This window comes from Aptenodytes patagonicus, chromosome 18 (genome assembly GCF_965638725.1).
Source record: "Aptenodytes patagonicus chromosome 18, bAptPat1.pri.cur, whole genome shotgun sequence".
NCBI lineage: Eukaryota > Metazoa > Chordata > Aves > Sphenisciformes > Spheniscidae > Aptenodytes > Aptenodytes patagonicus.
This window is the reverse complement of record NC_134966.1, coordinates 11,507,010-11,611,562: the sequence shown is the minus strand read 5'-3', so window position 1 is coordinate 11,611,562 and position 104,553 is coordinate 11,507,010. Positions and strand designations below refer to the sequence as shown.

The 104,553-nt window shown below is 40.1% G+C and overlaps 1 protein-coding gene across 12 annotated transcripts; it reads left to right on the top strand.

Annotated features, from left to right (window-relative positions):
* The first annotated feature begins 32,231 nt into the window (after positions 1–32,231).
* STRBP (spermatid perinuclear RNA binding protein) lies at positions 32,232–104,259 on the top strand. Of its 12 annotated transcripts, none has more exons than XM_076355520.1 (21): positions 32,232–32,293; positions 55,126–55,177; positions 55,793–55,881; positions 57,358–57,533; positions 60,928–61,145; positions 65,551–65,716; positions 68,407–68,551; positions 74,089–74,183; positions 74,598–74,693; positions 75,442–75,553; positions 76,154–76,251; positions 76,735–76,846; positions 77,580–77,672; positions 78,470–78,669; positions 81,029–81,187; positions 82,582–82,716; positions 83,627–83,767; positions 85,457–85,580; positions 87,716–87,760; positions 94,042–94,106; positions 102,649–104,259. In XM_076355520.1, exons 4-20 carry the CDS (start codon positions 57,531–57,533, stop codon positions 94,062–94,064), a joined length of 1,965 nt encoding a protein of 654 aa, XP_076211635.1. In that variant the 5' UTR covers positions 32,232–32,293; positions 55,126–55,177; positions 55,793–55,881; positions 57,358–57,530; the 3' UTR covers positions 94,065–94,106; positions 102,649–104,259. The 12 variants fall into 12 exon arrangements, with proteins under 12 accessions (XP_076211635.1, XP_076211634.1, XP_076211630.1 ...); XM_076355519.1 differs by having other exon boundaries at positions 95,478–104,259; XM_076355515.1 differs by lacking the exons at positions 94,042–94,106; positions 102,649–104,259 and adding an exon at positions 93,017–93,349 and having other exon boundaries at positions 74,092–74,183.
* Positions 104,260–104,553: the final 294 nt, after the last annotated feature.

Sequence of the window (104,553 nt, the reverse complement as noted above, 5' to 3'; positions counted from 1 at the left end):
TTGCAGAGCAGACAGAGGCTGATGGGCCATGTGCAGGGAAATGGGATATTTACTGCATTGTTTTTACCTTCAGTGCAGAAAGCAGAACAGTCACAGCAAGAGTGTTTTCACCACCAAAACACTGCAATTCAGGAACAAATGGTTCATCTCACTACCCTGCCTTGGAATGCTCTAAAGATGATATATCATGTGTTATCAACCTTATCTGGACCACCCTGCCCCCATTTTGATCTCTGGTGTCTGCAGTCTGTTTTCTCAAGATCAGCCTCAGTATTAGTTTCTTGCCAGTTACCACAACCATCTGGAACTCATTTCTCTCTCCTTAGATTCTCATTTTGCTGTCAGGAGACTTAACCAAGCACTGACATGTGCAGAATCTTTCTGCTCAGAAATTTTTTGCCTCACCTGTGTGAATTATCCTCCTAACAACTCACCTTTTCCAAATCAAAGCAAATACATATGAATCCATTGCACAATTAACACTGCAAGAAACCACCATTCTTCCTCGACTGAATACAGCCACTTTTGTAAGTCGACTAGTGCAGTACTTCATAACACTTGGAAAATAAAACTATCCATACTAATTTATGGCTTATATGTCCACCTGCAGGGTATGCTCAGCTTTCATAAAACAGAATTAGTGTAACAAATCCCCACACATAAGAAAGTGGGGGTCCTCCCACAGATGCTTAGGTCTCGTGCAGCTCTGCTGCTACTGCTGTGCTGTGTGCCTGTGGCACCTCATACCCCTAACAGAGCCATTAGCTACAAAAGTCTTGTTACATGCTAGCTAGACTCAGAAAAGAGCAAAACAGTTTAGCAGAGGCTGAACAATTAAAAAGCTCCAGAGAGGAATATTCTTGGTGTCTCTCAGTACATTTCAGACAATGTCTCAAGCAGTAGCTTCTTGTGCTAGTGACCGAGTTTTACTCTGGAGCCTTCACTTGGTCTTTCTGTCAAGTTAACGTTGATGGGTTCGAACTGAACTGCTAACATGGCCAGTGTGTCAATAATATTACACATGCAGGAACGCTATGAATGGTACCTTTTTGAAGGTACCATTTCATGCATTTGTCACAACGGGGTTTGGACTTGAGCAACCTGGGAAATGGCAGCAATATATGGTTCTCAGCCAAAATCTTCCACAGAGGTGGGACTCTCATGCCTGTACTGCTGCCAGGACACACATATTGTGAGTTCTGGGGTTGGAGCAGGTTAGGAGGGATGATCCTCTTGAAAAAAGTGTTCATTTGTTCTCTGTGACCACTGTTAACTGCTAGCATATCCAAGTGGTCTGCCGGGACTTAAGGCTCATTTAGTGTCGCTCAAAACCCAAGCTAACGAAGCCCACATAGGTCAAGACATCTGACTTCCTTATAATAATCAAAATACCTTAATCCAGTGTCTACCTGTGAGGATATTGGAATTTAATTTTTTCAACATTCATGGTCGCAATTTTATGAGATTTTGCCAGCATAAATGGCAGACCATTTCTGTGCTGGACCCTTGGGCATACAAAAGCCAATGTGGGTATTAACCAGCTTAGTCCAATTAAAGGACCCTAATACAACTCTGTTAAGGCCCTGATTTGTTAGGCTTGACTACATTTCCAAAGAAGGAGCACAACTGGGTGGATTTGTTATCTAAAGCGTAAGCTCCAAGTCCTTAGTCATCCTTGCTAAAGCCTTCCCCAAACTAGCCATGGTTTGTGCTACCTCCGCATCGCTGCAGTCCAACGTCAGTATAATCTGCTCTTTAACACAGTATTAAAACTAGAGCCAAAGGACACAGCTGCTTTCGTCTGTGTAACACTCATTAGAAGAGACTTAAGGACAGCATAACAGCAAAGCTTCTATTCTCAGCCGGTAGGCAGGAAACTCTCTGCAAGCCGGAAATGCAAGCCATGAAAATGGGGCAGCAGTAGGCAAGCTGGATTAAGAGAAAAGGGAGAGAGTAGGTCTGGGGTACTCAGCAAAGCCTTTCTGTCCTCTTATTCTATACTTTTTTGTACACTTTTCACAAAACTATCCTATACGTTTTTCTACAAACAGTTCAGAATGAACTGTGCAGCAAAGTACCTAAGCAAAACAGTCTGTGCTTTCCATTCAAAGAACAATGTATGCTTGCATGAGTTTCATGGTCTTTCCTCACACAGGGCTTAAAATAATCCTAATATTACAGACTGGATACTAGAGCTTAGATGTGTGATATGGCGGCCAACACCACAGACAGAAGCAGATAAGAATAAAGGCATTCCTATCTCCTGTCATATGCACATATTGTACCTGCCTCAGAGGAGAGAGCCTCACCTTCCCTCCTTACAGTTCTGGAGCCTCACCACTGAATACAAATCTACTTCTCTGAATTGAACAATGCAAGCTAACAGCATCAAAATCTTCTGATTTTTTCCCCAGCTTCATCCTCTGAGGGTTATTAGGCACAACCATAAACAAAGGAGCCCATACTAACAGTGGCTGCAGACTTAGAGCTTGGGAGGTTGAGCTAGTTAAGAAACAAACAGTTCCACTCAAAAACAGTGTGCAAGAATGACTGCTTCAGTATGCTCTTCTGCTCTCAATCACTGCTGAAAAGTGGCAGGTATATTTTTTAAAAGTTCAGGTTTTGGAATTTCAAGCCTACAGACTCAGAGATCAATTCTGTAAACTGAAAAGTTCAAATGCAGTTTGGAGATATAAAGCTTGAGGGTTCTCCAGGGTCCAATCTCTAACTCGAAATTTGCTCTTTCCCATAGTAACCAAAGTTATTGCCCTTAACATGCATTGTCACCACTTTACCATCTGGCCACTAGATGTCCCTTCTGCACTGCACAAATACAAGCAAAGGCCATTGTGTGAAAACAGGAGTTAACAAGAAATTCTTCTATCACCAGCGCTGCCAAACAAATGCAACTAGACACATCCTGAAATGCTGTAGGACTGTGCCAAGCGGCACACCGAACACTACAAGACCTAATGCAATATCCACACATCAGAAGAGCCAAGGAAGAGTTTTGTTTGTGAGTCAAAACTTTAAAGGTGCCATTAAAACTTGGCAAAATCACACAAAATTTCCAGCCTCGAGACATCCTAATTGCACTTTTTAGACACAATAAATTTAGTTTCCTATCATTGCTAATCAGAACTGCTGGCAAGTAAATCATGCTGCCTGATAAGATTATTGAGCATATGACACTGGTCAGTCCTAGCTAATGGCAATGAAACAATTGTCATGTCAAGAAATAGCAGAAAAGTTGCTATTTCTTGCTATGCGGTAACTCGATAGAGTAATGTAATGGATGGTCAGAGTTCTCACCCAGTCTCACTTTCCTGGAGCACGATAATCCATTTCAGATAAAATTGTAATGTTGAGGAAGAAGAGGGTTGGCCGTCCAGGAGGACAAAGGCAGAATGAACATTTATTCATGAAAATTTCATAGGAAATACCTGTGTGGATTAAGACCAAATATAGCATACATATCCCATACACGTAGGTTTGGGGTCTAACTCTTGGCATACACGCAGCCCTGAAAGCCTGGCCATCAGGCGCCATCCTGTGGCAATGGACTCTCACCCTTGTGATGCACCAGAGACCGGGCTCAAATGCATGATTTATGTCAGTCATACAGCTACAAACAGCCAACAAGACCGCAGTGAAATCCTGCCTTAACTGAGAAACTGGGACAACACCAGGTCCTCTTAAGAGAATATCACTTCTACAGAGAAATTACATCTTAAGCAGAACTTTTTCTAATCAGTATCACCAGCAATTTCTTGGAAGACTCCCGTATTTGTCTGCAGACTACAGGAGGTCTAGGGTTAGGATTTGAGGGGACAAAATTGAAGCAGACTTGCCTGAAGTCTGAAATCACCTACTCTGCCTTGCAATATTGGCTGTTTGTGCAAAGATCTTCATTACATGCCTCATTCCAAAAAAGAGCAAATTGTAAGAACCGTAACAAGGATATCCAATATATGCATAGCACCTATAGCTTCCTCTCCAACGTATAAGCCCATTTACAATATATGTAGACTAGGCCATAGTAAAGATAGGGCCATACTTCTGCCAAGTTATCTCTAAAGGAAGTTACAGAAGTCAGGCTCTAACCATATATGTACCCTTTGATCTATGTGAGACCCTGCTGGAGTGCTGCAGGTCAACTTTAAGCCCCTTTGATCCTCTTCCACTGCTTACAGCTGCCTTGGTGGACGTGAATCCCTTCCAAGGGGCCTCTCTTGGCAGATGGGAAGATGAGAATGTTGATCAGCTAACAGGAAGCAGCTAACAGTGTAAAAAAGGTCTCAGGCAAGATTTTCTGCAGTAAAATGTTATAGCAGGAAGAAGGATGTGTCCAATACATTGCCTGGATCTGAGAGTGTTTTGAAGCTGTGTTGACTATTGAGAGGCCTTTTTGCTGCTGTTTTTGTCAAAATGATCCAACGTGCTTGTAAATATTTCTTTTCACTACACTATCACTGCTTAAAGGGAGCCTCTCACGCCACTGGAGGGCAGTGCTGGGCAGTTTGCTGATCTACCAGCCTAAAAACAGCTTCGAAAAGCAACCTTCTAAATTAGCATGTTTGTTGCACATGTTTGCATTGCTGGCAACCCTGGAGTCATGCTGGTGCCTAGGGCGCTTAGCAGGCTTCAGGGGAAAAGCTAAATGCTCAGCCAGAACCAAAGGAACATACAATCAGAGCCAAAGTAAGGGAGCTATGCCCTGCAGCAGAGCCTGGGTTAAAGGAACCTTGTAATGTAAAACTTTGTGCTCTGTGAAGGCCAAACACAGAGGTGGGGAAACGGGAATTTTGGAAAAGCCCCCAGCTGGACCTGTAAAACAAACACATCTAGCTGCACCATGTGAGCTGTGTGTTCTGAAGCAGAGTCTAGCCTCAAAGTCCTGTATATGACATCTATCTCTGCCATGGAAATGACACCTTTGAATACTGCATAAATCAGCTCTGCCTCATTTTCCTTCCAGATGTAACCTCTGTAGTCTCTCACAGTCTGCATGCGCGCAGTCTGCTCTGTAATGAGGCCTCTGGGGAAAACTGGACATTCTTACCACAGTAGGTGGCAGGAAGTAAACTGGATGCAGACCACGGATGTGCCAAATGTTGAGGAATGAGTAATTTTCTCCAAGAAGCCAAAAATGCGGGGCTCGCTTTCGTGCATTTGCACCTTAATGAAAACTCCATTCTTATTACCTCCCAATCTGATCCAGGTAACTGAAGAGACTCATTTGTCAATATGAAGGCAAGGGACAACTCTACAGAAACAGCCTTATATTCAACTTCCTGACACACAAGCTGGGCATATTGTCCAGCTACTTTCAGTATCTTAGGCTCCCACACTCATATGACTTTCTAGGCTATGTTTCACACCAATATTAGCATAACCACTGACTGTGCCACAGTGACACAGAGTAGCAAACATCTTCTAAATTAACTTCTGTTCTAAGAATATTTCAGACTGAAGCTCCCATGTGAGTCAATTGCTGCTTCTTCACAGATGCCCCAGAATAATGGCCTTACCTAAACCGGGTGTGCAAAAGTTGGTGGATCTGCTATCATTTGGGTAAGAGGGTCTGGCAGCCTTGCAAGGATTACTGCAGCACGCACTGCCATGTGGGCAGACATTTAATTTTGCTGAGATGCTAAATCCTCGTGTTTCCATTGCCATCCATTTGTCACATTGCTTAACAAACCTTTAAGAACAACAAATACAGATCTTTACATAATTATCATTCAAGCTTGTTCTCATGGTCTTCAAATGGTGCTTCATCCCAGTGTCAATAACACTGAATTTGTTTCATAATTAGGATTTGAATAATTAACTTGTCACCACACTGGCAACAATTCTTCCAGACCTGCTCTGTATGTGTAGACCTCTCTTTAAGAAAAGAAAATATCATGTAAGTCAGCAAATTTAACTTAATAAGCATATATACTTGTACTCCTGACTGTTTCCTTCTGGCATAGGAAAGTTTTGATGATGACCAACTACATTACTACTACTTTGGCAGCACTAATGTCAGATCAGAACAATCTGAGCTGAGACACAATCCCACATTTAGCTAATGCCCTCATTCTCTGTTAGTACTGCTGCATTACTGCAAACTAGAAATCAAGGACTAAGGACCTATATAATTAGATGTTATGGAAATATACATTCCCTGCCGAAGACAGCTCAACTTCAGTTATGATAAATACAATAGGTGAATTGTACCAATATACAAAGCATTTTCCCAACTTCAGAATAGCGAAGGTTTATGAGTGATCAGTTACAGGTCTTAAGTTGTCACTAATCTCAAATCAAACTTTATTTCAAAGACATGGTAAAAAACTCAAAAGATATGCCCACCTTAATTCTATGATCCTTGCAGACTTAAATCAGGCCTAATCCCTCCTGTCTGCTTCTGAAAAATATCCTCGTTTGCTTCTAACTGCATAACTGGACCAGAGACAAGGGCAGGCGGAGGTTTTTAGGGCTTTAGTGCTTCTCTCTGCCCTGAGGGAAGCTCTAGTTTGTTCCACTTCTCTTAGGGAGCATGGTTTACGCACATTTACTACTTCATGTCTTGCAACAGCAGGCAAACCAAGCTCCTGCTGAGCTTCTGTGAAAGGTGATATTGATCTGCAACACAAGTGTTTGAATCTTTAGCTCTGCTAACTGGTGTGCTGAATGTGCACGTGAGTTCATCAACATGTCTGAAACAAAATCTGCTTGATGGCCTCTGAAAAAAAGAAAATTGAAGCTTTTATAGACTGCTGAATTAAAATGCAGTCTATAATCTTGATTAATAATCAAGAAGTCCAACTATGATATAATCAGCTTTCATGTAAGAAAAACATCGCATTGCACAAGGTCAATATGGCTTTCTTGCTACAATGGGCAAAAGGAGATGTAACACCCAAGTCTGGCTGCGCATTACATCAACTGTGGTGAGAACACACTGAATCAGCGGGAATGGTGCAGTTCTAGGTGTTTGACTGTGCATTTTACTATATGGAGCATTTTTAAGCTGAGGGCCTCTGTTGCTTATGCTGAAATTGAAGAGCAATCAGTCCTGTGACAGCATTGCCAAAGGCCTCAGGTGTGGGAAGGGGAAGCAGCAGCAGCAAAGTCTGAAGCAGAAGAGTCCATATTCACACGAGCACTTAAAAACTTACAGTAGAAAGCGACCTCAGCAGATTGAAGCAAATACATGGGGAACTGTTTTAAACTTTTCTAACCTACTTCTGAATACAACCATAGGAATAAAGCACTGGTAAATCCTGGTAAAAGCACAATGGTAGCTTCATCAGGATCATCATTGTTCCAGTAAGAGCAAGAATAAGCACCAAAGCATCTCAGTCTGATGAGAGATATATAAGTCTTTTTACGAGGTTGTATATAAAATATTCAAGTGGATGGATCTAGAAACTTCCCAAGAACTATGGGAAGAAACGTGGAAAGAATTCTATTACTTTAATTCAGATGTCTAATGCTAATCCAGCCTTGCCATTCACCAATTATACATATCATTTCTGGAAAGAAACATGGTAATTGACAGTTTATTGGAACACTATCCATTTCATCCCTGAGAAACTCCATTGCAACTAAGTCAACCCTATATATACCCCGGTAAGAAGCAGCATCTTTTATCTTTAAAGAAGTTTTCCATGCCACGGCCAGTTTGTCAGCATCATTTATTATGCTTCAATACTTTATGAGACAGAAGTCACAAACCTGACAACTTAATTCTCATTTGCTTTGCGAGTGACTGCATATGCCAGCCTAGCTATACTATCTGGGCAAATGATGAATCTTTCTGCTTCCAACTCAGCTTTAGGTCCTCCTCTTTCTGTCACAGGACATGACTTCAGAAAAATTTCCTTTCCTGTATCTGTGACCAGAAGGCAAGCCAAAGTGTAGATGGCTGAGCTTCCTGTAATAGTGGAACAGTTGCAGAAATTTGATTTCACTCCATGGTGTACGAATCGATCTCTGGATCTTTAGCTTTGCTAACCTGTACGTGAGTCACAGATGTTTCATGAGGGCCTATCAGTGCTTTTCAAAAAAATCTTTGGCTGAAGATTTAAACTCCATTTGATCCTAAAGCCTTTTTAATGCATGACTCTGAACCAAGGGACTTTGCGTATTTCTGCTAGTCTCACTTCCCAGAAGGTCAGTAGGTCAACCACTCTGGAGAAAATGGAATCCAAGAAGCAAGGAGAAAATCTCTTTAGATGTGTGTGTTCTGAGAAAATGACAAGCCAATGTCACTTGTACTATATATGAGACTAAATGAAAATTTATTTCATTCCATTTCTACCTCTCTGTAAAGCTTTTTAAAACGTAGGTTCCCTTTGCTTCTGCATTTCCTTTGATTCAGGCCAGACAACGTAACATGGAGATTAATCGCTATACAGCACCCAGTATTTCTGAGATTTCACAGCTTCATTTCACTTAGAAAGGTAAAAAGTCAACCTGCAATACTGTCAACTGTTAAAACATTTCCTCTTATAACTTGGGGAATCATACAGCCATTTCCCTGGAATCTTGAAAGAGCTAATGATTACTTTGAATTTTCCTTTGTTAGTCAGAGATAACCCTAAATAGCCTTCAAGAGTGCACACTACATGTGAATGATCCAGCACCTCTTATTATAGCAACCAACTTTCAGGAGTACATGAATGAGAAAACAAAAGCAACCAAAATGCATGGGAGAAAGTCAGGAATGTCAACGCATTGTTTTTCTACCTTGAAACAGTTTCTTCCCATTCAGAAAGAGGTTATGGCCTTCAGACATGATTTTAAAATAGTGAATCTGCTCCTGGCTATTAACTTCAACACTGATATATACTTAACTCCAATTTCCTTGTTTATTTCCCCTCAGTAACTTAACCCTATTGGCAATTTTTGTTAAAATAATAAAGCTGACACTTTGTATTCTCACCACCAAATATCCACTGGAGTTAACACCAAAGTCAAAGCCACAGTTCATCCTCTTTCCATGACTTTAGAGCTCATAATCCTCCATTAAATTAGCAAGTAAGGACAGTGATTTGCTGATTCTGCCCAGCAGAGGACTTGATCTCTTGTCTTTTTCTATTGCTTTACAGAAATGGTACTTCAATTACAAGCACATCCTTGTGGGCTGATAGAATCTCACTGTTAGGTCAGAACAGGTTCCTACAATTTAGGAACCAAATAACTTATTTGGGCAGTAACACACAGGAATTGCCACAGCAGCAATGGACACAATGCTTCCCAATTCATTCATCCATCTTTAGCTGAAACTGAGTTTCCGGGGGTGAAATAAGGTCAAAACAAAGAGTGAAATGGAATCTGTCCGACACCAAGCCAGGTGTCAGGCGCCCGATCCAGAGCCTAACCAAGGACAAAACGGTCATTCTCTGTTAGCTGTGCGGGGATGTTGGGAATTTTGAGCAGATGTTAATAGGATGAATACATACTAGTCGTACAGCCTCAGAATGATAATGGCTCTAAATACCAAAAGCATATTGATCTCCTGAAGTGCATAGTCAGAACATCTAATGGCTCTAGAGAGAGCAGGGAAACACTCAAAAGGCAGGGTGGGGAGAAGGAAAAGAAAAAGAGAAGATGCTTTAGATTGGAGAGTTTTATCAGTTAAAAAAGCCTTGGGGCACACAGGGAATGTTAAAATGCTGCTGCACATACAGACACATACTGAGGGATGCCAAGAATGTGCACTTTGTGCATAGGAATGGAAGAATGAATTTACAGAACTTGTATGATTATAACAGGTCTAAAACACTTCTTCTAGGTAGAATATTAGAACCAGGAAGAACCTAAAGAGGAAAACAAATTCTTACTGCACTGTCCTGGTGGATCAAAACTGTGGGAAAAGAAAAGCTAACACCAGTGACGCGGAGAATGCAGATACTGTTCAAAAGAAATTCAAAGGGAAATTCTTTCTATTTTAATGACCTTGGCTGTTATTAGTAATGCAGATCAGGGCTTTGTTCTAAAAGGAGATCTCATTTCTAACCTGCAGTGTCTTTTTGAAGTGTGAGAAATTTGAAAGCTCTTTTTAAACAAGGGCTGTTTAACTGGGAAATTAAATTCATTCTCTTTGCTTTGATATCTATTTAGTTCAGCACTATACACACCATCAAAAGCAAAATGTTATCTTCCACTCTGCACTAGAGGGCCAAGCGGTCCAATGGCATACACTCTCTGCTCCACGGTACTGATCCAGTGTTTCCACTGTCTCACAAAAGCATGTAGCTCTTTGAAGGAGGATGAGACTCCAGGGCAACAGGACTGCAAGTTATCAGTTTGTTCAGAGGTGTTTTTCTTTTTTATGAGGTACAAATCAGACTAAGCTACACTAACAGAAAAATCATTGTAAAGTTCATTCTCAGCAGTGCCACCATAGGAGCATATCATAATTCTGTGAACTCCGGTCAACAGTATTATATATCCACTGAACCACGAAGGACATTAAGCAAACACATTGAAGAGATGAGAAAAGATTCCAGTTGTCCTGAGCTTCCCACTCTCTGACCACAAAACCGCACTCTTACATCAAATGGGGAATGAAACTCAAGGGACGTTTTAATCCTACACCCCTGCTCTAATTAATAATCCTACTTTATCAATATTTGATGGAGCTGTTATTGTGTATCCTTTGACCATTACACTTTTCATATAATGCTCTGAATTATGCTGCTCTATAGCAATGTAATAGCAATGTACTCCTTTCCAGGTAATACAGATAGAAAACATGGCACCTCCTTTCCTAAGACAGTGCCTTTCCAGAAGACGCTGCTTCAGGGCTAGCCTATGAGATCGACAGTTACAGCATTTGTAACTGGGTAACAATTTATGCAAAAATACTGACTCAGCCCTAAATGACCCTTCCCTTTTGTGGCCTACTATGCCACCATCATATAGAAAAGAAAATATATTCATATCCTGAAAACCAAACCAAAACATAGGTAATATTGAGCACAACAGAGAACAATCATTGTGTATACTGGCATAGAGAATCACAGTTAGTAAGGCACAAAAGCAATTATGACAAGAAAAACTTACATTTTTTTGCAAACTGAAGTGCTGAGGAGGAGGATGTACGCTACCCTGTGCTAAACATAACAGAAATGCCCACCGTTCACCACAAAGCCTTCGTTCATGTCACACAAACTCACTTAGACAAGTACGTGATCAGGTATGCTCTTGTGGTTGCATTTCCACAGGGTTAAGAGCTTACTGCTGCTACCCAATTACTCATCAGCACAGTTCCACAAGAGAGTACTCCCCCTCTGCTTTGCATGCGTAACTGCAAAATGCAGTAACTCCCAAAACAGATGTTGTTAACTTGATCAAGAATATTAACTCAGCAATTGCAAGTGCTTAAACTAATGTGAACTGCTTAGGTAAAAGGCAGCTCAAGAACAATTACATGCAGCTACATGAAAAGTAAAACATTCCACAATCCACATCACACTCTTTAAGGATCCTCTTCGGGAAACAAAATACATACTCAAAATTCTCCATCAGTGCAGAATCATTAAGATTAGTCCCTGCTGCTGAAGAATTGAGACACAGGGAAAGGCGGTACAAATTCATGGACATAGAAAGGGCTTTTTCTGTACATTCTTCAGTCTCTCTATTTCTGAACACTGTACCTTTCATCTGCAAGGGATCTTACTTAAAACAAACACAAAAAGTAAAACTAAAACAAACATTTAAGACAAAAATAACCTGCTGACAGAAGAGAAGCACTCAGCCTGTTCATTTTCTTGGTGCTACCCAGCTTGTTTCTCTACAGGACAACTGTTCCCAAAGCAGAGGTAGGGGCTGAAGTATGGCAACATATTGGGAGGCTTACACTTTCTTGTCAGATCGCACATTTTCCCAATTCCAGGCTTTTACTGCTTTATACCATGTTGGTATCATAACGTGCAAGTATCGATTCATGGAGAAATACGATGAGGAAGCAGAGAAGCAGATGAATTCATTCCAGTTCAAAGGCTGGGCAACAGCGGCTTCCCTGCCTGAAAAGCAATACCACAGCAGTTACTGTTTACAGGAGGAAAAAAAAAAAAGAGGAAAGAAGTACTTAGAGTCATCCCCAACCTTCAGTCACTAAAGATTAATCATAGAAGCATGGCACTCTTCTTCCCTAGCTCCCTAATGCAGTATCAGGATAAAGACTACAATTTGGTCTCCCAGTAGTGAGAGGGAAAAGGAAAGAAAGAAGTGGGGATGAAGGAAAACAAAACCAGTCAAAAGCAGATATCCATATAGTTAGATACGTTATTTATTTATTTGTGTGTGTGTGAGGAGGCCAAGCCAGTTCTTCTGTTCAGAGTGTACAAACCTGTAATTTCAGCACCTAGAAGTGAGCCCCCAAAGTTCCAAGCCCAGCCAGGATTTCCTGTGCTCACATTCTGCATGGAGCCCAGCGGAGATAGAATTTCTGTGGAGAGCAAGGGAAAGGGTTGGGGCGCACAGAAATCACATCAAAGAGGTTTTTGCAGCTTTAGCTTGTGGAACATAAAGCAGAGATATTAAAATGGGAAGATTAAAAGAAAAGCAACAAAGAAATTCTGAGGTATTCATGGGACAAAGTAGAAGTCAAAGTGCCAGAAGAAGCCAGAGAGATTGCTAGTTACTATGTGTCTTCTGCACTTACCATCTGACTCAAAGCCCAATGAAATAATTAAAGATAGCTAGCAATTACAGTAGGCTTTGGTTCAGGCCCACAGAGAGCATGCTGCTAAGAAGCTCAGTCCTTCCACATTTCAGCAGATTGTGACAACCGTGAGATTGCCAAAGGTCAGAAAAACTATGGAGAGAGGGAGTAAGTCCTGAATAACATCTGTCCAATGAGTTACAAACACTAGATGATGCAAGCTTTGAGGGAACTTTTATGTCATCTGTTCCATCTTTAGAGAGAAAAAAAGATGTGGTTGCATTTTATTTTTTCACAGCAACGATACAAGCACAGAACAGCAAACAGATGGAGGTGTCATAAGCAAAGTGTGAAAAAGGAAAAAAAAGAATAAAGTGAGAGTCCCTCTGCTGGAGACTACCATGCTGTGAAATCCTGTTTGTAATGACCTGTCAGAAAAATGCCTCTATTACTACAGGCTGGGATAAGCAGTGGGATAAGCATAGGAACTTAACCTCAGAGACAAAAGGTCCCCAAGGATGGACTGGTTATCCACACCATAAAGCAAGGCAGGTCGTAGAACTGGGCAGGCCAACGACTGCATGCAGTACAACAGCAGCCTGTATACCAGACCGATGGCTTGGTGTTGTAATCAACCCTGGCACGATACTGTTTACAGGAGTATTCATGCAAATTCTGAGCAGTGGAGCTCTTGAGAGGTGCCAAGTGACAGAGTAATGCTTTTGGTTGGTTGTTTCCACCCACAAGTGGGGGGGGGGGGGGAGGAAGTGGAAAGTACAGAAGAGAAAACATCCCGTAAGTGGAAGGAACTAAATGTTATCAACATACAATGGAAAAGGCTTAATGTGGACTATCAAAGACTACGTATCCCCATCACAAAACATGCTAGCAAGGTTTAACTGAGCAGTATGGATTTTGAGGGACACACTGTTTTATCTATAAAAAGAAGGTTTGGAGATGTTACATTTTAGTCTTTTTGCCAGGAGGTCCTTTATTAAAATTGCTGTAAACGGTAACTTGTTCAACTAAAGAAGAGGCTCTTTCTGCCATGAGCTGTAAAAGGACGTTAGTTTTCAATTCTGTTTTTGAAGGATGTTTCAGATCTTGATTTCTACCTCATGCTCAACGTAAGTTGTGTTTTCTTCACAGTTCTGGTGCTCAGAGCAGAGAGAAGCAGCATTTTCCTGAATACTTTCCTGAATCTCTAAACAGATCTTTTTTAACACAATGTTTTCTGAACAGATCTTCCCAAAACTTCTCCATCCCCTAACCCAGCAGCCATAACAAACCACAGTATTTGGCAACACTGAATTGCTCAAAGAAATCTGAGACTTCTTTCTGTTCATAGGTCTCCCTCAGGGCCCAGAGTGGGTTGCAATAGCACAGTTGCTCTAAATAGCTTGTATGCAAACACTCTGCTTGATAGTGATTAAATACATAAAATGTTACACATCCAACATTTGAAACAAAAAGGCCCAAGGCACCTAAGAAATGCTTTCCACATAGAGCTCATTATACCACTGGAAATACTGGAAATACTATCATGTGATCCAGTCACAAACTATTGCTCTAAAGAAAAGAAATCCAGAACAGAATGGAACAGCGAAAAAGTTCAAGATGTAAGACTAATTTTTTTTCCTTTTTATTCCATGTGTAAGCTAGTCTGTTGTGGACCTGTATGAGAAAACAGATGTTATACACACTCATTTGCTACACAGATACTATTCCTAGGAAGTGTGCTAGTCCAGGCAATTCAATGCAAGGTTTTTTTATTGTTACTGTGAGATCTGTATGCTTCAAGAGGAAAACAAGTTAGTTTTTTTTTTCCTTTGAAAAGTCTATACTTTACAAAGATGTTGCTAACAAGACGAAGTGAATACCTGCAGAACACATTGATATTTCCTAGTATCAACTGCAAATTAATTAGACTTTGTTATATAGTTATACTTTTTTTTAATATAATACTAATCCTGACAATCAGTTAGTACTGATAAGCATTTTGGTAGTGGTTCTCAATACCTTCTGACCGATCAGGCTGTGGTCCCCACTGTTTCAGCAAACTATAGAAAAAGGCAAAGCAAAAGCACAGACAAGGCAAACACCATCTCTGGCTCACCAAGTAATTTAAATATATGAAAGTAAGTGTGGCTTTATAGTCCTTTAATTATGTATTGCATCTGAATTATGTATGGAACAGAGGGCGTACAGGAATTCTGGTGGAAAGAAGCAGCACTGTGCCATAGTATTTCCTCACCCAGGATAAGACATGAATGTGCCCTACAACAGGTTCGCTCCAGTTTAACAGAATCGTATAATTCCCAGAGAATCTGCACACCCATTCTCACTGCAAGAAGCTGTCCCATGTGCCTAAGAAATTTCCTGTAGACCCCTCAGAATACATCTACATTGCTGGTGAGCAAAATCTTTCTCCTATATCCTGCTGTACTCTTATTTAGCCAAAATACTGTTCAAGAATAACGTAATATATAGGTACATTACACCTATAAGCCTGTAAGACCTAATTGATTTAATGTGAAGTGTTTAAATAGAGAATATACATCATGCCTTTCATATTAGTCAGTAGTATTGTAATGTATGGCAAGTCCCAGAATTGTTCAGATTATTCTGGGACTTTATCTAATCAGCAATTTTACTGTTCTTTTGAAAAGTATGACTGGTTTTGCTACTCTAATTCAATATTTGCACCTCCACCATTTTTGTGAGGGACAGAACTGAATCAACTCTTATAATGTCATATAATCTAGCTGTAGTGTCACTTGGAAACAAAAGTCAACTTTTTTTTTAGTGTTGTCATGCTATGATTACACACATAGTGGTGACAACACCTACATTAACCATTATATCAAGTTCTGCCACTGCTACCTATAGTGGATCTATAATAAATGTATACATATACAAATGATCCATTAGTATAACGACTCCTGTGTTATATCCTTAATTCCATTCTCTTTTTCCCATTTGCTTTTGTTTTCTATTTTATGTTCTTCATTTTAAACACATAGTTGTGTATTATACATAAATAAATAAATACTTTTTAGAGAAGTGGTAGTAGATAAATGATTAATCCTCTGTGACAGTTTTACAGGTTGGTCTGTCCTTACCCATTTCAATAGTCAGACATCAATAAGAAACATTCTTCCACCTCCACCCCACCACCTCTTTAGATTGGGTCTGTACCTTGCACTGGGCAAAATAGTAAACACTGCTCCCCAAAGCTAAGTTTCAAGCAGAAAACAGTAGCTGTCAACTTCAGATACAGAGTCACACATGCAGGCTGATGTTTGGTTTGTGCTGGAAAAATTTCTGAAACTCCAGGTCTGATTTTGCATAAAGAATATTTGCAACTTTGTCTTCCCCTTAGGCACAATGACCTTCCCTTGAAACAGTGACAATGTTGGCCTGCTGATTAGCAGGGCAGCTTTGCAGCCAGACCTCCTCCGGATGGGGCCAATGATAGGCAGTGAAATCTAACTGCCACTTGGTGGCAGAGGTTAGATACCATAATTACATTTCTGGTTCCCAAGAATGCATCACGCATGCTTATTCTCTGCCCAAGGTGACTCTCAAGATTATTTCTTGCCTCCTCATTAATTACTATACATATTTATAGACAAATTAAAGATTCAAACTTAAACATTTATTCAATTAATCACTTTGAGTTCTAGTAGAATAAACAGTATCAAATCAATTCATTAGCTCGGGGGTTCGTGACAATTTAACACATTCATTTTCTGTTTCCTCTCTGTGGTATCATGCCTCACACAAGTGTTAAAACATCAAACACCACCAGCTATCTTTGAAACAGAAGGAACGTAAGTTCTGAACCATCGAACTACTTGCTTCAACTCACAATGAACAGAAAACGGATTTGCCGCAATAATCAAATTAGGCTTGCTTCTACACCCGTCTTCCAAAGACATCGTGTCTAATCTTTATGTCTTTAGCTGATAATTCAATTACTAGCTTATTGAGAGCAACTACAAACACAGTATATGTTACTTACTTACCGCGATGTGGTTCACAACATGAATAAACAATATTCTACAAACAGATGCTTCTGAATGACTACTTCACGAGACCTTGCTTACCATTCCACTCCTGAGGAAGCTGCGTATTTTATTCCTTAAAGATGCTGCAACAGCTCTGATTCTATGGCCACAACCTTCCATCCCATGAGAGAGGCAGCCCCATGACTTCAGCAGCTTTGCCTAACACAGGAGCAAGTTGCGAAGTCCAGCCACAAGAAAAATCTTTTAAGTCAAGCCAAGGGGACCTACCCAAATTGCATCTACACTCTCCACTTTTTGTTTCACAGTCTTTTTAAAACCTTCATGACATTGTGAACCTCAAATACATACAGCAATAACTATTTGCTTGATCTATAAATAAATTAAAGGGCACTGACAATTTCACATCTGCAGGACTTTTACAGAAGGATTGAGCTGAACACTGTGAGGTAAGTTTATGCCTAACCTTGGGCATACGGACTCTTTCTGCTCCCTACGAATTTAGTCCCCAGCCTTTACTCCTCTCTACCCAAGTCTCCAACCCCATAACGCCATTCAGAGTAAGTTACACACAAAGTTGCAGAACATCACTGCTGACACGCTCCAAGCCAGAATGCTTCCAACTATACAATAGTTAGCAAAGCAGGATTAGGAAGAAGGCTCTTTAAGGACAAGTAACTTTTATCAACTGTTTTTTCTGATGGGAAACTTTGGACAGACTGTACAAGTTGAAGTTCAGGACAGAGTTTATAAGCCACGGGCATTTAACCACAGAAATAAATATCACAAACCCTCTGAATAATGATAATTTCACCTAATAGTAACTGCTTGTTTTGTCCACAGAAGAAAACTCTAATCTAGAAACACTGACATAATTAAAGATCATCTTAGTATTTCATAAAACTTCAATTAACTGAAATTCATCTAGCCAATTTACCAGGTTAGCCAAGCTGGCTCTATGCACACCAGCTGCACTTCATCAAATAGGAGTGCTCTATTTACAAAGTATGCATTTATCCAAATATTGTGGACCTCTTCTGACACTAAATGAAGACAGAGAGTAAGCATAAATACACCAAGATGTTTTGGTAGTGGTAACTTTCAGGATCTAGAATAATTATTACTGCTACTGAAGATTTGTTAACTTTCCATGAAGAAACAAATATGGGTTAAAATCAGAGCAGGCAGTAACTGTGTATGTGTAAGAGAGAAACCAACAATTTAATATAATTTACATATTCTCAACAGAAGTAGTTACTGCAGAGACTGAATATACTATCTACCAAACTTCCATTCATTCAGAACTGTGTCATTTAGAATATTCTTTTTTCACCCACTACATTAATATTTTCCAAACCCAAGTCACAGCTGTCAGAGTTGCGAAATCTCCATTTGCCTCTTATTTCAGCATAGGTGGGGAGTTATTGTAACTGGTATCCCTCTATTATACCTAAACCTATTTATATTTGAGTTTCCCATTCTGTACGTGTACTCCTCTATTTCCTGAAACGTGTCTAGTTTTAGAATTGTATATTGCATATTTGGTGCCTCAAGTGCTGTACGAGTTAGTTGGAAAGTGCACCCTTCTTTTGCTTCATTATTGGGCACGAGGCCTGGAAAAATACGAATGTACAAATTTAATATGATAAACCTGGGATTTGCCAAATTCCTGCAAATCCTTCTTTTGGAAAAGTTCAGGTAAGAACAAAAATTTACATGCATGATTTCATTGGAAGCAAATGTTTTATAATGCTTATTAACTATTTTTACAGCTCTTAGCATCAGGGTATCCAGGCTCTTAAATAATGATGACAACAGCATTGACCTCTGCATCCATCCAAAGATCCAGAAAAACTGGCCATCTGTCAACCTTCCTTTATCAGTTGCTCCAGCTTCTTCCTATAACAGATCTGTATCTTCACAAAATTTTGGGAAGATCCCTTTATTTCTAGCTCACACAAGCCTCACCAGGTCAACCAAACCCCTTTTCCAGTCTCTGCCACATCGTTCATGAAACCCCTTATAACGCAGTACAGCTTAATTCTGCCCTCAGTATTCCAGTCTTGCATTCATGCAGTTTGGACCATTTCCTTTATCCAAACCCTGTCGACTCTTCTGCTTTTCAAGTATTTAAGCACTTAAGCTTTGCTAATGCATCTTTTTATTTGCAGTTCTGACATGTTTTTGCTAGACTAAACACATGCAGCATGCTACACAGCTTAAAAAAAAAGCATGTAAATATCCTTAGAATGGCTCAACTAGAATAGCATAACAGACAGCATGTGGCCCTGGAACAGAGGCCGTGCTCATTGTAATGCTACCTGCTGAGCACAGCCGCCAGCATTCAGAGCATTATAAAAAGGGCATTACTGTAACAATGACAAAGACAGTGAGCGCTACTTGCATAGTGTTTAATGAGCAACACAGACCATGGCATTTGGAGACTGACAGTTTAGGTTTGTTTGCTGTTGGTTTTTTTTTTAAAGCCAAATTTCCATCACCTTTCAAATAATAAAGTGCCTGAATTAATCAGTCAGTTCTGAGAAAGCAGCATATATGTTTTCAAGCCCTTTTGCAAAAAACACACATGGATGCCTTTCAAGGCCAGCATGGCAAGTCTTCTGCAAAGAAAAAAATTTGAGAAGATCACACTATACTTGCTTAGAAATCATTTTGCCTTTACAGGATCTGAATTATAATTAGAATGCTGATGCCCTATTATAATAGAGACAGAAGTAGAATTACAAAGAGAGAACAGAACAATTTTCAGGATAGGGCATTACTCACAAACTGAAGGAACAGGTCACGATGGACAAACTTCTGGTGTCAGTTCTTTCCAAGTTTCAGACTTGTGCAGAAGCAAAATCAAAGATCCACCAAATAAAAGTATTTATAAATTTTAAAAAAATAAAACATCAAAGCTAGGTAATTCTACTCTTCCCCTTTAAATTTTCCAGAGAACGCTGTTTTTGTAGCTGCCAATTCTGTGACCTTGCTGGAAGTCACCAAGCCAGAGATCAATTAGTGAGTACAGAACAGAGAAGCAGCGTTGACTGCATTCTGCCTGTCCCTTGGGAAGAGCTGTGCTTCAGGGTACAAGCAGCATAAGCCTGGAAGATTGTTATCCAGTGGGAGTGCTGATACGCAGGTTGGTTACTAACTGCAAGATGCACAATGCAGCAGAACTGAAAGGAAACAGGAAAACCTCCTTCTTCCTTTGACTTCCACATTTAAAATTTTCCAATAATTTAAAAACACTTTAATTTTGCACACAATGAAACCTTTTTACACTGAATGCTATCTACAACAAATACACCATGCTGGCTTCAAACATATAAATTATAAGCGTTCATTAGTACTCTTCCCACTGAAGTGCCCCATAGGAAACTATCCTTTAAAAATATTGCATCCTCTTCACATACCCCATTTAATCACTTATCAAAGCTGGGAAAAGTTTGTCTGTAAAGATTAATTGGGAATATGCAAAATAAATTAAAAGAAACCTTTTCTGAATCTCAGAAAAGGTTTCCTGGCTTTTATTAGCAAAGGAAGAAAAACGTCATCAGTAACATTTAAGCATGATCAAAACACCTACCATCTTCAAGGTACCTTAGAAAAGCATGTTGCTTTTCTTTGAAAGGGAAATGCAGTACAGAGGGTGGAATTCCTTAAAGGAAAAGGAAAAAAAGGAAGTAGTTTGCACCAGCAGTACTGAAGTCTTCAAACTATTATCATTATTCTTCTCCATGATACGGACTGGTTTGGAATATGTTACCCAAAGAGGTACAGCAAGCATTTTTAAGAGAACTCCATAAACCCTCAGTAGATCACCACTATCCCCCACTGCATAGACAGGATGAACCAAAACACAGAATAATTTGAGATTTTACTTGTGTTACACACCAAACTACAGTGACAGAGAAGGATAATAGCCCCACTATCTTAACTTCCAGTTGCATATCTAACTACCACACAAATTACCAGAGAAGACAGTGTCCTTCCTTCCTGACACCTCCAGAGAAGCAGCAATGTGTACCCTCTACTGTCCCCAATGACACACAACTCTTTCCAATCTGCTTCAGACAGAGTTCTTGCACACACTGCAATCTCTATTTTTTCTTTCACACAGAAGACTAACACAGAGAATTTGGAATTACAAGAGTTAGGTGCCATCTCTGCATCTACCAAAAGCTACTGCTACTTAATTTGTCTGGCTTGTGCTTCTATGTCAAAGTAAAAGGCAAAAAACCATAAACCAAAAGAGACTGGTGGGGAAAATGGTAGTTGATATTTTGGAAGACTACTGAAATAGTTTATCCCATGCAATGAGATCTCATCTCCCCCAGATCTTGACTAAATTATTAGTTACTGGTCTCCATCTCACACCCTGCAGTACAGATTACCTGGACCACAGAGCAGTGACTTTAATAATAAAACTACCAAACTTGTAAGTTCTAACTTAACTTGCCTATTAGATCAAGCGATGTAAACAGAAATTCAGACGTCTCCCTCCAAGAGACACCAGGAGCACTTATTTATGTATTTCAGTCCCCATTGCCAGTGACCCTCATGGTGTTCAGAAACAAATCAAATTAGCCACTTGTCTCTTGTCAAGGAAAGAGGACCTATTTGCAAGTCAGCAGGAACATCCCAACACTCAGTCTCAGTAAAATTGTTTCACAGCACCTTATTAGAGACTTGACGGGGGTCATGTAGCACTATCTGCAAAAGCTGACTGATGGCATAAAACACAGAACACTTTGGGACACGGAGCAGGAAAATTTCAAAGACCAGCCCTACAGAACCATATATATTAGGGTTTTTCTAAATTTTAAATATGAACATTTTAAATGCTATCCTGAAAAAGTTATCAGGAAACATAATGAATGATGATCACATGTTAACTCTCAATGCTACAACACTTCTGTATGTACTAAATCTCACAGTCTTCTTGTTATCTTTCTCCTATGACTACACTAGCACTCCAGGAATGGAAAGCCAAGGACGGTGACTCAGACCTCTGTGGTTCCTAGCAAAGGGCCCTAACTGCTGAATGTCTTTAGAACATAATTGTGGGGCTTTCCACTAGGAAGATTCAACTGCTGACTGACATAGAGGCGAATCCTCAGTACTGCATGAACTCCACCTCTTTAGTATTTAAATCAGTCCATCAATATTTCACATAGAACTTAGCCTAAAATAAGCCACCTGCCTGGTTACTACAATGTTACAGCAGTCTGTCCGCTTGCCTTAATTTGCAGGCAACTATAATGCTATTTGTGTGATATACTATGCTATAAGGCCTCCCAGAAGAAACGTGAGAGATCAATAGTCCTTAAATAAGTAATTAGAAGAGCTGAAATAATTTAGGTCACCAAATAGCAAGTTGGATAAATAAAATGTCATAGCTCCATGAACATTTGCATTTAATAGAATTTTTACATTTACTTGTTGAGCTACATGATAGAAAGGCTGCACACCAAAGCATAAGAGGTAGAACTGCTGAATAGAATAGCATCTATAATAGGAAAGCAAAATAGGATAACAATACATACCTGCATTAAAATTATTTGGCGGGTTAATAAAAAAAAAAAAAAGAACATACATCAACAGCCTTCAACTTCCCACTCCTAATGCAAGTGAAATTAGATAAAAAAATTCAAAGAGAACCTTCTAATCTAAGGCATGAAGCAAAGACAACACACAGAATGACGCATTTCTACACTCATAGATGTGTTACACTAAACATGAGAAAATGTATGTAAAATATACCCTCCTGAAAATACAGGTACATTTCTGCTCAAATGCCTCAGGTTTAATCTACATTGCCACATCTACCCTACTCCAGTACAGTACCCTGTCACACCCAGAGTAGGCACTTGTCCCCTGCCTTACGCCATTATAAAGACCGCTTGTTGCCTTACTTTAAAATCCTTTACCATCTCTCCTCAAGGAGGCCTCCAACCTGCAGCTCCTTCAGTCATGGCAGGGAAATCAGTCTTCTAAATTTTCAAACATTTCTTTCATTCATTCATTCATTTCTAGACTCCTGCTGATCCCTATGTATTACAGAACGGCTCCACCCTCCACATCTGTATAGGTTCCTGCTTCCTCAAAATGGATTATGGGAATAAAGTTTGCTACCTTCCTTACCGTATTTGGTTGAAAGACTCTCTAAATTATAACTGATTACAGTCTTCTGAAACTACCGACCTAATCTGACCATTTCAGACTTGCACTTGGGCAAGTAAACCCTGGGAGATTCTTTCCAGGTGTATGGTCATCACAAGGATATCTATTCTACCAAACACTTGGGCTGTCCAGGGGACCATCTTTACAGACCAGGCTCAATTTTCCCTTAAAGGGGAAATCTGGTATACTGCAAAACTGATAGTCAGCATTTCAGTCTACATACCTCATATGACACAGACATCCAAATCTTTCACAGTGTTTCAGCAGCACACACAACTCATTTGCTAGTCACGGCTTACTGAAATCTCCAGCTACTAAATATCCTACATTTAGATAACGTCTTGGCATATCAAAGTTTATGAAATTTTTGAGGTACACACCTAATGTCTGGAATATGACCTGTATCTGTTGCAGATATGTTTCCCATTTATCACTTTATACGACAATACTAGTTAGTTAAGCAGCAGCATACTGGGTACATGGAGTAAAGAGTCTCAAATGTTGAAAGATTACTTCTAGTTTATGCAATGCAAGGAACACAGCACATTACCACAAAAGAGACAGAACAGATTTCAAAGAGTAAGCCTTCTACTGTGATTCTGGTTAGAGGGACCTGCCAACACCCATTTGTCAGATCTAGATTTTGGTGTACTGGACCACATCTGTTTGTTCTAGAATGTCAACTACTTCGAGATGAATAGACATCTGAATTAAAAACTGCTCTGACCCCATGTTGCGATACTGGGTTTGGCTACCAATACATTCAGGAAACACTCACATAAGCTTCAACAAGGTCAGTATTTTATCCCAAGGGTACAGCTTGTGACCATTTTCCAAATGCCATTGAATTCTGGCTGTAGTCTCACAGAATTTTTAATGAAGTTATAAAACTACTTCATTATAACCAAAATTCTCATTATAGCAAGATTTTTAGACCAGATTTCTAACCACAGTTCAAAGCATTTTATTTCTATCGAACAATTACTATTATTTCTAAGAGTTCTCCACTTTCTGTTGATGAAAATGAATCTTGGTAAAGCTTTTTTTAAATTATTATTATTATTGTTATTATGACTGTGCTGCCAGCTGCACTCAGACAGACTTTGACTCAAGTTCTAGGCTTCAGGGTCATCGATAGACACTCAGCTATTGCTCCCATCAAAAAAAAAATACAGATCGCCATAGACGAAAACAGATATGGGAAGGAGAAAACATGCAGTTAAAAAACCAATGAGAAGAAAATAACCACCGCTGAAAACAAAAACTTTTTGTACCAGAAACAGATTGAAAACAGAAAGAAAATTAGCATTTAGGAATGAAAAAGCCTATTCACTGTTGATGTTAAATACAACACCCGCAGAGATGGAAGCTGGGTTTATTTTTGATAGCAGCATAAACATTAAAGATAAGCCAAAAGCATTTAGAAAATATGGGTGCAGTACAAAGGCTCATGTGATGAGAGACATTTTGCTTTTAATCTTGACCTGGAAAACCTCTTGTATGACAGAGCCTCCTTTCAGTGGAGTCACAGTCCTGCCTAGTTACTCTGCCTCTTAGTGATAAAAAGGCCACCCAAGTTGTTTCTTCTTTGGAATGACGGCAGGTTTTCAATCCTAAACTTCAAAGGAAAAGGAGAAAAACCACCCTAATATATCTATCTAAGGACCCGCACTAAACTCCTGTCTTCCCTTATCTGGTCCAATCACACTCTTCCCTAAAACAATAACCCTTACAACTGTATCGTCGTTTTTCTAGAAAGGACATTAATATTCCCCCAAGTATTTATCTACTTGCCACTGATATATATGAAAATACTTATATTGATATGAGATAAACATGCACCATATCCTACCCACATAATGGAAAAAACAGCTGATTTCCAGATTGGTTCATGTCTACAATCCCAGTAATATATAAGTGCTAACCACATCAAGCACAATCATTGTTAAGCAATCACAGGATCAAGTATCAAATGTGTATTATAAAGTATTAAGACTGAAAACTGTGGACACCTCTGTGAAGTTCAGTCCTACTTTGGATGTCTGTTCATACAGTCCAGGCTTCTCCAGGGAGGACAGTTGCAGACCAACAGTCAATCTTTTGAACTTTATGCCATTAAATTGCAATGAGAAACCTGCTGCATAAGACACTGCCAACCCCACATGCTCAGCTACAACATGACAGTAGAACCTTCTTTCTGCCACCTTTCCTTGCACAGACCACACAGGCAGAGATACCCTGTAACCAGCAGCAGTCGCCCCATATTCCCATGTGCACAGCAGCTAAAAGCACTTCCATTCACAAGAAAAGAAAAATATTGAAGGCCAGATGATATATCAACACCCCGTTTCCCAAAGGAGAGATGTTAAGGATCAGAAGACTTCAGATGATCATTTAGGGCCCCACCTTTATTAGAAATTTTAATTAAATGCTCATAGAAGGTTGGCAGTATTATTTGTTTCCAGGCCTTCCTACTGCATAAGGAATGCTCTATTGGGTCAGATCAACGCTCCTGTGTAGCCTGGTATCGTGTCTCTGAAAGTGGCAACAGGAGATACCACCCTGAGAAAGCCTGTGAGCCTGGCCACTTCCCATGGTCTGTTCTCTCTGTTTTTCCCCAGGGTCCGCAATTGTTAACATCAGTGATGTTAGCCAGGTACGGAGTCAGTAACTACCGCTTTGTCTCACTTCCCTTTCTGTAGGGACTGACATCGTACCATCAACTAGAGTTTGTTAGGTTCCACCAACCTGCAGAAACACTTTGAAATGATCGCAGCAGAAAACATGTCTGCACATGCACACTCACATTTTAAAGAAGCCTGTTTACTGCTATGAGTTTTGTCATGGCCACTAGTGGAAAAGTTTTAATTATACATTCAGCAGTTACCAGATGGGGGTGGGAATACAACTAGTGGACTGAAGACAGCACAGTCTACAAAACAATTTAGATGTTAGGATGGCGAAGGCTAGCTACGTTGCACTGTGTCCTAAACAGCGCCTATAAAAATAAGATTAAAGCACTTCTGTTTACAAATGGTTCAGGAAGCTGCCGATTTGCAGGTTCACTATAGACAAATTCACTTGGGCTGGTTCTAGCCAAAGTAAGTAAGGGATGCAGTGACAGGGTCATACCAAAGGGACTGTAATGCTGAGTGCCGGTACAGTGCATAGCAATTCACTTGCTAGTTTAAGGAACACTGTACCATGACACTCAGCAAAGCTAAATCACATCAAACAAAAACGTGAAATCAGAAGATTAACCAGTAGAGCAGCACACATTGAGATACGCACTCTTTTTTTTTTTTAACCTAGACCTTTGTTGTTTTTAATAATTGATATAAAATAGCAAATGACTCACTAATTGCACTTCTAAATTGTAACCCAACCTGGAATCAATCGCACATCGCATAACTTCTGTTCTTATTTGAAGCTAAATCCACCACAGTGCATGCAGTAGCCTCTCTAATAATTGCATTAGTCATAACCTGAAAGTATTTCCCACTTACTTGGTTCCAGTTTTGCTTGCTTTTCAAGCTGATCCTCATCCCTATCGCTAAAAAGATCTCTGAAATGTTACCCCATGGAGCCTGCTCTGGGACTTGAAGAGCACTGTGGTACATTTCATGGTGTGATTCCTCCTCTTTTAGTGTCTAATTTTCCTCCAGTACCATTTTACCTCCTTTGCTCCAGTCCAAAGTCAAACAACTATAATTCAGGACTGCATCAGGTATTAGCAAGTACTCTGTAAAACTCTTAGTAATGAGTCAGGTACACAAAGAACTGACAGATTTATGCATGTCATGTTTTGTTTTGCAGCACAGATTCTAGATTTTTAAGTACCCTCTACACTGGATAGTTATCCGCTTGATTCTCTCCCTTTTATGCCTGAGATAGATATACTCTTTTTTAAAATGAATACAGATCTTGTAAGCATTTTTCAGAATGAAACTCTCTGCTACATCATGCCACAGATGAACCAGCCAGTAGCTGTAGGCCAAACAAAAATGAAGGCAGAATGGAATGAAACAAAACGATAAAAGCTGCGATCAAGTATACACAAAACAAGGTAAATTCTGACACCTATGAACAACGTGGGATGCTCAAGGAACAGAGAAATGGCATTTGAGAACTACCGAGCACGAACTCAGTTTATCAACTTTTGCAGGATCCTCACTAGGAAAGAGACACGTTAGAGCCCACGTTAAAGTAAAACTCAACAGTACTCGCACTCCTAGCCATGTGGTGAGAACCCAGGCTTAAGTCACATCAGTCCCAGCATAAACAGGGTGTAAGGAGAGTTGCTTGGTTAAGACTTGGATATGCTTTCAGAAGATCAATACCCACACACAGTTACACCTACCACAAGCAATGCTTATCTACCCTAGCAAAGACTACTCTAGTACTGATATCATCTCACATTTCTTTTCCCCCACTGTGAATCTTCTGCCCACATCTTGCAGAGAAACAGATTCAATTAAAATCTGCCAAGTTTTCACTGTTGATTTCCCTTCCTGCACCCCCAGACCAATCCCACAAATTGACTACTGAGATATTTAGCCTTTGATTTTAATGCAGATTTGCAGAAATATTTTTATTGACTCTGGGTTTTAATACTTGCATAGTCGCCCTGTGAAGATAGGGGATTTTTAAAAAAAATGTTTACCCTTTCTGAATGCAGTTTTCATCCGCTCAACGTCTATTTTTATGATTATATCATAACCCTTTAACTTTCACCTGCTCTCTATGTTGTTGGGGTTTTTTTGTAGAAGCCAGATGACATCATGACTTTCCACTTTTTCTGCACCCTTTGACATTCTACCTCCCTTCTTTTCTCATGACTTCTCTCCACACAAGCAAATAGAGCAAGACTGAAGAGTGGCTTTGGACACTGTTTTATGTTGCATGGAATTGTTTCTGGCTTCATTCTTGTCATTACAGATGAGCTGCTTTTTTGAACTTCAAGATTTTCTTCAAAACACTTTGCATTTGCAAGTCATCTTCTTAGCTTATCACCTTTCCAAATCCAAGCCTCCTGTGTGGAAAGTATTTAAACATTGCCAAACTTCAAAGCATGCAAACAGCCACATTAAATGTGTGATTAGTCCCACTGAAATTAAAGTTAAGCACATGCAATTATTTGTTTTTATAGATTAAAAAGATGTAAAGTCAAACAAGTTCCTTTTAAAATTCTCCAATTTTTTGTTATTTTTAAGTTCTTGTGAAGCTTATGAGACTAATTTCACATGTATAGATAGCTTTTTCTATGAAGATTTTTAAAATACACGCCTCATACAGAGTTATTTTTTTCCAATTCAAAGTCTGTCCTCAGATACCTTCACACAAATCCCATTAACTTTAGTACGTCTAAAGGCAGAATTTGAAACCTGTAAAGAACTGGGTCACTGGACAATGGTAAGTCTCAAACAGAGATTTCTTTTCTGAGTTGTAACAAGAAAAAAATACCTCTTCCCTCAGGCACTAAGTGAACATTCCCATTTGTCTGTAAACAATACCAAACACTTGAAATTTGGTAGGTTACATTTCATCCTTGCTCACTTAGGAATTTTCCCTTTACTATAGCTAATAGCCATTTAGTCCTTAATGTAGTATTTGTAGCTGATGCTAGATCATCCAAGTACACCATCCCGTGGGGCTGCCTCACTGCAGATTTCAGTGCCTGGTTTGCTCCAAGCTTAAAACCGGTAGCTATCAACAACATTTTGTAAAGGGTCCCTCTGTTTTTCTGGGGTATTTTGGTCCCCAGGAAAACTGCTTTCACATGCTGGTCATATATACTAGCTCCTGCCTTGCATCTATTTTTTATTTAATAGTGGTAATAAAATTTCTTCATCACATTTATAGAATATGGCATAATCAGGTATGAGATCTACAAGCAGGAAAATCAGTCCAGGAACAGAGGTTTGGTTTTTTTTTTTTTACAAACTAATTCTGCATTTATTGTGTCAGTAAAAATCAGTGAAAGAGTCCTAGAAGACTTCAGTCACCATGACTGTTCTCTGCATTAGCATCTCAGATCTGTATGCTGTTCTTATATGATTGGTTTTATTCCATTATACACACTTGTTACAGCACAAAACCTACGTAGTACTTAAAATCAGACCATCCTAACCTAATCTGGCCAGTCGGGAGATACAAAGAGACAGGACAAGCCACTATGCAGTATTCAGAAGTTAACTATGAGTTCCCTTTCCACATTCACTTTTCCTAGAAAGTTTAGATTTGCCGGAATCACTTAGATCATCAACCTCTTTAAAAAAAAAAAAAATTTCCAAGTTACATGCTAATGACATATACTTTGTATTTTCAAAGATACTATCACCTTTTAGATTTGCTTCTACTCACGACTGTGAGGACAGCCTACTGGAATGAGCACAAGGCTTGGAATTCTAATCCAGACTATGCTACTTGTTGTATGTGTGACCTCTGGCAAAGTGTTTCACCTAACTTAGTCTCTGCAACTCGTCAGCCTTTGTGATTCCCGCAGTTGCCTTGGGGATGCTGGTGACATTCAAGAATACATGACAATGTCTTAAATATTTCTATGAAAAGATCTGCAGGAAACACACATTATTTCCATCATAGTTATATATTTAAAAAAAAAAATCTTTCTATGCCAGCATTTTGTCCCAAGAAAGAGCATAATTAGTTAATTACTTTAACTTTCATCAAGGTAACTCTAATCCCAGGTTGCTTTTGGCACAATTCAAGTCCCCATCTCTTATTGAGATATAAATTCAATTTTCTTCCTCTTTATTCCATGAAGCCTAGAGACAGATATTAACTTTTTTTTTCCAAACCTCAGATGTTCTTTTCCTTGTTAAATTTACATCCTTGTACTGCAGCTCCAAAGCTCTTCCAATCCCCTGTATTCAAAATTAATCCATCAATCCCCTTTCCTCTGTGTTTTTGCCCTTGGCAAATCATTAGCCCAAGGGAGAACTCAACAGGAAAATTCAAGATTTCACTCAGACCACATCTGAAAATATCTTTCTTCTGCCTCTGCAAAAGCTTCACTATCTGAGATGCCATCTCTTGCAGATTTTTCTCTCCTTACTACATTTCCAGCTTCGCTGCACAGCCACCACTTTTTCACAGCTGCCCCTTCCCACTCTACTGTCTCCTCCAGCAGCCTTCCTCTGGGCTATATTTGTACTGTATCTCTATTCGCTGCAATCAATTTCAAATAAAAATGTTCTCACATGAAGTCCTTGGACCAGTCCTTGATTTTCTAGCTATTATTTTCTTCCCCCTTCTCAAGGCCTACACTAATATTTTAAGGCCACACAGAAGATTTAGCTAAACTCATTCATTGCTTTGAAACCTCTCGATTCTAGACTTGAAAGCAGTAATTGAGATTCCTCAGATTTGTTTCTCCTTTCAATCCTTAAACATCGTGAGATAAAAGTTTGTAACAGAAGTAGAGCTATGTCTGACTGTTCAGAACTAGGGTGACACTTTAGCCACAGGTTTGCAAAGAAGTATACAAAATGTAAGTTTAATTTGAACAAGCTGGACCTCTCACTACATGTAAAGTTATTAATGCACATGTGTTTTCTACTTCCACCCTAATGCTGCAAATCACTCTTTTGAATGAAAGTTACTGTTTCACTTCAGCATTGCAAATCTCCTGATCCTACTGCCTTTTGCCAAAGTTCCCTCATAGGCCGCTTCAGCACAGCATGTTGTGTACTGATTATTTTGGCACAGAGCTCCCCAGTCAACTGTCTTTCATCTTTAGAGCCTATATAAAATTATTTTTAAAAAGTGTAAAAAGTGATATTAAATACGATTGCCATGGACTTATATGTTGAAAGCTGAGTTTGAAAAGGCACTTAGCCTAGAAAACCTGGCAGACATTTTGAAGCGCTCATGTGAAGATATCGGCCATTTGAATGTTGAAGCAAAACCATAAAGGTTCTATAGAACGCACATACAAAGAAAAAAAAGACACCAGACTCAACCCTCCCTCCTCGTACCTAAAGGTTTTGGCATGCTAGCGCTTCTCTGAAGAGTCTGATGAACAACGGTACTTGGAGCTCTCTCTTCAACTTCACCGTAGTGCCCATCTGCTCTAGAACAGTCAGATGTCTGGGATTAGGAAGAGTTATCGCAGGGCTGCTGAAAGCTAACTTGAACCCATTTGTCTGGATTTCTACAAGAGAAAGATGGAGATCACTGAACGCCGTATTCCTTGTGAAGCCTGACCTGCCTAAACACACCACAAAGCTGCCTTGATTCTAACGTCCTCAGACAACCACTAAGGATTCCATACGGAGAACAACTACTCACATGGAAACACTCAATTTAGGAAACTACTTTCTGCGCTGCGTTAGGTTTTGCAGTGGGATCTAAAATCCATCAAGGATGCACACCGCCTGGGTAAGGGGTGCCAGGGCCCTGCCTCACACCTCACCCCCGCCTTCGCCCCCTCCCCTCAGCCTTGCCCCATCCCTCCCTCTGGCCCGCGGGCTGCGCTCCAGGCCCAGCGGCCAGGCCCTGTCAGCGCCCGCCAGCCCAGCACCTCCCCGCCCCTTCAGCCGGCGGGGACGGGTCTGCCTGTGGTGAGTATTTACACTCACAGCTCTGGGCCGCTGCAAGCGGGGCCGGGTGACGGTGAAACCACACGCCCAGTCCCGGCCGAGGTGCCCCGGCGCGGGGGCGGCGGCTCCTCCTCCCCGCCCTGAGCGGAGACGGGGCAGGGACGATCCTCCCCGCACACGCCGGCCTCCCGCCGCGCCGCCAGGCCCGGCCGCCCCTCAGCCAGGGATGGGGAGGACCCTACCGCGTCGCTTACGCACTCTGCGCCCGACACGCTAGCACCTACGGCACTTGCGCAACGGGAGCTCTCTCAGGTGCAGCGCCCGCGTTGACGACATTACGGAGAATTCGTAAGAAACACTAACCTCTTTGAGGGGCTTTACGTAAGTGACGTTCCTAAGTGCAGGCTTGGCCGCTCCTAACCCACGTAGCTGCAGGAGCTCTCTGAATTGCAGAGAGCCCTCTCCCCGGACGGCGGGCGGGATTACGCAGTTTACGCAAGGAGTAGTGGCCCCAGGTAGGAAATCGGACAGGCCGAGCCGAGACACTTTACGTCAATTCCGTAAGGCTGCGCTGGCCTGCCGCGAGGAGGGAAAAAACGGCTGGTTCCGCGCCACTACGGAATTGGCGCGGTGGCCCGGCATCCCCCTACGCAGTTGGCGTAAGGCTCTCTCTCAGGTGCAGGGAGGGGGCGGGCTCACGTTGCCCGGCAGCCCCAGCCTATGGGGGCGCTGGGCGCTGTCACGTGCCGGAGCCCCGCTCGCCGCTGCGGAGCCGGAGGAGCCGGACGGGGCCACGGAGCCGGGACGGGGCCGGGGGGGCTGCGCCGGGGCCGGCGGCGAGCGGGGTGAGGCGGGCGAGCGGCGGGGCTGGCGGCGGGGAGGGGTCGGGGCGGCAGACAGCCCTCCCTGCGCGCCCCTGAGGGGAGGCGGGCGCCGGGCACCGCTCCTCCCACTGCACCGGGCACTGCGGGCAGGAGGCAAGGGCAGGACGCGGCGCGGGGGGCGGCGCGGGGGGATGGGAGGCGGTGCGGGGGGGGGGCGCTCCTGCGCGCGCGGAGGGGCGCGGCGCGCGGCGGCCGTTGGGGCGGGGGGGAGGGGGGGAATCTCCGCGCCCTGAGGGGCCGCCAGCCCGCGGGCGGGGGCGGAGACGAGGGGCTCGGCGCCGCGGTGCGCGCGGGCGGCCGCCCTTCCGCCGGCTGCGCGGCGCGTACCTGTCCGCGGGCGCGCAGGTGCCTGCCGGCGGGCTGGAGCCGCGGCCGGGTCGGGACGGCGGGGCCGCGGAGGGGTGGAAGTTGCCCGGTGCGTGCGGTGCGCGGTGGTCCCCCGGCCGGGCAGAGCGAGCGGTCCCGTCCCTGACAGCCAGCCGTCGCCCGGCGGCGCGGCGGCCAGGTGCCGCGAGAGGGGAGGTGTGTCAGCCCAGCCGAGCCGGGGCTCCTCCGGCGGGCTGGCCGCACGGCAGCCGCGCCTCCCCGTCAAAAGTTTGCTCTGGCTCGGTCGGTGCAGCGCGTCGCGCTGTCCGCTCCTCGGCCCGCTTTTGGAAGCGGCGATGTTCTCGGTAGCCCGTCGGCTTCGGCGCGGTGCTCGGGAGACCCGCGTCCCTCTGGCACCTTCACAGGCTTCCTCCTCTTGAGGAAAACGCCGACAGTGGTCTGGTTCTTTTGGTTTTTTTTCTTTTTTCCTCGCCTCTCATTCTGGATTTGCTTTGTGCCGGATTTTGCTAATCATTAACCCACTAATTTTTCTGGAAGTGAGAACTTAAAAGGGATAACTGGGGAGTCGTATGCAGGCTACTGAGTAGAGTAAAAGTTGAGTTTTGAATCAAAATAGAAATATACGTTATCTAGCCAAATGTCTTATTATTTATTTAAATGGCTCTGAAAATGGTGCCCTGTGATTTACAGAAAGTAAGAAGAAAATGTCCTGCTCCAGAAAGCGTGCATTCCAAATAGCTCATGCACAGAATACGGCAGTACAAAAAATCTGTAAAATGGGGGGTCCTGGATACGTCAGAATTATTTTTTTTCTTTAGCTGTGTGCTATAGTTTGTTATGATTTTTTAAAAGTTTTGTCATACTTTGTCTTGAAAACTTAAAAATTCTAAGTGTGGTTAAAGTAAAGAAAGACTTAAGTGGCATCGTTGTCGGGAACATGAGGTATTTCAAATCTCCAGTTCCAAAAAATGTTTGCGCAACTTTAACTTAAGTTAAATAGCCTAGCTATTTTAATTTAAATTAAAATAGCTGTGTGTTCTAGTGAGCATTTGAAACCTGGCCTTCTAGGGTAAAGACAGAAAATTAAAATAATTTCCTTCATTCATGCAGAGTAACTTAACATCCTTGGAAAGAATGGGGAAGGCAGGACTGTCTGCAAAACTTGGTTACCATATCTTAAAAAATAAAATAAGACCATTTTTGAGAGGCGCAAAGGAAGCAACTGTGGAGGCAGAGGGGGCTTAATGTTTGCAGGAAGGAAGGAAGATAGAAAAGCGCTGTCTGTACTTGGAGGGGAGACCTTAAAAACAAAACTTGTGGAACAGGAGGGGAGGAAGGCCTGACAGTGTCTCTGTCGAGGTTGTACTGCTGTATTCCTTTATCTGCGCAGGGTGGTTGCTCGTGGTCTCTGAAAAGCAAAAGTGTTTTCCAAGAATTTAAATATTCCACCTCTTAGATGGGCCATCAAAAATCTGTGGAAGATAGGTTGTAGTTATCTCCTGCCGGTGTAGAGAGGAAGAAGAAATCCATGTCAGCAGACTGCAGCTGGCTGTAGCTTCTACTAAATTCCTGGTCGTTTTTAGGAAGTTGGACTTGCCGCTGGAAGTTCTTGGCATGTGTCATTTTCTTCTCTCTGGAACTTTCCAATCATTTTCCTCTGCTTCATGTTGGTGTAGAATGAAGGGAGAGATGGGGAAAAGAGTGGGTAAGGATTGCCAGTAGTAAGGTTTTAATATTTTCATTTTTATATTTCTCAGAATCTTGTCACTGACAGTGCAAGTCTAGCGCTGCTTTGGCATTCCTAGTAGAATCTTTAGTCCTTGCTAATTTTCTTACTCTTGTTTTTGTAAAGGGGTTTTATTTGCGTAGGCTGTTCATCCAAACTAATCATTATTATTGAACTATTGACGATATTGTTGTCTCACCACAAAGAAGATGCTGATGAAGTGCCAGTTTTGCTCCCAGTGGTTCGCAGGCTAAATGCAAGGTAGAAATCTAGGACTTAATTTCTTGGGGAACTGGAGGAAGGTTCTATATAGAAATACTTGTATATTGGGGGCTGGGCGAAGCCCCAGGTAATAGCTGGTATGAACATTCCTGAAGAAGGTGACCAAATCTAGCCTTGCGGTTTGTCCCAGAAGAAGGAATTTCAGACACGATTGATTTCATACCAGAGGTTCAGAAGCAAATGAGAAGAAAGAGTAAGCAAATGGAAAGATATAACAGAATATGGCAAAAGGCATGCCATGCCTAAACATTAGAGAAGTAGTTTAAACTCTGGTGGACATGCAGATTTTGGTGACCCTTGTTTCTGACTTGTAAGCAGCTTTTTCCATGGATGTTCGTTCAGTAATGTGATGCTTAAGGTTGTAGAGCTCTCTTCTTTTGAAGCCCCTCAGTTAATGTTCCTCAAAGGTCTGTGGGTGGACTGAGATATTATTTTATTTTGAACTGTGAAATCCTGTTTGGAAATAAAAAAAAATAAAATAGTAGTCTAAGAAGCTGTTTCATGTTGTGAAAAACCTCACTGTAGAATCATAAAAGCTGCACTTTTTCCACGTTGCTTTGGAAGCAGCTGAACTTTGTAACTTGGCATGTAAATAGAACTCTTTGAAGAGCATGTCTGTGGCTGGAAAGAGTGGAGAGGGAAATGCCCTGGCTGGTTAAGAAGCTTTTGAGTGTGTAAAAAGCCACTATGAGCATGCTTGTTGAAGTATCTGTTAAAACATAGAAGAGAATTTTGCAGAGTCTTGTCCTTGGTTGTGGTGATGTGCATATACCTAGAAGTGGCCAACATGTCTAAGTGTAAATACGAAACAGCAAAAAAGTGGCAGGTTTGTGTATTTCTATAGACTGGGCTGGGTGAGGAAGAGTACTTGGGGCAGTTGAGAGGAGCGTGTTGGTCAACGGAGGGAGATGCTGGGTGAGTGAACACAGAGGTTCAATCTACACCTCGCTAGGCTAGCTTTCAGCTCTTGGTCAGTTAGGATTTATGGTATGTCTGGCCATGCCAACAGAGGACTTTAGCACAGCATTTTGATTTCTGTAACTTACTTTGTTAGTTAGGCCAGGGGAGGGAGGACTTTTCTGTTCTAACAACATACATGAGGAGCACTTGGCTGATGTAGTGTCCTGGATTTGCTATAAACTGGGCAATATTGACAAATAAAGATTGCTTTACTGCTGTATATGCTGCAGTGATGAAATCAGAAGGAAAATTCCTGTTTAAAGCAACATGAAAAGCAGTTACAGATTTAAATAGCAGAAAAATGCAAGTCAAACATTTCTGTAGAAATCATAGTTCGAGTACATTTGTTGTACTTGCAGCGTGATTTGACAAACAGAAACTTTGTACTTCATATTTAAGGAAACAGAAGCTTAAGCTGCCCCACCTGAAAGTATTTGCTTATATTTTTTTTCTTGAAAGCGATAATTGGTACAAGATACAAGGCCAGAGACAGTATTTTTTCAGTTGTACTTCTGCATTTCTTGGCACTTGGGTAGTTTTTCCTTCTTATGTGTGAGGTTTTCACTGAACAATGATGACAGAAAACATAGATAGTGGCACATACACTGTGTCAACTCGCGGAGGGATAGTGCTTCTATTTAACTTTTTTGAAAACCTTAATTAATGTCCCTTTAAGAAAAAGCATGCATAGGAGTTCTTATGAATGATATGAGTGAGTTAACATAAACTTCTTGCACTTCGGATTTTTGGACTTTATTTTGTAGCTAAATTACCCTATGTTTCTGGTCCCCTCACTCTAAACGTCATGGAATGGAAGAGGACAGAGAATTCTTGGACCCGACTCCATGTTGGTCTGTTGCCTTGTATTCATACTTTTGCTTTGCAATGCATATACTGACCTTTCAGTTAATTTCTTATGCCATATAGGAATGTAGACAAGGTGCTGGTTATAGGAGAAGCGTAAGAAAAAAATCAGGGTATGTCATTTGTTCTGCTGTTACTGAAAGGCATGTAAAGTATGGTACTGGGCGGCTCTGTCCCTCCTTCTCTGCTGGCTAAAACCAAGAACTCTGAGACTAATCCAATGTGTGGATTTTCCATGGAGCAGAGCAGCTCAGCTCTGCTGCGTTACTGGGCCACCTGCACATTTACTGATGGGCTTCCCAAGTAGTAAAGGCCATGGATTATTAAAACCCATGCCTTTGTTGTTTTACTTCATTCATTTCTTTCTATAACCATGCAAAACTTTATGACACTCTTGTAGTAAAATATTTTCATAACGTGCTGGTAAATTAAAGGTGTTAATGGATATTGAAGAGGAATAATCTTGCAAAATCCAGTTGCTAACTCATTTTAGGGGATCTCTTGGATTGTGGAAACTTAAGTGATCCTGCCACATGGGTTGATTTAAATTAGTTCTCTTACGTTGTGGTTTGGCATACTATTTAAGAGCCTCAAGATGCTACTTGTGATTGACATAACAAAATGTAAATTATATGCTGGTTTACTAGGCTCTAATTTATCTGTCATAAGGTTTGTGTACCAATAGTACTAAGCTCTTCTTACAGTAATGTTTATCTTTTATGTAATATCTACATAGGGGAATGAAATTGCTCTTAATTATATGCTTAAAAATAAAATTGGGGTGTGTCTGGCTATCAGTAAATAAAATTTTGCTGCTGCTTGTTCTTTTTGTGCATTTACTTTAAATTGACTTTATTGAAAAACTAAATGTTTGAATATCTGGTTGGGAAGAATACTCTTACTAGTGGGTAATCATGAGATATCACAGAACTTGAAGAAATCTTAGAAAACATAATCAATTAAGATTTTAGACCTTAAACTTTGATGTAGTGAGTGCTGAAGAAGTGAAACAATGATTGAAGCAGAACTTGGCATTTGGCTTGACAGTAAATGAACTCAAATGGTGAGAAACTGATGTTGCCTCTTAGAAATTGCCCCGTAGTAGGAGCAGAAAAGGGCAAGTTGATTTTAGAGGCCTTTACTTCTCTATTTCCTCTGATTCTTGGGGGGGAAACACTTTTGTTAAACACATTTCTTGTTTGACTGGTAATACAGCAAATTTGATCATTGGCGTAGTGTTTTAAGTGTTGGGCCTTGAAGCGTCTTTAGTATTCTCTGAGACACAGGTATGATGTTACATGTGGAAATGTTTCTCCCAAGCTATTGGATTAACTCAGTTGATCCTAAACAAAATCTTCCCCTTATCATATTTCTCAGCTGGTAGTACCTGCCCTCCTGGAAAAGCATAAACAGACACAGAGGTGCGTGTGAAGCCCGGATGCCCGAGCTCTTTGAAGCTGGTTTGGAAACAAGTGTTGCACGTTTCTAGAAATGAGCTTTGGCAAAGCAGTCACCGTGGAGGCTGAGGAGACTTGAGGCTTGCGAGCAGGATCTTCTTGGGCACAGAGCACTGCTGATTTCCTCCAGTGAGATTTTTGCCACAAAATGGTTTATCCAATGATACTGCAAAATGGATATACCTTTTTTTATTCTATATTTTAAAGGAGGAGGGTGCTGTAACAGTGGATTTTGATAAGTCATGGTTAATCTCAGAGGAGACATAAAAATTTTCATTATTTGTTGCAGGGCGTTGGGTGGCTTTGTTTTTTGTTATGGTGTAGCAGTCAAAGCATTGTTACCATGAGGCTATTTAACCTTTTCCATAAACATGATATCTCTCTTGAATGTCCTCATCCTTGCTCTTTAAAAAGAGTGTACAAAATTCAGCAAGGAAACAAGCCAGCATGCTGCACCCCACTGAATTTAGTTGCCATTGTTGAAATAGGTGACGTTCTTAAAGTTGCTAGCTGGTATATACCTGAATAAAGAAGGTATTTAACTTAAATGGTCTTTTTACAGCCTGCTTAGTAAAACATTGAATGGTTGTGCTAAACATATCACCTGGAGACCGGGTGAAAGTGTGCACTTAAGATGGTACAAATCAGTCAATTTAAAAAACAGACTACAACTTGTATTAAAAAAAAAAAAAAGACATTTGAGTTAGCTGACTCCCATAGGACAGAGATCAAAAGTGAAGCTGGTACTGTGTTTCTTTTATAGTACATAGCATGATCATAAATGGTCCAACGGTGTAACCTTATGTAGATAAGATGAATGGGATTAGGTTGTGGATGTTTTTGTTAACCATAGAAACAAGTAACATGTTATCAGTGGATCTGAAAGTGCTGACTAACGTGTGTTAACATTTAATCAATTTTGGAGTTGGGTTTAGATAACAGCTATTTATGTGGTGTTAATTATCTGGTCCTGGGCATGGCGAGGAGCTGGTGAGAAGTGCAGCCTGGCTGTGGTGCTTCTGCAGCTCTGAGCCCGGGGGGAGCGGTAGCAGTCAGCACAACCTGCGTGGCTGGTTTTTCCAGCTATGCCGTGAGGAAGCTGTGTGATGTTCTGATAGGTGTGTAACTGATGCTGAATCTGGGTGAAGACATCAATTTTCCACTACGAAGACAAGAAGAAAAACTAGTCACTTATTACTATATTTGATACTTCTGTGCTGAAGGGGCAGCTCTTTGCATATGGAAACTTGCTCTTTTTCTCTGGTTATGGGGTGCTGTAGTTTGCTCTCTGACCCTCTACGTGCTTAGTACTTTTCTACTTTCTTTATCTACTTTGCTTGATTTCCATATGTATAATACGACAATTTTTGAATATTTGCTTTAATGGAAAAGACTCTGGAATAGAAGGGGGAGCTGGAGGTGTACAGCGTGTGTCTTCAGGAGTGAAGTACCGGAGAATACACGCAGCCACTGGAAAGCTGAGGTATGATGGGACAAGTAGCGAACATGGAGCTCCAAGTAAGATACTTGAAATGAAGGGGTTGCAAGGAATCCATAAAGGATGATATGGAAGACTATAAAGTGCTTGTAGAGAAGATTGAGGATTGGAAGGTACCCATGAAAATCTGGGAAGTGTTTAGCCCTGTAATATCCTATATTGTGGTAGTTGTGCACCCCAGAGCCAAGCCTGGACTGACTTTAGAGTAGATTAGGAAGAGAAATTTCAGGTTGGATTGTACTTTACTATGGAGGTGGATTCTAGAAATCTCACTGGCTAATTTTTTTTTCTTTTTTCTTTTTATTTAGAGACATAAAAAGTGTGCCTAGGTGGGGTCTTCTGTTAATGTAAATTAGCAGTACTTTAGATGAATGTTAGTTATGTAACTGAAACACCCTGAAACAAAGAGAAAGAAAAAATTGTATGGCCTCAGTTCTTGGCTTCTGCAGTTCCTTTCCTGAACAATAAGTGCAGTGAGAACTGGAGATTTTTTTTTTTTCTCCTTAAGTAAACTACACTGAAATCCTGAGAACCTATTGGAGCTGGCGGCTGGACTCTAACTAAAGTGAAGGAGCTTGGGCTCATCTTATTTGCCTCACAGACTTTTGACTTTGCTAGACTGAGAAGTGAGATCTCAGATGTTACCTCAGATATCTGCTCGAATTATTTTGTAAATGCATATGGTACAGAGACTTAGAACATTTGGATTTCTACTCCTCTTCCACTTCTAATGCTAATCTTTTTCCCTTCACTCTGATAGCTGGTTTAGCTCTATGGAAGATGAGAGGAAAACATAAATGCCCAAGAACTGATTTCTCCCCATCTCTGCTTTGATGAAAGCATTTTCCATGTCATAGATTCTTAGTGATTGCCATCTTTTCAGAGAGCTAAAAGTGTTTAGTAAGCAGCTATTCAACATCCTAATGCTTCATGATCTCTTGATTTGATATCTAGGTAATTGGACTTAACAAATAGATTAGGGCTTCTTTGGTTACCCGGTCGTGCTGTCCAAGTCGTTAATCATATAGAGACTTAATTTGTTTCTTTACAGTAATCAGCTATGCCATTTGGATGACCTTAAAGAGGGGTAGGTGTATCACTGGGCCCCTGTAGACTTGAAATGCAGTGTTTCTTATGCATGGTAACTGGACATGTTATGTCATGTGCATTGCAGTCAAGCCCAGAATAATTGTGAGCATTCCTTCTAAAACTGGAAACTGGTAAAAAGCCCAGTAAGTAAACTCTTTAATACCAGGCACAGAGCAACACTGTGATCCAGTGAAGGAGGTCTGGTGATTAAACTGAAAGTATTGATTAGGGGAGCATTTGGCCCCTTTTCAGGTTCCACCACTGATTTACCGCACAATTTCGTTTCTTCGTGTCTGAAGTTCCCCTATAAAGACCTGAAATGTTTCCCTCTGTTATTTTAAAAACTGTTATTTTAAAACCAGTAATAAATGTACTCTGGTAGATACGGTGACAAGTGTTCTAGAAAAGCCAGGAAGAAAGGCAAATACTGGGAAGGTGGGGGGGAGACAAGGCTGATAACTTCTTTGCTTCTGGTGGGTGAAGGTGAAATTGGTGACTGCCAAAAATATGAGCTCAGAGAAGTAGCTTGTACTGCTCTGAGCCCACATCTGTACACACCTCCTCATCTCTACAGATGGCCAGGAGGCTGAAGAGAGAACACAGTTGTCTAAATTTGTGTAAGAGAAAAGAATCATGACTCCCACCTTGGAGGCGAGCAAGAACCTCCTGTAACTGGGGTATTTTCGACAATTTAAAAAATTTGGTTGAATTATCAGTCTTAGCAAATTATGTGAAACCTGACATTGTTCGTAGTTGCTAAATAAATAATTTTTTATATTACTTTGTATTAAAAGATGGTTGGCTGGAACTGTACTCTTTACTCCTTCAAAACTAGCCTGCTAAGGAATAAATTTGATCTAGAAGTCTTCTTTGCATGCTTATGCTTTAACAACTTATAAGATACTTTTCCACTTTAGATATCATAGTACTTCACATTTTAGAAAAAACAACTGTCACCATCTAAATAGTGATGGTACTATTTGAATCAATCATGATAAAAGGCACAAAAATAAAAACAAAATATTTTCGTCTTTATGTTTCTTTTCTACTAACGTTAGTGTGGGAATAAGATTCTTTTGCAGATTATTTCCATACAGTCTGCTTTATCTGCTTTTTTTGGGGGGGGGAATTCAGTCACTTTTCCTTTTGTTAGCCCATGAGATAAAGGATATTGTTGAAAGCGGGTAGCTGGGAGTCAGCATTATATAAGTAGTGAACTCTTGACCAAAAATCTGTTTTTGTGGATGTGGCCTCATGTAATAAACCAATAATAAGAGCAGTTTACAGAGCACATCTTTGACAGTTCTCTGATTAACCCTGTTCTTTGCAGGCAGAGGTTGAATACTGAATGTTCCTGAATTGTGACTATATATTGCTCCCCTCCACCCTGAACGCTGAAGAACCTGAAACTGGAGGCTTCCTGACCCTTTTAAAAACAAATGAGCAATGTTGTTTAACTTCTTGCTGTGGGTCAGGAGCCTGAGTTTCATGCCAAGTTTCAGTGTGAAACAAAGTAAGACTGCAGAGTTAAGAAAAAAACTCTTGCAAAGAGTGCTTATATGGCACTACTGATAAAGCTGCGACTGTTGAGGCACTGTGACTTATTAAAGCAGATTCTTAAAAGGGAAATGAGATATGGCCTGCCCTAAACATTCTTCAATAAATTACAGTTCTTCGTTGAAAAACTTACTAAGTGCATAGGTGCAATATTTTGTGTTCCTTAATATGGATTCTGCATTAGTGTTAAAATAACCGCATGTTACAAACGGATCTGCTTTTTGTGGGTAGTTGGTTAGTAACGTACCTCTGTTTTGGTTCCCGTTGAGGCACTTCCAAGTGTGCTTTTAGTAATGCAACATAATAGTGTCATTGTCATAACAGCATTCCACCCTCAGTGAGAAGTTGCAGCAGCACCATACAAAGATGCAGGTGGTCTCTCCCTTACAGGATGATGTCGGTCATCCTTCCAGCACCATGTCTACAAAACTTTCTGTGATGGCTGTGTCGAGTTCCATGAAATTTTGGAGGGGAACAAGTGTACTGAAAGAATATCAAGGGTAAAGAGGATTCAGAAGAGTTTGCGGAGAAACAGGCAAATACAGAGTTGAGCTAAGCTGATTGGGATCAATGAGTTGCCCAGTGAGGTAAGAGAGTCCAGGTGAAACTGTCAAATGTTCCTTCAGTATGTGGAGTATCCATTTACTGATGCTTCTGCGGTTACTGCAGGGTTTGAATATCATTGTACTGGTGCTTCTACAGTTGCTGTAGAAACTGTTGGCTTAGGCTGTCTCCTTGCAGTTCTCCTTCAGAGGAAGAACTGCTTGAGGAGAGCTTGTCTGGACATGGGACTCACTGGTACATTTATTGTTTTCTTTCACACTGAGATCTGTAATCTTTATTTTAATATAAATCCCTTAGCTAGCTTCTTTTCTTTTGCTTGTAAATGTTTGATCTGTATGTGGTACTTGCAGTAAAGGAGTTCTCTTGTGCCAGAAAAACAAAGACTTGCTTTGTTTGCACTGGGCACTACTGATTTGCAGTAGTCGACTGGTTTTACTGCCAGTTTTAGCAGGTGCACCTTGTCTCAATGAGTTCTCTTTACCCTCATCACACAGTACAGTAGCAAGTCTTATGCACAGTACGTAGAAGACTGAATTTTGGCTGAGAGCTGAGGAGTACAGGGATTTGCTGTACTTCCCCTCTCTTGCCTTTTCCTTGCTCCGTTTCCATTATTTGTGCTCCTCTTGTGTTGCAATTGGACTAGATGATTGTTGTCAGTCCCTTCCAACTGAAAATATTCCAAACTTTGTTAGAATAGAGTATCTCCTGAAAAAGTCTTTTTGTGTGCATGTGTAGTATCTGTGTTGATAGTTTGGATAGTAGTTCGATAATACGCATGCACAAAATACAGTCTTAAGTTTTCTTCATATTTCGGAATATTGGAATGGATCAGAAAACCTGACAGTCTTTATACTGTAAAAGGACTCTGTAGTGTTCATTCACAGAAGTGTGTAGAGAGAAGGTTGTTGGTGTGGAAAAGGTCGAAAAATGTTTTTTGGCTGCAGTTGTTGAGAAAGAAAAATATCTTCTAAGTTTGTCATGAAGTTGCAAAAACTTGCTGTTCTCTTCCTGATATATAAAGAATGGGGAGGTTGGAGCAAAGGGGGAGAGCAGGCAAAACTCATGCAGGGTTGTTTGATACGGCCTTCTGTGCTGTTCTTCCACATTGCAGTGCTTCCAGTCTGCAGTAGCGCAAAACTGGGTTTCCTCTTGCCAGTCTCTCTGTAGCAGTTGAGTGCTGCAGCACAAGAACAGCTTGCAGATATTCCAGCACAGAAGCAATTAAACAGGGTAGCTGTTAAGACTAGTATGGGAGAAGGAGAAGAGCCGATAGCTTTTAGACATCTCTGTGTTTGCTGTACAGGAGACAAAACTGCTGTACAGGAGACAAAACTGCTTGCCTGGAGATCCAAACATCTAGAACACATGAAGCCGAAGGGAAGCAGTACCTGTTTGTTACATGTGTGCATTTGCTTTTCTTTTGTTTGTTTCTTAGGAGCCTAAGAGAAGATGGGGTTAGAAGGAGGAAAAAGTAGCATCAATAGGGATGAAAAGTGGCCTTTTGGCAGAGTTGGGCTTATTGTAGGGATCATCATATTGAAATACACACTCTGTAGTCGCCTTGTCAACAGATCTAGGATCAAAGTCAGCATCCTGAGTGAACTCACAGAAATGATAAACTGCTGTTAGATGGCTGGAGCTTAGTGTGGGGACAATTGAAGAACTACTGTTTGAGGTGTGTGATTTGGGTACAGGCAGGGGAAGTGATGACATGCACTCCTGGTCATCCAGGAGCTGCCAATTTCTTTTCTGATTTGTAAGAGAGATGCTGTCAGACCCTCCATCCTTTTCATTTGTTTTTGGGTGTTTTAGATGGCTATCTAATATCTAGTATGAAGGCTGGCTTTTCTTGATTGGTTGATTTTTTTTGTTTGTTTGTTTGTTGAGAGAGAAGAATGAACTTCCTTATCCTCCATAGCCTGCTCCTATGCCACGTAGAGCTTTAGAAATGCCAAGTGGCAAACACAACTGCCTTTGCTTTTTTTTTTTTCTTCGAAACCAAATGATATGCTAGAATTTGGTGTCCAGAGTGAGATGCTCAATGCTGAGGAGTGGGCTGCTTTATAGAGCAGGGCCATAAAGCTTCCCCTTATCTTGCAGAATGGTTCAGGTCCCTTGCTAGTGTCCTGAAATGCTCTTATTTTTCTGGCTCCTGTTCTTCTTGAGAACAGACTGTGTGTGTCCTGCTGCCTAACAAAAGAGGAACTCCATTGTCCTCTTCTGAAAAAGACACAAAAGGTTCATGAGTCCATGTCAGTTTGACTTTAAAAAGAGTGGAGTTCTTAAAAAAAATTGATGCCTGAAAATAGGACACATTCTGAATTAGATTCCTGAGTTTAATCACACCGTATTCAGATATTGAATTGCTAATTTGAATCTCATGAATCTACAGGTAATTGTTGTCAAGCATTTACTATGACAGTTTGCCAAGCTGGCTTGTGAAGGATGGCTGTGGTCCTATGAGGGAGAGATTGAATAGCAAAAGCAGCCAGCAATGCAGTGTCTGTTCAAATTAAACTAAAGAAGCCTAAGTAAAGGGTGGAAAGCTAGAAAGGGGGGGAGAGAGCATGTTCCATGCTTGGTGTGTATAGTAAATGAAAAACTAACTAATTTTCCAAGTCCTACCACTGAATTACTATGGCGTTGGGCAAGTCAATTAAGTCATTGGGCAATGGAGGCTCTTCTAAATGCAAAGAGCATAACATTTACACCTATTACAGCAATCGGAGAAGTAATGTTTATGAAGTGTTGTGAAATTCTTGTGTGTGTAGCTGAGGTCTGATTTTTTTTTTTTTTTTTTTTTTTTTTTTTGCTAATAAAAGCACATTGAAGCTTGATATTGCAATGAAAATGGAAGAGACTGAGTAATGTTTTTTAGTCGCTGCTGTTAAGTCCAGCCTGAAGATTGCTATCTCCCACAGGTTAGCAATGGAATGTTGGATAGTACTGTCTGTTTACCGGTACATGGAGAAGTAGTTTCCCAGTTTTCTTTGGTTTGTAATCTCTGAGCTGTTTCATTCAATTTATTGTTCATGGTGCTGCAGAAAACCTTAATCTCTTCATTGGCTGCAGAGACAGTGCTAGTGAACTTGCAGGGGTTGCCCATTGCTTCCACAAAACAGCTTGGTGACACCTGCATACTTTGGTGAGTATCCAGTTGCAGTATTTAAGAATGAGATCAGAGTCTCTAGAAATGCGATATATTCTCCCCATGGTAAATGGAAAAAAATTACCACAACCACTTTGAGTTAATACAGTTATGTAGGTAGTGTTATTCAGCAAACTGTGCTTATTCTCCAATGGAGATAACTTTGATTCCTCTATTAGCTTTTAATTTTCATGGTGGTATTCCAAGAGGAAAAAACACTGAAGTTTTGTTCTTAGCACAGAGATAAATGGAATGTCTCTGTCACTTGTCTGAAACCATGCGTTGAAAAACATGATTTTTTTTCCTAACAGTTTTGCAGAGTAATAGGACAGAATATGATTTGGATTACAGAAGACACATGCTGGGTCAGTTTAAAGTCTGCCAAGTTCTAATTTGCAGTTTCTAAAAAATTTAGAACAGAAACATCTGAGTGCCTGCAGAAATCATCATTCTAAATTTAACTTGTGGATTTTGTCTCGGTAAAGCATGAAACTGTCTGGTAGTATTTGTTCACTGAATTTCAGGGACAACCTTTTCTTGTGTTGAGAGTTCTGCACTGGTGGCTCTGGCATTCTTTTCCTGGTCCTGCAGTGTATGAGTTCTAAATGCTTTAGAGCAAAATGCTAAGTAAAAAAGTGTTAGCTAGGTTTAACGACTTCCTTTTTGTTTCTCTCAAAACAAGCAAAAAGCCTTTGGAAGAATGTTCACCTTGTTATTGTTTTCTTTCATGTATTTCTGCAGTTAATTAATGATGAACTAACTTTTAAAAACAGTTCTTACTGGCCTCTGAACACTCTGTTGCACTAAGTGTAGGAGTTTCCAAATATCCCTGAGAAGGCCCAATACAGAGACTTTTGTTTCCACAATAGAGGAGCCGTGCAAAGTGAATAGAAGAACTCGTAAAACAGCCGAAGCAAGTGCTCTTTCAGTGCACAAAGCAACACATCTTTGTACTTTTTTTTAAAGGATTTTTCTCATGAACACAAAAGTTTCAGTTTTTTGAGTTGAATCTTGTTTGAACTGTGGAATAAGCTAGATTGAAGGCATTATAATCTGACATTCTTTTACCACTAAAAGTATAGTTTTAGACTGTGAAAACCAAGCAGGTTTTTTGTGCTGACAAGAGCAGAGTTCAATGTTCATGTCCCTTTGGTTCTTGTTCTCCTTGCTGTGGTATCCTGTAATAATGATGGTGGTGTGACATGGACACAGATTTACATAGGTGGCTAAGGGGACAATAAAAACGTTAAGACTCTAATCTAGCTTCCTCATAACTTCTCACTGAGGGATGAAAGGTTTTATATCCTATTGCCCAGTTTAGGAGAATACAGTCAATTTATATAGTAGCTGTTTTTTAAGTCTGGTTTGGATCCTGTCTTCTGCATCTTGAACTGTGCACTCTCCTACCCTGACACGTCGTGACTTTCCAAGTGCACCTTCTTTTGAAAAATAAAATAAATCCCATCAATGTTGCTTTTAGGAACAGCAGGCTTCCTGTTATCGGGGGAACTGAAGTGGCTAGACACAAAATGCAGTTAATGGCCCAAAATAAACTAACTTAGATTGTTTTTCTCTAGTCTTTCCCCTGATAGTAATTTCAAGTGTTGCTTTTAGCAACTATAGTGTATGAAGTGAGCTTTGGGGAGAAAGTGAGATTTTTGTTGTTGTAAATTGATCTCCCTGCAAAGCTGAGAGCATTTTGAATGCTGCTATTGATTGCACAGTCTGCTTGCTTCCCTCAGAGAAAAATGGGTCTGCACCCTCTTTTACGCTGGAGTTGCAACAGCTTGCTATCACACACTTCTGTTTCCTAACCTGGATGTCATGTTATTAACCTCCACAAACAGCGGTGTGTTGCTTAACGTTGACAGGGAGAACAAGGTATGATGTTGATTACTTGATGTAAAGAAAACAGTGGTGAATGGCAAAGACTGAGGAAGCCTTCTACTAACAAATGAAGAACTAAGTGTGTCATGGTGTTGTGAGTAAAGTGGCACACTAGAGATGACATTGTTATCTATGAAGAGGGATTAAACTAATTCATAATCCTATATGAAATTTAGAGAAAAGAGACCAAACCAACAAAGTTGTGTCCGTGTTCTTAAAAATGACATCCAGGTGGATTGGCCGATTAATACTGATAGCTTCTTTTTTCCCCCAGATTTTATTTGAAATTCAAAAGATAAAAAAATGGAATGTAACTTCTCAAGTTCAAGATCACTTACTTACAGTTGTGTTCTCCAAAGACATTGGAGAATATAGTGCTACAGACACCTAAACATAATTTTGCTAACTTTTTTATTTCAATATCATATTAATAATAAGCAAACAAAAAAGGCTGTGGAATTCATTACTTGTCTCAGGAAGTTCCTAAGGATGAGACTGACAGATATAACTTACACTGAGAAATTAATTTTGCAACCTAGCTTGTGGTCTTCAAACTGAGCATTGCCGCTGCTGGTGGTCCCTGCTAAAGTTGTCTTTTTTTTTTTTTCCTTCTACATAGCTGTGCTGTGCTAACTGGAGAGAAGAATAATAGATGAGTTTTGCAACTGAAGTTGGCAGATCTGACAGCACATGCATGCAGGGTAGATCTGCTGAGGCAAGAAGATGCTGGATTAAGCCACTTTAAAATATTTTTAGACTCTTATGGTTTTCCAGGGGAATAGGTTTTTTTAATATTAGTTTTGTAAATCTCCAAGTATGTTTGTGACTTTTTGTCTTCCTGTTAGCCAAGCTAGGACTTTCTACTAAAAAATCTTGTTCAAGACACAAATAGTGGACTTACGTCACTAATGTCAGACCAACAGTTCTTTCTCTACCATCTAACGTGTTGGTGTGGTGTTGTCTTTTACTTCATTATGGATATCATTGCTAGCTTTCATGAATAAACAGATTCAAATCTTTTGGTAGGGTTATCGTACGTTTGAAGTGAATAACTGCGTTCTGAGGCTGAAAATCGATGGCAGCCAGGGTACTCTTCCCTAGAGAGATATCCCCGTTGCTTCTGTTGTAGGGGTTCTTGTACTATATTCTGAATCAAATTTGGTAGCTTCTGCCTGGCAGATAGTATTTCTGCCATTCTTCTTGCTCTGAATGCTTCCATTAATAATACTGATTCATTGGCTTTGAATACTGGGTTTTTTTTTTTAACATGGGCTTTTTAGAAACAATTTACTAAAAATTCTCCCTTCCCCTCTTTTTTGTGTGAATGACTTATAAAACCAATTCCAAGTCAGTCATGTGGAAGATGTTCATTAAACAAACTGCAGGTTCCGTTCTGTTGTAGCTGAGGGTGGTGTGCCTGCTGAGGGCTGCAGTGAGCCCTTGCAGGTAGGACTGAAGACCTGAGTGGTGCAGCAGCCAACAGACAGGGTTCTGCCCCTCTGGGCTGGTGAGACTGTACGGGTTATCTGCAGCATTGTGAAGGAAGAGTGTTTCAAAAGAGGAGGCTTTTGTTTCCAAAAGAGCCTAAGATCATAGTTACAGATTTTGTTTCAGACGCTTCTGTGGCATTACATGTTCTCACATTGAGCTTCAGACTTCCCTGGAAATAATAATCTAAGACACAGGAGAATAAGAGAGAAACAAACTGAAAATAACAGGGTTGGATGGATGAGAGATGGCAAGAAAAAACCCTTAAAGAAGCTTTTAGTAACCTAGAACCTTTGACAAGATGTTCTTTGACAAAATAGCCAATTAGACAGGAAGTAAAAAATTAACCTGTAGGTTCAGTAGTCATAGTGGAACTAAAACGTGGTAGAAGTCTGATGGAGGATGTGTACTGGCTGAGAGCACAAGAGCTCTTTGCACAATACTTGCAGAGTCTAGTGGTCGTCTTTTCCAAATCCTTTTAAATCTTCTCTCTTTAAATAATAATAAAAAAAAAGTCACTGAAGCAGCAAGACTGACATACTAGAAAATGCATTAAAGTGGAGAGTCATGAATGTTTAAACTGGCTGAAAGGCAGATGTGCACAGTAGCCAGTACGGATTTGCAATATTGAAAATGCCAGCTTCTTTACATATTGACATCAGGGAAGCAGTTCTAGGGGAGAAACTTGCTTAAATTTCACCATTAAGGGTTGCTGAAATTTATGGTCAGAAGGATAGCATTTATTCTTAAAAACTTCTTAATACTCTGCAATTGAAACTTTATGTAAACATTAGAAAAACGTGACTCTCAAGCATAGTATTTACATTGTATTACTTGTAAGAAAAAATTACTAAATTTGTTTTATTTACAACACAGAGGTTTAGGATCCATGTTGCTTTTATCTTACTAATGACCAAGATACGTATTAGCTTGAGATGCAGAACAGGGAACAGCTAGTAGAGCAAATGTGTTTTGCTGTTGCCTCATGGAATTGATGAAAAGTGCAAACCACCAATAAAGCAGATCTAGTTTTACTGTAGGATAGTTTGTTCTCCAGTCTCTCTTTAATTTTATTTAGTACCAACATAGGGAGGGAACGCCATGATTTCCAGCCTTTTCCACGTGTATGCCTTTGGCCTCACAGTTCTGTAGAAGACACATTCTTCTTGGTGGGAGAGTGGCATCTTGGTGGCCTTTTCCCCATCCTGGTTGAGTGGGTCAAATGTCGTTAGTTGGTAGGCTGCAGCTTAGGTCAACCTGCAGTCTATGGGATATGAATCATAGCAGGAAAGAAAACTGGGGCACTGCAGCTATTTCAGTTAAGCTGAAGGGTGCTAGGGAAGGAATGTCCCTGTTCTTAATCTCTTAAACATTGTGGCTGCTTCCCACTGTGGTTCTGGAGCAAAGAAAACCTTGCAGGTAAGGGAGCAGACACAAATGATATGGACATGGAAAGTATCAAGGAGTTTGAAGGTCTATAAAGCTTTAGTGTTGGGATGTGAGTGCAGGACAAGGCCTGGGTGGTGAGAAGCCCAGCATGGCACTAAACTGCACAGTGTGGATGAGGAGGTAGAACTGTGATTCTCTTTAGGAGAATGTGATGTAATTTCAGGCAAAGATCCAGAATTTTGTTTAAACCAGCTCTGTCTCTGGAAAAATGACATTGCAGATGGTGAATGTCATTTCAGTGTAATGTAATCCTTTTTATTAATTTAGTTAATTCTTCAACTGTAAATGAATGTAGTCCGTGTTATGAATTTCGGATGATTTTGAATGTGGATGTCGAATTATGACTGCTTCACAAACGGGTGTGTACTGCAAAATAGCATCAGGTTTCCATTGTCCAGTTTAGCCAGAAGAGCAGGAATGCCTACGTTAGGATGTTGGAAGTCAGAAATCACTTTAACATTTCACAGACATTGAGAATCCAGTGGTGGTTTCTGCGTTGTCTCAAATGAATACTTTGCTATTAATTATTTATGTACTATCTAATCTGTGATTTTTTTTTTTTTTTAAATTTAATTTTATTTTTTTAAGACACCTGCCAAGAAGTGCTCCCTTTAAGATGTTTTGTTTTCTGTAGTGCTCAGTTTTACAAGCAATTCTGTTTTGGATGTTTCTGACTGGTTGAGCAGGAAATGCATTAAACTGTTAATGTTCATGTGTCGATTTGTTATTTAAGTGTCAACAGCCAGTTTTTAATTCTTTTTTGCACTCGGTCTGTCTCGTCTCAGTCTTGTATCTTGACACCCATGCCAAGAGATGAAGGTATTTTCAAAATTTTTTCATTAGAGACCCTTTGTAGCACTAGCTGTGACTGGTGTGCTGGGTATTGTGCAGGTGCCAGGGAACATGAGGCCATATAAAAATCTGGAGAGAGATATAGGTAAAAAACACCTTGAGGACTGCAACTGGTGTGCTGCTCTGAAAACCACTTAGGCAGTTTGGTGGTATATCTTCCTGTCCTCAGTAGTGAACAGTAGCTTAAATCCTAAAGGAGAAGGATTTATATTCCTTCCAAAACTATTTTTCTTTGTTATACATTATAATTTGATATCTGCAGTTATTTCCACTAATGTATATTTCTTTCTGAGATTGGATGGTGTGGTTCTATAGAAAATACAGCATTTTATTCTTCAAATGATTGTATATATGCTCACACTCTGCCTCTGTGTTCCTTTTTTTAGCCTTCCTCTTAAGCTAGTGATGATTTCCCCTTAGACCATCTTTTCTTCACGCTCTTTCCAGGAGCTAAAAATGAGCTATGCTGTGCACATCCCTGTTTCCTTTTACCTTAACACATTAATCTAGATTAACTGATTGTTTGTCTTTAATTCTTCAACTTCTTTAATTCCTTTACCAGTGTGACTTATTTTGGCTGTTTTTTCATTCCTTGCTCTACCACCTGGAGGTGAATCCATGTGTTCACCCATTTTCAGTTGCAAGTGCTTTGTTGCATCTTTGAACCAAGGGTCCCCAAGTTCTCTGTCCATGCCTGTCATCCTTGGCACAGCTGAATTCTCTCTAAGGAGCTCTTTCAGTAGCTTCCTCCACACTGACAAGCAGGCAGCTGCTTTCCTTGCACTGTGAGCATTGTCAGAGCTCTAGACCCTGGAGATGACTTGGATTCCTCCGTTCTGGTGATCACAGATGCCGTGGTTCCAGATCTGTTTATCAAGTATGTGCCTACCCGTCTTTGGCACTTGATAAAGCTGGGTGTCGGGGCTACCTGACAGAGGCTGCTCCTAAGAGGTTTCTGAGCACAGGAGCCTTTTTTTGCAAATGTTGTGAGAACTGAACAGACAGGAATAGTACTAGACTCAAGTATTTGTTGCATGAAGTGTAAGAATTTGCCAGAGGAAGTACCTTTCCAGTTTTTAACTGTAGTGTTGCTTTGTAATTATTCATTTGGCTGGAAGATTCCAGTCTTCTAAAGGCTAACCCAGATGCAACTTTGCCAGGAATTGCATTATTTGGAAAATAATAAAACTCCTATGAGTATACAGTCTCCAGGTGAAATTGAATGCTGAGCATATTGTTGGAAGCAGTCTGAATCTTATTAAATATGTGTCCCGGTGTTACAATTGCACTTCTTTACAGAATGCTGATATGGTTGTGAATGGCTAGGATTTCTCTTCTTATGGTGGTGAAGAATGAAGAAACCAGTTCTGTACAGGGAGTTCGGATTTAAAATAGTAAATACCTACACAAGTAGAAGGTCAGTCATACTTTGCAGATTTCTCTGCCCTATGCTCCTCACTGAATCCTCATGAATTGTATTTCTTATCTGTTCCCCTCAGTTTGTTGATACTTTTAACATGAGGGAAAACTATTTTGATATTTTTCTGTCAGTTATTTTGACATTAATCAACATTGCAGATCTTGTTTTGTTTGGTGTCTGGGTACATCATAAAAAGAATTGCTGAAAGAGTTCAATTATAATATCAGCATCTCTGCCAAATGTATTGAGCTGTTCTGAAAAGCGGCTTGTCTTTTCTGACCCAGATACACAGATTCCAACTGTGGGAGATGCTGCCAGAAAGACTTTTGGCAGAAGGCCAGCAATAAAATTATACTGCAGAAAAACACAACATATTTTCAGCAGCACTTTATACAGTGTGACGAAAAATTACCTGTCTCCTGAATGCAAAGCAGAAGTTAAAATAAACTTGCAATTTAAAGTTGCAAACCTCTTATTCTGACTTTTAAAAGAACAAAAAAGGATATAAATTCCAGTTCTTTTCTATTATTGTGTCTGATACACCTCAGGCTGTGTTAGATACTCACTGGTTTGTTATTAGCAACCTTAGTTGTCCTTGCTGCTCTGTTAACATAAACTTTGAGTGGTCTTAGGGTGGTGTACACTGTAAACTGTAGTTCTCATGGGCAGATGCTGGCATAAGGGTAGATTAGGAGGGTGGAGGGTGTTTTTAATGATTCAGCTGAATATTATTGGCATGTGCCTTCTTGATGTAGCATTTAAAACCAATTTTCATGGTATTCTACTTGGCCTGGCTGGGTGCCTAAACGGCAGCTCACTGAAGTGGGGGTTTGGAGGACTGGAGTCCAGTGACCCTGGCTTCCTCTTCTCTGTTGCACCGGTAACACTTCCATACAAGGCACTACTCTGTGCTGCGAGGGGATACCAGGATGGCAAACGTAGTTCCTGTCTCCTTTCTAGAAGCTTATAGCTCCCTGATTCTGGTGTTACGTTTCAGTCCCTATGGCGTGCAAGTACCTGTTTCTCCTGCTTTTTCGCTTTTCTGTTCACAGGCACTCAAAGGTAGCTAAGCATATTCATTACTTCTGGCTGTTTAAATGTCTGTCCCTTGGGAACACAACTGCTAGATGCAGGAATATATCCTACTACAAAGGCTTCATCTGAAATTCTTTTCCTTGTTTGTCTTGTGCCAAAGCATAAACTTCCTCTGTGAAGGATGGGATGTTTAATGGAAACATTGTTAGACTGTCATGGCCTTTTAATAACATTTCTAATGTGTCAAATCCCCAGTGACATTAAACCACATTGCAGACTCTACTCATCTCCTCTGTGACCTGGTTTGGAGACAGTATTTAGTCTTGTTTTACACTTTAGGGCCACATGATGCAGAGGTAAAGCAACTTTGTCAAGGTTGCCAAGGTCTTGGCAGTGCTAGTAGCTTTTCCAGGAAATTTTCTTGCAAGTGTGGGTGGCAGCCCCTGGGTAAGACAACCGTGCATTTTAATATTGTGCTTTTTAGTCTGGGCATCAGCTGCTACTTCCCTGAGGATGCAGGGACAAATATCCTGCTATAGCCTGGTAGTAAAATGAGGCTGTTGGATTTATGGAATTGCTGCTCACTTCACATAATGCTTTCTGATGTGTTTGGTGCTGAGCTATGCTCTGCTGCCTTAGTCCATATGGTTGGAGCAGATTTGATTTTAGTTTTCCTTAATTTAATTCTGCATGTTGTCAAATGTACTTTGTTCTGTATATTGTGTCTGCACTTTTATAGTAAACTCCCTCCTGTTTAGTGCTTCTATTGAAAATTTTCTCTCAAAGTCTGAACTATATTAGGTTTTCACTCCTGTGTGCATTTCTGTGAAATATTCTTAGGATGCTAATGACTTGAAAGACATCATATATCAGCTTCAACTCAACTTTCAGGATTTTTTTTTTTCCCAGCTTTCTGAGTTTTATTATAAAGATCCCATTGTAATTCAGCTGTATATGCCCTGACCTTAGCCACTGACTGCTGAGAAAAAGGGCAGGTAGAATCGAACTCGTAAATACCTTTGTCCAACAACTTATACTTGTCACTGAAACTTGAACCTGTCTTGAAAACACGGTGGTTACTACCTGCTTAAGGCAGAGTATTGAGAGGTGTTGGTGTTTTTGCTTCATCTGTCCAGTAGAAGATTAACCCTCATCATAGCTGTGAAACATTTATTTTCGTTCTGTTTCAGATTTTCAAAGAACACTGAAAAGCACTCAGCACATCCAGAATTGCACCCTGAGGTATGTCTGTTTCCAGAGCTTGTGAGGTAGTTTGCAGACTTGCCCTCTAGACAACAGTCTGCTCAGCAATTTACTGAAACACCAGAATTTGCTCAGCCGGCTATCTTTGTCCATCTGCTTTCAATACACTGTACAAGCTGATAAGCAACAGCTTGCAGTAGTCTTCGGAGGGAGGCCAGGCTGGAGTGTTGCTTGGAGTCTAGAGATGCTGTACTGGGCATATGCTGAAGTCAGCAACACATTCCAGTGCCCTTCTCTCTGCCTGGAATTGCCAAGTTACAGTTACCAGAGAAGACAGCAAACTGAAAATGTGAAATGTAGGAGTCGCAGGGAAGAAGAGTGTGTGAAGATAGCTGGAATTTAGTTTGAAGAGAGAACTAATTTGAAATAGATAGGTGATCTGGAAACATGTCTCATAAAAGTCTCTCTGGCTTGCCATCTGCTGACTCAAAAAGCATATTATTGTTATAGAAAAGCAAAACAAGAAGACCTCGTAAAGAGCCTGGTTGCTTCTGGAGATGGTGGAAGGCACACTATAAAGTGTGGAAGAGTTTATGACTAGCTCACAGAATAGATAGTGCCAAAACAGTAATCTTTGCTTATTTTTCCTCCCAGCTGCCCCTGCTTGGCTTTCAGGATCTCTTAAGAGAAGAATCTGGTCCTATGAAAGAACATCGCCTTGATCGCTTCTGGGAAGCAATTTGGTAGAGTGTTAATATACCTTGGTTAGGGTATATAGCCTTCGTGATAAGAAGTGAGGTCCTTCAGGGTTTTCATTAGCTTGCTTTTCCCAGGTATTTTTAGTATGACTGCATTTAACTCTCTTGGGGTTTCTTCCTTGGCAATCTTTAGCTGCTGGAACAGACAGGCCCCTGCACAGTATTCTTCTCTGGCTGCTTTTTGTTTTACCCGATTCTATATCCTAAATTCAGTGGTGTGAGATACGAACAACTATTAGGCACTTGCTGCCAAAGCTATTGGTCCTGTAAACCCGATTTATTTCTTCTTAACTGGGAAAATAGCGAAGCAGGATTTGTTGTTGCCTTTCTCCTGGCATGTTCAAATCTCTATGGGATGCAATGTTTTAATTACTCCCTGTCACACCCCTGAGGTTTAAGCATCTACAAGGCTTTCAAGTCATCTTGCCTATCCCTCTGCTGTTGCCAAACATGCTTTTAATCTCTAACAATGTCAGGATTCTCTGACAGACAATATGCAACATATTGCTAGAGAAGAAGGATCGACATACAGGAGAAAAGGAAAACATTTGAGTGTATGTGTCAGTCTGCAGAAATTTACTGACTGGGCTTCCAATTGCTTCAAAATGTTGCTGAAAAGCTGATGCAACAATATGTGCAGCGAAAGGAAAACAGGAATTTTCTGCAAGGACTAGAGCATCTTGCTATGCAATGAGCTTACGCTTTCCTCTCTCTCACATTACCTGTTCTGTTATTCTGCTCTTCTCTTGTCTTACAGAGCATTTATTTGCAGTTCCTTATGCTGCCAGTGCTGGTGTTTGTTTCCTAGTTTAGTACAAGAGGGCTGCTCGTGCAGGATCTTCTAAATGTTGTGTGCTGTGAAAAGCAGTGCAAGGGCAGAAAAGGCGGTGTGGATGATTTCAGCTGAACATTCTCATAAGTCTTACATCTTCAGTTTGTTATAATGTGCTTGTCTTTTTTTAAATAAAAATTTACAATTATTGCCACCTGAAGTCTTAGTTGTTGTACAGCACCTGACACATTCAGGATTGAGGGCTGCACTGGGGATTTCAACAGATAATTACTTTTTTATAATTAAATAGAGTGTGTTTGATTCCTAATGCGCATGCAACATAAAAATAGAGACTTCTTGAGCTGGTTTCATATAGAGCATATTTGAGATGTTGGATTTCCCGTCTTCCTCATATCAGAAACTTAGATTGCCAGGTGGCTGACAAACCACACTGAGATAAGCTCTAACTGGCATGGGAAAGTCGTTACATACGTGTGGGCACATTACGAAAAGTTGCCTTCCACAGTGACATCTGCTTGTCGTTCAAGAATAAATGGTTCAGTGACTGCCTCCCCATCTTGAAGCCTGCTTGCTTTAATCAGTGGTTTGACTTAATGTGCTGCTTTGAACACTTAGTGGAATTAACATGTCGTTTCTTCTGTTTTCAAGTTGTTTCTCTCTTTTTGCAGGTGAATTACAGAAAGTGACTCCCAGAGCATCTTGGCTGTATGAACTCTTGAGCTGTCAAGGGACTGAGAGGCTTATGAAGAGGTTCTGTCAGGCAAAACAGTGCTTAGCAAAGACACCGAGGAGGAGGGAAAAGGAGAAAGGGAGGGAGAAAGAGCTGAAACACTAACAAACCATGGTAGGTATTTGACATCTTTTATAGGGTTGCATTAAAAATATTCTCTGCTGACAGTCTTGCATGGGGCCTGACAAAACCAGAGTAAGGGGATTTTCTGACCTTGTGCTAAATTAGAGATGGTACTGCATGCTTTGAGCAAAGCAAATGAGGTTTGATGTATTGTCAGCCTCCTAAAACTAGAGAGTTGTCTTGTGAGCCTGCATAACATGAATTATTAAATATGAATGAAGGGGATGCTTATAAGGTATTCTAATAAAACTGGCATTAGCAAGCTGTAGCAAACAGCATGGGTGACCTTGAACTTGCACATTGCATAACCAAATGCTCATATTCCCCTTCTAACTCTTCCTCACAAAAGCAAGTGTTGATTATTCATATTTGTGTGCGTGTGATTGAATGTGGTTCTATGCACGCTTTGTTAATAGTGTAGATGAAATGTGTGTAGTCAAATATACTTGGTGTATATTGTTTAAGTGAGGAGTTATTTCTAATCTGCCTGGTATTGGCTGCAAATTGGGAATGCCTGAGATGTTGGAATTTGTAAAGCTGTGCAAGTATGAAGTATTGTGATGGTAAGATTCTGAAGATGTGTTCACAAAAAGGCAATAAACCTACCCAGTTCCTGAAAAATACCTGTGGAGAGCAGTTTAAGCATATTTGTATATTATTAAGTCCTCTTAAGGTTATTACTGAGAGAATGGAAATGAGAATAAATGCAATAAATTTTAAATGCAGTTCTCTAACACTTGTGTAGCTGATTGCTGCTGATAGGCTGTGTGTTTATACTCAAAAAAAAAAAAAGACCTAAGATGAGACTTTTACCTGTTATAGAGCATAAAGGGAGGAAGAACACTTGACAAAGCAGAGTTGTCAATATATTGGATTTTAAATAGTGTCCCATTTTGCTGCTATTTTTGGCCTAAATTGTAATGAAGAATTGATCTTGTCAGTCCCTCTTCATTAGAAAACAAAACAAATGTCTTCTAATTTAGAAGTTACTAATTTGTTCCTGTTTGACTGTTTTTCCTAATTGATATTTCATGAGATAAGAGATGGTGGGGGTGAACTAAGAAATCCAGCTTGTCAGTTTTCACTGCTGAACTGCAGCTTCTTTCTGTATCCATGTTGCGGATAAGCCACAAGAGGGACCTCCGGGAAGCATTCTGCAACCTATGAAAGTACTGGGGATAATACCAGACCCCGACTGATGCGCTTCTTTGACTACCTGAATTGTCCATCTGGGTAGGAGCACAAAAGTTAGGAAAGGAATGATGTCACATCGACCTTCGATGGAAGGGACCTACTGAATGCCATGAGCCAAGAAATCATGACCAGTTCCTTAACAAGGATTCAACCCAGAGGCCTTTGAGATCCTTCAAAGGCTCTTTTTGTCCCTAGGAGTGTGTACTGTTACAAACCCATTAAGTAAGGATGAAAATGAAACCTACTTAAGGTATTTAATGTGTAGGAGGAATAGAGATTTTTGGTTGATGATTCCAAGTTCTGGGAGGGTTTCAGCAGTGATTGATGTGTCTGTAGAGAGCAAGACGTAGAGCTGCTCTTGCCAGAGGTCTGTGCTGTGATCACAGCTGGTCCGGCTCACTGTTTAGATTAAGTAAGTCTCATCTGGATAGTGTGTGACAAACTGTAGCTTCCTAGCACAAGTTACCCAACCACTTCAGTTTACCTTCCTCAACAGTATCACTCAGGACTTTGAGTTTCACTGCAAACTTAATTAGCACTCTAATCTCTTCCTATTCTTTCTTTCTTTTTTTTTTTAAGAAATTATTTTGGTCTCTTCTTACCAGTTTATCTCTATCCTCATCTTCATTCATGCCTTTGTAAATCCCTGTGCAGCTTGCTAAGCCTCTCGCAGCGATACGTATTGCCTATGACTTCATCTGCAGCAGTAACAAAACCATAAGGGAACGGCTATTTAATTGTCTTGTTCTAAGGCGTGTTGCCATTGTCTCTAGCATAAATGGAGGAGAGATGGCTGCACTCAGCACTTCCAGGATATGCAGAGTTGTATTTGGAGACTATAAATGCCTTTTACAAAATAGGTATCTTCTCTGTATTCTCCTTGTCTGCCCTCCTTTCCACATGCTTTACTCAGTCTGCTTTCACCCTAGAATACTTATGTTCTAAATTTCCCTACCTTGAAATGAGGTTACCTTTTGGGATAAGGACCCTGGCTTTTCTCTTTGCTCTGAGCTATCCAGCTGCTGAAGGTTGACGCAAGCCAACAAAGATCGCTGAAATTCAGGAACTCCTTGATTCCTGCAAGTATTCCAGGGTAGGGAAGCCCCTCTCTCTTTCAGTACTATTGCTCACAGCTTCTATCTCCATGAGATGTAGGTCCTTAAGGCAAGATCAGGGCCTAAGTGATTTCTCACTGACTTTGAAAGCTTAATCTAAATAAACAAGCTAGTCAAAGGATGAGGGAAGTCAGAGACACTTAATAGTGAAATGAGTTGCCCAAGATCTTAGGTTGTCTGCTGCAAAGCTGGGAATGAAACTCAGGTTTTTTTGGTCCCCTGCTTCAGCACTCTAACCTTATACTTAGCCAGCCAGACCATGCCCTCTTCTCAAAGAGAAGCCTGGGGGGGAGGGCTGGCAGAAGTGAGAAAAACAATGAAAATAAGAAAAAAGAAAATGAAGGGGGGAAGTCATGAAAGGACAAGATGTAGAAACTCCATTACTAGCCATTGTGAACAGAGTAAGGCATACTACAGGTCTTGACCCTCTTTTGTATCCACCATAGCTGTACATGGGAGTACGGAGATTTGCCTAGTCCTACACTTACGTTCTCCCTCTTTCTGATTTGTGAGCAGCGCATAGTCTCACAACTTCCACTTATGATGGACAGTCCAGACAAAAGATGAAATTCAGCTTGCTTAATTTTTAGATGTCTGAGGCAGCTAATCTGATATAGTAGTCTAGACTTCTGTAGTCACATATGGATGGGGAAATGTACCTCTAAAGCACAATTTCTTATCCTAAAGTAGACATAAACATAAACTCTGCTCCAGATGTGCCTGGTAGACAAAAACATGAACTGTGCTCCACATGTGCCTATTCCTCCTAGTAGCCAATAAAAGGATTCTGGAAGAGTTGAATTTAGGCATCAAATATTAGGTGCCGTAAACCCCACCCAAGGTCTTATATGTTTTACCAGCTTAATGCTGATTTTGCACTGGTATTTGGTTTCTTTCTTTTTTCTCTTTAAAATAAATTTAAAGATAAGAAATCACTCCTCATGATTATAAGCAATGGTCATGATAAAACATTTTCCTGCGTCTTTCAGGGAGGATTCCCATTCAGGCAGTGTCCTTCTATTGATAATCCAGTAACTTTGTTCTTTTTTCCCCCCCTGTTTCCCACTTCATAACAGAGATCTATCCGATCTTTTGCTAATGATGACCGCCATGTTATGGTGAAACATTCAACCATTTATCCATCTCCAGAGGAACTTGAAGCTGTCCAGAACATGGTATCAACAGTAGAATGTGCCCTTAAACATGTCTCTGACTGGATGGATGAAAAGAACAAGTCTATGAAATGTGAAGGTGATGCGGAAGCAAAGGAGGAAGGTGCAGAAAGCAATGCCAAGTGAGTTGAGCCTCATAATGTGTTACTGTACTGCTCTGAATGGGTTCCCTTCCTTCTAAATGAGTTGTAGTGTTAGTTGATTCTGTTGCATACGAATGTTCACAGGAGGAAGTGGATATATTTGGACTTTTTGAGGTGGGAGCATGTAGGGTGAGTGCAGGGAATAGTAGTAAGCCCAATGTGGGCAGCAGTTGCTCTCTATTTCATTATTTATCTTACTGTGATGTTGTGAAGTTGCATTTAGCAGACAAACTTTTCAGCAATTGTAAGTGAATTTACATCCCTGTAACACACAAATGCAATCCACAGCCATGTAGCTTAGGGGCTCCTTCACTTTAAGACACACAAAAAAGATTTTTATAAACTTTCGTTGTTTATCCAGTGACCTAACTTTTCTAAGGATCCATTACCTTCTATTACTGTTGCGGTTTAAATGCAGTAGGCAGCTAAGCCCCACACAGCCACTCGCTCACTCCCCCCAGTGGGATGGGGGAGAGAATCGGAAGGGTAAAAGTGAGAAAACTCGTGGGTTGAGATAAAGACAGTTTAACAGGGAAAGCAAAAGCCGCACACGCAAGCAAAGCAAAACAAGGAATTCATTCACTCCGTCCCATCGGCAGGCGGGTGTTCAGCCATCTCCAGGAAGGCAGGGCTCCATCACGCGTAATGGTGACTTGGGAAGACAAACGCCATCACTCCAAACGTCCCCCCCTTCCTTCTTCTTCCCCCAGCTTTATAGGCCAAGCATGATGCCATATGGTGTGGGACATCCCTTTGGTCAGTCAGGGTCAGCTGTCCCGGCCGTGTCCCCTCCCAAATTCTTGTGCACCCCCGGCCTCCTCGCTGGTGGGGTGGGGTGAGAGGCAGAAAAGGCCTTGACTCTGTGTCAGCACTGCTCAGCAGTAACAAAAACATCCCTGTGTTATCAACACTGTTTCCAGCACAAATCCAAAACACAGCCCCATCCTAGCTACTGTGAAGAAAATTCACTCTATCCCAGCCAAAACCAGCACAATTACGTAGTTCTCTACTGAGTGAAACATCTGTTTGCTGTATGTCCCAGTCTACTCCCTGATACGGTGTCAGGTTTTGTTGTTCTAGCGTAACTCCAGTAGTAGACGAAGGAGGAGGAACAACTGGCTTTTTTTTAAGTTTCTTAGTGTAAAACTTTTTTAACTTGGGCACTTCTGGCTCTTCAGTGCTTTCTGGATAATCTTGTTCCACATGCTCTCCAACTCAGGTAAGTATCTATCCAGGTTACAGATGAGGAAGTGAAGCACCAGGAGACCAACAGCCAATTCAAAAACCCGACTTCCAGTTCTCTGCTCTTCCTGTGATATACTACTTCTCCACTGAACTTCTTGGGACTTAATCTGGTTACATCTGTAGCATGACCTGCACTAGAGATGGAGCCAAAGGAGTCTTTCCGTTTCTTTTTCAATGATGCATGAATGATGCATGCAGAATATTAAGAAAGTCTGTTGCTACATGGGCTTTGCTCAGTAAGTTCTGATATTAAAACTGATAAAGGAAGTGTATTCTTTTTCATATATATTTGTTATGTTTTCTGACACCTTTTATGGCAGTGAAAGGTTTATTGTGGGGCCTTTTCAAATTTTTGGTGTCCTGGTAAATAATACGTAAAGTTGTTTACGTTTTGGGATGGTGGAAGCATAGCCTACTCTAGCAGTGATAGATGGAAATACAGACCCTGTATATTGTATACTTCTGGAGTAAGATACAATTCCGTGCAGGTAATGGAGGAAGATCTAACTCTGAATCAGGAAGACCGTATCAGTTTTTAAACTGAAAATACAGTTTACTGGCTTAGTATGAAAGAGACAGTGACTACCATTGTATTTATCAGTTATTCCTAAATGTGTAATGACATATGTCTGAAAATTCAGAAGTGAAATATTGCTTCCTATTTTATCATAATAATGTGGTTCTTGGTTACTTCCAAGTCTCATAAATTTTTAGAGTAGCATTCAGGAAATAAGGTACGAAGCCCTGCTGTACCTTGCTGTCTGGATGCACTTCAATTTAGAAACAAGAAATATGCTATATTAACTGAGGACACTTGTATGGCTGGGAGGAGCAGAAAGCATTCATGACTTGATCTGGTTTCCCAACAGCGTTGTGGATTCTACAGAAAATTCCTCAAATATTAGTAGTGTTTTTCCACAGGTTTCTTTCTTAACACTTAGGCTTGTCTTTGATTATCTCTAAGATAAGGTTGTGGGCTTGGGAGCTATTGAAGGAAACTGCTTGCTCTACATGAAGTTTAAATGCAGCACCACCTGCTCAGAATACACTGACCCACACGGGAACGTTCAGCAGCATGAAGACCATTGTATGATAGCCTTGGAAAAGTAAATACACAAATGGTCCCTCGTTTTGATGCCTGTGGTTTTCTGTGTTCCCTAATAAATATGTAACAGACACAAGTCTAATCACTGGCATTTTTGTGTAAGGCTGAGCTGTGATATGTCACTTTTCTGGTGTGAAACGTATTCCAATAGAAATAGCAAAACACTTAAAATAATGAGTATTTTTACATAAATTAACATATAAATTGGTTTAAGACAGCGTGATTGTATTGACACCGGAGAACAATTGTAGTGGATTAATGGGCTGCTTCTCCACAGATGGACAATTAAGTTCTGTCATCTTCTCGAGGAAGGTATTTAAGCTCCGTGTTTTGCTGAAGAACAGTCTTTCTTGATATGCAGTGTGCTGTATGTTTTGTCGGTGACTTCCTAGCATTACTGGCGACATTTTTAGGTGTCTTCTGATGTGGGTAAAATAGGCGCAGAATTTTGTAAAAATCCAAGCCTGCAGTAAATGCTTTTGAGAGAATTGGATGGCCTTGCTTTCACACGGGGGTGTGCAGGATTTTTCATGCTTATGCTCTGTTATAAATTTAGAGTACAGTTTTTGTAAACGTCAGTGTATTATTTATACATACAAAATAGTTTGTGTATTTATGCATTTGTTTGGGACAAATTATTTTACTAATCACTTTACAAGCTAAGTGTAAGGAGCTTACATTGTAGAGAGATATATAACTTAAAATATCTTTATGTTAGTTACAAACCGTATCTAAAGGAGTTCCGTGTTTTCTCACATATTTGCACCCAGATACTGTTAAAGTAGCACAGTTCCAGGGTGGAAGTTGAGATGTTGTTTACTTCCATAACAGTTTTTGTTAGTTTGCTTCTGGGTATTCCAAGGACAGTAACTAGGTTGAGATTGCCACTTTGTTTTCTGTGTCATTCCTTCTTTTCTTCTGTCTGTTGTTTAAGCAGCTGTTCCTGCCTTTCCATTTAAAAAACATATATGCAGTACAACTATTGGATGAAGATACTTTTGAGCAAAGCTTAGGATCTATGTGATGACCTTCAATCACAGTGTCACTGGTTTTGGGGTTTGTTTTTTTGTTTGGTTTGGGTTGTTTCTGTTTTATATCCAGTCCATCCCTCTGGATGGTAAGAACGCTGTGAACAGGGATGCTGCCTTTCTGGCTGAGGTGGTTTACCACCTTTACTGATTACGTGCTTTCTGTGGGTTTTATAATGGTGATGTGCCACGAGTGAGATGCATCGTGTGGCAACAGCTGGTGTTAAACTGTCAAAGATGCATTTCTTGCATTTTTCTTGATGTTTTTAAGCATCCCTAGTCTACTAAACTGGTTTTTGTTGCCGTCTTTCTCTCAGTACTCAAAACTAAAATGTTCTTGTGTTGCTTTGAAAGTTATGTTTACTGTGGCTCTTTAATGTTCTCCTAAACCTTAGCTGCAGAGTAAAAACTAGTAGTCAGACCTCTATTCCTGTAGGTTTCAGTGGTAAGACTTGTTGAAGGAATTGTGCCTGGAAGACTCTTTGAAATTAGAAGCTTTCCTGAAATGTCAGCTTGTAGTATGGGCTAAAACTTCAGAAGTTGGTTGTATAATTTTAAAGATAAAGGTTTGAATGTATGGATCAACTAAAAGAAACATTGAAAAGGTGTGTGGCCATGTTTAAAGTTGGATTGTCACTAAAAGACAGCTCGGATCACTTCTGAAAACAGGATTTCTGTCAGAGAGCTCGTCTAGATTAATTATTCTACTCTTTTGGTAGATCTGCAGGTAGCGACTTTGGGCTTTTTTGAGCTTTGTGAAGCTTTGTGACTTAAGCTAGGCAACTTCTGTGTTCGTGTGAATTGCAAATCAGTGCTTCAATTAATTTTTTTCACAGGAGCTACTTGCATAAAAGGAGTCTATGCTTTTCATTTTCTGATGAGTGTTACGCCACGTTAGCACAGTCATCAGTCCCATCCATTCATCTCCTCACTGTGACGGAATAATGCAAGTATTTTGAATGTGTGAAAATACCATTTTAATTACTCCGAATTGTTTCACTTCCAGGGATCAAGGTGGTCGGACGTTGTGTGGTGTTATGAGAATTGGCTTGGTTGCAAAGGGCTTGCTGATAAAAGATGATATGGATCTGGAGCTGGTTCTCATGTGCAAAGAAAAACCCACAAAGACCTTGTTATGTATAGTTAAAGACAATCTCCCAGCTCAAATTCAGGTGAGTTAATTTAGTGTAGTCCTCTAACAATGGCTGCTAGCACTGCACGGTGTACTTGGATAAAGGCTGGAATTTGTTCCAGGAAAAAAGACAAGTGATACAGATTAAAGAAATATACTTTGAATCTAGGACGACATCTAGGTTGTGTGACATGTTTAAGGTGGTGACGTGAAGTAGCTATTCACAAAATTTAACATCTTGCTCCTGTTGTTGCCTAATCCCTATTTGTGATGTCAGTTTTCCTATGGTGGCAGCTAACCTCTCTATTTGGTAACTAACTCAGCTGATTTTTGCTCTCTGGTCCAACCACTAACGTGAGCTAAATTGCAGTCCCAGAAATCTTCCCTGCTCGAGCATGCGAATCGGTCTGTATTGTTGTCCCCTGTCCCCCTGCCTGAACCTTAAGTTCTGCATTGCAGCTGCTTTGCTTCGCCTGGGCTGTTCCAAGATAAACACCTCTGTACTTCTGAAGTGAGAACAAGTCACCTGAGGTGGTCATTCATTTTAGGTCATGTTAATCATGAGCTCATAACTCTTCTTATTTATGGCTATTTAATTCTGATGTTGGCATTCAGTAGGCAGCACTTGCAGCTAATATTGGTCTCTTTAAAGCAACTGGGGATAATACCTTTTTGACAGAGTTCTGAGTCTGAATAATCAATCCAGCTTCCAGACTGACATGCACTGTTGCTGAGAAACTGTGCCCTGAAGTATTGCACTGCAAGTGCCTCTCTCCACACTGTGTCCAAACTTGATCTGCTCTTCTCCTGATCTGCTTTTCTGCCTTGTTTCTTTCCGCATAGACAGTATGTGTTTTACCATTCTTGACAGCTGTTTGTTCTCACTGTTCATTTGTTCACATAAAGGGCTTGTTTTAATGAGATAATGCGCCTGCAGATGTGGCCCTATCCATAGCTGAAAATGCTAAGGAACTATGAGTAGTAAAGAGTAAATTTTACTTGTTTGAAAATGATAGGGATGTGTCGAGTAGTAAAGAGTAAATTTTACTTGTTTGTAGCGAGGCGTGAGATGAGAAGGGTTGAAAGTGATAAGAAAAGTTAGCATATGCTTCAAAAAAAGTGAGAACGGCAGAACAGACGTTCTTAAAAGATGTGAAGACTGCAATAAATTCAAGGGACAAGTAGGTAAGATCCTATGGGGAAGCACTGTGAGGGGAAAGGATTACGGGAAAACATGAGGTAAGAGGAATCTGACTCATGAAACAAGCTACAACTCTGTCACGGGCATTAAAAGACAATGAGGGGTTCTGCAGACGCATCAGATACAGGAGGGAGAAGGAAGGCGTGGGCCCATTAGTGGTCAAAAAGAGCAAATGAGGTACAGAGATGTTAACAGCTTCTGCTGTGCTTCTTTGAAGCCTAGTAGTGAGCAGATGCTTAAACACTTTCATCCCAACAGTAAAGGAGCTGGAGGAGTGCAGATTGCAACAAGGAAGGAAGTTAGAATACGTTAGCTATGTTCTAACCCTATGGTCTTGCTGAAACACATACACAAGGAATAGCTTTAGGACTCTGAACTACCTGTGGTTATCTTTGCACTTCTGGAGGTTGAGAGAGGTCCCAAAGGACTACTGAAAGTCCTGCAGATACAGATCACCTGAGATACCTCTGACACAATGCATGTTAATGGAACAAATTGTAAAGCAGTTTGTAGCGTTATCTGCAAAAGAAATCCAAGCAAGAAATAAAAAGTTTAGTGAAAACAATTTAAAAAACACTCGATTCATTGGGGTGCTGTCAAGAGAGGAAGGTCAGGTTTTCCAGGCATTGTCAGGGATCTCTCCCACGGCTGGTACTAATAAATGAAGTGGGTGACAGTGGGATCTTGTGTCCAGTTTCCAGTGCTGTGTGGCAAGGGAGTGAGACAGATGGACAGACAAGTTGGAGAAAATCAGATGAGTGAGAATGAGCACCTAGAAAACCGCGTAATTAAAATTACCTGGTTTTGAAAAAGTCAAGACCGAATGCAGGTGTAAGTTCTAATACATTAACGGTTATTTGTAAAGGGACAGTGATTCAGTATCTCACATGGCTACCAAAGGTAGGATGAGAAGTAATTGGAACTGTAGCAAGGGGCAATTTTGTTGCAAAATAGGTTGTCTAAATTATATGTGTGTCTAAGAATCAGAACAGACTCTTTGGAGAGGTGGTGAAATCTGTTGCTGGGGCATCTGAAGAATCTCTTTGGGTTGGTAAGAGATGGCCAAGGTATATTTGGTCATACTTCATGGCAGGTACATGGACTAGGCAAGCTGGTGCGGCTCCTGCACTGGAATCTGTCATCCGTTTGCACTGACAGTTATGGCTGTGTTGGTCATACTGCATATGAGAGCTTTTACATTTAGAGGCAGCGTTACCGGAGAAGTGTGTACTCACTAAGAACAAAAGTTGCTGGTGGTATTTCGCACACTTCTGTCTTCATTTAAAAAAAAAAAAAAAAGTGATAATATAGTGGGGCTACTTAGTATTCTCATTAAATTTGCTGCAGACCTTTTTTCTTACGCATGTTACTGGGGGTTTTGTTTGTTTTTAATGAGGGAGGTAAGGCCTTATTTATTATTGCAATGTCTTGTAGGCCTCTCATTATTTAAGAGGCATATGCACATACAGAGATTCTGTAGTTTTTCAGTTGATTAGGAGATTCTTGAAATCTTTCTTGGTAACTTTCAGAAACTTACAGAAGAGAAGTATCTCGTGGAGGAGCATGTAAATGAGGCAGCTATTCTTATTCGTAACACAAAGGAGCCCAAGCTGACTTTGAAGGTGATACTTACATCCCCTCTCATTCGAGATGAAGCAGAGAAGAAGGAAGGAGGTACACAGAGCGTTTTAACTTGTTTTTAAGACTGTTCTATCTAAATGCTCTGACTGTGCAGCACAGGGTTAATTGGGAAGTAGGTTTTTAATTGTGCATCATGTACTAACTAGACTGGCTGTTGCCACAATAGGTTACATTATTTGTGCCTTAAAAAGACAAGTCACTTAACTGTGCGTATTTACATTAAAATTTTCATTTGCAAGCAATATTGCTACAGTGTTAACTTTGACATACTATGAGACCTTAGTTCTCCTTTCTTTCAGACTTGCTAGTTAATTCTTGAGCTCCCCAGCGCTGCACAGTCTTGTTTTCAAATTAAGTCAGTCAAGTGGGATTGGTTCGTAGTATCTTGAAAACCTCATAAAATTGTTCCTCTTCTTACATTAAAAAAACCTCTCCTGCAAAGCTCGCAGGTATGTCGTCCTGGCCCTCAGTTTTTATTAATTGATGATACATATGTGTATGTTTCTAGCTTTAAGAATTTTCTAATTGGGATACAGTTGAAGTTACAGTGCTACAATACAGCACTCTTGCTTCTGAATTGAACATTGTACCTCATGTCCTTAGAGCAAAATAGATATAGAAAACTGTAACTTAGTTTGTTTCTGTTCCTTCTCCCTAACTGCGCGATGTCCATTATAGTTTATGCCCCTTGTTAAAGGAATGTTGACTGGTAGTATCAATGAGGTTGGAAAGAAAACAAGAGAGATAGAGAAGAGCAAATGTAGCCATACTTTGTTTTATTTTAAAAATCTTGTCAGTAATATCTGCTTCCGCTTCCCAAACCTATCCCTAGAAACTTTGCCACTGGATGATGTCAGACCTTTGACCAACTGGCCACTCTCTGTCATGACAACTGAGGCAGCTGGGCCCATGTGGGCTAGGGAACTCCCTGTCGCTCTTTTCCCATTTCTAGACTTGCCACAAGTCCTTTGCTTCCTCCCTTCTCCCACCTGAAATACCGACACAATGAGAAACGTTGGTCAGTTTCTCTTCATTTTTGTTTGAGGCAATGGCAGGAAGGATCCCTTTTCAAATGAAACGTAACACTTTGGCAGCAGTTGGATGCAGAAAAATCTTACAAAACAGATGAATGGCAAAGATTTCCTAATTGCAGTGTCTGTTTATTCTCAAATTAGTAACCATGCTCTTTTGCAAGACCATTAAAAATAAATTGCGTATTACTTCAGTTGTTGAACTTCAACTTCCCATAAGATGCTGAGATCAGCCCTGTAGTCGTTGCAGCTGATACATGTTTGTGAGAAAGAGCACAAAGTGCAGAACAAATTTTAATGGTAAAGGATTTGTAAGATTCTCACAAGGGGATACACAGCCTTTTGCACAAAGGCTTCCGTCCAAGTATTTTCTTGCAAAAAGTGATGCCATTGTGGCAGTAAACTCTGGGGACTCCTGAGTTCATCTCAAACTGAATGAGGATTTGAATATTCATGCTTTCCTATATTTAAACTGTAGGTGTTCTATTTTGTTTTCAGTATCTTAAAATATTTTCAAAATTCTGTACTATTTTTTTTTAAATTTAAAATGGTTTTACTACCTCTCTTAGAGTGGTGTTATGCTATCATTTCTGAACAGCCGATGAGGATAGTTAATAGGGTAATGGATCTTGTTTTAAAGCCCAGGTTCTTTGACATTGATTCATCACAAGTGAACAGAGACATTTATCATATTCCTTTTCAAAGGTATGTGAAACTTTATGCAGATGTCGCTAAGTAAATTGAAAGGCGGGAGGGATACTTTTTTTCCATAATACTTCCAATCATATTTAGGTCACTTTCACTTAGATTCAGACCAAAAAAGTTTCATATCCAGTATCAAGGGAAAATACTCAGAGAAACTGTCGGGTGAAAATACCTTCATTCCCAAAGAGAGTACTGCCGTATTATTTCAATACTCCTGAATAATGCCAACCAAATGTAAATATACTTTCTGTGCAGTTTTAAAAACTGTTTTGAGTTTATTCCATACATCCTTTTGAATGAAGGAGCTCAAAATGCTTGTCAACTTGCCTTTCATCTTACATGTAAGATAGGCCATTGGGTTCCAGGTGCTGCCGCTGGTTTGCCCGGGAGCCGCTGGCCCCGGAGCCGCTCCCAGGGAGCAGCGGCCGCGCGAAACTGACCAAGGTTTCAGCGTTCGGTGTGATTAGCACTAATCTGTCCTCTAACCAAACCGGCAAGGTTAGGCGCAATGGACCTCGTTATCAGTGCTCCCATTTGTTCTGTAGGAATGCTGTGTGTGCCTTCATGCCCTGATGTCAGAATGTACTGAAAAACATTCCTGGATTTCTCTTCAGTCCCCACCTCTTTGGAAAAGTGTTCATGTTTAAGATGTGGTGTTTGTCCTATTTGTTTTTGCTGCTTGTTAGCAAAAACAAATAGTGGACCAGTGTGTGTGCGCATTTCAATGTTTCTCACAAGTGGCTCTCCATAAAGCTCTGCTTTCTCATGTCGAGTTGAGAAGTCAAGCATCTAAAATTCCTGCATTTTGCATCAGTTTAAATTTTAAACTTCTTAAGAAACCGAATTTTTAGTCATAGCATGAAATATAAATTGGGCTTTCCAGACCAGAACCTTGTAGCTTGCAAATCAGTTGTTGTTACTGAGCGTTGTTACAAGCTTATGTAATGATAAACAAGTTCATTTACCAAAGTGGGGCTGAAATCAACCTTGCTCCTTGAGCAACTACTGCCTAAACGGTCTGCCTCTGCTGCCCCCTTTGCTGGGCAGGCGCAGCCAGTGATGCTCCAAAGGTGCCCGGTGCCTTTGAAGGGGCCACAAGCCACAGATTTACCTTGCCTGTATGGACAAGACAATGCTCCTTGTATGGCTGGCTGCTAATGAATGAAGTTGGCAGCTACTGTGTGAAGAGAAAACATACAGCAAGTGGAGAGAGAATTACTGAAGGATTGGTTCTGTGTTGCATAGTGGGAGCTGGTGTCAGGGCTTTACTATTAACTGTTTATTAAACTCCTTGTATCATTGCCGTTGTTAAAACCACAAGAAAAAAAGTAAAGCTTTGCAATCACATTTGAAAATTTTGATTGGGTCTCACTTTCCTGACTGGCAGAGCATGAAGAAACATGCCATTCTCCTGAGGGTGTCGAAAGGGAGCCTACTGCAAGCCGCTCGCCCTCTTCACTGCCTGTTCTCTTCATCTTTCTGTTTAATAGAATCTTGCACCCAAAAGTTGGCTGACTGCAACATCTGTGAAAGGTGTTCGGGACACTAGCACTGAATTTGCGATTGGCAAAATCCTCCAAGATATTTGTAATTTAGACCTTTGGAAATAGCCTTAATCCTGTAGGAAAAAGTATGATTCTAACTTGTTGAAACAAATCAAATCTTACAAGGTTTTTCATTCACCTGAATGACAGATGACACATTCTGTTTATGTTTTGTAAAAGGAAATATTAATTTACTTTGTCAATAGCTGCAACACACTTTAGGAAAGCCTTGTACAATACTAAGTAAAAGTCCCTAGGCAATTAAAGATCCAGTTCATTGCAAAAAATTAATGATTTTGCAATCAGTCACCTTTGCCATTTCTAACGTTTTAAAATAAGATTTTGATCATTCATTGACAGTAGTTGTTTTATACAGTACATGAGCTTTAAGCAGATGTTTATATTGTCCACAATGAAGTTTTCTTACAGAATTACATAGATGTACATTTAGTAATTGTGTGCCACAAAACATTACTCCTGAAAATAATGAAACTGCAAAGGAAATTTAGAAGCAAATCTTGTGTTCCAAAGTGACCTTTTGTGCTCATAGAAATCCAGTGCTTTGAGACTTTGCAGCTTTTATTTGGAAAACAGGGGAGAGGAGTGATTAATCCTAATACTGTTGATGAGGGCAATAAGAAACAATGCAAATATCTGCTGTGAAGTTCATTGGGGTTTGAAAATAAGCTTATAGCACTTAAGTCTTCTGCTGGCAGCAGAGCCAGCAGGTGTGAACTGCAGCTATGAACTGTCAGACAAGATACCTGGTTCTGTTCAGTTTTACACTGGGGTGGGGTGGGTTTTTTTTGGCTTTGGGCTCTTTTATCCATCATAACAATGTGCTTTTACCAGAGTAACCTTCCTGTTGAATGGCATAGGAGGTGAAGCAATTTTAACATTAAAGATGCAATTGCACATGCATCCAGTACTATCCAAAGTAACCTACGAAAATGTACTTTGTTACTAATAAATTGTACTACAAACTGATGGTACTTTTTTCTCCTAACTTGTCCTCATATTTTAGATGTCCTGCTGGATTTTGCTTATCTAGCATAGTCTTCAATTTGGAATGGATATTGTATTTCATTCAGACCTGCATAGGTCTCTCAAGACCTGAAGAATTGACCATTATGAATAATGAAAAGACTATGTTTCCAAATTATTTATTTTGAAATAAAGAATAATTGTGTATTCATAGGAAAATAACATAGTCAAGGTTTTAGTTGAGCCATGGATTCATTTAGTTATTCCAATATGTTCTTCTCATGTCAGCTAAAAACTAAAATCATCTTAACCTGATTTCACAGATACGCAAAATCTGTCATTTGTATAGAGTTTCCAGAGAATCTGGATGCAAATAACTCCTTAGGATAAAAAAAATTAGGGAAAAAAGCACTGATGCATAATGTCCCTCAATATAGAATTGGATTTGACTGCTAAAAGCAGTTTGTTGCATGCTGGATAAAAAAGAGAAAGGGGAAGGAAAAAAAAAAGTGTAAACCTGCACAGAAGATATCAGTGTCTTGTCTCTGAAATCATTCTTTGAATTTCCTCTGATTTCAGTTGCTGTTGGGAAGAGAAGATTTTTACAAGAGGGGACTACCTCTCTAATCCGTTAATAATCTGGAAGTTACCAAACTTACTTCTTTCATGTGTTCTGGTCATATGAAAGACTAATCAAACCGTAGAATTTCTTACTAGCATTTCTTGTATATTTCTTTCACTGAATTATATTGGCTAGTACTGTTCATGCAATAATATTTCAACTATAGTCAATGTTTTTCTTAGGAATTCTCAACAATTGCATGGATGTAACTTCACTTTCTACCTATTACAATTTTTTTTTATTCCCTCTCCAAGAATATCTTCCTCATGTCAAAAGAAGCTTGTCTCTTTGAAATTCTGTGCCACTTTTGTGGAATAAAAGTCACAAAGAAGGGAAAGAAGAGGGGGGGAAAAAAAAAGCCCAATACAACCCAACAACAAAAAAAAAGTGCTATGTAGCTATTTTCTGCCCTGAAATGTGTTCTACATTTTTAATAAGATCCCAGATTGTCTGTAGCAGTGGCCATCTTTATTATTACTGTTATTTTACAAGGAGTGAATGCCTTTGCTTCTGTTGCACACGTGCACATTTACTACCTTTAATGGCTTGTTTAAATTAAATAACACAGTGCACTTAAATTCTGGGAGTCTTATTATCTCATTGAGATGCTGCCGCTCTTTTTGTATTGTGACAGAAACCCCTTGGTCAAATTGTATCTGTCTCTTTTTATCCCATTTTTACCAGTAGATAATGTTGCGATGAAAGATCCTCCGGACTTATTGGACAGGCAGAAATGCCTGGAGGCCTTGGCGTCTCTGCGGCACGCCAAATGGTTTCAGGTTGGCTATTTGTTCTTACCTTGTTGTTATTGTAGCCTTACGAGGTTTAATTTGAGACAGTTTTAATTTTAATGCCTCTTTAATTTCTGACTAGTCCCTAATAGAGCAAAGGTGTAGAATTCCGAATTCAGTGCTGTACTGTGCAAGGGCAAACGTGACAGGTAGACAGCCAACTGGTCTAGAGTTGTCATGAGGCTACAAAAGCAATCTTGACATTTTGCTTCCTTTTTTATATGTGACTCTAAATTGAAATATTTTACTTTTATATAACTGTTTTTATTTTGCATGAAGCTGATTAAGTATTAAGTAATAATAATTAAAAAATCTATCCCAGGACTCTGTGCATTTAAAAAGAAAAGCAAAATTGAAGGCCAGGTTTTTGCAGGTGTATTGGAATCATTTTGTTTGTTTTAGGCCAGGGCAAATGGACTAAAATCATGTGTAATTGTCCTTCGTATTCTGCGGGATTTGTGCAACAGAGTCCCCACATGGGCACCACTGAAAGGATGGGTAAGTACAGAAAGAGTTGAAGGCCACAAGGTCAGGTCTCAGATCTCCTGAGAACTGTAGCAGTGTCTTCATTGGAGAAAATGATGCATTGTATGAAACTCCTCCTTAAACCCCCCTTCCTTCTACTCCCCACTAACTGTTACCTGTGTAGAAAAGTGCTTGTAGGAAGGAAAGAGAACACAAGTATTTGTTCAGTCTGTAAGATGTACAGATACCATGGAAAGAGACGTAATGTTTTGGGCCTGGCACATCCTCAAGGATTTGCAATAGAATCCCACTTGTTGCCTCCAAGTTTAGCTTTTCAAAAATATTCCACTACCGTGATGGTGCTGCTCCTACCAGAGGATACCGTTTCACGTTAGCAGGTTTGGGGAGGGCCAAATGCTCTGCATATCCAGAGAGGAACACTTTGTAGGTCAGTGGAGGCAGTGCTTTCTCTCACGTTGAACTGATAACCCTTTGAGAAGAACAGAATACTCACGTGACTTGGCTTTAGAAGGCTCCTCCTTTTAGACTTCCTGGGCAGTTAATGGAGAGCAGTTGGTTTCCTCAAGAGGTGACTCAGAGCAGGGAACAAATACATGTGCCGTGAACTGTCCTCTGGGATGGATGTCTCTGTCAGTTAGACCTGTAGTGGATTAAAAATGAAGTAAGCTGATGTGAATATTCTTACCCTCTACCCCTCCATATTTAACTGCAGTTACAGTTACCCTTGTGTCCATACTAATCGTAATTTAATGTCTTCTAGCCACTCGAGCTTATATGTGAAAAATCTATAGGTACTTGTAATAGACCTTTGGGCGCTGGGGAAGCATTGCGACGAGTGATGGAGTGTTTGGCATCTGGAATTCTGCTTCCCGGTAAGGGGCCAAATTAACTTCAGGAACACAAAAGGTTGATCAGACAGCCTTAACATTTTGCTGTTGCTGTACAATTAGATGAAAAATGCCTGCCTTGAACTCCTAACAGGCAGTGGAGCTAAATTAATGGTTTCTTGTTTGAAATGAAAAGGAAAAAAAAAAAAAAGGAAGTTGCATGGCTCTAACTGTTTGAGTACTTCCACTGCAGTAGAAGTTAATGGGGAACGTTAGGTTTGTTCATAAATTAACCGCTATCTCATTAAGAGGTGGCAAACAAATGAATAGACTTAAGGACCATCTGTTTTCCATAGATTCATCGAAATCTACATAGCTATCCAAATTATTTGGGTTTCCTTTTAAACTTGCTGCTTTTAGTTCACGCTGTTACACATGCACAGCGTTAACCCTGGTAAGTTCTGTGGCCATTGCTGCAAGGGAGTAAAATCTTGGGGTTAGCTTGCTTTGTACGATGTTTGAATCCCTTACTGGAAAAGGTGCACTTCCCACTCTGCTGAAGACTGAGACTAGCTGTTGCAATATCCATTTTCATATTGCTTCTCACTTACTCTCAATAATCTGCTTTGCCTCTTTTCCTCCTAGGAGGCCCTGGTCTGCATGACCCCTGTGAACGGGAGCCAACAGATGCTTTGTCTTATATGACAGTTCAGCAAAAAGAAGCCATTACGCACAGTGCTCAGGTAGAAAACTCGTACATCTGAGGAGCTAGATACTGTAACAGCGAAGATTTCAGTCCATTAATACAATTTACTCTCTGCCAGGAATAGCTTATTTTAATGGCAGTCCTGACAGCTCTTCCGGTGCGCTACACTGGAAAGATTAAATGATAGTTCATGCATGCAAGAGTTAAATGTGTATGAAATCTAATCCTTACAAAAGGCAGTCTAATGTCTGTGCACCACTTGCATCCCACCTCAAGTGCTTATGGCACAGAGCCCTTGAGTAGGCTCTCTGTCAATGTGCCCTGCACTTTGTGTTACAAAAATTAATGAGTTTTAAATTTTTAGACATTAGCATTTTCTATAGCTATCATAGAATATAGCTGTAGAAGCTTTCTTCTCATAGAAGAAGTGGTTCAGTGTCTACAAACTTATTTAGAAACTTAAATAACCAAGGTAAAGTAGTGCTGTGATGTAACTTACGTTTCTACTGTCACCTTATAGCATGCCCTCAGATTATCAGCGTTTGGTCAGATCTATAAGGTTTTGGAAATGGATCCCCTGCCATCAAATAAGTCATTTCAGAAATATTCCTGGTCAGTAACTGACAAAGAAGGTAGGTATTGTTTGCTCCAAAAATCACTAATTGGGCAGTAAACTAGGAGTTAATTTAGAATGGGTGAAATTCCTGAATTATATGCTGTGAATGCAAAGTAAAGGCTTTTCTTTGTGTTAAATGTGTGGTTTGGTTTTTGTTTTGTTTTGGTTTTTTTTAATTATTATTTCATTGTTAGGAGAAAATCTGGAAGTTCTGTTCTCTAGAAGTACCAACAGAGGAGCAGCAGTACAGCTAGAATATAGCCGATGATTTTCTTTAAGCACAAAGTCCTTTGGGGTCTGAAGAGTAAAAGTAGTGTTTATCATTCTTATGCTGGGGAAGGAGAGACTGTAGACTGGTCAAAAAGCATGTAACGAGTGTCCATAATAAGAATTACTCAAGAATTCTTCCTAGAAAACAATATATGTATAATAAAAATAAACTTCCATGTATATTTTTTGTAAAAACAATACTATTAGAGTTCTTGCCTTAGACTAACTGTAAAAAGCAACACTGCAGAATTACACTACTTATATCACACATGATATTGGAAACAGACATCTTGCATGGCATGGTACAGTGAGTAATAAGCTAATATTGGCTTACATGTAGCAATAAGAAAGCTCGGACTGATGGTTGAGTTCTTTTCATTATAAACATGTAGGGAACAGTACGAGACTAATCAGACTCCTGCTGTGGAATTTTGTTTTTCTAATAGCATATCCATATTACAAGGAAATTTATACCCTAGGTACAGGCTCATCTGCTCTTAAGAGACCATTTGAAGATAGTGTCGGGGATGATAAAGATCCAAATAAAAAGATGAAGCGTAATCTGAGGAAAAGTAAGTGCAATACTTCTCCGTTCTGTTTTCAAAGATCTATTGCACGGTGGGAGCTGGTTTAAGAGCTTCTCTGTGTTGGTGTGGAATAACATGTGAAAAAGTCTTTGGAACAAAAAATGTTGTCTCTATCACCCCACATTCAGAATGTCAAACCCATCAAGTTACAGTAAAATTTAAGTTGCCCAAGCAGCAGAGGTATTTTACTGATAATGTCCCTGTACTGTGTTTTGCTTGGTTTGGTTTGGTTTTTTTTCCCCAAAAAATACTGCAGTGACTTTGCTGTGTGAAGATTTGCCTTTTTGCTTTCCTCCCCTTCTTGAGCTAGTTGTTGGTCTCTCAAGACCTCCCACAAGAAAAATAAAATGCTTAATCTACAAAACATTGACATTGCATATATGCACAGACTAGAAGTCTCTCAGCATTGCTGGGATCCAGTCGGTTCTGGGGGCTATTTTCATTGTGCTACTTTGGTGCCAGTTCTAGATCTGGTTCCTCACTACCTATAAAACTTGTTACTCCTTTTATAGTAGCCAGGAAGAATATAGCTAGCTGCAAAAGAATTGTGTTAACAATATTAAAAAATGGGTAATTATAGTTGTTACCCAAAAGTAGAATGGCTTATTAATGGCTTAACAGTGTTATGGCTAGCCTCAACCTCTGAGAGGCTGAGGGCTTGTTCTGCTCCTTTATACAGACAGAAGGCACTGAAATGCAAACTGTTTCATTTTTCTGTTCATCTTGTTTTGTTCATTTTCCCTTCCCCCACCCCCACCCCCCTTTCTACTATCTTGTACTAGTACTAGATAGTAAAGCAATAGATCTCATGAATGCTCTGATGAGGCTGAACCAAATCAGGCCAGGGCTTCAGTATAAGCTGCTGTCACAGTCTGGTCCAGTCCATGCCCCAGTCTTCACAATGTCTGTAGATGTTGATGGTACGACATATGAAGCATCAGGACCTTCTAAGAAAACAGCCAAGCTCCATGTGGCAGTGAAGGTAAGGCAGCCTGAAGTAATCTGCTAACCCCACATCTTGGAACATAGAGTATGAAATATGGTTAGAACTAGTAATATGCAACCTCAAAATTAAAAAATTTGGATGAAGCTGAGCTACTATCTATGTACTCTAAACACAGCTGGGCATGGTTCAAAGAGCATCACTGGTTTTATATTAGCGGAGGGGAGGGAGAACTTCCCAGGGCTCTGCAGGTCAGCTCATGTGACAATGGATTGAATGTGGTGTTTAAGTTCTGGACTGGAGGGGTTCAGTTTTGTTCTGTTCTGCTCCTTCCTCCTGTTGGTTTGAAAACAGCATGTTGGTGGCTCCCTCTTTCTCCCCTTCCTTCTCTGTGTCCATTCCTGGGTTGTGAGCTCGTGGAAACATGGAGTTGTTTCCTGTCTTCAGTGTCTGAAGAGTACCTTTGTGCACTGGGATAAACAATGTACATAAATGATTGGTCTCCAGTCAATTTTTCAGTAAGAGAACTAGTATCATTCAGGTACTAGTCAACCTACTGTTGCTTCTTGTAGGTGCTCTACATGACAGAGCTTAGGTATGTAACGCAGTGATAGACTGGAATGCCCAGCATGAACATCCTTGTCGTATTGCATGAGGACAGTTCAGACTGTTAAAGCAGACCGAGCCTGCTGGGTTTCTGGGAAGAAACGAAAGTTTCTCTACGGACAATTCATGTGAAAGAGAACCTCTTTTAATAGAACTGCACTTAGGATAGGAACAAGCCCATCTGTCATTCTGTGCTTCATTTTGTTTTGAACAAGAATTTCCTTTTTAGAAGCTTCATCTGGCAACTTCTTGCTTTCCTTTGATTTCAGTTTTGAAAATCCCATTGTCCCATGTGCTTTCAAGTTCAAAGTGTCCAGAAGTATCTGAGGGAATGTGTTGTTCCTCCAGGAAAAGTACCTCTCTGCATGTGTGTCCTTCCAGACCTTCTGCCTCGTTCTTTTATTTTGCCTCCCTCCTTGCAGTTGTTTTTTAAAAAAAAAACAAAAACAAAACTTGTCCTGAAAAGCTGCGACTTCTCTGCCCTTGAACCTCTCTGTGTCAGCCAGATCTGTGCTGGTGCCTACTCAGCTCTGCTTTCTCTAAATTTACACATATACAACTCCTGGGCTACACTTCAAAACATCCATGATTCAAGCCAAGAGGAAATGGGTGGTGTGGTAGAGACTAGCTTTTTTTTTTCCTTTCTTTTTTTTCCTAGCAGATCCAGGCCCTGCTTTCCCACACTTTTAAGAGGGAATAATGTGACCATTTCAGTTTCTAGATCTGACCTTTTTCAAATTTAGAAGTCTTGAAAATGCAGCCAAATGTACCACGATTGTATGGGAGCTAAGCCTGGAGTTACCCATGTAGTTCTCAATTCAGTGTTGGAACATAGTGATTTTTGCAAACTTCATTCTTGGGACTAAATTTTCAGCGGACCTTCAGGTTCTTTTCAGATTCTTTTTGGCCTGTGTCTGGTACCCCCGTACAACTAGGTTAGGTAGCTGGTTAAACGAGAGGCTGGCCTTGCTAGTGGAGGATGTTTTTGAAGGACCTGATGAATAGTATCTTAATTGGTAAAATTTCATTTGCTATACAGCTGCTGGTTGTAAGCAGCATGGAGGAAGCTTGGAGGTTGTGACGTGGCTCACTAAGAGGTAGGCTACTGCAGGCAGACAGCTTGTTACTCTGCTAGCCGGGCATTCCTTCACCTCACATCTCGGTTCAGGAATTTGCTCCCTGTACACCTGCTTTGGAAGCATTTACCCTCTGGTGTTCCTGAAAGATGCAAGCAAGGGAGGCAATATCAGTCCTCTAGCTTCAGGGACATGTTTTGTGTACTACTTGGGTACCTACCGGCTGTCACCTGCCGTTTCCTAGGAAACTCCAGAAGTACCATCTTGTAGAAGTACAATGTGTTAATTCTCATAAGACACTTTGTCTTGTTTGCCCTACAGTCAATCTTTTGATCTGTCCGTATACACAGAGAGGGGGGAAAATGGTGTGCAAAACAATCTCCTTATACTGTTAAGCAGTATCATGCAGTGGATGCACTTCTGAATTTGAATCTATTATTTTACAAGGAATTCTGGAGATGATGGATGGTGCTTATGAGTAATTGCTGTCTTTGAGACTAAAATTCTGTTTGTGTTGATTCCACTTTTGGAAACCTGGAACTATTTTCCCCATTGCTATTGTGTTTTTCTTCATTTCAACACAGGAGAAAACATATTTCTAAGCAATCTGCCTTTATTAAGTGTATGATGGACATTCTTTTGTGTTGTGATCAGCTTTGTATTTGTTTCTGTACTGCTACCTATTTTACAGTTCATTTCATGTGGCTTTGTTGTAGGTTTTACAAGCGATGGGGTATCCAACTGGTTTTGATGCAGATGTGGAGTGTACGAGTTCTGATGAAAAATCAGATACTGAAGGTAAAAATGAAACAATGTCTTCAATCTCAAGCAATAATACTGGAAATTCCACAGCTGACACCTCTGCTACCCTAGAGGTGAGTACTGCATTAAAAAGGTCAAGTGATGGAGAGGTGTGGAGTTTTTTTGTTTTTCAGGGTTTTTTTTTCTCTTCTCCCAGAAGAGGATGGCATTTTAGTTAGGGTGGTGGGTGAGGAATTGAGAGCGTGTTTCCAGTCTCAGATCTGCCATAGGCTTTGTGTCACTGCGGACAAATGACTGATCTTTGTGCCTCCTTTCCTCAAGTTTAAGCTGGGGTAGCCATCTTGTCCTCATAAGACCATAAACTCTTTGAGACAGGTGTTGTCTCTTCTAGTTAGCTAATGTATGGTCTCACGACTGGGACAGCTCCATCTTGTTTGGTGCCTTTGGGCTCTAGTAATGCTCCGAAAATTTAGTCCCAAGAACAAAGTTTGCAAAAATCACTATGTTCTATTATGACTATTACAAAACAGAAATTGTGACAATTGCGGGGGTATTTTATACTCAACAAACTGACCTGTTAATTTTCCTTTAAAATCGATAATATTTTATCACAAAAGTGGGTAATATTTTAAGATGACCAAGATATTTCCCAAGCTGCATGACTTTGGGTTTCCATGTTTACACTTTTGAGACACTTTACTTTCAAAGGGCAGGTCCTGGTACTAGGACTCCTGATCTTTATCCAAAATAAGAAGTTGCTTTGGAAAACATTGTTTTGATCCCTTAATATCTTTTTCTTCATTAGTGAGTAGTCATTTGTATCTGTAGCTGAGTGCACTCTAATGGAGGCTGATATGCTGGTGCACTGAGATCTCAGCTTTAACTTCCTTGCTTTCCAAACACTTACAGATATTTCTGCTGAAACATGTGACCCAGGATATGAGACTTCTTCAGTCAGAGCTCAGTAGTGCCAGGACGTAATTAGATCGAGCAGCAGAGATGTGTGCAAGGTTGGGAAGGCTAATCTCTCAGTGATAAAGCCTTCGATTTCAAGGAACTTGACACCGTGGCCTCAGCTTCAGCTTTGGATACTCTCAGGGTTGAAATTCCAAGTGCAGCTGGTGTAACGTTGAGTTTGTGTAGTCACCAGACCAGGCCATGAGGACAGTAGCTCTCACCAACAGAAATAAAGAGGGTGTGACTTCTTTTACAGTATTGTTTGTCCTCCTGCCATTCTTTGGAGGAGAGACTTTCCATCTGCTGTTCTAGAATAGCATGTTATGCTGAAGCCGAGGCAGTGTTATCTTTGATACAGGTCTGTTCCTGGGAAGCCTGCCGAGGCCTGCATGTTGGGAAGAACAAGCTATTGCAGAGGCTTGACACAGTGATAATGCTGACATTCTCTAAGTGGCTGGCCATGTGGCACTGTAAGCCACAATGCTGTAGATGTTTGCCTGCCTTCTGAAGAGATAAAGGCTCTAAAGCAACACCATAAATGTCTCTCTAGGTAAGAACTCAAGGTCCTATACTCACAGCAAGTGGCAAAAACCCGGTGATGGAGCTCAATGAAAAAAGAAGAGGTCTGAAGTATGAGCTCATCTCTGAGACAGGTGGAAGCCATGACAAGCGCTTTGTGATGGAGGTGAGTGAAGCAGAGTTACAGAGTTAGTAGGTTTTATTAACAGTGCTTCAGTCTTTGGAGTTGCTTGCTGCTACAGTTCAGATTTTTTGTATTTTGCTTTCTGCAATGCACATCTGTGGTGGTGATGTTTTCATGTTTTTGTATCTCTTATTGCTGCTGTGATGATTAGACTGGGGAAAGGAATGTCTTTTATGCTTTAGGAAAATACAATGACAATTAAAACTGGATTTTGAGAGCCCCAAACTACATCATGTCTTGACATGAGGAGGAGGAGGGAAGTAGAAGATCCACAGCTTGACAAAAATACCTGACTTGCAAATTTTGCAAACATACTTGGTAACCCCATGTCAGTGACCTGACTTGAATCTCCTGTTGCCAGCTTACCCAGGGGTATTTGGAATGACTGTAGCAGAGGGTAAACTCATTTGATTTCTTCATCTACTTGTGCTATCTCTGAAGTAGCACTGGGCTCTAAAGTGGTATGAGGTAGCATCCCAGTTAAACAGTGTATGTATAGTGCAGGCAAAGATGCTGGTATGTAAGGCATTGATAAAGATGAGGGGAGCCTCAAAAGATTCCTAAAACCCCTGTTTCTTAGTGGTATCATTCAGGCGTTGAGAAGCTCAAGCATACTGGCCAAATTCAGTATCAAATAGATATACTGGTCCTCTTTGAATTGCACTCGTAGTTTCCAGATTCCTAATATCTGCGATATAATGGTTCACAGGATCACTTAGGTATTCTTTATCAGCTTCATAATCTAGAAGCAATAGAAATTTGTCACATAAGACACCGAGGATTTTTTTTTTTACTGCTGAAGTTCTTTATGGATGGCACATCATGACGAGTGGGTGCAGCATGGTATTCCCAAGGATAAATACTAGGCATAAACTCATGTCTCAATTTTCAGGTAGAAGTAGATGGGCAGAAGTTCAGAGGTGCAGGCCCAAACAAGAAAGTAGCAAAAGCAAGTGCTGCATTAGCAGCACTTGAAAAACTGTTTTCTGGGCCTAATGCAGCAAACAACAAGAAAAAGAAGATTCTTCCTCAGGTAAGAATTGTTACTTGCTTTTTGGACCGCCCTGTTATCACAGCTCTGGGTTGTTTTATGATACGGGAAGTTCTACAGGAAGCAAGTGATTTCAGTCTCTTATTTTACGCACATATGTAAGGTTTCTATTTTTATTCTTCTATAATAATTACTGTAGTATAACAGTATAATCTGATAGTTGGGACTGTATTGTGGGAATTATAGTAGAAAAGGAGGCACAAAGAAAGAGAGGTGCCGATTAGCTGGAGGAGATACAGTAAGGTCAGTGGATCGACCAGTGATGATGTGGAAGTCTCTCTTGTGTTTCAGGCCAGAGCCATAGTGCGCTCCTTCATCATGTAAGGTGCATAGACTTAGGGGACAAGTCATTTGTATCCAGGTAAAGGCCTTAACTCTAGATTCTGGAGTAAGCTGAGATGTTTGCACCTTTTTTGCACCTTTTCAACTTTTCAGATGAGCCATTTTGTTTGGTGGGGAAGAGTTGTATAATAAAAAGCTTGGTCTTGTCCATTAGGCTTAGCAGCCACAATGATCTCTCAAATTTATTAAGATCAAGATTGAACAGAGCAGAAACTAATCAACAGTGTTCTTCTCCAGAGGACTACAGTCTGAACTAAATCCTGAGGATTACCCTTTGTGTCTCTTTTGTGCAAATACATTAGGATTAGGATTTTCGTGTCATTTCATGCTGGAGCAGAATGTATCATAAAATACACTCACAAGATAACAGTCAACTCTTATTTTTGTTTTTGTTCTGTAACTAGTAAGTCCCCTCCATTTCACTAAGACCTTTGGCTAGGAGTATTTCAGTTTCCATTACTGTGCTGAAAGTCCAGTAAATGAGAAAAACACTATCTCACAGGACAAAGTTCCACGTGCAGTTAAGATATGAAAATGACCTCTGATTCAGGCACTTCCTAAATTCTGATTTTTCTTTTTTTTGTTGTTGTTGTTCATGTGTTCTTTTTTCAGTAGGTCAATGATGGCAATAACTGCCAAACTTGTCTTTGAAATACCTGGATTTGCATGATTTTATTGTTTTCAGGGGGCAGTCGGGGCGTCTAGTACAGCAAAGCTGTGCTCCGATGCACTGAGCAACACCAGCCTCTGTAACTCCTTGCCATTCTTTCACTTGTAGGTGGTGACAATGGGAAAAGGAAGGTGGCATTCTAGTACAGTTAGGTTAAAGCAGTCCAATGTTGTCATGAGGTGGTTATTTGTCTTTGGGGTGACATCCTGGCCCTGCTGAAGTTATACGGGTTCAGAATGGTGGGAGAAAAGCAAATACAATGTTGTAGATTAAGGAGAGGAAGCTGGTAAGGAGGTGGGAAAGACAGCAGTGAGGCACAGCAGAGGAAGGGTCAGAAGCCACCGGTGTTCATGCCATGCGACCAAAACTGAGGTAAATAACGCAGTCTGGCCATGCCGACTCCCAGGTCTGTGTGACGTGAACGTGCTCCTGGACTCATTGTGCACTGCAGTCAGTGACCTGGCAAGGGACCCGCTTGGCTTCTGTCAGTGAGATTCTTGAGGACAGTACTTCTCCAGTCTGTATTCCACCTTTAACAAGACTGGCGCATCAAGCATGTTTAAAGAGATTTTTAAAAGGTGATGACTTAATGCAGATGGCCTTCTATTTCCGGCAACACTTTCACTTTCTGAACTGCTATTTTTTATTACTCTGGGCAGACTAAAGGGGTTGTCAATACAGCTGTTTCTGCAGCAGTCCAGGCTGTTCGAGGCAGAGGACGAGGTGCTTTAACACGAGGGGCATTTGTTGGGGCAGCTGCTGCTACTGGATATATAACACCAGGTAAGGCACGACACTAATAGCTAATAGTTTAATTTTTGTCTGCTGGGGTGTTCTCTTCCATGTGTGTCAGTCACCTATGCGTGTGATTTCCTCAGCTTTAACCATCTGAGATGAAGCAGAAGGGAGAATTCATGGGGCTTTAAATAAAGAGCTGAAAAACCGGCAGTACCTGTCCTTTATGAGTGTACAACTTGAAGCTCGGCATGCACAGAGCACATAGTTATGGGCATAATGGCTTTCCCGGCTTTATTATTTTATTATATGTCTTCTTCATAGTTCACTGCCATGGCACAATTCCCAAAACTCTCCTCCTAGCTAAGAACCTCCTGGATCAGGTGCCCTTTAGCATCAGGAGTGGCTTTCCCAAGAAACCCTTGTGGAGATTAAGTTGGCAGGTTCGGGAGACACTGTGCTCCCAGAAACTTTCTATGTGAATTTTACATGTGAGCACAGCATCTGTTAGTAGCTTCTGTGGTGGTCAAAAAAACTAAAAAATAAAAATTTCTGTTCATACTCTGGCTGACATTAATCTATCATCCCTGCTGCATTGTTCTGATTAGCATAAACATCTTTTGAAATCTGAGGGCCTTCTGCTTCACGTTTATCCTTGGTGCTTACCGTACAGAGCAGGTGAGTTACTAGTCTGGATATCTCATTGCTGATTCCTTAGGGCAGATTTGTAACCATCAGAAGCAAAACTGTTCCAGCTTGAAGAGCTGAAGTGCTCAGCTACTGCTGGCTGGTACAAAATAGTGTCGGGTTTTTTGTTGTGTTGTTTTGTTTTTAAAATGACAGGCACATAGAGTGTAAGGTGTTAAAATGTAAACGCGAGAAAATTTTAACGAAATGTTCACTTTCTCATTCCCCTTACTTTTCAAAGTATATTATTCTTTGTGGCTCTCTACAACATGTCTGAGGCTTGCAGGTGACATGTGAAAGGAATCTAGACATTGTTTTTACTTGGAATAAGAACCACAAATTTGTAAGAATGAGATGCTGGAGATTCCTTAGTCAAAGCAAATCCAGTAGCTTCCAAAAAATAAAACTTATATTCCTCATGTTCAGGTCTTCAGATTACAGCATGAGTTCTAATTATACCCTTCAGCAGTTCACACATGCTAATAGCATAGCCCTGTTGTTTGGTAGACTTGCTTCCTGGCACAGTGAACAGCATGTCATCTTCATTGTTCCTGTATGTTCATGTAATTATGAATATTAAAAACCAGTAATTCATTTTTAATGGCTGTTAACATTGGTTTTGGAACTGTCTTTCTGCCTGAGGAGTCATTTATGAGACACTTTAACCTGCCAGGGGCATGTTTCTTGCCAGCATGGAATTACTCCAGAAATAAGTTTAATTTCCCAGTCGCTGTAGTTGTTAAGCTTTTATTGGCCTTGGCTGTCACAGATTATTTCTCTTCATCCCCTATTCTTCTCAGAAATCTCTTGCTTTTTGTGATGGGCACAAGTGACCCCACCAGAAAAAAAACCTGTAAAGCCTTCATGAACTACTGAGATGGAGTAACCAAGATTGGTGTTACCACTGTTGCTTTTTGTCTCGCTCCAGAGTCATGCTTAGCTCTTTGGGAAAAAAAGATACTGTTCTCTGTTTGCCTCTAGGTGTTCAGATGTCCTTTGTGAAACTTTGTCTGTTAGAAATGGCAGAGAAAGCAGAATTCACAGAAGCTTTACTGATGGTGATGTGGTATCTGCCACATCTAGCATTCCCCTCTTTATAATGGAAGTTGATGAAAATGACTGTTCTCTGCATTAGATTGTATTTGTATTTTAGGAAGAGCATAAGCAAATATGAGATGTCTGGATCATGCCAATTCCATGCTCTGACAGTACAGACTTGAGGGCTTCAGCTGAAAGAAAATGCTAAGGAAATGAAATACAGCCTCTTTGATGCTGAGGCTTAAGAAAGTCATTGGGTAGCTTGTTCTTCAAGCCACTGTGTAGAAAGATTTTAGTGTTTTCAGCAAGATTTGTATGTATTAGTGTAAGTTTGTGTTTTATGTGGTCCTGCTTCATGTACCGGAAAGGGTCCCTCCCTGTGCGTTGGTGTGCAAACACCGATTGTCTTCAGATACTGTAGGAAACAAAACCCATCCCTTCATCTGTTTATATTGCAGGCTATGGAGCACCGTATGGGTATAGTACAGCTGCACCAGCTTACGGTATGTATAGCCCAATAATTAACAAATTAGAAATGATACAGAAACTGTTGTGGCAGTCCAAATGTGGCAGTCCAAGGAGAAATTCAAAGAGATTAAAGCTCTTAAACCATGACAACACCACTTTTATGCCATAACCTTGTGGTTCTTTTTTGGTTGGAGTAGCTTTTTTGCCTATGCTTTGCCTGATTTGTGGAAGGACTGCTTGTTCTAATTGCCTGTTCCCTTTCATACTGAAACTGAATTGAAGTAGTTTTTCTTACTTTTTACAGCCGATCTGTGCTCCATTCAAAGACTACCGAAGGGCCTATTTCAGCATCTTTGACCCATATTTATCTAAATGGCATTACAGTAACATTGGCGAAATGTTTGTCCCCAAGTGTAAGTGGCTTGTGGACAAAGCTCCCTTAATGCTGTCAACTCTATGAAGGCTATGTGCATATACACCCACTCCACTCCCCCCACCCCCCCGCAGGCTAAAACACTGCTGCTTGGGACAAGCAGAATGGTTTTTGTGTAGCTTACACCGTTAGCAATCAGACTGCAAGGAAGCTAGGACATGGTAATTTGCCACAATACTTTTCACTAAGAAACATAGTGGTATTAGGCTGGCAAAGCACTGGTTTCATGAAGACTGTAAAGTAAACTAATAATCAGAGAGCTATGACAGAAGGGTTTTTCTTAACTCAGCTTCTCCCTACCCACTGGCTTTTTTTTATGCTAGACTAACAATGCATACATCTAACCGGCCCTTTTGGTTACTTTGAATGAGGTTTATGTGGCAATGGGAGCAAAGCAGTTTGGAGTCAGTGATATGTCCTGGCACACAAAAATCAAGCCCACCAGAACCAGTCCCTCTATCCTCTCCTGTCACAGGGACTGGCTGAAAGCCTGCTACTCAAATGACAAGTCGAGTACTTTTCAAGGCCTGTAGTTTTTCATATGGGAAACTAAGCTTGCAATTTGTTAATTTTCTAGCTTTTGTAGCATTTGCAATACTTGCAATACTCTCAAATTTGTATAGCTTGGGCAACACCAACTCCCCTGATGATAGCATTATAAAAGTTAAAAATATTTTGAAACATTGATTTCATTACTTTCTTTTAGACGTGTGAGCTATAAGCAGCGGAGGAATGCTGCTGCTTTACTGAAAATGTTCACTTTGCCTGACTAAGACCAGCTGGTCCTATTCCATACTCCTGCAGTGGAAAAGGGGAAGGAGAATGGGCCTGTGGGCTGCACTTACACTGTGGAATTCTCCCTTCAAAATGAAAGCAAACCCTCTCTAGTTTTAGAACTCCTGCCCTATTGACTGGCCAAGGGCTTTGACGGAACAGCAGCTGACAGCAGTGCTGTCCCACTGAGCGTGCTCTGTGTGTTGTCTTTTGTGTTGTATTACACAAGGAATAGCTACATGTTTTCTCAAGGAAAAATGAAAGCAATTTTAGTTTAGGGCGTACTTCATGGTAATGGATTTTTAAAAAATCCCTTTGGTTCTTTCCAAGCGATAGTCACGGACTGTAACTACGATGAGTGGTATCTGCATGTATGTATTTTTACAAGCAGGGACACATAGTGACGTAAGAGGAATCTTTTCCCTGCTGAAGAGAAGAACACAATTGTTACCAACTTTCCTTGCAGCTTTTCTTGCTTTTTTTCATTCATTCCTTCTGTTTTGTGTTTTTTCTCATGATGCCTATTTTGGGAGCTGGATTTTAATCACTTAGCTGTGTATATGTGACATATCACTGACTTCAAAGCATTGTGGATTGAATGCCCCCATTTTTCACATAAAGAGTTTCTGTTTTTAATGTCTTATGATTGTGATGCGAAGTACTGGGATAATGCTTTTTGGCTGTAAGGTAAACATGTCTCCTTGCCTTTGTAAGCTGTTGCATGTTGGGAAACTCCACTTTGATCATCTGGTGCTCTGGAATACCTGCTGTTGCTGCTTTGTGATTTCTAAATGGATACATAGGTTAAATACTAGAATTTAAATAGGAAAGATTAAAAACCCAAACATTTAATTGTGCAGAAGTTTGTGAGGCCACAAGAACTCTGTAATAATCATGAAATCAGGCAGATATTAATCTTTCCAGATTTGCCACTTCAATACAGGAGAAGAAATGCAGAATTTACTGTAGGTGCTTGATTTTTGGCTGACCTATCTGGATGCTTATCAAAACTGATGAACAGTTTCCCTCTGAGTTCTCTTTTATGCACAGCCGTGCCTGTCTACAATATCTGCAATTGTAACTGGCCTATGAAATTAACTCAGAACATAGAATGAGATAATAGAGATTAATTATCATAAAGATGATGAAAGTCCAAATACACACTGCTTTTGAGAATATTGCTTACTTTAATTTTACCAAACACCAGGACAAAAATAAAAGCAAACTTTAAGCTAACCACCTGTTTGAAATAGTGCAAAGTGTTGGAAGTGTTACTGTTTATGGGACTCTGCACCCTAAAATCACACTGACTGACTGATCTGGAAAAGGTTAATGAGAACACTACTGTAAGCTCTTATCTGACTTTCTTGGATCACTGAACTTATTTGGAGTCCTCTCCCTTTCTTCTCTCTGTAGGTTTACCCAAGAGAATGGTTCTGTTACCAGTTATGAAATTCCCAACTTATCCTGTTCCCCACTACTCATTCTTTTAGCAAATGGCAGAAGCTAATTCCTATTGATTGAACAACACAGTACAGTACAGAATGTTAGAAGAAAAAAAGCCTTTTTATCCTGTTTTCTTTGAACACATACTTGAGCAAAGTCATTTGTAAAGAAACATCTTTTTCCTACTTTTTGATTTTAACAAAATGCAAATTTAGTTCTCTAAAACTTGAAAAAAATGTTCTGTGAAATGTTACCTCATTTTCAAATAACTTATACCAGCCTTCTGTTATAGGGAAGAACTAGAAGCTTAAATCTTACGTTTTAAATGAAGTATCCGATTATGTAAAATTAAATTTGTGAAGGATGTATAGAATATAAAACACTGATCACAAATAAACTGTTTTGTTGTAACACAAGAGTACTGCCTGTTTCCTAATGCAGTCACAACAGATTCAGTTAATGACCTGTACTTGTTGTAGGGTTATTAAATGCAGGGCATAGTTCTTTAAAAAATAAAAATTAAAAATAAAAAAAACCCCAAACTCACACAATAGAAACTTTACAGTTAACATTTAACTTTGTAAATATTATGGTGTGTAATAAACTTAGTAAAATATGGGTTAAAATATTGTTTTATCTTATTTTTTATAGTTAAGCATCAGTACCTGAATTTCCTTACAGTCTTTAATATCAGCATACTGTAACTGTGATTTTAGACACAGTCTTAATTATCCAAGAAGGCTTTTCACTTGTACACAAAATACTGAAAAACAAATGAAACAAAGGGAATTAATCTTAGGCTGTCTCTCTGTATTAGGTTGCATTCTGTGAAATAAGTATTAAACAAAGGAAGTTCCCACAGAAGGACTCTTGTTATGTAATTACAGGAATACAGTTAAGTCCGTATTGCCCAGAGAAAGGACGACAATAATGTTACAAACAGGTTCTTTAGAGCTCAAAAGCTGCTTGTTTTCCTTTCTTTTCTGTTTTTACAAAAGAGGAAAAAAAAGAAAAAAAAGAAAAAAAGAAATTGCATTTGTTCTTGTGGCCTTCTTCACTTTTAAGATTGTCTGCCCACCCTTGATTTTTCCATCCACCATTTCTACAGAAAGCATTTTAGTTGTCAATCTTGTATTAAAACAAAGGGTTCTCCTTTTCCCCCTTACATTTATAAGAATCTAAAGCAGCAACAAGGTCCCCATGAAAACTTGCTATTTAATTGTCCCAGTTCTTGTTGAGTGCTGCTGTGAAAAGTGACACACTTCAGCCATAGGCCAGTACTTTTAGCTAAGAGTTGGTGCTCAAACCAAAAGAATCCTCTTTCTGCTATGGAGTGTGCGCACCTGTCTGAAATTCCAGGACAGGCCCCAGCTCCATGCTGTCTCCATCTGTTGTAGACTTCTGCATAAAAACTGCTATGAGCTCGAATGAGGAATTCGAGTAGTCTTTATTAAGGTATCACCCCACAAAATAAGCAGCACTGTTGGTTGCACTTCTTCACCTGTTGCTTTTCAGTAGGTTTACTTTAGTTCATGCTCTTTCAAAGATGGCCTTTGTACACTCTGTTCTCCAACAGACTGCTGCTGAGGCGGGGGAGCTTTATATATGAAGAGGGTGTAAGAACGGTGCTTAAAGCAATGTAAAGTTCCTCCTCCCCTACGCCCCCCATTATAGGGAAAGAAATATTAGAAAAGCATAATAAGGGGTGGCTTATATAACAAGCTGCTTTTCTTGGAATTAACTGCAGCTGTTATTCTTAAGCTAAGTATTTGTGCTTAGGAACATGTTTATATATTCTTCTTCTGCCGTAGCTCTCACCTTTGTTTGGTGTTGGTGGTACTTTAATAAAAAATGTAGATCTATTGACAAGTCGTGGTGGGCCTGCTGTTGTCATCCATGCGTTGTGTTGAAATGAAGAGCAGGGTCTTGGGGATGTAGTCAAATTGAGTGGTGCTCATAAATCACTGATATACTTTGCTGGCCTATGGATGAAAGGAAGCCATCACGGAGCAGAAAAAGCATGGCTGATAAGAGCCCATTTTTGTTAATCAAATATTCATTAAAGGAATCTTTCCTCTGCACACAATCCCCCCCCCCTTCTCTTTTGGAGTTCCCCTGATTGGCAACTGTTTGTAGTTTTTTGGGTTTTTGTTTTTTTTTTTTTTTTTTAATCCCCAGCTTTGTAAAATTTCAAACAAAATACTCTCTGAACGAATTCTGTACAATGAACATTCGTAAGCCAAATAACTTGTTCTTATTTCAAAAACAAGGAGGGCGCTATGCTCTTTTCCAACATGATGGCAGTCATTTCAGATGATTTATAGAAGTCATTTTTTTTATTTTTTTGTCATTTGTTGGGAGTTACTAACCACATTGTAAAGTTGCCCCCTTGCTGCATATTTTACATTTCTCTGCTTTACTGAAAATATGAATGAGCTGTCAGTTCTTTGTTTAGAAAGTGGTAACCTTGGAAGTGTTAGATGTTTCAATACCTTCAAAGAATTAAAAGTGCCCATTTTACAATGAAAATTCCACTTGCAGCTGAAAGAGCAGAGAAATTTAAATGGAGCTATAGCTTCAGCCACTCTCTCTGAAATTAACGTGAAGTTTTTGCTTCTCTGCTCTTTTCCCACTGTAGGTGGTTTTTTCATTGACAGTCCCTATTGCCAGCCTCTCAGCATCGCACCTTTTATTATTCACTTGGGCCCTCAAGATTTCTTCTCTGACTTCTAGAACCATCAGGTTGTGTGGCTCGAAATGGCATTTTGTACATGTCTTAAAAGCAAGAACAAACGTGGCTCGTTTTGAGGTTTCTCAACTTCAGACATGGAATCTGAGCTTTTTTCCTTTTTTTTTAAAGTGGTTTTCTCACTTCTTGAACTTTGTTCCATTTAATGAAAAGCAATACTTACTCCAAGCCACAGTCCTTTCTTTGGGTACATAGCAATAGATGTGTATATACTTCTGGTTATTTCTTTACACTAGAACGGAAAGACTGGTGTGTTGGGGGGGGGGGGGGCAGGGCGGGAACCAAACACCAAAACAAGACACAAAACCTAGCAGAGTGCCTGCTTTAAGCAGTGAATCCTGCATTTACTTTCACTACTTAAGTACTTCAGAATTTTAATACTATGACTGTATTTGCATGCTTCCTATAAAAATTGCTACAAAGACTTGCAATGGTCACTCTTGGAGCAGTAGTGCTTTGTACCATTGTGCATGTCAGCAGACATGAAATGTAGCAAAAAGACAGAAGAAGAAAATAGACTATACATTTTTTCCAAAATCTAACTAAATGATATATTCTCTCTCTCTCTCTGTCTCTTCCCCGTATCATTTAATATGAGGCACAAAAAGGGTAGGCCTGAACTTGACTTTCAAATGGATTGCTTTTGTGTCTCTCAAAATCATCACCAAATGATAGGAAAACATAGTGTTTGGTAAACATCCAGTTCAAAAAACTTTGCTGCTCTAAATTTACCAAGTTGTTTTTCCTCTTAAATATTTGTATGTTGATATTTTGAGATTGTGAATCAGCAATAACTGAAAGGTGAATGTTTTTTAAAATGGTATTGGAACATCTATATGTTGCAGCTTAAGACTTTTAAGCAGTTTTCAGCAGGTTAATACCACTTTATTCTCATTCTCTCCGGACCTTCATAGCCATATGCACTTGTATAAAATAAGCAGAAATGTAGTGACTGTAAGCTGAGATCGTGATATAAAAGGTAAGAGAATTTATTTTCAGCTTAAAGAATATTTTTATTGCCTTTTTTCTAAAAATCTCATATACCTGTGACAATCTTGTATATGGCACTTTTTTATTATGTCTTGTTTAACTAAATGTTTAAACAGGTAATATGTAGGTCTGAATTCCAACTTTGTATTTTCCAAGGCCACTTCAAATACTCCAGTTTCAGTTAAAAAAGAAAGTAACACTTCTAAGAAACTGTTTGGTTTTATCAACAGACTGTTCTTCAAATATTCTTCTCTTGTGTAGCATAAAAAGCTGTATTGATACTGCTGTGTGTCAGGCACTGCATTTCTTGCATACCTGTGGAAAACATTTGGGTAGGTACCAAAGCCATCCCATGGTTATAGGTATGTGGAATAAAAATGAGAAGTGGAATGTGTGATATTATCTAACTAATACAGAGAGAAATTATTTCCCTAAACTATTAAAGCTAAACTCCAAATGAGGAATGAGACTTTGATGATATTACAGTCAAAATCTGCAGAGATCAAATTACATTAGGCCAAATTAATTCATGAAGCAGCCAGGTTTGCTTTCCTCTTGTGGGCGCAGTGGGAGGAGAGGAAGGCAGGCAGGCAGTGATTTAACTCTGCATGAATAATTTGCTTAGCTGTGGTTTTCTAAAGCTAGAAATTAGGATACAGCTATCCATAAATAATTCTTTTCAGTTCTGTAGTAAATGTTTTAACAAATATTTTAACTGGATTAAAATCGTTTTGGATTATGACCTATGTGGTGCACATGATATGTGTAGTTTTAAAATACTAGGGTTTTTTTTAATTTGCCTCTATATAACCTTGCGTTATGCAAAGTTGCATAGTGCAGTACTGCACAGTTGCAGTACTTGCAGAACTTGAAGTTGCTGGAAACAACTTTTTCTATAAAAATGGTAAAAAAAAAAAAAGGGGGGGGAGGGGAGGGAGTTGATGATGTTGTATTAGCATTTTAGATGAAAGCATAAAAACCCCCTGACTGATCACAGTTTTTACTGATGTAAAACAGGAAAACACTTGGTATGGAATATGTAGTAGTGTATCAGGCCCAAAGCTTGTTGTTTTGCATCAAAATATAACAGCAAAAATAAACTGCATTTCGTTTCAAATATTGAAAACATCAAATTCAGTAAATAACTGCATGTGTAGGTTATCCATAACTCAGGATATGTCTGGATAGAATTCATAGGCTGATAGAGAAAAATAGCTGTTAAATATTGTTAACTTTGCTACTGTGGGCAGAAACCTGATCTTGCAAGTGGCCTATATATTTGCACCTGGGGAAATGAACTTAAGGAACTGTGCCAGTGACTTGCCCATGACAGCACATAACCATTTGATTACATTTGCAGGTGCAATTGATGAGCCATCAGAATACCCTTCCCATCTGGTGGTGCAGGTTTTCATCTGCTGTTATCTTAAAGGTGCAAACCTGGGGCTTGGTTTTGAAGCTCACTTAAAATTCAATTCATTCTTTCAGCCTGTCAGGCTAAGCAGTCCCGATGGTGGGGCAGCAGGCTGCTCCGTTTCCTTCGGAAGACAGCACTTTATATGCATCAAGGCAATGTTAAGGTGCATTATAATGAACTTTTCTTGAGTATTCCTTTCCTAGGCTTAACTGATGTCAGTCTGACAAGCACTGTCCAGTTCAAGGACTGATTAATAAAATGTCTTGCTGACTCTTCTTTCATCTGTCTCTTTGTGCCCTGTACTTGGCAGCTTAATCCATTTGTATTGGTTTCCATCAGAACTGCATTGACTGTGAATTTCCGTATTTTTCTGTCATTACCCTTTTAACTCTTACAATCCTAAGCATTCCCCTCTTTGGCTTTTTTTAAATTCTTACTTTGTTGGATCTTCTCTTTTTCACTGAAATGATACTAAATTTCTCTAATACGTTTTTGTTCATAATGCAAGTACTAATTTACGAAATTTGTCCCCTTGCCTTTGCCTGCACCCCTTCTCAGTAGGACAGACACCATTTCCTGACATGCAAAACACACAGTGTACTTAAGACTCCTAAATCCTGGTTTTTGCAGCCACTTGGAATCAGCGATAGGATCCTAAGGTGCAAGATTGCCTAGGAACCTGTCTCACTGACAGTGGAACTTGAGCAAAATGTTCCCATGTATTGAAGCGTCACAGATATCGGCTCCTTAAGTGCCTAATACATTGGCATTTGAGAGAGCAGTCAAATTACAACAGTAGGTTTTAACCTAACTGAAATACCAGGCTATTATCGGATGAGTAATTTGGGTAACATCTGCTTGATCACTGTTGCAACAAGCACTTTTTTGCTAAGACAGAACTAGAAACTCCTTCCTTTTGCGTAATACTTGCAGGTTTCCTTTTAAAAGCCTCCTCACAGGAGCATGGTCTAAAGTGCCTTTTCTGTGAGATTAGAAGTCTATTTTATGGCTACTGAGCTTTGTATTTCTGGATATATCCAACAGCCAAATATGTAAACCTGGTTCCATTACGCTTTGTGCAGCTGCTAGTATCATCACCTATTTTGTAGTACCTTTCCAGTGAAGCAGAAATGTTATTTTATAGTTTGAATTTCTGGTTCATGGAAAAGAAGTCTGAAAAAGTTCCTTTCGATTAGTACATATATAAATAGGATACCAGGGAAAATCTGTGCCTGTACACTGCCCACCTTAACTCTAGTTTTAGCAAAGCAGATGACAGTGTGTATTTTGGGAGATGGTGTCTGGCACTTAAAGGATTAAAAGAAGCCAGAGCTTTACAATAAAGAATTGACCTGTTTAATGTGTTACCTGTATTGGAGGTGGATGGCATTACCATTGACTTTGGAAGAACAACTGTGAGCTTCAGTGGTCTGCTTGGTTAGCCCTGAGGAAAGTGAGGCTAGCTACAGAATGGGGATAAAATATGGACTGTTGCAATGTTACAAGAATATTTGTTTGCCTTTAGCAGCTCTTGCATATAAAAAATCAGGCAGGTACTTGCTTTTCCCTTTCTACCAGTTTGGGTTCCGTGGGACCACATGAGGGAGAAATGTATGTATAACCAGCCTGTTGCATTGTCTGACTGGTGGCTGAAGTGCCCATGCAGGACAGCAGTTCTCTCTGGCCCATCTCCCCTTCAGAGAATTTAATCCCAGTTGGCTTCTTACACAGTTGTAGCATTGCTGTAAGAGCAGCATTGATATGACCTTGCTGTGAGGTCATACATTCTAGAAGCAGTGTTTTCCTTTGTTTTGAAATAGGTGAAAGCTAGAAGTATTTTCTAGAAATTTGTCAACACATGACTTCAGGAGACACCTGGTGTTATCATACATATGATACAAATCAGCTGGTAGCTCCTCTCCAAAAGTGCATAGCTCTGCAAGGAGTTGGCACCTCCACTTCACCAGCTGCAGTGGTCAAAGAACTTGAGTTTTAAACAGCAGTCTGTACAGATGGAAACCCTTAAGTACTGTGTACTGCTAACCATACCTCAGTGTTTTTCCTCCTGATGGGTGAGTGGCAGCTGGAATGGTTGTCATTTTCCCAGATAAGCAACTGTGAATTTTGAAGAAATAAGGTATTTAATAAAGTAGGACTTCAATCCTCCTTTGCCAGCCATATGAGATTTCTCCAGGCATGTTCTATCTAGAGAAGGTTTTAAGGCAGCCAGATTGGTTTGGAGGGCTTGGCTAGCTGAAAGCATGGTACGTGATGCTTCCTGCCATCATGTCTTCTCTCTGCCAGGGCTTGCTGTCTTCCTTAAGCACACGTTCAGGAGTTGGAACATGGTGACCTTATTCCTGGGCATTGTGCCACTTGGATGGAGGGAGGCCAGCCTATACTCATGAAGGGAATGTGTAACACGCGGCCTCTGTTGCCCAAGCAATTTCTGTTGGACACAGTGCACAATCCAACCCTCACAAAGGCAATTTAGTGCCTGGGTAGATGGTTCCTAATCTGTCTAATTTGCTGTCATGTAGCCAATGTGAGTTAATTAGATGATTCAGCAATTGTCATGGCTCCCACTTAATGTGCTGTAAACCCTGCTGCTGTGACTTTCACTGCAGTTAAATACCTTTGCTTCTGCGAATTCCGTCCTCCTTCTCTGCCTTTTCTGATCACCTTCTAGCATCCCAGTAAATAACTGATTCTCTCAAATTACGGAATTGTTACATAGAAGTTTCTAGATTCTTAAAAACTTTTAATCAGCCTATGAAGAGCTTCAGAGAAACAAGTCTTCCTACAAATATTTCAACTTATTCATGTGCCAAGGGACACTTTCTACTCATTTACAAAGATCTGTGAAAACTACTCTGGTATCTCTGGAGACTAGGATTCTTTCTTTGAGAACACTTGCCTTCTGGTAGGAAAAAAGATTTAAAGTGTGTCTTACTTAATAAAAGACTATGCCCTCTAGCCACTGAAAGAACTTAATTGGGGAAAAGTGCACAAATCTAAAATTATTTGAGGCTTTTTGCTTTCATAGAACTATTGAGAAAAATTTCCCTGACCACAAGTTCCTCACAGTATTAGGAAGCAGAAAATGAAGAAAGAGTGGCATGAAGATTTTTCAAGTGGTCTAGGAAAAAAATTTCCTGTTTGGCTGTTCAACTATAGGACATCAATCTTTTGTCACTTCGTCTAAAACTCCAAGATAGCAATAAATGTGAGTAGCTTTAACATACCATCCCTGATCCAGTCCCTGTCTTTTCAGTCACCGATCCCCTGAAAGAAACAGTGTCCCTTGCTTCATTTGTAATTCTGCATCTGTACTTCTGAGAGCCTGTAGATCATCACAGTCGAGAGGTGCGACTTCTGAATGGCTCTCCAGAACTGTATAAATGAAGAGCAAGCAGATGATACAGTATTTGTCTTTACTCAGACAAAATTGCAAGGTTCCCTCTGCCTCTTTTGCTTGGTAGGTGAAGATACAATCATCCAGTATTAGAACTTCTTGCCTTTAGCTAAATTCTCTGTAGACAGTTGCCTGTTACTTAATCAAGGGAAAAGTATGTCCCAGCTTTAGATGAGTTCCAAGTCACAGAAGCAGCTTACAAAAACGGCTACTATTTCCGGTGGCTCTGGGAAACAGCACAAGAACTCTGCTGCAGCGGATTCTTTTGGATACATGATGAGATATGTAAATACGAAGTTCAGATCGTTGTTCTCAGTTGTGAAGCTGACTAAGACCTCTCCTCTCTGGCATCAAAAGAATGAAAATGAGCTCTCTGCTGGACTCACTGAGGAGTTCTGTTAAGAACGGTTGTACTTCTTAAAAAAAACAGTAATTCAGCTTGAATGTTCAGGTTACAGACCCCCTCGGGCTTCCTGCTGAATAAATCTATTGAAAAATTAGATACTTTAGTGACTTGTTTAAAGCAAAGGGATATTGTAGTTGCATCCGCTATCTATAGTATATGAGACAGCTTGTCTAACAGTTTATTGGTTTCATTCTTCTGTTTCAGTACATCGAGTTTGCTGTGAATCTGATCCTTACTGTAAAGTGGAAATTCTGTTACAGTCATTTTAGAGCAATTCACTGGAGAAACTTGGCACTGAAGTCTATGTAGCCTACATAAAGCCTATGGATTGTGGCAGCAGTTCTCACCTGTACTTTCTTTTGAATGTTAACCACTTAAGCTAGTAATTAAGCGTTTGACATTTAAGAGCATTGTCATCACAAAGCTGTTTTATTACTCAACCCCAGAAGTTATGTCTCCATAGCACCCTAGGAGCAAGGGTGCTTTTTCTGCTAGGCCTGCCTGATACTGTGTAGGCAATGCAATGCCTTACTAAAAGTAGCTGTGTGAGTTTTGTGAGAGAAAAGTTCATCATAGTGTAAGATTTAAATTCAGGAAAGTGGGTTTTTTTCTCCAGTTCCTGTGGCTGCATGAAACATTCAGACCACATGTTTACCTTGACGTTTAAGGGGAGTCGACTGTCCAAAAGTGGTATGTGGAGATGTGCAGTTGTAAAGCAAATTTCTTATTTTGGATGTTTTATCTTGTATTTGGTGCCTTAACTCTGTACAATCTAAGGTCATATATACTGTACTGCAGGTAGTTTAATAGTTAAGTGTACTTTAAAAGAACCCATCAAGCCTAGTCTACAGAAACTGTTTCAAAGACTGAAGCCTTCTCAGTGGGAGAGTTCTCTTCCATGTTTCATTAATAATCCATTGATAAACAAGAGTTGCAAGAAGTTAAAGAGCACGTAAAAATTTTAACCACAGATTGAGACTGAATTTATCTGATTTCCAACTTCAAAGGTTTGTGGCAATAAGATAATTAAAGGTACAGTCTCTTCTATACTGTGTAAGTAAACAACATCAGTATGTTTTATAGCTAGCCAGAAGTGCATGTTTGTGAAAACCTCTGGACTGTTATCTCTACTAGAACAAATTACACTAATTTTAGAAGGCATTAATTGAATGTAATTGGCTATCCTTCATTCATTGGTACAGGGGAATTGGAATGAGTAAGAGTTGCAATTAATTTTTAATTCCAAAATAGCACATGAACTTAAGCCTCATTCCTGCCTCTTACCTAGACCTAGAAGCTCCAGGTGCCTTATGCTGCTTTGCAGTTCACGAGGTGTAGGGCAGCTTCTACTTGAACACAGGCTTGCTGAATGCATCTGGTCCTGGTAGAATGGACTGAGGTGAGAGAGAGAGAAGAAAAAAAATTAAGCTAGAATGCCCTTCTCCAGTCTTAAAGGTTGAGCACCATAGATAGGAGCTTGGAGGGAAAGTTGCACTGCCTTTTCCAAGTCCATTAATAGAGTCTGTGGTAAAACCAGGAGGTTTATGTCTACTGTGGTAAACCAGCAGCCTTAGTATACTAAGAGCAGGGGGAGAGATGATATCGTTTTTTCAATAGTTTATAAGAAATTACTTAAGAGGTTTAAGCTATCCATATAGCAGGCTAAAAGCTGCTAGCGATGTTGCTACAGGAGATTAATTTTTTTTTCTGTTCAGTAAACAAGTCCAGGATGGAAGGTTTTCCAGAGGAGGAAGAGGAACAGGAGAAATCCAATGAACAAATTCTATTTCCTGATGCAGCCCTATCCAAAATAAGGAGATTGCTCCAGGCAGCGTATATAGCATGCAACTGAATTTTGGGAGGGAAAGGAATAATAGTGATTTCCCCTAAAGGAATACTAGTTACTTATTTCTACAATGCCCACAGTATTCTAGACAACTTGCTTTTACACAGAACAGCATGGCAACAAGGGTAAGCAGATACTGCTTCCACAACTACATGTTGTAATGTACATATTTCAGGTCACCAATATTGGTGTAACTAGTTATGACAAAGTAGGTTCATCTTGCCAGAAAAGTATATTTTGACATTCTATCCACTTCTATTTTTTTAAGCTAGAGGGGAGTTAATTATAGCACTCATCTGTTTCAAAGGGAGTAGAGCAGAAGGTAAGTTTTAACTTCATACTTCAAAGCTGCTATGAATAAGTTGATTAACAGTGTTCCATGGAAACAACCTGATGTACTTATTTATTTTCTTTGTGCTCATTTCTGTATTCTTGGAAAAGCACAAGCTTGTGTAAGCGTAATCAATACAAAGTTACTCAGGGTACTGTGTCATCTCAGCAGTGGACACTAACTGCATCTTAAGTCAACAGGCACATACAAATCAAGCTTAATTAAGAGGAACAGAACATCTTGGCAGGTTTTGCTTTACTACTGGCACTGTTACAATTTAATGATCTATGCATATGGAAATATGTGTATTGCTGCACTCCCGATAGAACTTGTAGTTCTGTAAGGGCATCCTTTACAAAGTAAAATGTAGTCAGTGTAGGGGAGAGAGTATTCTTCTTTCATTATTTCCACAAAGAACTGTTTATAAGCAGACGGAAAGTGATACTGCTCAAAGCAGAATAATGGTGGGCTGAAGAACAGCATTCAGAGCAGTACAGCTTTTGAAAAGTTAGTGATTATATGAATTTAATTATGAAAATTCTAATTTGCTGTACAAATTATTTCCTATGTTTTCAAACTAGTATCACTGCTTCCCTGCTCAAAATAACAGGATAAAGAAAGACAAGTGTAGTTTTCTAATAACATCTTTGCATGGAAATATACATCTATTGGAAGAAAACGGAGGCTGTACTGCAGAGTGCATATTCAACTACAGAGCCATTCTCTGGGCAATGCTGCATAATTTAAGAGTGGGTAAATATGCCTTCAGGGACAACACAACACAGAACAGATGTTTAAAAAAACCAAAAACAATAAAACACAGAAAAAAGCCTCGAAGCTTTGTCCAGTCATACATTTATTCTTCCCTGAAAAAGGGACAGGTACATTCATATGCGCTTAGTGAATTATACATCAGACATCACAAAGGTCCTTAAGAACAAATGTTTTAAAGCTAGTCTCCTTTTGGACAGAAAAGGGAGGAAGTTGACTCTGTCTTCCAGTTCCAGAGTGCAGTGTCTTATTTCTGACCCTAACCCTAAGTCAATATTTATTGATCAAACTGACTAAGCTTTTTAGGTCGACAAGCTCTCTACGAAGCAATTCTGTTCTCTCAAGCCTCTGCAGGGGCCAGCAACTGGTGCTTAACTACTACTTCCACTCCAGAATGTCACCCGTCCTCCAGCTGTCCCAGAGCCATTCTGGGACACTTGCACTTCTAAGAGAAGGAACACTGCTATGGGGGGACTGTCAAAAGCACTGAAATACTACCACAGAGCAAGTCCCAGTGGGCTGCATGCTTTTTAAAGTCCTGTCCAGTTCTTAGTGACAAAAAGTTGAGCATGAAACCTGTACTGCCAAATGTACCAGCCCCTGAATGAGAAGGACATCTATGGGAAGCCGTCTTGGAAGGGGAGATTTTGAGGAAAGGCTGGTGTTTTCCAAGTCCAACTCATAAGCTTTTTTTTTTTTTTTTTTTAAAAATGGTTGACTTTCCACCCACCAAAAATCACCATCAGTCAAATCAATTAAAACAACTGCTGCTAATTTGGGCTAAAACATCCCCCTTGTATAACCCAAACTACCACCACGCATCCATCTAAAGAATTCTTAAGCAAAGAATCCTCAGGAGGCAGAACCCTGCTAAGCGTCTGCACACTAGAAGGCAGACAGGAAATCTAGCAGGGCAGTATAATGTGACTTTTCTGATGACAATTACTTCTACAAGACAAGGAAAAGATAGAGGCAGTGCTTTGGGGCAGTGTTTCATGCTCAGCAAGTTTGTAGAGGGAAGGAATGCAATTCTATAAATCACTTGTACTGTATTTCTGTTTCTAGACTTGAATGAATTTCACTTTTCCTTTGTGGGTCAGCATAGTAAACATTAAAGAAAAGGTCTATTTTTCTAAATCTCTTTCACTACTAGAGGTCTGACCTGCAGCCAACAGATGGATTTATTTATCCACACAGGACAGAGTGTTTATTTTTACACTAAGATTGGATATGGCATTGAATAAAAAGAAGTATGACCTTTGAACTATCTAAACCTTAAATACTATGAACAAATTCCACAAATGAGTAATATGGTGGACAATTCCATCTTTCTTCCCAATAAACCTCTCTCTCAAAAGAAATTACCCAGAATTAAACTTCCAAATGAAGTACAACAGATCCTTATGGTCTAATTACAGACTACTTTCAAAATATTTAAGATTTCTCCCAATTTGTAATCCGTAGAGAACAATGATGATTAAACTATTCCTGACTATACTGTAAATAAAGCAACTTCAAATAAAGTAACTTGGCAACAACCGTAGCTATTTATAGCATTAAAAATGTAATCTGAACATTCAAATTCTCTTAATTTGGTAGCAGTTGAATGGGAAGAAAAATAACTGCACACTGAATTTTAAATTGAGCTGTATCTACTCACTAGCCAAAAAAGCCTGCAAATGTAAAGTAAATGGAATGCTCTTTGTACATTAAGTTGCTTCCTCACGTGATGCTGTACACTTAGCTTCATTTGGCTTCTGTGTTGTGGTTTGTACGCCAGCCACTGTTATTAACTGTACGCAACACTTACTTACTTACTTAGATCTGCACTGTAATCTCGGTTCATTTGCCACTGATTGTAACCCAATGCTACAGACTTCTCTGTATATAAAACCATAACCATGTCCCACTTGCTTCCAATAGCATAAAATAAAGGCTTATCTCTGTAAACAGGAATTACGGCCTTATGATTGGTTTGGGGGTTTTTGTTTACAGTGAGGAAACTGGCTTTAAGGTTTTTTGAAGCCTGGGAAGCCAAAGTACAGAAGTCCAGTCCATTCTACTTTAGTCAGGTAATACGCTCAGCAGAAAGGGGAGACAACGCTTCCTAAGGCTGCAGTTTTATCCGAGATTATTATTAGCAAAGTTGTGACTTTGAGATGTAAACATAAAGCACATTTATGCTGTAACAAGCAGAATGCATTCCTTCACAAAGGTGGCAGTGAATAGAATATACAGGACTGAAATTGT

Bases quoted from the DNA above. Each gene is read 5' to 3' on its own strand.
- STRBP (XM_076355512.1), top strand. The intron at 68,552-74,088 runs GTACACAGAGCG...CATTTTTACCAG, and splicing joins AGCAGAGAAGAAGGAAGGAG to TAGATAATGTTGCGATGAAA. The intron at 83,768-85,456 runs GTAAGAATTGTT...TACTCTGGGCAG, and splicing joins AAAAGAAGATTCTTCCTCAG to ACTAAAGGGGTTGTCAATAC.